This window comes from Lepisosteus oculatus, chromosome 1 (genome assembly GCF_040954835.1).
Source record: "Lepisosteus oculatus isolate fLepOcu1 chromosome 1, fLepOcu1.hap2, whole genome shotgun sequence".
In the NCBI taxonomy this organism is placed as follows: Eukaryota; Metazoa; Chordata; class Actinopteri; order Semionotiformes; family Lepisosteidae; genus Lepisosteus; species Lepisosteus oculatus.
Window position 1 is genome coordinate 30,156,346 of NC_090696.1, and position 144,179 is coordinate 30,300,524.

Genomic DNA, 144,179 nt, shown 5'->3' on the forward strand with positions numbered 1-144,179 from the left:
TATATCGTAGCTGTGAGCTCTGTTATCCTACATTTCTGATATTTCTGAAATGTAGCAGAACAGAACTTGGTCTACATTTCTGGAAGCCTAGGGATAGCCCTGTGTTAAAATAATAAGTGTTAATGAACAAAATAGGTGTTTTCCCTTAAACAACAAGATTTTCTGGGTTACTGTATGTGAAGCATAGCTGGGTGACATTTGTACGATAATTCTTCAATAGCCTCAAATCATTGTTCAATCTATACAAATGCAAAAAAAGTAATATATTGTAACTGGTCTTAGTGATAATTGTAGTTACAAAATACCGCTCTTTTAATATAATATGGGCTATTTTTTTCATTTGCACCTTTATATTTATAGATCTACATGGTGCTAGAAACCAGAGGGGAAAAAAAGTAATATGAAATCACTTTATTATTAGTGTTCTGTGATTCCATTATGAAAGGAACAATACAGTCTAGAATATTTGACTTGATGGCATGCAATGAGAGCTAACATGTAATAGAAACACACAGGAAACACAGACGTCTCTTAAATCACTGTTGCAGACCAAATGCATGCACACAAGTGGAAACAAAAATAAAAAAGAAAGAAAAGTATTACAATACAAAAAAATGCACCAACTATACAGAATTTTGAATACAAGCACCAGAAGACATAAGAAGAAACATCTATACACATAAAAGTACATCAGAAATAGCATATTTTTAACACATAGGATAACACGTGAAGACAATGCAGAGAAATGTTAGACAAATACAGTCGGGCCACATCAAAGGAATAATTTTTAATTAACTATTTCGATAGATTCATGGTGTTCAATTGTGTAGTAGAGTTTTTATAGGTAAAGCTTACAATTAAAGTGATGATGTAAGGATATGAAGTGACTCGGCACATACCGTATACATTTCTGAATGTTCATGTCTGAAAAACAGGGACTTGGAAAAATAATATACCAATGAATGAATAGACTCACAAATCAGACTAAAACAAAATTGCAAGCCCATTTTTTATATGAGGTTTTTGATCCAGGCAGTACTAATGTGAAAGAAAATCCAGATTCTGTATAATCTTTTTCTCCAAATAGGTGAGATTCTGAAAATGTTAATTATGAATACATATATGGCAGATCCACCAACTGCTTCTGGTCATATATGGAAGACAGCGTTTGTGGATCAGATTAGTGTTAATGTTGATATTAATGACTTCTAATTTGATATGCAACTATTTATTTGTACCAGAATAACCCAAGAAAACACACAATCTAATGTGCTGAAACTTATTATACCTGCTTTCTGGATCAGTGGAAGAATTTATTGACAAATGTGCAGCAAAGTAATCAGGAAATGGGTAAATTAGATTTATTTTCCATTGTCTCTTGCTTTATTATTGGTAATTTAGCATGAATTTTTCCTTTGATACCAGTGTAACATAAATTACAATACTGTTCTACTATTTCAGTAGCACTACACATAAGTCTTGCTTTTAGTAAAAAGAAATAAAAAGTAAACAAGCAAGGATGAAAAATGACAATTATAACATTTTCAGAAATTAAAAGTCCTGAGGGAAGATAATGTTATCAAATTAAATGACCAAATGAACATTAGGCTTACAAAAACTTGTTTTAAAAATAAAACATTTAACAAATTCTTATCCTCAGGTTAATATAATTATGGGGTATCAAATAGCATAGTTTAAGATATCAGCTACTCCTATTTATTTGTTTTTACATATCCCATAAGATTTAAATTGTATTAAATAAGAAATAGAAGTATTTGGATATTTTGCTCTGCTTCCTGATATATTTTGGTTCAATAAATCAAATGTGTATATGACAGATTAAATATATAATACATAGAAATAAATAATTCATACACTTAGGCATTGGAATAGCACTAATGTCTTTTTCTAAGCTGTAGTGAAGTTATGCATGATGATATGCAATTTATGAATGATATGCAATTTATTATAAAAGGAATTCCCAAAGCTTTCCCAAAAAACTTTTAAGTGACAAAATCAAATATAGTTGATTTGTTTGCTTCATTTCATGATCCTTTTAATACAATATCCCAGACCAAAGTCAGTGAAATGGCAAAATCCTTAAAGATGCTAGTTTAAAGCAGAAAAGAAGAAGAGAACTTTCAAGGTTGGAGAAAATATGTAAAAAAAAAGATATACTTCATATCTCTGTGGAAGACATCCCTGTTAATTGTCCTTTTACTTCTGGGATACAAAGCTCTAAATGTGATATTGCTAACTTACCATTTTAAATTATAGGTGTACAATCTTAAGAGATGCTTAAAACATACATTGTATTGCAATGGCATTTTTTTTTCTGAATACAATACGCATGGAAGATACCTCATGCATTTGTTTATTATTTTCCAAAAAATAAAAAATTGTTTTGAGTACTAAATCTCCAAACATGATTTCAGTGAGATACCTTGCATTTTGACAGGAGGGTTGACAGTACCTTCTACATTAATTTTGATTACATTTTCTCTCAATCCTAAATATATTTGTTGTTTAGTTGCTCACAGTTTGTTTTGTACATGTACAAAATGTACAAATGTAAAAACATTTTTTTTCATTCATGAAGGGCCATCTACAAGGTCTCCACAATAGCATCATGGAAGATTATCCAGAAGATCACAAACAACTCCAGAAAAACAGCTAAGGGTCTGTAGGCCTCTCTTATTGTGGCTGTTGTATGTGTTCATGCTTTAACCATCAGGAAAAGACTAAATTCAAGACAAACCACTTCTCTTGAAAAACAAATTTAGAGATCAATGATTTCTTCTGCCCTCACACGTTTTGCTGAAGATTTATTTCTGGATTACTGGCAGAATGCTCCCTGGACAGACAATCAAAAGTTTTTGATAATAAAAAAAGTCTTGTCCTCAAAAAAGGAGAAAATCAAACACTGCCTATAACAGAACAACCTTGTCCTAGCAGTTAAACGTGGTGGTGGGAGTATCGTGGCTTGGGGCTCTTTGCTACCTCAGGACCAAGATGCCTTGCCATAATGATAGAACCATGAATTCAACATTTTATCTGCAAATTCTGGAAGAGAATGTCAGACCTTGCTTTTGTCAGCAGAAGCTGTGTCAAAAATGTCATGCAGCAAGACAATGATCCTAAAGATCTGCAACAGAATGCCTGAAGAAGAAAACTTAATTTTTCATTTTTATTGGTCAAATCAAAGTCTGGACCAAATCCCCTTTGAAATATTATGCCAGGAACACTGTTCATACTAGGCAATCACTGACTTGAAATGCATTTTGTGTGAAGAATGGGCTAAAACTCATTAGAAAAACTGTTTATCAGAGAGAATGTCTATTTGAAGTCACTGCTGCTCAAGGAGGTGACATTGGTTACTAAATCTAAGAGATCACATACTTTTTCACACAAGCATATTTATTTAAATAATCCTAATATATCTACTGTCTTTATGTCACACAGTATGTTATATTATGTTATTTTCATTTTTTTTTTAGATTTTCATACTGGTCCAATTGTATTTAAGGTATAAAATATTTGAGAATATTGGCCAACCTAGAGGGTTCACAAACTTTTTCTTCACAATGTAAAGCACATGTCAATTATTATCTTTCCTTAAATTTAATTTTTGTCTTCAAATCTCTAAATTTAAATTCTTGGAGAGTCCAACTTTGACATAATCACAATTTTAAAAATAACATAGTGACTTCATGTTCACAAACATGTCTTTTAAGCACATGAGCACTGCTTGTCTCTTAAAATGTAAATTGTATAATGTAATTGATTGCAGTTCTTTTTTCTGGTAAGTGTATTGAAAGATGAAAATAAAAAATATAAAAAAAGGAAGACTGTCTCATAAATAATGGCATAACTGTATGAGGAGATGTGTAAGAAAACAGTATGATGCAGATAATGCAATCAAGACATAAGTGAGAACCGTGGGGCTTAACAGTCATAATCATACTCTAATTTTGAGACTGTAACTATTCAATCCAATTTCAGAGGCTTCCAAGAATCTTTTGAACTTATTTACAGTATTCAGAGTACAAACACTGATATGCTGAATAGCTTTCTTAAGAAGCAAGAAAACTGTACAGCAGATATGTCAATGTATTATAATGGGAAAATTAGCCACAGAAAGGCTTAGAGTAATATTTTGATTTGTCTGTGATTTTTTTAACTAAAACAAATTCAATGGAAACTCAGTCCTGCTGGTTTCCTTAACAATTAATTAATAAACAAGGTAGAGCACCATACAAAATATTTAACACGCATTATGTGTCAACATTTGTTAGTGTGCTTTCATAACAGGTATCACAGCCTTTCAATGTAACTGTAATCATAAATTACCATAACAAACACTCAGTTTTTATTAGGACTTGCTTTTGTGCTGATGTCCTAGCATAAAACAATGAAAACATATCTAGGTTAAGAAGTAAATATCTTTTCTGTGGTATTGTGGAAATTCTATTTTTTTCCCACTGCTAGGCAGAGAAAACTACTGTATATATGAAAACTCATTTTTTATTTAATTATTTGAACACACAGCAGTGAAGATTATCTGGAATTATCAGTTTAGTATTGCAGGCTCTTTCTCAATATTTTTCTATAACTACAGTATATCTTATATATCAATATTTTTAACCTGCCATTTATTATAGTACTTCTCTGGAAATCCTGTAATGTTGTCACTGTTTACATCAAATGCATACAAAACATAAAATGATTTAGAAATGTGTATCTCTATTTAACTTTTTGAAACTGTGGAAAAATAGCCCTCTAGACTTTAGCTTTCTGCTACTCTGATCACCATGATGTCACCCTGTAATGGAGTTCCTAAGAACATTGCTGAAAAGGTTTTATAATTAAACTTTCTATATTATATACTGTATATCTGTGAGTTTATTTGGCTTGTGGATTTCAAGTGTGTTGTGTAATTCGGTTGTGTGACAGAAGTATTTTAAATTGGGATAGCACTTCATTCAATGTTAGGAAGCACACACATTTATCAGATGTGAACATGATGTGATATGTTGAAAACAAAATTAAAACTGAAAGCCAGAATTATTGCCTTTAACCTTTATATAATTCACCAAAAAATTAAATCCTTGTACATATATTCACACATGATTTTATCATTGGCATGCTTGAAAATGGACTGTTTGGATTCAATTTGAAGTTATTTGCTTTTCCAGTTTACAATGTTATGGTAAATCAATACTTATGAAACAAAAGGTGTATTTTATCATAAGTATTCATCCTTTCAGAGTAAGGAAGGGTATATACATACATGTATGTATATATTTATATATACTGTATACATATATATAAATATTATAAATAACAAAACAAACAACAACATATGACTGAGATTTTCCTCAAAGGTAAAGTATGGCTTATACTCTTAGAGTTTTTTTTATTATTATTTTTGTTTCATATATATAATTATATACTTCATTGAAACCAGAGGCTATTTACAAATAAAATAGGTGGCACATGATTAACTTGGAACTATTTCCTAAGTCTCTGAGGGAGAATGTATTTGCCATATAAACTAAAGGGTAACAATGAAATATCACTAAAGCTGTTACTTTTTAAACATGTCTTGAAGGGGGCCAGGAAGGTATTTCATGACAGTATCTATGATGCTCTCTTCCTCCTCTTCTGCTTCGTCACCACAGCCAGGAGGTATGGCCTTCTTTGGGCGAGTAAGACTGCCTTCTGCAGCAACCTCCAAAGCAGCTTGAGCTTCTGCCTCCCGCTCCTCCTTCTTCTTTATGCCGTACTGAAAAAGCAACAGAAAAAAAAACAAGTTACAACTTTTACAAAAGTTTAAAGAGCTGGATTTTTAGTTCTCAAAAGCAATGACCCTGTTGTCACAATTTATGAAGACCAACTGTCCATATCAGCTTAGAATCAGAGTTTACTCAGGAGTTAAATGTTTATTAGTGAAAGTGGAAGAAAATATGTTGATGCAGCCAATAGAACTTACAATCTTGTCATCTGCTCAAGAAAATCCAAAAATGGGATTCTGATTGCTCTGTAAGTTTATTTTCAAAGCAAAACGAGAAAGGGGAAGAGAGATTTGTTTTATTAATTCAACAACTTTAAGGCATATTGAAAAACAAGTCTCAATGCATAGACCTGCTGCCTGTGAAAATTCACATAACAGTCAAGGTCTGAGGTAAATACTGTAGTTTGTATCAAGCTTTTAGAAAATGCTGTTTTATATGTGCAGTGCCTTGCAAAAGTATTCAGAACCCTCCTAGGATGTTCTGTTCTGTGAAAGAGCAAAATAATGCACTAGCAATTTCACTAACTGAAGATTTCTAAGGGGAAGATAAGTAACAGCAATTATCAGCAAAAACTAAAGAGGAAAAAATGAAATATGTTGATTGCATATGTATTCAGATCCATGAACTCAATATTTTGTAAGAAACACTTTTGGCAGCAATAAGTATTTTTTAGTAAGGCTAAACCAATGTTATACAATGGCTTGGAGCAATTTTTGGCAATTCGTCTAGGCAGATTTACTCTTGGTTTCTCAAGTTATTTGCGGATCACTTATGGACAGGAGTTTTCAAAGTCTTTCCACTGAATCAAAGTCAGAATTGTGATTGGGTCACTCAAGGGTATTCACTTTCTCAGTCTTATGCCACTCCAGGATAGCTTTAGCCGTGTGCTTTGGATCAGTTTCAAACTGAAGGATTAATTTTTGTCCTAGTTTTAGTTCTGAGACAACTTTTCTACAATTTGCCAGTGCTTTCTTCCAGCTCTGTTCTCACTAATCTTGACAAGTTTCAAATCACTGCTGATGAATAGCAGTGATATTGCATAATTCTTCCACCACCATGCTTCACAGTAGGAATAGTGTTAACTGAGTGATCCATGATGTTGGTTTTGTGTGAGACCATGTAATGTTTTGCATTTAGATCCTAAAATTAGCATTTTTACCACATTTACACTTACTGTAAATGGATCTTAAATTCTTAAATGGATCTTATGGATGTCAAATTCCATTTGAAATTTGAGATTTTCTACTCTGTCATCTCAGCCAGCTTTGTAGAATGACTGGGATATTGTTGACATTTTCTCCCATCTCTGCCACTGAACTCAGTAAGTATTTCAAAGTTGTCAATGCTTACTTAAAACAGTTACAGTACCTCCTTGCCTGGTTTCTCCTTGCAGGGATAGTCTGATCTACAGTATACAATTTCTGGGTGCTTTCCACCTCTTAATGTTTGATTCCCCATGCTCAAATAAATATAAAATGTCCTTGAAATTTTGTAATACTTTTCTCCAGATCTGTGTTTTTAAACAACTTTTTCCGTTAATTGGATCTTGGTCTTCATGGTGGGATCTTTGCTTCAAATTCACTACCTTGCTTAGAGAGATTAATGTATTTATTCTGAAATAATGTGAACTACTATTATTGCACGCACAGAGAGGCCACTTAATTAATTGTGTGGTTTGTTAAGGTTACTTTGTGCACCTATATTTATTTAGGTTTGCCATGACAAAGGATTTGAATACCTATTCAATCATGACCTACTGATTACTGATTACTGATCTACTGTACTTCTTTCATTTTGTTTTTTACTTAGAATATATGGAATAAGTTGTGTATATGCCGTTCATTGCTTTTCAGGCAACATATAGTAACTGCATGCTTAAAAGCAATACATATGAAAACTGTGGTTGGGCTTGGTCAAGACAATGTACAGTATGTAAGGTATAGTACACTAAGTCATCTAGTTTTTATTTGACATAAATGAAGAAAGTCTTTAAAAAATTAACCTAATCAGGTGATCCTTAGAAACACAAACAGTATAGATGTTTAAATCATATGATTATGAGGGGGGGCAAAATTACATGTTACTTAGTGTTCCTGTCTTATAGGTCCTTGGGTGTTGGGGTCAGTTTTGGACTGGGATACATTACACGTGGTGTTTTCAACTTGATTTGTGCTATTCTGTGCTTCAGATTCCTTGAACCTTCCAAAAACATGCTCACTAGGCTGTCTTGTGTTTCGAACTATCACTGTATTATTGTGTACTTTATGTGTATGCCCTGCAATAATCTTATCAAGTATAGTCCCTATGGGTTGTCACAAACCTTACCATTTACCAGGAAAAAGCATCTATCTGATACTGGATAGATGAGTGCATTTTAACATGGATAAATATGAATGTGAAATGAAGAAGATGAAAGTGTACAGTAGTTTCAGCAGTATCAAAGCAAAGCAGAAAAAATGTGCTGAAGCTGACATCATTTGTGAACAATTCTGCATTATTGTCCCCAGCTGTTGCTCATAGACTGACCTACTTTCAATATCAGCTGAGTCCTCATCACATGTGTCATAGCAAGGGTAATCTAGAAATAGTTTCTCTCTACTTCTCTTAAATCTGTATTTAAATGACAAGTCCTGAAATAGAAACGGTATTTTAACATTTTTTTTTTATTGCCAGCAATACTGTAACGGACTTGCACTTCTTTTCCCTTTTTTTTTTAATTCACTCCTAATAATCACTAAACTATTTTGTATAATAACAGTTTTATTAAAACTTTAAAATGATGCCCAACTCTCCATAATCAATACTGATTGAACTGCCCATTATTTTAAAGTCTGACCACAATTCTCAGAGGGTGTCAACAGCTTTTATCATTATACTACTCATTAAGAAACTTTTTTGTATTTTTTAATTAATATTTTTCTATATTCTTCTAAATACAAATAGTATAAATGAACATTGGATATATAAGATATGATTAATTTAACAAATATCCTCATATTTTTATGTTTGCACTCACATTTCCTTCCTACATGTGCTCTGCAATGAACTATTCTCTCTAATGTTTTCCTTCATTAGAGGGAATTTAAAGTAGATATTGAAATTTAAGACAAGAAGTAAGGTGATAGATGTAGAAGAGTGTGGCTTTTAGTTGAAGCCTTATGCCAAGTAGATGGATATTTTTTTATTTTTCCATACTGGAAACCTATCCTTGAGCCTTTTCTTGATTCTTTGACCCCCAAAACCTAACAGAATGTTAACGATCACTGATATTCTGATGTGATAAAACAATGTAGACACATGGTAACTCAGGGTTCTATGTCAACCATCACTGATGCAAACTCTCTTCCTGAGCTATGGATCTGTCACCTAGATCATGCTTATGCGGCATGACTAGGCACCATCAGGAAATGCAAAGTGATAAAGAAAAAAGCACTGTGCTGCAGATAGAAAGCAGATAGAAAGCAATGACATCCTGTCCTGCGTGATGTCTGACACTGATGCATTCAAGTAGAAAATGAAAGTCAGCCTTTCTAGCAAAAATGCTTCCCTTTCCATAAATGGATTGTTGCCATCTGTGTACTGCTAAATACATGTGTACGTGTTTGAAGGAGGCAGGCTTTTTCAGCAGGAGTGCATTGACCTTCCATTGTGCATTTTAAGCATAAAGGCCCAGGAAGCGAGGTTTTAGGGGCAACTGTTTTTTTTTTTAAATAGCCCTGAATGTTAATGACATATTCTAGGCTTTTCCCAAAGCAATTGAGAAGTGACAATGTGACACAGGCTGGAAACAACATACAAAACCTTCTTGTGAATTGGATTCACAGGTTTCATGTTTAATAAAAAATAAACATTTACTCTGTTCTTTATTAAAATCCCCATTAAATTTAACAGTGTTATCCTGCAATAAATGATAAACCATTATCTAGATAAAGCACAATTTAAAAAGGCAAAATCTGAGGAAGCCTTTGTTTGGAACACTTTGTACCATGAATACAATATGTACATAATACCATTCTCTTTCAATACCCTTGAAAATATTTCCAATAATAGCATGATACAGTACATAATTACAGTATACTGTATGAAGAAGTTGAAGTAACGTCTGAGCTGTAAAGTATAAAGTAAAGGGAGCAATATCAGCAATAGCAATATTGTATCTTTTTCAGAGAGTATCCTACCATTTATACTGTTAAAACAGGAACAGACCACCCAACAAAGTCAAGGAGCATGTCAGAGCATTAAGGATCAAAGATCTATCCAAACTAATAGTTCCATATTTTACCTCTAGGTGTAATTACACTGACCTTTCTGTATGTGTCCTTTCACAATGAATCAAGGACCTAGTTAATCTTCCTCCAAATAGATATCAGACGTCAAAATTATCCGTAAACTAGGCTGACATCTTCCTCACGTTCTCTATTATTGGATAATACCTTTCTAAGTTTCTCTATTCATTCAAGATTCTGGCCTGTTACAATTTACCAGAAAGTTTTCTCCTAGGTTCCCATCACATTAAAACCCCCTTTCTCAACTCCTGTATATATTCTCACATGTTCTTTTCTTTGTCCTTCTTATTCATACTTTTCTTAACATTCCTGTTCTCTTCTTCATTCTCCCACACACCTGAAGAAGGCTATGGCAAATGTTTTTTTTTCTTTTCATTCCATTTCTAAGTGTTGAATTAAATACACTTATTAATTTTCAGCTTGCATACTGACACAGTTTCTCACTTCATTTCTTAATATAGACATAATTTATATGTTTTTTCCTGTTCTAAATATTCAGCTCTGAAAGTAAAGAGGATAATGACTTTGAAACTATTGTTACAAAGGGGGGGGGGGGGGTTACAAAATGAAGAAAATCAGAAATGACAGAGTGGATTACTCAATACATAAATTAAATAACTCCTAACTTGTAAAGAATTTATGCCAAGCTGCTGGTATAGTTAGAGGCACATGGATTCTTTGTTCTCCGGCACAGCATATATGAAAAGAGTTACAGGCACATTGAGTTAAACAAATATTTTTTAACAACGACAATACATACACTAAACAAAAAACAACACAAACGTACAAAGCACAAGTTTTGCTATTTCCAAACATTCAAATAGGACATCCCAGAGGCCTAATGTTATAACCACTCAGAAAAAAAAACTGACTGTTACCAGGTATTTGACTCTTAAATAATGCCTACAAAGTCCAAAAGACAAGATAAGGTTTATTTTAAACTAAATAGAATACAACCTCTCTCTCTCTGTGTGCCTAATCCAAAAATGCACTCAATCATCAGGAGAGCCCGTTCTTAACTCAGGGATTCTTTACACAGGAAATCAGACTTCCCTAAAAAACACAGAAAGCTCTCATAACCATAACAGGGTTTAAATGCATAGCTTCAATCTGGTCTTCTTGGGTGATGTGGAACAAGTAGCCCTCTCCCTCTCTCTCTTTTGTTTCTTGTCTTTCTTTTGTTTTCTCCCCTTCACTGTGCTCCCTCTTTCTTAATATACTTTGTTCCTGGACTGTTGAATGACACATAATCATTTACCTAGAACTTAATTAACTAAGATAAACCAAGGTAAACTGTAGAACTGTCTTGATCACTGAATCTGGGACACTTACATCTCAGCAAAGATCGCCTTGTTGACACTAATGTTGACACTAGCCAGGTGCTTCCCATTGTATCTAGATTCACTTAATAAAAGTATTAAAACATAATATCATAAAAGTATTAAAACAATATCATAAAAATGTGTGATGCCTCTAGGGGCATCATCTTGTACTTTTGGGATTGTACTTTTCCTAAGAAATCATTCAGTTTATGAGTACTATTTCCTGCACTAAAATGGCCGCAAGAGAACGCCAAGACATCAGATGCATCAACTGTCTTGCTGGAACAGGGAACAGCTGTGCGTCCTTTTCCTGCCTATAAAAATGTACAAAAGAGATAGAAGGTTGCAACACTCCAAATGGCGCAGTAGTGGATACACTGTTTTGAGTGTGATCATGACAGATCATGGTAAGACTTGAGGCTAAGAGAAAAGAAGAAATCATGACTAGACCTGAGGTTGGAAGAGAGCAATATAGCAACTGGAAGACCTATGATGAGCGAAAAGAGCCGTAAGAAAGAAAACCTAAAGATCCACAGGAGAGGATTTAAACTGAAACAAGACTAAGGACCAGAGAGGGATGCTGAATGGAAACAAACAAACCTGACAAAGACATTGATAAACTGTGTTTTTTATTGCAAGATAAACAAACTAGTGGCAGGTTAGCTGTCCCAAGTACTTAGACAGGGAACCTTAAATTAGTCAGGAGATCAAACTGTGATCTAGGTGTTCTTTTAGTTTATATTTTTATTTTTACATTATTTTTGACACAAATAACAAACACTCTTAAACTGCATGGTCAGCGCTGGATGTATCTCTCTACTCGGCCCTCTTATATTGGTGCCCTTGTGGTGTCCATGCCCCCAATTGCATCACAATTGGTCAATTGATGATAATATGGTAAATTGATGATAATTGATATCAAATTGATAACAAACTGTTTCCTTCCAAAGTGACACATCTCAAAATGAGATTTAACTTAAAAAATTAATATTAATAATATTATCATTATGCAAGTACATTTTGCAAAACCCATATATAAAAAATAATTAAATATTAAATATGATATAATCTGCTTTTTAAAATTCTAAATGCCCTCCCAGATTTTAAGTACCTTACAGTTTGTGTTTGTTATGAAGTTCTGTAGAATCCCTTTTTGTATACAGGGGCATATTAGGCTTTAAAACTCTATCTTTGGAAAATAATAGCAAAAACACATTAGTAGCATTCAACCTTCATTCCTGTATCAGAGCTTGTTACTTCTTTCTGGCCAGACACATTACATAATTTTGAATTTTGTTTAAAAAATCAAATGTAATCTTTTGATGTACAGTACCAATTCAATATAAAGTGTTTGAAATAATTGAGTAAATATACAATGCAAAGTACACATGGTACAATATTTTTTATGCCAAAATAAAATGTTGCCTGAAAACTAATTTAATTCTGACAAATTGTGAATTTGTGCAATATATTAATACTGAAGAAACTCTTCAAAGTGATGAATACAATCACTCATTGTAAGGAAATCACACATAACAATCATCTAAAAGTAAAAAAAAAATAGCTATAAGAGGTTACTCCTTTAAACATATTGCAGTAAAGCTTTACATTTCACCCAGTGCTATTTGCAAACCCATGAAGAAACTACTGGTAATTGGAACTGTTGACAATATGAATGAGAGATGATGACAAAAGCAGTAAAGGAAAAAATAAACTAAAAAGAACTATCCAAAAGTACTGTCAAATTTCTCACAGTAATTTGACAGTTTTGACAGGTAAGTTGCTATTTGGAAATCTTTGTTGAGAGATAACATTACAAAGACTGAAATGGATAACAGAAATTAAACCATGGTGTAATCAACCATAGAAAAAAGTGCTCTTCACAAATGAGTGTGATTGCCCTTTAGCAATAATCATTGGCAGTTTGTACACTACAAAATCAGTAGTACAATATTGGGTGGATCGACAGAACTGTGGAGCTGTATCTCAGACATACAGTAAGTATTGGGAGGCTTGCATACTGTACATCTGGTAATAATTTATGCCAATAGATAATTTCCTGAGGAAAGTGCCCCATTGATCATCATTCAACATCCAAATGACCTCAAATACACAGACTATGTAGAGAAAGCTTCATCATAATATAAAGAGGCTGGTGGAACACTCACAGAAATGTGGCCTTCACAGTGAAACTAATTATCATTAAAGCCATACAGGATTCAATTTAAAATGAGAAACTTGAGCTTGAACCTGGACAAATATTGGAAAGGATATTTTGAACAACACTGCACAGTTCAGCAATGGTACTGTAAATGGAAGTGTGAAAACAAGAAGCTTTGTACAAAGCAATGGAATAATATAACAAACATTAATATTCTAACAATGTATTCCTTTTTCTGTAATACGGTATTGAACTTATATTTATGTATCTGTGCATGTTTATGCAGTGTACTTTGAAGTATATACTAAGCTCATCCTCTGTTACCAGAATTATTTCCAATATTGTATAGCATATAGTATTCAAAAGACTATATACACAGTATATAGAACATGTAGTATTTTTATTATTTTTCTTTAAGATTTTATGAAAGATTTTCATAATCCACACAGCAAACAATATTCAACAAAAAACAAATGATGGGGCAAAACATTGGATGGGGCATTTTTTTCTTATAGAACTTGATTTTCACACTCCATTGTAGGCAATATGTGTAACATAACAAAAATGTTATGAGAAAGGATTCTCTGATGAGGGAAATACATACATTTCATAATGCTTTAAGAACAACAGAATAATAAGTAAACATATGAAAAAGGTGAAACCAAAGTTTCCATAAAATGTAACTCTGTTGGTTAAATGGTAGTTTATTATTATTTATTTATTCATTAAAGATACTTTACAATTACACTAAATTAACTGATAAACCAAATATATTCCATGGTTCGTGTTGTACAAAGTTACATTACGTTTACAGTGGGGAATTTTCCAATTCCTTTGTGTATTTTTGGCTTGTAAACAGATAATGTTCTGTGTGTTTTAATCTTTTCTTTCTGATACAGAAACTCATTATTTTATTCAATATGTCATTTTTTCACTGTCAAAACTGTAGTAACACTGACAAGTTGATTTGTTACATTGAATGATGCTTCTCCTAGTGTATGTAGTTTCAGATATTTTATCTGTGTTGCAGAAGTGCTTTCTTAACTTTGATCTTCAGTATTGAGTTTGCTTATGAGTACAGCAAAAATGTTACAGACAGAATAATTCTATGACCTAACTTGGTTGTACTATACAGAGCAACATGGAGAAAAAAAAACCTCTATGACATTAACCTAAGCACAAATTCCACCGGTCCCAAGTTGATAAATAGCAAACAAGGTTCTGCTCTTTCACACTAGGTGTCAATTTACTGCAGAGTATATGGGAGCAGTGTTATTCTAGAAAGAATTTCACAATAACACCACTCCCAGAATAACCTTGTTATGCTGCAGCAATGACATCACTGTATTCATGTGGTGCATTTCTTACCTCACTACTGCAGTACAACCATATAAAATGCTTTCTCATGCTGAATAAGTATTGCTGGCTGGTTGTTGTTAACCCTGTTTCTTGCAGTTCATTTTGTTAAGTAATGAGCCAAAAATAGATGTTATTTTAAGTATTAATAATTCTTACAGCATAAAGTACAATAATGCTGTATGCTGTACTGTTCGTGCATTGATAAAAAAATCTTGGTTGATTGATTGCTTGTCCAGGCAATATGAATCAGAAGGCTTACAAATTAAATTCTTCACTTAGAAGAACAAGGATTATTTCTGATGTGAGACCATATTAAGTTACATTATGAATTTTGTTGTACTTTACATGCCTACTTGGAATATGCCATGTGCAGTCACTGTTACATTGTTTTCATTTCAATACATTTTATATAGGTCTAAAATAGACTTCATACATTTTCATACATATCAAAGGTAAAATCATAGTTGGAATATATTTACATAATAGATACATTATGCATAATTCATACAAGATGCAAAATAATATGTATACTGTACTTCCTGTGTGGGGCAAAAAAAAGTCAATATTACATTAAAACATGGAAATTCACAGGGTCTTTGCAGTATTCACTACATATGTGTCCATGAATCACAATGGCTGGTTAAGAACATTATTTTTCATACAGATATGTATCCAGAATACTATGTATCTACTTTACGAAATTTTAGATATCTTACATGTTTTAATATTTTAATTTTAAGCTGTAATCATATGAACTATGATCTGTTAAGAAGAAAAGATAGCTTGCTTTAGTTTTAAGCTACTGAAATTAAACTCTGCTAGCTACTGAAACAAAAAAGGTCAATAGAAAGAGGCATATAAAACTGTTCTCCCAAGTGAACCATGGAGATTGATGTGCCATTAGTACTGCAGTCTACAATTGACTGAAAAGGTCAGCATTACCTTAGTGTACCATACACTCATTTTTGACAAAAAGAAAGCACATCTACTATTAAATTAATTCAAGACAGAAGCCTTTCTGTATATTTGCAATACAGTTATTGAGATGGAATTGACCTGTCTGCTAGACAGTAGTATTCAATTTCAAAGATGTACTCTCTTAGAAAGAGCTAAGCTAAAAAAGAAACAGAAAATGCACATAACAACAAAGTGTCACAGAAGTGGTCTTATTTCTATGTAATTATCAAACTGTTATCCTTGATGATAGTAAAGGGAGCAAACAAATCAAAACTAATCAAAGCCATCAGTTTAAACTGTATTTAAAATATAACTTTTATAACTATGTTTTCAAAATTTGCACTTCTGCTTAACTGGTTTAAGTGTTGTGCTTTCCCACTGCCCAAGGACTTCTGTAAGATTGATTTTTAAAACTGAGTTCTTTAAAAAAAATTAAAAAGTGTTGCATGGTGGAAGATAAGTCCCCAGCTGTATTGTATTACATAGAAAAGTAAAACATAATGAATTTGTTAGTAATTTTTATTTTTCAATAATAAAGGGATTGGTAGCCCTGTAGTGTGCTGAGGCTATGGTGAGAACAGCACGGACAGAGAGAGCTTTCCGAGAGAAGATCAGGCTAAAGAGACTAAAGGAAGCTCTTGTTGCTCTCAGGACATGAGGAGTAAACAAGTCTCATATCACAGTTTTGACTACAGAAAAACATTTTATTTTTGCACTGAAGAAATTTTAGAAACAAAATATGCACTACAGTACAACACTGCCCTGAAGAAAAGAAATAAGCATAAACCAGCAAGGTTTTACTGGGGGAAGTGCATGAAAATATTTGGGGATTTGCAAGAAATACTTTTGGATTGAAAAAAAAATTCCAATTGTTTCCAAAGTTAAAAATAAACATTCAGACAATTTATTTGAATTAAATGAAATTACCATAAATTAATATTTTTACCGCTTGTCTTTGCAGCATCAGTATTTTAAAACATTTTAAATGTACAATTATAGTTTGTATACTATGGATCTTAGATATTAGTTTGCTGATTTGACTTTCTAATTTGGAAACTTTTATAGGTCACTCTTACGAAGAAGTATCACTTTAAAATGAAGACAGGCTGAGTTATTTCCCCCTTACAGCATCTGGAATCACAATCCTGCCAATAACACTGTCACTGATATTCTTTTATTTTAGAACCAGTGCCCACGGGATATTTTTAGTTATCTGCCAGTCAAAGTTTCCCAAGGTTCCACAAATTCACACATTACAACTCCCAACTCATAGATTAGGCTAATCACATAGAATCAGTGTTCCATTGTCTAGTCTGGATGCAGAGCAGAGCACTGATGATCATCACTGTACGTTGAAAGAATTTCAGAAATAACTTACATTTATCTCTGGGGAGTTTGCAAAAATGAAAATGCATTTAGTGCTACCAGGCTAAATTGTTATTAGATTTCCTTTGTCTTAGACCTTAGATAGTATATCTTAGAAATAAATCACTTCCTAATAACTCGTTTCATGCTCATTTTTATAATTTGACCCAATCTCATCTGCCTGATTCTGATAATATACTTAGTTATTTAAATTAAGAATGAGGAATTCAATTACATTCATGTAACCTTAAACATTGTTGCCTGTGGCTTAATGTAAAATTAAACTAAAAGTCCAGTTTTACCTATTCTACTGCCATCCGCTACATTAAATTATGGCAGCTCTCAAACTTAAATGCCTGACAGCAGAACATGAATGCAAATGAAATTAGACCTGCAAATATTCTATTGAGAATCCCATATAACAGATATCGATCAGTAGAAATTACAACACATAATAACATTTGTTATACTGTAGTTATGAGGTTTCTTACCTTATCCCTGATGCCCTGCCGCATTGTTTCTCTTTCAGCCTCCATTTTTGCATATTTTGCCTTCCTCTCCTCCTCCTGTTGCCGAAGAGCTTCTTGTCTTTCTTCTTCCTTCTTTTCTGCATCAGGGTCCTTTTCCTCATCTCCACCAAGCATCTTCCCCATGTCTTTGGTGGCCCCTTTACAAGACAAGAGACAAGAGGCTGTTATTAAAGGAACTGTGATTCACTTAAGAGAACTCACTTAAGGAAAAGTTAAAACAATTCTCTTCTGATGCATCCTTGGCAATAAAATGGTATATTGAAGTTCTGCTTCACCAGTTGTCATTCACTGAGCCTGCTGGCATGATTTTTATGGGAGTAAAGGACATGCATTGAGGCAGAATAGCTCTATTCTCTATAGAGATAAATCTATAAGAAGGAGATTGAAAGGAATAAGATGTGGAAAATCAGGATGTGTTTTTAAAAGGTTAATTTGTAATGTTCTTAAAAGCTATTTTATGGTTTCTAGATGTTATTGTCTTTTACTAATGTTATATATTGGTTAAAAAATTACAATGTATGTAACAGACTGTAGAGGAGCTGATTCCTTTTTTTTTTGGATACATAGCAAGGTGGTTGGGTGTTGATTGTTGTTTGCTATGCATTTAACCTGGGACAATGATCTACAGTGAAAATAAAAAACAAAGGAATATATACAGGGAGCAGAATAAAAAGTGAACCCAATTGAAAAGTAAATATGTACATTCAGGTAAAGAAATGCTTACACCTACATTCCCGGAGCATTTTTGCATTTCATGCAAACATAACATAATTAGAATCACTGAAATGGTGAATACAGTATTGTAATGATGGATACAACATTTCTGAATACACAACATCTGGAAGAGAGAGACATGACGAGAGTGGGGGATGTAGCAGTACACATGAAAAAGAGCAGCAAACAAGATGAATCAAGGGTCACAGAATCTGAAAGTCAGATTAAATAAGAACTAAAAACTAATATCTAAGATTATGCAATAGACCACAAAATTCAGATATTAATTTTAATGTACAGTAATCTTATATAATGAAGTCAGGAATGTATGTGTAAAGGAAGAAGTGGTTATCATGGGAGATTTCAATTATTCTCACACAGAGTGGGGAAAATTGTCAAGGATGTCAGCAGCCTAGTTGTCACTTGTATTTTGTGGGACAACTTAAGGAAGAGAGGCTATGGTAGGGGTGTTGGATGGTAACATCCATCAAGGAATTATTAATAGCCACTCAGAAGAAATCAAAATTGTGCACTACTTTTATAACCAAATGTGGGATGTACAGCAGAAAAGAGCCTATCATCCCAAAGTAGTCAAAACAGATGCCAGAATCCATCAAACTTTTAAAGAGCTGCAGATTTCAGCTTTACAGCTTTATTGCCCATTGTTTCAACAGGGAAAATCATAAATCATGACTGACTCCTTCGAAAAGGGAATTAAAAGTCCATGTCAGATACAGCCGATTGAAGACTATTGCAAATAAAGGAAAGAAGGGCAAGCCAGTGAATCCAGAAAAAAAATGTTTAAAAAAATCTATCCAATTTATAACAGACAAAGAAAGCTAAATTCAGCCATGAGCTCTGGTATACTGACCATGGACCAGAATTGCACTCATTCATTACACACAAGTCACATGGACAGACAAAGGGACAGGACTGTGGGCCTGATGGCATTAGCTAGGCAAATATGCAGGATGAGTATGTGCAAACCTTAGTATTAAGGAGACTGCCAAGGACACCCAATGTGGAATGAAAGGAGGAGTTGCAAATACTAAAGGCAAGCACTTGCTGTCCCACAGGATGATGTTAGCAGAAGGCAGTGTCAAGCTCCTCCAGTAAATCAAATGATTATACTGTCAAGCAAAAGCCTTGGGAATTTGTAATGTTTATAAAAATGAAAACTACTTTAAAAAGTTTGACAAGTCCAGAATTCAAGTCTTGTAGTTATTCAATTAATGGTGATTCTCAGTGAAGATAGAACAGAGAATATCTTTATGAAAAGAAAATAACCAATGGCATTTAGATAAGTTAAAGCTTTAAATACACGGGGGTCAGAGGACTTGAGGGAGATAGTAAATGAACCACAATCAACTGTATGTTGGCCCTCAAAAGTAACATGCTTCAGAAGAGAACCCAAGTTAATATGATTAAATTGGAAAATGTGTTTAAGTAAAAACAGAATTTTCAGAAGAAGTTTGAATAGCAGTGCATTGATTGGAGACAGAAGTGGCAAGAGTCAAGTGCTTGTTTTGGAAAGGGTAAAGAGAGTAGACCTAAGACAATGGATAAGTGAGTAAGGAAGATAATGGATGAGTTTTCCGGAGTGAAAACACAAGAAACAAATACAGAAGGTAAACAGGATGAACAGGTTAACAGACAGCAGTGGCAGGGACCATGATGTAGTGGTGGAATTCAGTTGTTTAAATATTAGAGTATCAATGAATCACATCTGAGCAGAGGGAGGGAGAATCCTAGTCAACCTGAGACGGCAATAAGCTGTTGAGGGCTTGCAGCATCCAACTTCTCCCTAATTACGTGTTCCATACAAATGTGTTCAGAAAAGATGATAAATGGAGATCAAAGCACTAGAAAGTGTAGTCCAGGATGGGTTGCAGCAGGAAAAGAAGGGAGCAAAGGTCAGTTGGGGAAAAGCAGGGACACCAGAAAGATTATCTGTAAGGGCTACCTCTAGAAAATCAGAGTTTGGAACAAATAATGAATAGCAGGTGAGAGGTGTAGAACAAAAAGCCAAAAGGCATTGTATTGCTGAGCAGAAGGTCATTTATAAGGAGGAAAGATCAGGTGATTGGTTAAATCAAGGTTTTGTCCTCCAGCTAAACCTTTATTGTAAACTTCATTTAGATATCCAGGCAGATCTTCATAAAAGATTGATTTTCAAAGCATTCATGGTAATGCACATTTTTTTAGAATTGCTCAATGGACTGGATTCAGAGAGTACAGACAAGGGGTGAATGCTAAAAGTGGAGTGGTGTCATACCACAAAAAAGTCCATCCAGGTTTACCAGCACCACTGCTCTTCCTAATTTATATCAAATTGTGATATAGTTAGTCATTTAAATTTACAGATGACATAAAAATATATTAACAAAGACTGTGAAAGTTGCAAAGGAAATTTAGAAAGATATAGGCCAAATTCAAGATTTGGCAAACACCTGGCAGATAACTTTTTTTCAAGGTACTTATTAAAGAAGCAATTAGGTGTCTATGAAGAGACATTATTCTCATCAGAGACAATGTGGGGAAGCATGATGGATGTTAAGACATTTAGTTAAAAAGGTAGAATTTAAATAAAAATGTACACAAAAGATTAATTTTTTCAGGCTTATATGAAAATGTTGCTCTAACAGGCTAAAAGACTTATTTTAGTTTTCAACAGAAATAACTATGAGGGAACATTATTCAAGCACTAAAAATCCTCAAAAGCATTAAAAAAGTCGAAACAAAGGAGTCTTTAGGATCATCAGTTATACATGGAACAGAGGCCACTAATAGAAACTAAGGAGAAGGAGAAGTGTTTAAACTTGAGAACAGGAGGCATTTTTTTCACAATGAATGCATGGAATCCATAGTTTAATGTTATAAAACTAGTTAGATTGGCAGAAAGACCCACTTTTGTATTGTATTCTCTTCTCTCTTATATAATTTTAATTGATTTTAATAAACTATGGTGAATATCTTTTCGTTAGGATAAGGATGGGGCACATTTTAACCAGACAGAACAGATCTCATGTACTGTATGCTGCAATAACAAAGTGGTCAAAGAAAATGAAAATAAAAGTGATATTGTTTCAGAAATTGTATAATAATGGTAATACAAGTTAAGTTCTTGATTTCTATAATATTCAAAAAAGAGTTCATGCCTAAACAATTACTTTATATATTGAGATGTACATAAAGTACCATAAAATCAGAAACCAGTTTCACAAAAGATAATGATTTTTTTAGAATGAAAACAAAACTATCAATACCTAAAAAACTCTCCTTTAAATTTTCAGTTTGCAATCAGGTTTATTCTCATATTTTTCAAAACCTCTAATTTGCATAAATGAACATTAATAATTCATAAAAACAGCAGTATCACCTTTATGCAGAAACTACTCATTGTACCACTTAAAACAGAAGGAGTAAGGTATATTCTCAAGAGAGCTTCTTGGCAAGGCTCTAATAAGTCATTTCTTCTAAATGAAATATTTGTACACCTCTTCATGATTTAAATTATAATGCAATCTGTAGGGGCTATCAGACATCAATATACCAGTGACTTGTAGGTCATTCATCTGGAAATTTAATTCAGGTAACAGAAAATGTCTGCCACAAGAGAGCTCCCAACTGCCCCTGGTATTCCCAAAAGTCTTAAGAGGGGAGATGGAGTAAATGAGGACTAACAGTAATTTATGCCATCTTTGTAGAGCAAATGCCCCACCTGAGATCTGTTATCCAGGATTCAACAGCAAGGCAAAACTTATTGGTAAAATGAATCTGGTGAAAAAAGGTGTGGTTAAACTATGCAATATGAGGACATAAATCATTTTACAATATAATCCAAATGTTGCCATCACAGTTGCAGTAATGGAATAGGATATTCCAAACAAAGCAGGAAATGAGCAAATTTGAGCGTAAACAACAATGTAAAAAATATATTAATGTGGCTCTATGGAGATAGACAAGTGCATAACCACAAAATCGGTTTAGATCTAGACTAAGGAGACAAAAGTAATTTGAGAAAGATTTTAGTATTCTTATTTTGTGTATTCTTCATCATGGTAAAATTGCCTTTGTTTCAGTAGGAGATTGCATCATGTATAGTAAATTATGGTTTCATTGCAATGCATTAGAGTTACAATGAAAATAGGTCTCCTAAAGGCAGAGTGCATAAATATCTCAGGTAAATTTTATTCTGCATTCAATCACAACATCTGCCATGTGAAGCAATTAAAAAATGAAATTGCTTTTTTGCTTTGAATGCATTAAGATATTTTTCAAATGCTGCAAATCATTATTGTAGAAGGTTTCTGTGGAAAGAATGACCTCAAACACTAAAGGTGCAGGTCCCAATCTGTGGTATCAGGAGCTATGTCACAATTATATCACTATTAATATAATCAATTTGGTTGAAGTACAATATATTAGTCTGGAAATATGTAAATTCTGGACATTACAGTATATAAATATCAATAATATATAAATATAAATGATCTAAAGTTAAAAGCTTGCACAACATTTGAATATAATTAGGTGATATAACTGTCACCACAAGAATTTACAAGAATGAGTGTGATTATATGAAAATTGAACACAAAAAGAAAATAGAAGTTAAACAAATTCATACAGTTTACAACATTTATTAATTTAAACACATATCAAGGAAAAACTATATTTATACTTTATATTCACAGCTGAAGAGATATTCCACACAAAACTTTAATTATTTGTGAATTAAATTGTCTATTCGTTAGTGCCATTAAACATTTTGAATTCTTAATCAATTAAGACTAAACGTTATTTCAATCTATTAGACTATTTAGGATATTCACATTAGCCTCAGATTGCATGCAATGTTTTATATTTTTTGGACATCAACAATATTTCTTTGTAACATGATGAACAACATTTTACAATATTCTGAACGAGGTCTAATACTGTACGTTGTTGATTTTTAACATACTGTAACATGACTTTATTTTACTTCTACACTTTTAATTATAGGGCCTAACATTTTGGTTTTGCACCTTGTTTTGAAAATGCGAAGTCTCAACATACAGTAAACACTTAAGTCTTTTTCATTAAGTCTCTTCTAGATCACTATTTCCCATTTTGTATTTATAGTTTCTGTTTCTACCACCTGCATGTAAATCCCTGCACTAAACTACGTTAACCTCTCTTTTACCAGGTGTTTGCCCTGTCCTGAATTTTAGCTTTATATGTTTGAAATTAATTTGCTTCTCCAGCAATATTCACTAATCCTCCTAATTTTATATCATTGGAAAATTTTAAAAACTATACCAGAATCTAGGTCATTGATATAAATTAGGAGCAGAAGTAGTCTAAGTACAGATTCATGTGGTACTCCATTAATTACATCACCCCAATTTGAACATTCACTTCTTATCTGTACTATTTTCCATTTATTAACCAATTCTCCATTCAAATACACACAATTTCCTGAATGTGTGTATTTTCATACTCTAAAATTAAAAATCTAGAGTCACTTCTGTGATTTATTAATCATGCACAGCAGCCTAAGTTCAATAAAAATGTTGTCCAGACATTAATATTTAATTACATGAATAGAAATTTAAGAAACAAACCAAAAAATCATAGTACAAATGTTATGAATACTATTATAAAGTGCAGAAAATATATTTTTAAAGTATGTACATTTCATGAATGCTGTAAAAGTTTTACATTACCTTATGTTAACTTTATTTAAATAACACCAGATATTGATTTGACCTGCTGCCTGTGTGGTAAAACCCTTAAAAATAAGGAGCTAAAAAGGAATTAAGGAAATACTTACTGTAGGTATAGTGAATGCAGCTTGAAATGTGAGAATGGTTTTAGCTCATCCCCTAGTGGACAGGTGTTATTATTGCATATATGCATTTAGTTTAGATTCCCTAGATTGAATATTTATTGTAACTGATTTAAAACAAAATAGACATTGGTGAATGTAAGAGTAAGACATTCCAGTAACAACAGAATGTAGCCTGAGCAGAGGAGTCAAATATTGACAAAATGATCAAAAGCAGATCTTATGAGTTGACTTTGGATTTGTTTTTCAAGCACATTTTTGGAGTTACTCACATTGTGACATTATATGTTACTCCAGAGTTATTAGGTGATAATTTAGTTGGAATTTTCAGCTAATGTTTAAGTGTTGCCATGAATGCTTTCTTTAAATGCAGCTGATTCTCTTCAACACAAATTAATGAAAAAACTATACAACCAAATAGTGAATAAATTAATATAGAGCAAAAATCATGAGTTTAACCTTCCCTAATCGAAAGACGATTATTCCCAATGAGAGATGCAGTAACCCAGAGCTTACTCCAGAAGCATAGAATGCATGTTGGCATACACCCTGGACAGGACACCAGTCAGTTACTGATATCATGAGTTATGCTGATGAAAACCCATGGTTACATACAGTATAGTAGTTATCTCCTTGTATGATTGGTAAAAAGAAAGTGCTATTCAGATGAATGGTCAAGAATGGGTTTTTGGAGCTTCCATATATACAGTACTATACTGTTTCCATTGGTCTTATTGTAAACAACTGCTTCTACTGTATACTTTTTTACATATGAAAATACAAAGATGCTTGGTGAAAATCCTACTCTGGATTCCTCTATTGATATATTAATATATTATTATATAACACTAATATGGTAATTATACAATTAGTAGTTTTATTTATTAGCCAAGTATGTTAATTCGATGTGCTGCACACATATATTACACAACAGAAGCAAAAAGAAGATGAAGCACAAAAAGACACATTAGATTGGCAATTTTAGTTGATACTTGAGCTGACAATACCTCTTCAGAAATTTTGTGGGAAAAGACACATTTGAAATAGGTGTAGTGAGCAAACATGTCTTGCATGTGTCCAGACATTTGTATGTTCCTGTGGTTGATGAATGAGTCACCTATCCAGACAACACTTTGGAGTCATCTGAGATAAGAAGCAAGATATAATTATTCCATATTACATATTACATATTACATATTACATATTACATATTACATATTGTTTCAGGAAGAATATCTTGGTCAGAATTCTGCACTTTACTGACTCACACTCTTGGCCTGGCTTCTTGAAGAAAAGTTTAAATCCTGACTTGGACTGCTTGTAGTTACGTGGTCGTAAAAGTCAGTTTGCCAGTTTAGAGAGAGATTGAGAGAGTCGGTGGTTAACCAGAGAAAAAAGACTTGTGTTGCAGTTTATATGGAGTGACATCACATACCTACGATGTAACAACTGTATCAGGGCAACTGGAATCCATCAATGCTGGCTGATTATTGTTGGACATTGATCAGAGAAGCATGAGATACTGAGTACAAATGAAAATCATCCACAAAACATTTTTAGCTCAGTTGAATTAGTGCAAGGCTCAGCACCATTATGCGATTAAACTTATTATATTGTATAAAAGTTAATTTATTTTTTTCTCAATAATGCTGATAATAAAGTGATACAGTATGAAATTATATTTGTGTTCAATGTCAAGAGATCTATCATAATCACCAAAAAATTCTGGGGAAACAGTTCTTTTGAAAAAACTTGTAGTCCAGTGTTATTAGAAATCTTTAATATAACTTAATTCTAAGTGTAACAATAGGCCTTGTCCCTACACAAGACTTATTGAGAGTGAGAGTATATACCATAGGACAAAAGTTCAGTAATAAACAGAACAACAGGGAAGAATAAATTATTTAAAAAGCTTTATTTATAGATCCACAGAGGATAATATTTTACTCTGCACTTATTGCTAGGACTTTTTCATTTATTTTTGTTCATTATTCTTTATTAATTTTAAATGCTATAGAAAAACTCCCAAGCTTCTTAAAGTACTTATCTTCCTGGAGTGTAATTTTGATATTCTTATTAACAATTCACTTTCTTATTTATGCATTATTTTTCTTAACTTGTGTGTTTATTGCCACATCTGATTAGACATAATTCACAAGTTTCCACTTGTTGAAGTAATCTGTGATTTTTCTGGTACAACACAGCTAGCTGAAGCTGACAGACGCAGTTGCAGACAGGAAGAAATGCAGCTGCAGGACTTGACGATTTTCAGTGGCTAGGAAAGAAAGCCTAGGTGGAGTGTGATCGGAGGTTGCCAGGGACAGCTGAGGAAGAGCAGGGATGTGGAAAAATTATAAAAGGATGTTTATTTGGGGCATTGTTTGGATGATTGGTGGGCTTTTTGGAAAAACAAGGGAGGAAAAGATAAATGGCCTGAGTGTGTTCTGAGATCCCCAGGACGAATGTGATTACTCCTACACATGTTACCATTTCCTGGGGCAACCAAGGACTGTGAGCTTCTAAGTGCCCTTTCATTATAAGTGAACCTGCTAGTTTGTGTTTTTGAACATATTTGAGTGGGAATCTGCATCAGTGTGCATTGACTGCAAAGGAACAAGTAAAGACTAATTCCATTCTGAAAAAAGGAGAGGAGAAATACAATGTTTCAGCTGTACAACCTTCTTCAAGTGTTCCTTCTCAAAACTGAACATAGCCCTAAAGGACTAAATCATTAGTTTAAGAGAAATATTTGAAAACACTTCACTGGGTAACTTAAAGTAAGCTAAACCTAATTGTGTTAGATTTTGTTCCAAAACATCCCCCTTTCTAAATTTTAAAAACAAAAATCATGATAAATGTCCATCTGTAGTCATAGGTCCTGTTGAATATGTTGGGATTTAAGTGATTTGTTAGTAGTGAGGTAAATTTGTCAAACCCTTTCAGGATTTTTAGAATTCAGTCAAGACCTGTAGTAGTCTTCTTTCTTCTGGGCCAAAGAAATCATATTCATCTGTCTGCATTTGAAATACACCAGTATTGGATAATTCTGGTTGCTTTTCTATGGAGTCTTTCCAATACATCAAAATTCTACAGTGTAACAACTAAGTCTAGGTGCGATACTTTAAATGACATTAATGTCATTTTATTAAATCCCTGTAATCTTTGCCAGCTTTGTTCTTTAAATATTTTCTCATACAGCCAGGGTGACAACTTTGATTTGCTACATTTGAAGTCCTTTTCACAGTTTGCAAGTTCAAGCTTTCTAGCACCCAGTTGTTATAATTTATTAAATTATTTCAAGCTGTTTTTGTATTCAGATGTGTTTGTGTCATGTCACAAATGACTAAATGTTCTGTACTTTTCAACAGTAGGTTTCGATAGATAAAAATTAAAACATATATTCACAAACAAACTACACTCTATTAATTTTACTATAATCCGCCTCCAGACACTTAATCTAGGTAACTAAATCCCTATTGCTCCATAAAAAGATATAGTTGGCAGAGTGTTTTGAATGTAGGACCCATTAAGTTAGCCAATAAGCATTTTACTGATAAGTACAGTGTATGTGTCCAAATTACAGGATTTAAACCATATTTTAATTACCAGGATATACAGCAAACTACTGGTATTTTGAAATGTAATTCTGAAAGCATACACTTTCAGGATATTCCTCTGTTAATATTAACAATTGAAGAAGAGCAATATTAACTACAATGTCGTTGTATGTAATGGGTATGAATATGACAGAAATTTAGCCTATATGATACACGTTAAAGCATGTTACATACTGTATAGTACCGGAATAGCAAGGTTACCATATCACAGGATTTTTTGTTACACAGTGTATTTCACTCTAAACACAGAAATTAAAATAACTGAAAGACAGATATACGATTAGAGGCAGGATACAATTTTAATTTAAAAGCTGTTTTTCAAGGATTTTCAAAAAAGCGAAGTTTAAATGAAATGGTCCTTATTAAGGAACCGCTTCAGTGGTTCGAAGGTGGTTCATGCTTCTGAGGCAGTTCTTACATTTTTCTAACTTCAATGAAATTGTTAGTTATATTTTTCTGCATTTATAACTTTAAGCTCTTTGGGATTTAAGTATGAATAAAACTTAACACAAGCTCTAAGATTTTATTATTTTTAGATGAAAAAACATGAATTATGTAAGTTTAATGACCAAATAAACTGTTCAGAAAAGCTACAGTAATTAAGTGATGTTGCTGGAGTTAATACCTTTGGTGACATCAAGAACAAATAAGCAGTGAAAAAAAAATTGGAATTTTATCTCTAGTATTTGATTCATAGTGGCTATATACAAACAAGTGCAGTTAAGACTCATCATAAACACTTTTCTTTTTTAATTAATTGAAAGATAGATTTTACATGATTTACGTGATTCTGATTGTTGTAAGAAACATTATGCAATATTGGTGGATTCACAATGCATAGAATACAAATGAAGGAAGATGCGTCAACAGGTAAAGGCACTCACTCCAAACTCAAGATGAGGTCAATGATCCAAATGTCATAAGTTAAAAGGTGAGACATTTCATTAGCAGACTAGAATTCCCCCAGGGGGAGCATACAGTTGGTTTACTGGCAACCAAATACAGTGCGTGGAGTTGTGAGGTTGCTGTCCAGAGACCTCTGCAACTTGCTGGCCATCTGCAGTTTTCTGGTCAGTGAGGAATGTCAATGTGGAAAACCTAACTCACTTCACTTTTAAGTGATTTGTCTAGTTGGTTACAAGTCAAGCTTTTTATGATTATTTCCACCACAAATTTCTAAGAATCTCCGCCTTTAATGGTTGGAGTCTTTTTGTAAAGCAGCTATTTTTTCAACTAGCAATAATTATATCTTGGCTAAAAAAAAATAGACTATGATACTCGTTATTTTCATATATGTAGACTTGTCACACGACCATTCTTTTCATTCTTTCATTATCTTAACTTTTTCTACTTTCCCCAAATGCATAAACTAGATCTTAATCTATGGCAGATGTCAATCGTATATCCATTAACTATTTTTTTATCACTAAGTGCCAAAAGGTGAGCATAAGGACATAAATAATTTGTAAATGAGAGGAGGACATTTGGCCCATTTAGTTTGTTTGATAAGAAGTAAACAGTCGACCTTAAGATACCATCCAGACATTTCTTGAAATAAGCAATAGTAGTGACTTCAACATGTCTGTTTTGCTTGTTCCAAATTTCCCTTACACTTTATGTAAAGAATGCCTCCTGTCTTTTAAAAGTCCTAACTTTGTGTCCTCTAGCTCATGTTTCAGTGTTAAATTTAAAAATGTTCATTGAGATTTCATTAAATGTAAATGGGGATTTTGAATGCTTCTTATTTTTTCTCCATATTTTTAAGAAGATGTAAATTATACCAGCAAAAACAATTGCTGTATCAAACCCAGTGTTCCCCATTTTGTATGTGTAGTTTGTGTCTGCTACGTATGTGTAACATTCTACATTTGTCTACATTAAATGTCATATGTCAGAAGTTTGCTCAGTTTTGAATTTTATCTAACTCCTTTTTGAATTTCCTTTCCTACTTCTATAGTGTCTGCTAATGTTTGGCATTTACTATTATCTGTACATTTAACTAGCATCATTAACATCAAAATCATGTCATTGATATACTGTAAAACTAGAAGAGCTGTCTTTACACAGGTCTCTTAAGTACTCCACAAATTACACCAACATGAGCATTCACCATGTACTGTAGCTATGCTTTCTGTTCACTGTTACTTAATCCCAGTTCTTAATTCAAGTGCATGAAGTGCCTTGAGAGACGACCACCTGTATGTTGAGAATTAATCTTTTATGAGCAAAATTATTAAGTGCCTTATGAAATTCTAAATATACCATAGAATGCTGGTATATCTTTAACTTTCATTTCTTTTACTGCTGGTGCTTGTTCAAAGACCTCTGTCAAATACCTACAATTTAAGACAATTCCCCTGGAATTTCTTTCATTCAGAAGATCCTCTGATTAAGGTCATACTGAAGATCCTCTGACTAATTATTGTTTTCACAACTTTAAGTAAGCTGTACTTGGTTCGGTTTTGTCAACATTTTAGTGCTACATTAGTTTTTGTCCAGTCAATGGATACTATACTTGTCTTAAGTTACTATTGGAAGTGTTTTGCTAACAGCCTAAGAATAACAGACCGTGTTTCTAGTATCTTTAATTTTGAGACACATTGTTAATTTCTTCCTGAGTGATTTAGCCATTTAATACAGTATATCAGACGTTTCACTTTCGTCATGTAAAAGCTTCCCATTGTTATCCACGGATCCCTCTGGCTCACATGTTGGAACAGATTCACTATTGGTATGTATAGTGTGTAACTAATGAAGCCAGGAGCAAAAGGAAGTTTGAAGATTACAGAGACATTTTGTCTAGTTATGCTTCTATACTTATAGAGTGACATTTCCCCATGTAGGCATGATAATCCAAAATATACAAATAATGCAGCAAAGATGTTTTTCGGGGGAAAAGGTAGAAAAAATTGACTGCCCAAGTAATTTTTTTGGCCAAGTCAATTTTTACATTTTTGCAAGCTGCAGTAATTAGAAACTGAAGAAAACCCAAAGTATAGGAAAAAACTCAAAGTGGCTGTAGCACAGCATCTTAAATTATTACAAAAAGAGTTTTGTGAACTCAGTGGCTCACAGATATCATGTATTTCTGCCTCAAAGGCATATGCAACCAAATTGTGGCATCTTCATTCTAGAACTGACTTTTTCGTTCTAGGGAATATGTCCAGATGATTATTACCATTTGAAATAGCTGGTGTAAGAGGACACGGGGAAGGGTCATCTCTAACAGGTATTTCCGAAACGAAACGCTGAAAATGCTAGAGATTGACCTTAACAAGATGGCGGACAAAAAGAATCAGCTGACCAGTAGATGGAAAGGGTCTACCTTAAGAAACAACGAGACACAGCTGAGACGCATCAGGAACCGGAATATAAGTGCCCCGGAGGCAGTGAACAGGGCGGAAGCCGGTAAGGTGAATGCGTTTTGGAGGAAAAGAGGTGCATGTTAAAGATCGGGCTAAGGAACAACGAACTACTGCAAGGAGGAAGGTTTATGATTTTGGATTACGGACACTGGTTTAGGATACATCACGGATTGGCTTTATTCCGAACTTTTGGAACTCGGAACGGATCAGGACTAAGGGAACGGATTATGGACTGATTTAGGAAGACAGTTATTGGAAGAAACGCCACGGATCTGAGGACCGTAAAGTGTGGTGTTAGAACTACCTTCGTTTACATAAACTATTCCCCGGCGACACCACAAGTGGTGGAGGATGCGGGCAGCTCCTGCTCGGGTTTGAGAATCAAAGAGAGCAAGTTTTTTTTTTGTGTGTGTGTGTGTGCAGGTTCCGCTTTGTGCGTGTGAAGAAACGCTATGGAAGAATTAATACAGCAGTTGTCCCAGGCCACCCTCGCCCAATTCCAGGCATTAAAAGGACAACGAGAAGCTAACGAAGCGCAACTGAAGCCGAACCAAATCCAAAAAGAAACCAACGAACCAATTATAGAGGAGCAAAAATTAATACGTGCAGAGTTGTGCAGGTTAAGGGAAGAAATCCGGCAAGCCCCGGTAGCGGGGAGAGGTACCGCTCTGGAAGAACAAATTATGCTAGAAAAGATGACTGAGCTTGATGATGTGGAAGCGTATTTAACCACCTTTGAAAGAACTGCAGCTCGAAATGCATGGCCCAAAGAGCAATGGGCTGGGAGAGTAGCCCCTTATTTAATTGGAGAAGCCCAAAAGGCATATTATGATTTAAAAGAAAAAGTTGCAGAGAATTATGAGACTCTGAAAAACGAAATATTGGCAAGACTAGGGGTAACCATGGCGATACGAGCAGTCCGGTTCCACAATTGGAGCTACCAGATGAACAAGCCTACGAGGTCTCAGATGTTTGACCTGGTACATCTGGCAAAGAAATGGCTCCAGCCAGAAGAATTAAACCCAGGACAGGTGGTACAAAGAATGGTGTTAGATCATTTCGTGAGGAGTCTGCCTGTGGACCTGAAAAGGAAAGTAAGTGAAGGGGATCCTCAGACCCTAGATCAAGCCGTGGACTGGGTGGACAGACACCATGCCACAAAGGCCCTGATTAGGGAGAGAAAGGGGACTTTCGGAGGGAGGAGAGAAGAAGCCCCAAGAGTCTGGAAACCAAAATAAAGTATCGGCCAATAAAGTATAGTGATTATCGGGAACCTATACAGTTAAAAAAAAACCTTCGGGGGAAGTCTGACTCAAGGCCCCGGCCATGAGAAGAAACCCGGCGATGTTTTAATTGTCAGGAAGAAGGACACTTAGCCAGCTATTGCCCCGGCCTGCCTGAACCCATGCAGGTAGACCCCAGAGATGAAGCCCTATGCAACTACCTTACAGCTGGGGTCCCGACCCGCGAGGATCCCCATCTTACGAAAATCAAGATAGAGGGAGAACCCATCGAGGCCTTATTGGACTCTGGCAGTGCAGTGACCCTGGTGACCCCTACAATACTTCCGGGAGAACAAGAGATTCCAAGAACAAAGGGAATACCTATAACTCGCATTCACGGGGACACCAAAGACTATCCGACGGTTGAATTGAGCATCTCTACAGAACAGGGGACCTACCGCTCAACGGTAGGAGTGGTTGAGCAGTTGCCATACCCTGTCATACTGGGACGAGACTGTCCCCATTTCCTCCAGATTTGGAACACGACTCAATCAGCTAGGCCAAGACCAATCCCCTGGCCGGAAGACAGTGGTGGCGCCCCTACCGACGACCCTGATGAGACGGACCCACAAGAAAGCGGAACTGAACTTGGAGTTGAGTTTGGAAATATGGAACTTCCGAACTGGGAACCCCCAGAACGTCGGGGTAAGTTTGGGACGGCCCAACTAGAAGATGGGAACTTGAGACATGCGTGGGGACATGTCAGGAAAATTGATGGGGAGTGGTGTACTGATCCTAACACAGTGAGTTACCCATATTTTATGACAAAGAATAATCTCCATTATCAAGTGCAGCAGAAGGGACAGGAAGAAGTGGAACAACTCCTTATTCCCAGGCCTTACCAGATGAAGCTCCTCAACTTGGCCCATAGCCACCTCCTGGGTGGGCACCTGGGGGTAAAGAAGACATCCGAGAGACTCCTCTCTTGGTTCTTTTGGCCAGGGATCTATAAGGCCATCGAGAAGTACTGTCGGGAATGCCCCGAGTGTCAGAAAAGTGCGCCACAACCTTATTATAGGAACCCTTTGATTCCCCTCCCAATTATTGAAACCCCCTTCGAACGGATTGGGATGGATTTGGTGGGGCCCCTGATCAGAACCACCAAAGGTCATCAATATATTCTAGTAATAGTAGACTATGCTACCAGGTACCCCGAAGCCATTCCGTTGAGAGCTGCCACTGCCAAAAATATAGCTAGGGAACTAGTACAACTGTTCGCTCGAGTCGGAATTCCTAAAGAGATCCTAACTGATCAAGGAACACCTTTTATGTCGAAAGTCATGTGAGACTTATGTAAGCTGCTGGGTATACAGCAGATCCGAACCTCTGTTTATCACCCTCAAACCGATGGTCTAGTAGAACGTTTTAATAAGACCCTGAAAAGCATGCTTAGGAAGACGATGCAAAGAAAAAATTGGGATCAGCTGCTCCCGTATCTCATGTTTGCGGTTCGAGAAGTACCGCAGGCTTCCACTGGATTTTCCCCCTTTGAATTATTATACTCTCGGAAACCACGGGGCCTATTGGATGTGGTCAAAGAATCGTGGGAACATCAACCTTCCCCTTTACAAACTATCACTTGAGCATGTGGAACAGATGAGAGAAAGAATAAATGTTATTGTTCCCTTAGTGAAAGAAAACCTGGAGAAATCCCAGGCTCAACAACAACAAATTTATAATAGGGGTGCAGTTGCGAGGGAATTTCAAATTGGGGACAGAGTACTGGTGCTAGTTCCAACCCCAGAGTGTACATTCTTGGCATCCTGGCAGGGACCTTATGAAGTGGTGGAAAAATTGGGGCCAGTCAACTATAAGGTCAAGCAACATGACAGAAGACGGCGGCATCAAATCTACCACGTCAATTTGCTGAAAAAATGGCATAGCTCCGAAGTTCTGCTCACCCACTTTTCCCCAGACCCTCTGGAAGAAGAAACAGGTGCGGTAGCCGTGGGAGACCTGGCTCCGGCACAAAAACAGGAACTACAAGAATTCCTGTCCCAAAACAAAGATGTTTTTTCCCAGACACCTGGTCGAACCCACCTTATACAACATAAGATCGTCACGGAACCGGGGAAAAAGGTAAGGCTACCCCCGTATCGAGTACCAGAAGCCAAAAGGAAACTGATTAAAGAAAAGGTGGGTAAAATGCTGGAGATGGGAAAAATCGAGGAATCCCATAGTGAGTGGGCTAGCCCGATAGTTCTGATCCCCAAACCGGATGGAACTATCCGATTTTGCAACAATTTCAAAAGGTTAAATGAGATCTCGCAGTTTGATGCATACCCCATGCCCCGTATAGATGAACTAATCGAGCGATTAGGTAACGCTCGATACATCAGCACCCTTGATCTTACGAAAGGATATTGGCAAGTGCCGCTGGCCAAAGAAGATAAAGCCAAAACCGCTTTTGCCACACCTGAAGGACTATATCAGTATAGGGTCCTACCCTTCGGTTTGTATGGCGCTCCTGCAACATTCCAAAGATTGATGGACCGAATTCTGAGACCGTATCGGGATTTTGCAGCCGCCTACTTGAATTACGTTGTAATCCACAGCATGACCTGGGAACAACATCTACAACACCTGGAAGCAGTAACTGGAGCGTTGCGAGCAGCAGGATTAACAGCCAACCCAAATAAATGTTGTCTGGGGTCTAGGGAAGCCAATTACCTGGGTTATACGATCGGGAGAGGATTGATCATGCCCCAAGATCAGAAAGTACAATTAATCAAGAACTGGCCCAAACCAGCTACCAAGAAGCAAATTCGAACGTTTGTGGGACTGGCAAGTTACTATCGGCGTTTCATCCCAGGGTTTGCAGCCATGGCAGCCCCTCTACACGATCTGACGAAGATGAGCTGTCCAGAGAAAATAAAATGGACCGACTTGGAAGAGAGGGCTTTCCAAGACTTAAAAGCAGCTCTCACTTCTCAACACGTCTTACAGGTACCAGACTTCAGTAAGCCTTTCATGGTACAAACTGATGCTTCAGACACTGGGATTGGAGCCATACTGTCGCAGGATTTTGAAGGACTGGAGCATCCTATTCTGTATATCAGCCGTAAATTGAATCCGGCCGAAAAACACTATTCCACGATAGAGAAAGAATGTCTAGCAATCAAATGGGCCCTAGACTATTTGAAGTATTATTTATTGGGAAGACAATTTATATTATACACAGATCATGCGCCATTAACATGGATGTTACAAAATATGGACAAAAACGATAGAATTACGCGGTGGGGTCTTAGTCTGCAAAGATGTCAATTTCAGACGGTCTATAGACCCGGAAGGAAACAAGGAAATGTAGACGCCCTCTCCCGAATGCACTGTTTGTTTTTTTCTAGATCGTCCGAGGTCAGGGCTGATCTCAGGGTGAGGGAATGTAAGAGGACACGGGGAAGTGTCATCTCTAACAGGTATTTCCGAAACGAAACGCTGAAAATGCTAGAGATTGACCTTAGCAAGATGGCGGACAAAAAGAATCAGCTGACCAGTAGATGGAAAGGGTCTACCTTAAGAAACAACGAGACACAGCTGAGACGCATCAGGAACCGGAACATAAATGCCCCGGAGGCAGTGAACAGGGCGGAAGCCGGTAAGGTGAATGCGTTTTGGAGGAAAAGAGGTGCATGTTAAAGATCGGGCTAAGGAACAACGAACTACTGCAAGGAGGAAGGTTTATGATTTTGGATTACGGACACATCGCGGATTGGCTTTATTCCGAACTTTTGGAACTCGGAACGGATCAGGACTAAGGGAACGGATTACGGACTGTATTAGGAAGACAGTTATTGGAAGAAACGCCTCGGATCTGAGGACCGTAAAGTGTGGTGTAAGTACTACCTTTGTTTACATAAACTATTCCCCGGCGACACCACACTGGTTTGAACACAAAGTTTGTTTTTTGTTGTAATATGATCAAAATAACATACATTATACTGATCATTTATATTAACCTCATGATCACAAATACAAATAGCTTCACTGCAAAGCAAAAGTAAGAGTTTTAGCTTCACTGTTTCATAATTTTGAGGGACCTTTTAAGGAGCACCTTTCAGATTAATGATAATTCTCCAATAGGGTATTGTGGTATAATTGGTACAGTATAACATGGTATTGGTATAATTCTCCAAAGTGGGTACATCCTATACAAAGATCTATGAATAATATCTATTTCCTTCAATACATATAGGAAATACTGTTGGGCCCCAGTGATTTATTAGTTTTAAGTGATCTTTTTCTGTAAACCTTAGTTAACATATTTGAAATATAACCGTGTGTCTTCAATTAAATCTTTAACCTTTTGTTTCCAATTCCATGTTTACAAGATCTTCATTTATTTATTTGAAAAATAACTTCAGACTCAGCCTTCAGAGATTATACTTCATATTATGCATATGAAATATACATCAAAGGTTACCATTTTGCTGCCACAATTTCCCAATGGCTTTATCATATAGATGTACTGTTATCACTTTATTCTATTTGAAACTACTAATTCAATAATAGTACAATTCTTAGCAGGTGCCTTTACACAAACTGGGTCACTTCAACCATATCAGTTTAAAAGCCTACATTCCCTATGGCAACAATCCAGTAATGTTAGGAATTTAAAATGGCAAATACTACCACATCATCTTTGCTACTTACTTTTCTGATCTCAGTATACACTCATATTTCCACCAATGTATCTACGTTATCTGTAGGTAGTCTGCACAAAGTATTCTTAAGCACAGAAGTTTTTATCAGTTTCTATTTTTTTAGTTAATATTATGGTATTTGTAAGCCATTACTATTACAGTAGTTACAGTAGCATTACAGTGGTATAATTTATCTGAAAAAAAATTGTAAGTATAATTTTCCTTTAGGGAAAACGCAGTCTTTTCCTCCTGGGAAATGCAACATCGATACCTCTCAATTTAGAAAATACTTCGTTTGTCTAGCAGCAAACACCATTTCATAGATTTTTTTTATGCTGTTCCCTAACAGCATTTCTTTTGCTTTAGTGAGCTGGTTTTGAATTTCATGGACTTCTCTCAAAATTCATTTGGATTATAGTCTTACCGGACCCAAAACAGATCATATTCTTTTTGCAAGACAGCTGGCCTGTATATGTGTTAACATAAAAAAGTGACTTTCAGGGCACTAGTTAATACCTTATTATGTTTTTTTTTCCCTTGGACTGTCTTCGTAGCATTCTACTGCTGAGCAGCCTGTGACCACAAACATCTAGACAATGATGGACTAGACCAGTGCCTTTGGTGTTTAGGCCTAGACCCAACATGAATCACCTTAGAAGGTCGCAACATACTGTATATGCTGCCTTCTCAGAATAGATATTCTAAAACGGAGCCAGGCAGACAGCCTAGATGGGAGTCTGTCAACAAGATGTTTGACAAACATCACCCCACCTGTGACCTCATACAGAATATGCCAATGCTCCTCAGAACTCTGGGGATTTAACCCACAGCTATAGACTTACAGGCCCTAAAGTAAGTGTGGTGACACCAGAAGGTCACTCCCATATAACCAGATACGGGATCACCAGATCTGGGTGACCAGAACACAGAACACGTGTATCTCCTCCCATCTCTCCTCTTCCACTTCATCAAGTATAACCCTCCTTTGCCACAGGCAACTGTTACCTTACTTTTATGAAATGATCCCTTTAGTCACTGGGGAAGAAGTAGTGTACATTCACCTGATCTGGACAGATAAGTCACCTTGAGACAGTTTATAGACCCACAAGTTAGGAAATTTTCATACTGTAGGTTAAAATATTTCAATAGAAGAAACAACAAATTGAACATACCTTTTGTCCATTTTTCCTGTGCTTTTTATTAGTCATGACATTTTAAATGTTTAAAAATACAATAGATAAAAGGGTGAATTTATAAATTGCAGTGGCACAGTTACTGTATTGTACAGTAGGTACTTAATTGTTAATGACATTGTGTCATTTGTGGAAGTCTGGTTGTGATGTGAGGTGACTTCAAATGGGTGCTGTTAACAGTACATCACTCAGATGTGATCTCATAAATAGATCTGAAGCTAAAACTTGAATATACATGTTAACACTATACCAGTCTGCAGGATGTAAATCCTTCAAAACTAATAATTCGCCATGCTTTAAATTTCCTCTGTTTTCTTTGCACGTGGTTTTATTTTTTTCCTCCTACATGCACTATATTGGCTTTAGATCAGCTAAATTTAATTTGCCATTCATACTTTATTAATTATTAATATGATTTATATTCCATTGAAGTCTATAAATATACATACAGTTTTGATTGTTCTCCCTCCCCCATTGGCCCACCATTACACCACTGTTCCGTATGACATCATCATCAATCAGCCTCTCAGCCAATCAGACTGCATCTTGGCTTGGCTTTGCTCTTCAGCTTTGTAGGTTTGTTTTGTGTGTGTCTGTATTTTCATATAGCTTCAGCTTTTTTGTTTTGTTGATTTCTGTTCATTTCTTTTACTTTCGTTTGTTTGTGTTTATCCTTGTTTTGCCATTACCTTGCCCTAACGTGTTACATGTTCATCCTTTGTGTTCTTTTGTACCCTGTTCCTGTTGATTACTCTTGTTTCCCCTTATTTGTATTCCTAGTTCACTTGCCTTTTTGTGTGAACTTTTGTACATAAGGTTAGTTTAGGTTGTCGGGTACATTCTGCACACATAGTTGGTGGTCTCTATATAAGTAACACTAGTTTAGTATGGGTGAGTGCCGTTTGTCTTGTATGGTTTTAGGTAGTCAGTGGAGGTTAGCTAGGGTGTTGAAGACGCAGAAGACTGTGTGTTTCGATTTTCTTTTGTAGTCAGGTTAGCTTTCCCTCACTTTCCTAGCCAGCTCCATTTTGTTTGTTATTTTCTTTTCTTTGGCACCTCTCTAGTTCTTTACCCTGTGTGTTATTGTGTCTTATTTCATACCAGTCACTTATTCACCTTAAAATTATCACTTTTTGCACCAACCCCTTAATATCACGCTTCCTAGTCCCTCACCAGAACCCACCTGCTTCCAAAAATTATCCTAAATGTTACACCCCTTTACCTCTAGACACTTGGGGTCGTAACACTTACATTTGTACTTACGGTGGCTGGATAGATTTCTTTCAACTATTTAAAATGGTCTAGAAGTTATCTCTGTCACATGCAGAGAATTGAGGCCACCAAAAAATTGTGTAACAGTTGCTGTCGCTTGGAGGTGTTCCTGCTCTAAATAATAAGAATTCCCTAAGTGAAGGGAATAATAAAAAGAGTAGGTTGAAATAGAAGATCAGAGGGGGACGAGAACAAGCTGCTCCTGCCTCCAGTGCTGACTCACTGCAAGGGAAGCAGCAGGGCTCAAAGACTATTTTTGCAGAACAAGAGTCAGTATTTATCCTCTATATTCTTTAGTTATGTATAATATTAAAAACAATTTCAACAGGACATATACAGTACCACATCTTTAAAATTACTGTAACAGATGTATTAAGTGCCCCAAAGATAAAGATTATTTTACCATTTTTTTTCAGTTCAGAAAGATTGACTTTGGAATATTCTTGCTTAAGGACACAGTTTACATCATCTACATTTTTTAATTGCTCACATAATACTTAGTTTGCACTGTATTTTTTTATGAAAGTAATTTGATTGTAATAATTTCAGAAGACCAATTGATAAAAGTGAACCAAATCAACAAAATAGTATTGTTTAAAATATGAAAATGAATTTTCTACTGTAGAGGCAGAAACACATAACAGAAAAAATGCAAGAAAGCATTCATAAAATAAGTAATTAAATCCATCCTTGAAGTTTGAATCTTATTTATCAATTTCTGAAGTATCTCAAGTATATTTTGTTCAAGACTCCTCTTTTTTTAAAAGTCCATTTGTAATGTTTCAAGTCCTCCTATCATCATTTTTCAAGGTGTAAAGGGTTTATTCAAGAGATTTACAAAAGTGGTTACAGAGGGGAAAAAATGTTTTTAACAGAAACAGAGGAGTCTGAAGAGTCACAAAATAATGTTCTGGTCATGCTCATCATGGAACAACAACCAATATATTATCAATATTGTTTGACAGATCTAATTTCAATGGCATTTTCTCTCTTTGACAAATGTTATTAGCGCACACCAAAGCTCAAGATAATAGTGATGACACCTTGCAATATTATTCTGTGACTAGAATATCTCTGCATTATGCCTCAATTTCATATTGCAAGTTTCTGTTGATTATGTCAGATGTTTACTATGACAGGGGAAGATGTACAGGTAAGAAATTTGTGACATGACAAAGTATTGTACTTTATCACAAAAAATTAAATTGGACTATGTTCCTACATTTTTCTATGTTTCTGTGAGAAAAATGCAAAAAAATATATTGCTGGTTTTTAAGGCATTAAGTCAGTTCTTGTCAAGTTATAATTATTATTAACACCTGCTGTGCAGAGCTGTGAAATGTAGGAGTTGACAGGACAATTCGAGCATGGGCAGTAGAGGTTGACATTCTTATGCAGTTATACTCCTACAGGTATCATATGTTGGATGAGTAATAGCAGTTGGGTTGAGAACAAACTGAGAGAAAGTTTTTTCTGTAATGAGGGGCTATTGATTGTAAAGATATACTGCAATTCCAGGGCTATAGTATTGCAGGTTAATTATAACAAAGGGAAATATTTTCATCAACTTCCCTTCGGGATCAATAAAGTCTTAAAGTCTTATCTGTAACAGCATAATCTATGCTGTAACAGCATAATGTGCACTATTATCAAGATGGTTTAATGGCATTGGTTTTAGAACTACTTGCTGACTTGAGTCTTCTTCCCTGTTTCTTTTCAACTCATTTACATTCTGTTACATTTTTACAGAATTCAGTAAATAGCAAGTGAATGCTGTCAAAAATATTCTGATGATCCTATTTTCAAGGTTATGATTATTACATTTAATTAGAAACTGTAATGCCATTGCACTCACTAATAGAGGTGCAATGGCTTTAGAACAGGGGGCTGAAGTGATGAGTAAGTACTGAATCAGCTAGTGAACAGGCAGATGAAACCAAAAGTAAAACACTGTAAGCACAGTCTAACAGGCGGGGGTTGAAGGCAGTGAATCACATGGGAACTTTATAGAGGGAGATCTGAAAAGAGTTGTCTGTGAAACAAAGTTTAGTACAACAACACCAGCAGGGTCAAGCACAAAAAAGAGGCAAAGCAGAATTCAAGGGAAATCCAAGAATGAGATCCAATAAACTAAGCAAAGTAGTAAAATCCGGGGAAAAACAAACTTGGAGAGATTCACTGGAGAACGGAGAGCAGTGGTGGAACTCTATGGCTGAGTAAGACTTAAGACACTGGTGGACAAGAAAATTAATAGATTAATTACATTCTTTAGTAACTGGTGGAGTAACAAGCTAAAAGGATGGTTGCCTGGAAATGGAGGAAATGCGGTTGTGTGCACTGGTGGAATTTCTGTTGCGCGCATGATAGAAATATAAATAATTATGTAAGTTTTTCATCATGTGCTGTTAGTGTGTTATATGAATATGGATTTTTACATGAGCAAAAATGAATCAAGAAATCAGTTTTTTTTTCAGAAAATCTGTTAAAAAAACTTTGAGATGCTCCAGGTACTTTTTCTGCAGAAGGCTGTCTATGGATGTACTGCTGAGGATAAGGTTATACCGTAGTCTGATTGGTGTGATAAACTCAGAAGTCAGTATATAAAGTCAAATCATACTGAAAAAGATAGTTAACATTACCATTTTAATTTTAAAAAAATATATATTTTCTTCGCAATTTATTTTTCAGTCTTACTCCAAAGAAGAGCCGTAGATGAGCAAATCTATTTCATACCACGTTGCTGGAGCTTATTTGCCTGGTGAACCTCATTAGCGGATCTCACCAATCTACTGAAATGTGAGAAACTGGGCATAGCTTGACTAATTTCCTCATGTCCTCAATGGGATTTTGCTGAACCTTTCCTGTAGTGAAATAAAATAAACAGCCATCTTGAGCAATAAGGTTTCTCTGATTAATGATATAATTATTATATAGGTGTGTATTTGGTCTCTAGGCATTGTTCTTTTATATTTCCTCTCCTTCTGTGGAATTCATTTGATTATTAGTGACTTATCATTGCAACAATTTATTTTATTCATTTGAGATTATTAGATATCCATTGCTTCTGACTGAGAATTAAAAGCAGTTTATTGTACTTTGGACAAGGACATTGATACAAATATATTTAAGTCCCATCACATAACATGATTAAACATTTTAAAATCTAATTTTAGCTTAGCTCTTTATTAGAGTTAAACAATGACTTTCTTAAGCCTTTCAGCTCATCTCAGGTCTTTTAGTGCTAATTTGGTATTAGAGTGGGACTGTGTGTTCTTTAGCTTTAGATTTCACTCCTACAGAATGCTGACGGCTCATGCTTTAAACAAGATGAAAGCATTACCAGTTTACTGACTTTCAACACTACTCCACTGAATTTCAATTACTTAATGGATTTATTTTAAGTTTAATTGACAATAGATATGTCCGAATAGTGCATCACCAGCATTTTGCTGCAGCATTTAGTTATAGAACTTTTCCTTGGAAATTCCCCAGACAATTATGCTCAGGGGCTCCTGTGTGGTAAATTAATTTACTTTATGCTCTGGCTGCTCTATATGATTCAGATTCTGCAAGTTCAGACCTGGGCCATGTCACTAGCTGACTGAGACCACAAATTCCCCAGGTGTCACTGAATTATTGGCTCAGAACTGCAGAGGTTGTAGCTGGGACTAGTTGGTCAGGGCTCACACAGCTCCTGACAAAACAGGGACTCTGCTGTTTAACTCAAGCACCTGCAGACTAACAATGACATCATTTCCACTACCTCATTCTCCTCATGTTGTCATGTTGTGAGGTTGTTACTGTGAGCCAGTACATAATGATGATTCCAAAAAAGGGATATTTTTGAATGATGATTCAAAATTGGGATATTTTGTATTAAAAAAAAAACAATTAGTCATAATCATCACATCACTTTCAATAACCACTCAATCAATTAAGGGTCAGGGTGCTCCCAGGTGTACCCAGGAAGCCCTGGGTGCAAGGTGAGATACACCTTGGACTGGACATGAGTCCATTTCAGGGCATACATACGTAGACACAAACACACACACACACACCCGGACCAGTTTGTTCTCAGTTGGAGAACATGTCAACTCCTCACAGGTATTACCCTAGGAATTGAACCCAGGACACCAGCATTGCAAGGTATAGTAATATTGCTAATCACTGTGCCACAATGTCACCCATTAGTCTTAATAATATAAAAAATAAAAAAGACATTGTTACCTACAGTAGCTTATTTAAAGAATGTTCTCAGTTTGAGTATTGATATTTCATAATATACAGTGGATTACGTTTATGAAGCCATTTATGAAATGCCATTCTATAGTGCTAATACCATGAGAGGTGACACTAAACATATGAAGTGGAAAATGCAATCAAGTTGGGATGGCAGCGATTATATGAAACTGGAATTAAAAAGTGAAGTACAGTGTTATAAAAAACTGTAATTAAAACATATGATTTTCTGAAGGATAACATAGAACAATTTCAGAGAACCAGAATTTAAAAAAATCAAATTTTAAAATCCAGTATGGGGCTCAAAGCATTTGAACTGCTGATATACTTTTGACTCAGAGACAATGTTCTATACAGTAACAGTCTTAACAGTATTGCCAGGGTTTGGATTTAAATGCATTTGAAAATAACAGTGTAAAAAAATATTTTTAAAATTAGATAAATTATTAAATTATTGATGATACAGTAGGTAAAGTTTTTTTTATAAGCATACTGTTTTTGTACTGTAGTATACATTATGTACAGAAAAGCTTTGATAGGCTGTTGATTACTGTGGTGGATTCACACAAACCTGCTCATATCAGAGAACCTGGAACTTGGATATTTTCACAATCTTTTATAATTTCACTACAAAATTCATACAAACTTAAGACCCTTTTTCCACTTGTTTTTTTTTTAATTGAGGGATGTATCCTCAATTAAAAGTCCAGCAGAAGGTATGCAATAACTTATACAATATTGCTGGTGTTTCACAGGACAAAACCCTTTTCAGCTCCATCTGTCCATATTCTGTCAATGCAGGAGATGCTGCAGTGCATTGCTGTCACCTTGCTTTTTCCGATGTCACACTGATTTACAATACAGAAGCAGGTGGGATTTTATATCCAATTGGCTATATTTCAACACCAATAGAAATATTGATTGGATTTTTCTTCCCAAATAACAGTGCACCAGCTTGACTTTTAGCGAGGTCAAACTGACGATAAACATGAAGGGCAGCCTCTATGAATTGATGGTATTTGATAAATGGGCTGAATCTGCACTGGTCTGAAATGCCCTGTTCAAAATGTGACCTTTCCATCTAGTCGATTTTCCCCAGCCATGTTAACGGTAGCTGGTGCATGCTGTTGGATTTTATAGGGACTGAATAAAAGATAACAGATTTATACAGACATATATATATGTATGTGTGTGTGTGTGTGATACAGTGCCTGCTTTTGTGATTTCCCAAAGGTGAGGCAATGACTCTTTGATATAGTCACTGACATAGCTCAAAAACCAAAAGAAAAGAGACAGCAAAAGAATGGGTTGGGTAAGTGACAGGCAACAGTTATACCCTGCATGGTATGAATATTTTATGATACAATTTACCATAGTTAAAGGCAATATTCCATGAACATTTACCATAGTAAACGTTTGCATATTAAAACACACTATACATTAGTTAATTCCTCATTTTTAAATGGTGACAAATAAAGGAATGGAAGGCCATGTATTGTAAATTAAATGCATGTACCAGGAAGAATATACTGTATTGTAAGGAAAAGTTATTTTTTTATGTTAGGGTATCCTGTATATCTCCTTCATATTTGTAGATTTTAACAGTTGCACCTCAAAGAGGGACCAAGAGACATTTTTAAACATTTTTTCAAAACAAAGAATTAAAGAATAAAATACAACTGCCAACAAAAACAAACAAAAACACATCTGACAATAAAGTAACACTTTGCATCCAACACATGTGACCTAGTCACATTTCTTTCTGGAAATGAGAGCAGCCAGGTATGATTTACAGTAAAGGTATCACAGTCTGCAACCAACTAACAGAAACTAATTTCTTAGTCTCTATTACATACAGTATAAAGGCAACTAGGAAAGTGATTTTAAGTTAGATTAGCAGTATTTTAATCAGTTTCAGATTCCACATAATAATTAAGTATAGAAGATAATTATAGAACATATAACTGTATATTCTGTTTTGCATATGTATAAAAGTGTTAATAAAAAATCAAATATATAAATGGTCCCCTACCTCTTAAATTGTATACTGTAGAATGACAATACTCTGAATATTTCAATTAAACAAGAATGAGCAAGAATGATTGTGAGAGCTGGACACTAAGAAAATCAGATCTTCAGAAAATTAAAGCTTTAGAGATGAAGACATATTGAAGGTTCCTAAGCTTTCCAGTGGAGAGCTAATGCAAAAACAAGAACACACCTGACACAAAAGTACATAAAGTACCTTGGTCACATTATGTGAAACCTAGGTTATTGCTTTGAAAAACAATTAATCATTAAAGGCACAGCTGGCGTCCTTAAATTTAAGGAGACTGTAGGCCTAAACACAAGGGAATCACTGATGAAACTGAATTTACAGCAAAGCCACTTAGCAATCTGCTCATATTGATAGAAGACACAGTCTCATGAATAAGAACAGTCCGGCAAATGAAGCCTTTAAACGAAGATGACCAAAACCAAACAAGAATGAATTTGCAAGCATTTCTTTTGCAATGATTGCAAAAGTGTTACAAAGATTGGTAATTTTTGTGTCCTTTGTGCACATGGTGGCAAAACTACAAACTGCTTTAGCAAGAAGTGTGGCGGAAAGCATGACACAGTATGGCCTTTACTCTTATGGTAATTGTTCCATCAATTAGCTCAGTGGGGATACTGGTGTTGAATCAAATCTTTAAACTATTTGGTCTTTATCCAGTTTCTCAAACCTTCTAAGGTTTGGACAAAAACAGCTATGCAAATATACATTAACAATCATTCTACAATAAGGTAAAACCAGTCAGTTAATTGGAATTCTAGTAAACAGTGCATAGAATGACTACAGCAGATTTATCAAATGTCCAAAAACAGACTTGATTAAAAACTGTAAATATTCTACTTTTTTCCACCTAGAAGATGTACTGTACTTACAGTATTTGGACAATACGGTAGAATATGCCATAATTCTATCAATAAAAAAGTGACTTTAATTGTATGTGGAAAAGCTGATTAGTACAAAGAAAAACTGACTTTGTTAATGCAAGCTTATGACAACTGTTCTTTATTTTTGTACACTTAAAGTTGTGATTGCAATTTATCAAGACCAAATTGTAATTTTATTTTTAATGTTAAATGTATATGAATGATGCCATTTTATAATTGAAGTCTCACATTTGTTATCATATTTTATCCAGAGTATATTAATAACTATGTCATATATTTATTAGTATTTTTACTAACACTTAGCAAAGGTGTGTCAGTGTAAATGTTTATTTTACAGCCATATACTATGCCTGTAGTTCTCAATTGTCTATTAGATTTTTATTTTCTAACATTTATTAGCTAATGCGAAATTTGACATAAGTCCAAATATGAAAAAAAATGTTGCAATAAGAAGTAATGAATGAAGACGTACTATACATATGTTCACAATAAACTAAAAAAGGATTAATTTAAACAAATGACTCCCTTTTCAATTGTGTGACTTCACTTGTTTTTTAGTCTTATTATTTTTTTCTAATTTCTGAGTGGCTAGGTAATTGAGACAATATATAATATACAATATTCTAATCCAAACTAATTGTATTTTACCTCATTTCAGCTACAACCATTTCAAATGGTACAATACTGTAACTTTTCACTTAATCTTAGAATGATAAGATTCAGATGTTTAAATACACAGCTCTGTCACATAAAGCACAAAGTATAGCTTTAAATCAAACGTTAAACCAACAATACCACTAAATTTGGTTTAAAGAATTTGTTAATCCTAGAATTAATAATAATACTATGACCATTATTAAAAATCACATTGATAGTTAATTGTCCCTCAAAGGCACATAGTTTGCTGTTTTTAATATACTGTATATATTTTTGAATACACAGTAGAACATTTTTCCAAAAACACCTTAAAAAATAAATATTAAAAAATCAGAAAACAGTGCATCTGTGAAAATGATACCAAGGCACAATTGAAAAAATTGAAAAATTATATTATACTGACATGTGAAATTCAAAGTTATAAAAGATCCAAAGTTATAAAAGCATTTCTATGAAAATGCTTTTTAATACTGTCTTCTTAGATATATATTTCTTTTTTAATAGTCTGTAGTGAAGCAGAATGCTAAAAATAACTAAGATATACCCCGGACTAAAATGATGCCTGATAATCAAAGGCTAAGCAGTTATAACTTCATATTTCATCATCATCATAAGGACAGAAATGGTTGAATACCAACTTTGTTTCTTGCATGATATACAACCAAAATGTTTTAATGTTTTAATAATTTAATGCTGCAATTGTGTGTTATTGAGGAAAAAATATAAATTAATATCAATAACTACAAATTTATAACTCTCCAAGACAGAATAGCAACATTGAAGAAAACTCTCTGAACCAGCAATTGTTACCAACACCAACTCCTCTAAATGCTATTTGCATATCCATTTAAAACACAGTTGAAAGAAGAAGCATATGATACAATACTATAAATTGTTCAGGAGGAATCTCTCAGTGGCAGATGGTAACTGAAGCTGCCTCTGAAATTACTGCAGCTTCAGTGTAGTCACGAGTCATTCTGCTCCCTGCTAGTTTTAAGATGCACTAAGCAGTGCAATTCTTTCAGTGCATTCCAAGCATAAATTGAAATATCCTGCCAAAATGATGCAGTTGGTGTCTTTCCTGTGGTCCTCGAGAAGAATTAAGAAAACATGGCAAAAATGTGCAGTAGAAAAGACAACAGAAGTTGCTGAAAATTATACTATAAGGTGCAATGGTTTCAGTAGCGCTGTGGGTAACAGACTTTCATCCACAAGCAAATAAATGTTTTGTGTTTTCTAAGGTTTAAAAGTGAGATTTTATCATCTTTTAGTTCTCTAAGACACAAAATGTGACTCTTCCCATACAAGAATCCCCACTGTGGTATTAATATTTTCATGGGCATTTCTAAATGAAAACTGACAGAAATTCTCAGTGTCTGTAAAGTAGACATACTGTATTATACAGAGGAACAGACAATCATAACAGCAGACATGAAGCTCTTTTCATATCATGTTTAATGTAAGCAGTCAGACCTTGCACATTATTGTCTTTGTTTTACATTGTTTTTCAGGTTGACAACCCTGTGAATGGGTAAAGAGAGAGGCAATGTGGTTCCTGATGACATTTTTAGGGTTTGGTCGAACACTGAACTTCCTTAAAATTATCTTTGAATGTCTAAAGATGCTTTAGACATTCAACAAAAAAGACATACTCAGGCACCCTGCTGTATACTAATAGGCTTCTTTGTGTTTACACATAATTCATGGGTTTTACATGCATTTAATTATTTCTAAATAGAAAATTGTTATTTTCTTAAGTAAACTGCCTTCGCAGTACCAGTAAGTACTTAAAGAATGTATCACGAACACATCATTCTCTTTCCACTCACTTAAAGAAGAGCATGGAATTTAGGATAAATTGCTTTCTTCTCCTAAAAATGCTTTAAAATACCATGTAAAATACAAGCTTATACCTCTTCAAGAGTAAAATCAGATTTGAGTCTCACATGATTTTGTGACTCAAGGTCCCATTTGCTTAATATGCATTATTCCATGCGTTATTCCCGAGAATAACAGCCACAGCCAACCAGAGACAAAAACAGCAGTACCAATAATCATAAGCAAATACTGCAATAATAAATTGACATTTTCATTTGTTAACCAACATTATTTATGGATATATGTATATGTGTTTGTATGAATATATTCTCATGTATGTACGCAAATATAACTTTGTATAAATCATAAGTTGTCTAACATGGACATCTTAAGGGTGGGAGAACATAATTTAATAATCTTAAATTAGCATTTGACTATGGTCAGAAATAATAAGCAACACATACATGTTACAAATGCAAGATGACAACTACTGAATTGTAATCGAAGCAATGCATGGCGTGTTCCATAAACAATCATTTTTATGTCGGACATGGACATTTTAATATCAGCTCAGATATCTGTATGAAAATTTGTATTGGCACATGCTGCTTGTCTTCATAAAAGAGAACTGTATAGCAATTCATTTCTTGAAAAAGAGGAGAGAAACCTTCAGATGAAATATCAGCAAGACATTTATGTTTGAGAGTGTGTACAACTGATATAAAAGATGAAAAACATTTAAAATATTCTTCAGTAGAATTTATCTGTTGCAGTCTTGGTTCAGACTCCTTAACTAAGACACAGCAGTCTGGCCATGCCATGAGCATGATTATCTCAATTCCCTTTAGGAATCCAGTGAAGCTGAAGCAGTGATGGCAGAGCCACAGGAATGAAAGCAGTGCCAAATAAACAAAGGTTTCTTGTTGTTGCTTCTCCAGTATTTATATCAGAATGTGGAAGCTAAGTAAATATTTTGAGACATGGGATCTGTGCCTAAGCTTTAATGTTATTAATGCCTCAAATTATATAGTGTGTTCCATACCAAAACATCTCAAAGTGTTTCACATATAAGAGGTTACCCACTTCATCTAATACTGAAAGGGCAGCATCCAGCTCATTATGCACACGCAGTGTCACAGATTGAGAAAAATGATTTCACCATTTGAATTTAGGGGGAACCTTTAGGTAGGCTAGGTTGTCATCTATGACTATCGCCCCATCACACTCAACCCAATAATTTTGAAGTGCTTCGAGAGACTAGTCATGTCACACATCAAGGCCTCTATCTCACCCACATTAGACCCACACCAGTATGCCTATCGCTACAACAGATCCACCGAAGATGCCATTGCCGCTGCAGTACATCTGGCCCTGACTATCTGGAGGGTAAAGCCTGTTATGTCAGAATGCTGTTCATAGACTTCAGTTCACCATTCAATACCATCATCTCCCAACAATTGATACACAAGCTGTCCTCCCTGGGACTGAACACTCCACTGCGTAACTGGATCCTGGACTTCCTGACCAACAGGCCCCAGGCTGTGAGGATCCATGGTAACACTTCCCATGCCATCATTGCACCACAAGACTGTATGCTTACCCCACTGCTATATACCCTGCTGACCCAAGACTGTGTTGCCAAATACAGTAGTAATCATATCAACAAGTATGCTGATGACAACACAGTTGTGGGCTTCATCACTAACAGCAATGAATCAGCCTACATGGATGAAGTGGAGTGGCTTGCAGCCTGGTGTAAGGCCAACAACCTGTCTCTCAATGTCGACAAGACCAGGGAGATGGCGACCTCAGAAGAACTCGGGCCGTCCATACTCCCCTATGTTTCGATGGTTCAGTGGGTGCATATCACTGAAAACCTCTCTTGGACCCACAATAAATCAAACTTAGTCAAAAAGGCACAACAGTGTCTCCACTTCTTGAGGAGACTGAAATGAGCTGGTCTTCTTCCTCCTATCCTCATCAGTTTCTATAGGTGAGCCATCGAGAGCATCCTGACATGCTGCCACACCATCTGGTATGGGAACTGCACTGTCTCTGACCGGGGAGCTCTGCAGCGTGTGGTGAAAACAGCCCAGTCCAACTCCAGGACTTCACTGCCCACCATCCAGAGCATCAAGAACAAGCAGTGTGTCAGGAGAGCATATAGCATCATCAAAGACCCCTCTCACCCTTTTCACAGTCTCTTTACACCCGTGCCTTCTGGAAGACGGTATCACAGCCTGCGAGCCAGTACCACCAGGGTCAGGAATAGCTTTTTACTGCAGGCTGTTAGATTACTGAATTGAAAACAGCACACAGACTGATCACCACCTACTGATAAACCACCCACTGCTGTGCCATCACCACCGTCTCACTGTCGTGTCGTGTTATGACTATGTCGTGCACTATTGTCTGCACTTGTTTCCCCCCCCCTCCCCACCACCTCTGTATTTCAGAATGCTTATTTGCACTACTTGCACTACTGTAAATACCCATTTATTTATCTATCTATCTACCTACTGTACTCTTTCTCGGTCCCCAACTCGTGTGTGTTCTTTTGTGCTGTACTGTAACATTATGCTAATTGTTTCTAGTGTATTGTGCACATTGTACATCTGTATAAGTGTAGAATGACAATAAAGTGAACTGAACTGATCTTTAATGGTCACATAGTCAGGACCTCAGTTTCATTTTTCATAAGGATGGCAGATAATCCTTTGTTTGGAGGACTGCTTGAAATGAATTTTAATATGATAAAGAATAAGGTACAGATAGAGCCTTCTGGCTTAATTGTGGTTTATTTATACCTTACCTGCATTTTCTGTTATATGTAACAGAGTACTGGAAGGTACTTTGGAAGGTACCAGGCTTTGGTGGCATCTATTGTTTTACCCCAGTGCTGGACAGTTCCTTCCCTTCCGCTATAGAACCACACAATGGAGAGATCCAGAAGTACACAAGAAAGAAAATAATACAGTGGCTGCCATTGTCTTAGAAACAATAATTCTAGACAATGGTATCGGTACAGATAAATGAGCCACTATTCAATATAAGAGACAGTAGATAAAGTTGTAGAGAATTCCTGGTGGCCATACCATTGAATTGTTTCTACAGCTGGTCTGAGCTATTATGATTTAGTCAGAGCCCAGTGGTATTTGAGATCAGAATTTTCTCTCCCATATTGCCCAAGTTAGTGTGTACCAATGAGTGCTTCTTGAATATTAGGATAATTAACTGATCGTCTTAGTGGAGTCCTTTCAGTTTTGATGTGGATATGGATGTGAATTCTCTCTTTTTCCTCTCCTAGTAAGAAGAGAGCTAATTTGATCTTCTTTAGACCCTCTGGTGACATCCCCCTTCCTCTCCTCCTTTTTGTACCTCAACACTATATCAAGACAGTTCTTTTTTTCTTTCAGCACAACTTTGGCATGGCAGTCTCTCTTTTCCCATTCTGGATCATCTCACATACGAGATACCTTTTCTATGACCAGATTGTCTGAAATTATCTTTTTTGCATTCCTTGAAATTGCACTAATTTCAGGAGTGTTGTTCCTGCATCATATCTTCATTGCATATCTTTTTTTAGTGAAGCCCTCATACATGTAGGTCTCTCTAGTAATCCCTCTTCTATAACTTTATTCCTTGGAATTCCATACTTCTTAGGAACTCTTCCCCTCCTGAGGACCCTTCTTGGGTATCTAGAAATTCAGGACTTCCAGCTGAGGATCTCCTTAGTGCACACTTGCTAACCACATCTTGTGTTCAGTGTTTATGCCTTAAATACCATCTCTATCATTTGCAGAGAGGTAAGGAATGGACTCCCTTTCTGCCTGGTTAATATCCTGATTGATTTTCCCTGATGATGGGTGATGGGTCTTCAGGCACATGTCTAATGTCTCTTCTCTGTGGGTGGTCTTTCTGTGTTCTCCTAAGGCTGTTAGGTTGCTGCAGTTCTGACTAAATGTGGCACTTTCTCCCAGAATAGGTTTCTGCTGTCTTGGTGTCTTTATTTTTATTGGCTTAAAGCAAATGGAGGCCTGAAGCAACTGAAGTCCAGGAGCAGACTGAAGGCTGCAGTGCACTTATTCCAAGAACAGACGTATCTCTTTCTTTCTCTCAATCAATGTTCATCACTTTGATCATTTACATGTGGAATTCTTCCTATTAAATTAAAACAGGTTGGTTCTCTTACAGAATGGTTTTCAAACTTCACAAATTCACTTCACAAAGACAAAGTACTGAACAAAAAAAGACGTATGCACAGTATATATACAGTAGAACATTAATACTTAGTTGTATACATGAAATTATCCATTATTTCTGTTAATCTGCTAATATATAAAGATTAAAAAAGCAACAATAGATTCCTTTTAGTTTATTGTAGGTATTTGGTTTATCATTTGCCTTGTGCTCCATCCTTAGAAAGACAAATACAATATACAATATAAGCATTCTTTTGAGAATTACTACACTCTCCCATTTCCACCTAGTCCTCTACGTATCCAGCCAAGAAAGTTTCTTGACTTCTTTAGGACCTTTTTGTGTGTTCCAAGCATAAATGTATTACCAAGCTTGTACTTGGTTAGTAATAGCATAAAACACACAGAACATTTGTTTAGAATAAACAACAACCAGGAAAGAAATAAAAGCATGATATGCACTGCAACAATTATGTTTTTCAAAATAACTTTTTGCTGTGCAATCTCTAAAGTTTTTTAAATATTATTTTCTTACTGTAATTTGATTTCTTAACTATTTTGAAACAACACATGTACTAGCATGTTGGTATATAAACTCTTATTGTGGCATATTTAGACAACATCTGGTTTAACAGAGTATATACTGCATGCAGTATATGGTTTATACACAACAATAGCATCTTCAAAACACAAAGAAAACTAAGGTAAAATCCCAAAAAGATCAACAAGACTCAGGGGTAAAAATATTAAGACAAAAGAAGCTTAATCTGTTTCAGGTTTAATAAAAGACAGGATTAATACAGTAGATGCATTTAAAAGTCATACAGTATGTGGGCTCTAGACTGGCTCAACCAGTAAAGGAGCTTATTCTGAGTGCAGGTTTGGTTCAACAAAGCAGATTTTGGAAGTTTAAGCCTAGGCCATGTCACTAGCTGAATGTTACTGGGACCTCCGAAACCATGGAGCTCAATCTGCTTAGTGCCTCCAGGTAGAAAAAGGATTAGTCAGCCAAAGTTCCTTCAGGTTCCAGTTTAAGTGACATCTGCAACTTCTCAGACACCAGCAGGCTTACATTGAAGTCAGACAGGAGGAGTACCTTCAGTACCTTCAAGGCAAGGGTTATACAAAGGGTTTGATGAGCTCTATAAGTCTCAGATGTTATGTGATTTGTGCATCAAAGTGCCATGCAATCAAACAATGACTTTTACACTCTAAAATGTACTTAAAGTTGATGTATCCTGATACTTGTGTTCACTTAACAAATTTGAACACATAGTATGCTTCTGTTGCTTTTATTGATCAAATATATCCATTAAATTACCCAAAAATAGAATATATATTATATTGTGCTTATTATTCATATTAATCTCACAAACACAAATACAAATTGACTGAATGTAAAGAAAAGTTTTAACTTTGCTCGCCCAGTACCTATGATGGGCACTTAAGTATAAACAAGATTCACAATCAAAGTCTCTTCTGCTGATCTGATTTTTTTTCTGTTCATAACATCTATGATAAAAAAGTGTATTGTGTATTGTGTTTGGTCCTTTCAGTCTCCTGAGTGTGTTTATGCTTGGCCACTGACATTACAGTTTACAAAGGCATAATATGGTTTCCTAATAATGACACGCAACATTATACAGTTTTGACTTCTTACAGCAGATGAAGGGACTACTTAACATTGTTAACTGTTTATATTTTTCCTCTCTTCAGAGTCACAATAAATACTGTTTAATGCATTATGCTGTATCAGTAAAAAAAAAACTAGGATTCAGTTCTGGGAATGGAAAGATAAATATCAAAGAGGACATTCAAATTTTTAATTATTTAATGGTGGTTATCATGCTTCCAGTGCGTTTTGTGCAATCTTCTCTGTCTTCCTTCAGCAAATACCACAGCAAAGCATTCCTTTTTGACAAATTGCTAATATTTGTTATGGGGAGTCTAACCATGGTACTGTGTGAATTTAATAAATTATCAAGTCATCTATAACATAGTTCTTGTTAATGCATAAGTGCTTTGCTGTAGTTCCCATCACATGCTCTTTCTTCTAATTACACAGCTAAAACTGTGCATGCTCAGCAAAAAGAGATGACTGTTTTTAGGTCAGCAGATAAATCAATAAGTGTCAGTGAACATGCAGTACAACACTTCTTTTTTCCCTCGAGTTAGAGGTGCACTGTTTTTAGTACCATACTTATTAAAAATAACAAAATGTGGTAAGTATGATGCAAAAGACAATTATTTTACATTATAGTGGTTACTTAACAAAGCAGAAAAAGTAAACTGGAAACAAATAGGAAAATACTGCTCAGTAACTGATCCATCTAGGAGCTGTGGAAGCTCAGATGGCAAGGGTGTCTAGCTCTTGACTGAAAGGTCCCGGGTTCAATCGCAAGTAGGGTCAAGTGATGTAGCTTGCTCTTATTCCTTCCAGACGGCTCCCAGGTCACTCAGCCTGCTTTTCAAATGAGTACTGGGGTTAACAGGTCGGATAGAGCGTGATGCTGACCACATCAACTCCATCTCCAGTGTCAGATGGTCAAGGAAAAATGGTGGCCTATTCCCCCCATGGGCCTTTAAGGCCTGAAAAGGGACCTACCTACTGATCCATCTAATTCATTCTATTACTGAACTTTGTTAAAAACAACTCCTCGATTGTTCTTTTGAGACCTGTTAGAATTAGATACCTAAGTTGATGGTGGCAGTGTAAATACTTAAATATAACTGTACATGTCACTGCATATTCAATTTAAAGACTGAATAAATTTGGACTTGGACTTGAACAGTTATATATTGAATTTCAAGTCACCTCCCCCTTAGCAATATAACAAACCAACCATGAAGACCACAGAGTTTTCAAATCAAATCAGGAAAGTCATAGAGATACCCTGATCAAGAGAAGGTTTCAAAATAAATTAGAAGCATCATATCATTAAAAAGTGGAATGTGTATTAAACCACACACATTACCAAAATTAGGCTTTCCTTCTAAAATGAGTAGCTGAGCAAGAAGGAAATGTGTTACCTGTGCCATTGTGATGCTAACAATGACATTAAAAATTTAAAGTCATGGTTCATTGTTTGATATGGGATTCAATCATCTTTCACTGAGAATATCCTGGCTCCTATATAAACTTGCCTGTTTGGGCAGGTGGAATGAAATAAACCTTTACTGAAAAAGACACAGATACTGCAGACAGTATCTGGCAGAAGACTTTGTATACATCTTTCTGTAATAAACCTTCAGAAAAAGATTTAATATGACACGTGCAGTAACTTTTTTTCATCCAAAATATTAAATGCTATCTTTTGTGTATTTATCCAGTCTTGAATTTTATCTTTATTTCAATTGCTGCTTATATAGTGTTTGCAAATACTACTATTTTGTCAGCTGCAAAAATGTCTAGTTTACTAACTTTACCAGGATCAAGATCATTGATGTAATTAGGAAGATCAGTGGTCTTAGTATAGATCCATGAGGTACAGTACAACACCCCATTTTGTGAATTCACCCCTCATCTGCACACTGTTTTTTATAAACTAATTCTCAGTTCAAGAACACTCATTTCACTAAATGCCTGTTGTTTGATCTTTTTATATGGATTTTATCAGAAACATTCTGGAAGTCTAATATACGCAAATTGAATGTTCTGAGCTTCCATCACTGCTGTTACTCAATTTAAGCAAGACCTGTCATTCAAGATCCTTCTTGTCTGTCCTTTATTTCCATGTGCTGTAGATGATCCTGTTGTTTAGTTCAAGTAGTTGTTTCCATAACATTTTAAGTGACAGAAGTCAGACTTTGATGGTATATTTGTGTAGCCTATTCCACACTCCCTCAATCGTTTGCATAAAGAAGTATCTCCTGTACTCTGTTTTACTGCATTTCTAAGTAAATAATCAATTTTGTCTTCTGGTTCATGTTTTACCTTTCATTTCAGAAGAGGTAAAAGATTTGTCAACATGAACACCTAAGTATTTCTCATACTGCCTTTTTTTGTGCATTTTATTAAATTTGCGTATGACAAGCTTTTTTGGATTGGTATTTGTGATAATATAAATTTGGCCTACAAAACTGCTGAGTGAATGCACTGCTCAGTACACACTATGGATACTGATGTTGCAGAAAAAGATCTGGAAACAGGTTTATCCTGCTTTGCAGTTGTCTTAGATAACCAAGATACCTGCTTTATCTGGTTCCTTACTAAATAAGGATTCTGATCTTTACTTTTCAAGTCTACAAATGTGAGTTTAGCTGGCTGGTCTAGCTGGCATTCTGCATTCTCGCCACATGCTAAATCATTAGGCTTCAAAGCCTGAAAGCCTCTAGTAAATTTATATTGTTTACTTTTATCTTTCTAAATTTCTTCTGGTTAAAAGCTTGGTAGGTAATCAATTCCAAACTTGGTAGTTTGGCATGGCAAGAAACTGGATACTGCAATGTGACAGTGTTTTTTTGCACAAAAAAAGTGCTCTTTTGTCAAACAAAAGAAAAAAATCAGTATGACCCACCTCTTTGACATTTTAAAGTCTTATTCTTTGATACTACTGCATCATTTGATGTAAAACTTGGGAATATCAGGTTTGAATTTTGCACAGACTAACTTGTTATAATACTTAATGTCATTTTAAACTGTAGTTCAAAAACTATGTATCCAGTTAATGCTAATAGGTATCATTCTGGGAACAGTACAATTTCAATAAGATAAAACACTTTTTCTGCATGAACCAGGTGGCTGCCTGATCACGATACTCTTTAAAAATTAAAATGTCTTTCACCTGTTGAAACACTAACACCAAAGAACTTTAAACCTAGGTGCTCAAGTACTTGCTTATCTGCTTGAGAAAATATACCACCAGCGTCAACAAATATGTCCACATGAGAATGTTTTCCTTCTGAAATATCAAATTGCTTGTGTTATTAGATGATTAATCAAGTTTGTTTGGCATTATCCAATATGAAAAAAATGATTCAAAATTTCTCAAGTTCCAATTTAACAAAATCTGTCTAAGCCATTTCTTAAAAATCACACAGCTTTCATTGAAGGATGTCTAGAATGCTTCCATTATTCTTTGATGACATCTGCTCTGATCACCTCCCATCACTTTTCTGTATGCAGAAGATGCAGATAATGCTCAGATCTTCTTTTCTTTCGAGACTTCTCATATGGCATGTTTGGTAGTTAGCAGCTTATTGATGGAAGGATCTCATGGAGCTATTACTTGAAAGAAGCCAAGGTACTGAAATCTATCACATGCCTGGGTAGGTTGTTCTATACTCCCAAACCCATTTGGGTAAAGAAGGGTTTCCTATTGGGGGCTTTAAAAGCTCTTCCACATAGTTTCCACTTGTGTCTTCTGGTTCATGTTTTACACTTCATTTTGAAGAGGCCTTCTGTGTTGATTTTGTCAATGCCTTTGACAATCATAATATGTTCATGGGTAATTTCATATCCAAGCAACAGTGGCTCAACAGACCAGAGATTATTCTGGTTTTCCTTGCACTGAATGTATGAAAAAGCATGCGACTCACCCTCACAGATGGGACACCAGTCCATTGAGATGATTATCCCCGGAAATACTGGTCATCATTTATATGTGTAGAGTGGACCAAATGAGGTAATGCACTCTTAATTTTAGGTATAACTGTATGTCTGCAGCAGGGACCAGAGACTTACCTACCACTCTATACTGCCCCAATAATAATATGCATTTACTGTAGTAATATAATTATTATTAAATTTGTATTTGTACAAAATATTTAAATGTACACATCTTTAAAAATGTAATGTAGAAATTAAATAAGGATATACTGTACTAATATTGCAGCACTAGTGCAAAATTGTGCAATTACATGACATACCATGTAATTATAGGAAAGTTATTGGTACTGTATATTGCAGTTTATGTTTTTCAGCTTCAATCTTTATCTTTTATTATGAGTCACTCTTTATTTATGGAACGAATGTTTCGTACTAATAACCTCTCTTGATTTCTAATTACAAACGTCAGTGCTTTTGTTACTTTAAACTCAAAATAATTCCTAAACATTTGTTTGTTGCTGCTAACATCCATCTCATTCCTACTATCATAATACTTTTCCACAGTATAAAACAATGTTAGTTGCTTGGAAACTAACCATACTGCTAACAGTTCTAGCCATCTTGCAATTATTATTGAGAGGGTTGATATACTAAACATTGTGACAGTGGGGTGGGAGAGGTGCTGTGGCGAGCACTGTTAAAAAGTCAGCGCCCCGGGTGAGGGGACGGAAGTACTGATGTGAGGGTAGTAAGGACCACAAATAAGACAAAAAGAGGTGAAAAATAAACAAAAAGTGTAGTGCTGTGCCTCGTGACCTCCCAGCTGGGCGTACCCTATTTAGCAGGGTTCAGCCTGGTAAAAAAAGAACTGCTAGCACAGCAGTGACTAGATTGGATTTATCCTATTTAGCAGGATCCAGTCTGGTAGAACAGGGTGTGTAAGGTAAAAACAAAAATAAAACTTGTGGAAAAGGAACAGTCTGCCCCTGTGGGACTGCACAGCAAGACAGGCAAAAAAAGAAAAAGAAAAGCAAAAGAACACCCTACATGAGTGTAATTCCCCCTGGGACTGTTGGTGTAAAACTCCCCCTTCCAAAGGGGGGGCCTGCTCATCCCTTTGGGAGGGGTCCAGTGTGCCTTTATAGGACCTGCCCATCTATGGCTCATCATCTAGAAGCGAAGACATCTGGGACTACAAAGACGAGGCGTCGCCCTTCTACCTGGGCTCTGCCTCCATACTGGGCATCCCCCCACGTAATGCCACAACATCCAATTACAAAAAAACAAAGGAACTTCCTCATTGTCTGTTATCTGCAACCACACAGCATGTGAGCCATGACGACACTTGAGGAACTTCTGCCTCATGCATCTAGCTCTATTTGGCATCTATCAAACTCCAGCTGAAACACTGAGTACAAGAAAAAGGTGGTTCTTGGTTTCAAATTATTTCATAGATGTTATTAGTAAGAAACAATACTCATAATTAAAAAAATGTCATGAATGAAATGGTTCATTTCAAAACTGTGTGCTACAGTAAGAGAAAATAGAGATTGTACAATTCCATAAGCATCTAATCACTGTGCAGTTACACCTCAGTACTCATATTTGTGGATATTAGTCACCTTTAAAAGATCAAATTCAGAAACCAAATTGCCCACTTTGGTTGCATGTTGTGTACCACCAAATTCAACACGGGAACAATCAATTTTTTTAAAAAAATGTCTAAAATATTTAATATCTCCTTTACTTGAACATTACACACAGCTACCACACACAGGGTTGATTAATGAGGAAGGAGTTCTACTCCTGCTCCTTATAGAAAGAGCAATTTTACACTGACAAACACATTTATACTTTTAATACTATTTATTAATGACAAGTTTATTCCACAAATAGTGCTCCTCAGCAAAATATAAAATGATAGACTCTGTAATTATAATATACTAAAATTATAAAATTTAATTTCTACACTTCTACTTACAAGCCAAATTTGTAAAGACTTCTTTAATCCTGTTTCAATTATGTTGAAGTTAATCTGTTATCATAATTTAGATATGGTATCTCTCAACTTCCATTTCTGGGAATGTCATGCGCATATTGGAAGATTGAGTTTAATGATAGACATTCATTTTGCATGTTGCCTATCTATTCTTAAGTGGTTTCTTGCCAGGATTGGTTCTGGCATCCCCCTTGATGCATTGCTGGATAAAGCAGTTTAGAAAATGAATGGATGGACAGTGTCAGTTTACATTAAACACATGCTAAGCCAAGGGTTTAGATTTGGAAAACCATTAGAATGCTGGCTGAATATTGATTTATGTGAAGTCAAATGCTCCAGATGAACTGGCAGAAAAAAACACAAAGTGCTTTAAATATATATATAAATATATAGTAAGGATAATGCCAGGCCTATATGAGAGGACTGTCTGAGTAAAAGCTGCAAAGGATTTTATTTCAAAGTTCTTATATTTCAGTAATGTTTAGAAAATGTCATTGTTAAACTCAAAGTATCATGTTGCTCATGAAAAAGACATTACAATTCAACCACAGCACATGGTGAAGTGAAGGAAGCTGCACAATGTGAAAAGAAAACCCACATTTTTTGCAGTAGCTGTAAAAGGTTCATGTTCAGCCCACAGAGAAAAAAAAATCAACATGACCATGAAAGCCTTGACATATCTCAATTCTCTCAAGAGTAAAATTATTTTGCGCACAGTTCAGTAGATTTTAGTCATTTTCGTTATCGATGTAGCTGTGTACTGGACCATGGACCTGACAAATGGTCTTATCTATAGGCTGTTTAATGGAATGAATCCCATTTCACCTCTTTGCAGAATATTCCCTTCAATCAGCAGGTCTGTGCCTGGAAATTCATCATGTCAGTAGGTTCATGGATTGCCACACATGATTAAATAAACATGAGAACAGTAGAATAAACTGTTTCTTAAAAGAAAACATACAATTGGTAAAACATCCATGAATACATGTCTCAATATGTTACTCCTTCATACAATGCACTTACCCTACAACCTGTGGTATGGATTTATTAAATATGGATTCCCATATTTTGTTGTACATATTAAAACAAGGTTATGAAAAGCATTTAAGAGACGTACTTGTGAAATATATCCCATAAGTTAGAGCAACCATTATTTTTTTTGTATTTTTGTTAGTTTCTTATACTAAGATTTGGATTTGCAGTCATCCTGGAAAAATGAAAATGTATAGTAATCGATTGGGAAACAATGGTCTGAAAGATATATGTCCAAATGTCAGATTGTTTACCAATGACTGATGTCGTTGCAATAGGCTAAAATGTATAATACTATTGAAATTGACAACACCGTGAACAGTTAGAAAAATGTGGTAAACTGAAGTAAGAAATAAGCAAGGGCAGGGATCACTGTGAGGTTCTGACTTGTGGGAATCCTAGTTTGGGGAATAAAGTATATTACATTTTAAAATGCAAATATAACTAATTAAATTATTGTCAACATATATGTTTTCCACTCACACCACAATTTGACATGTTGCGCTACGTTGTTTCAAGTAAAAATAAATATGTTCTGCACAACAAATAGTGTTCAGGAGACCTTAGTTGTTGAGTAGGCTTTTATTATTCCCTGCAGAATAAAATTCCTGCAGTTCTATCTAAATGCTGAATCACAACTGGATGAAGGCCAATACACGCATCCATGAAAAAATTCTAATCCTCTATTGAATAGTTGTAAAGCTGACATATTCCATAAAGCTCTGTAAATGCAAAATGCAGAATTACTTTTGAACTTAAATTAAAAAAATGCTGAACATTATAAAAAGAAAGTGTTGCCATTTAGCAAGCTTTCTACCCAAGACACTTCACAAATTCAAAGCTAAAAAACTACTTTTCAATGAGTTATCCAAGGTATAATGATAGAGACCATAAAAATATAGTGCACATTATGCAAATGAATAGTAAAACATCCCCTTTAAACTACGTACTGTATATGTTATCTGTAACTTTTCAAGGTCCATTCTTTGTGGTACTGTGCAGTTTTAAGGTTTCTGAAACTACTTGAAGAAAAAGCATGATCAAGAACTTACCTCCTAATGCTTGCTTCATAACAAAGTCCATGGTGATGGCTTTTAATTCCTTCCTTCTTCTGCTTTACAATCTTACATTCAGAGTAGACAGTTAAAGTAGTCCTTTCTTGCCAGATCTAAAATTTACAACACATAACACAACTTCATTTTTATTATAAGCAAAAAACACTGTTTCATTCCATTGTGTTAAAGACAGTATGATAATACTTCTAAGGAGGTTAAATATCCTGAGTAGATTGCTTTCAAAGGTCATTCTAACCTTGTCTTTCATCTAACGACAAGAGCAGAAAACATAACGTATTTTTAATTAAAACGTTTTAAAATATATACTTTGTTGCTTAAAACGAAAATAAAATCATTTAATCGGTTATTGCAGCGCTTCACCTTAGCATGATTAAAATAAACACAAAATTGCAGTGTTCCTGTCACCTTGAATGAAGAATATACATACACCTGTCTTAAACTTGTGGAATTTAAGTGCATCAGTATTTAAAATAAACGTGAATACGCTTAAAATATCGCATTCTCGGGACAGCCGAGGAGAGGAAACTGCAACTTAAAATGTCTTATGTGAGAACTGTATATGGATTCAATGTCAATATATGTTCCTCTCGTTTGACTCTGATTTTCAAGTTCTCCGTGAGGTTAGGAAATGGTAATTGGCTTGCGGAGTGGGATAATCCGTTTCTAAACAGGAAACTTTCTATTCAGTTATTATCTATGCAGTTATTAAAGATATTATCTCCGTAACCTCTAGTGTTTACTGAATGCATTACGATTTCACTGATTTATTCTTGTGACCCGAATTGTTTTATGTTATGAAGACGATACCGTTTTAGGAATCCTTGTTTAATATGTGTTCAGGAATCTAGCACATTACCTTAGCTGAACCTTCCTTGCATACTGTATGTCATATATCCACAAAGAACGAACGGTGCACACTTCCCTTACACTGATTTCAGCACCATAGTAAACGGAGAGCTCCCCTTTTGTCCCGCAAACGGCATCAACTAACTAGGTTTCAAAGCAAACGTAATAATTACCTGTCCCGGCGACTTGTTTCTTTAAAAAAAAAAAACGATGACTTAACTCTCCGAAATGAAGTTCCCTTTCAATGGAAGATAGGGATATTTAATTGCTCAATTCGCACATCCCTGTTTGCCAACCTAAAGGACGTCCTTGTTTCCTCTTGCACACTGACTGTACGAGTGTTTGTGAAAGGAACTGCAGCTGCTGATGAAGGAACTCAGTGAATCACATGGAGTTCTACCTTCTGAAACGTCCCACGTCCTGACACTGAGAAAAGAGAACAATCAATTATTAATGCTGCTGATTCGCTCCCTCCCTTTTCCTGCAATGGAATTTCCTGACTTGCTCACTTCCACAATAAACAATCCTCTCAGCGTATTTTGTGACCTACCTTCCAAACCTCCTTTTCTTTGATTATTGTGGCTGTATTTTATACCTGTTCATCATTCCTTATGGATCTTTTCCTTTTTTCCCCACAAAAGGTGGGGAAAAAGGTGAGGTTTAATATATTTTTATAATATCTTTTTTGTGTTGTTCTTGTCACATTATAACACATCCCTTTTTTGCCGCAAAGATTCAAGGAGTGTGCGTAAATCACAGTTGAGATGCTCAGAATGAGTTTAACAGCCACTGGTCGTTCATCTTTCAGTAATCGCTTCTGCAGCACGCGTTCACCTCTTTTTGTCCTTGGGGTATTTAAAGCGCTATTACCACTGTAAGAATGGCGTTACATTTTTCTAATTTAAGTTTATATTAAAATATTTTTCAATATTTCGGATGCAGTTTGTGAGATTATTAAATTAGCATGCTCAGATATCTCACCTATGTAAAAGGAACCTGCATAGAGATATGGAAACACCGTACTCATACTGTGAGTGGATAGCTGTTAAGATGGGGGTAGCATCCGCAGCACGAGAATATAGAAGTATATGAAATATTACAGCCATTTTACATACGTGTATATGTATTAGAATATATTTACAACTTGCCTGTTTAGTTTTTCTTTCACTGTTCTGTATTTCTCTCATTTGGGTATGTAAGGGGATTGCTATGCTTGTTGAATAAGAAATGGGTGTTCGATAGAAATGACCTAGGTGATGCCACCTCAAGGTCACAGGATAAAAGGATCGGAAGCTGCAGAAAAAAAATGTCCTACGGGACTTTTATTCAGTTTTAGTTTTTTATTTTTACTGATTCAAAACGAAATAATGCACGCTCTCTGAAAAGATATGTAAGAGAAATGTAAATGCTCCTTTGGGAATCTTTGTGGAATAAAAAGTATATATTTTGCTTAACACATATCTAATACAGTATATATAATAAATATAGAAGTAATACTTCTAATGGAAATAATAATGCCATTATCATATTAGGTCCAATAATCATGTACTCTTAATTGTACTGTAGCTATGTAAACTAGAAACATAATTCGATATATGGTAGAATGCTTATTTCTGTTTCTTTTTTGTGTGTTCGACGGGGGTGGAGTCATGTATATACATACAGCATAAGTTCAAAGCTTACAAAAAGACAAACACAGACATCCTCAGAGAAGTATCCGGGAGAACCCTCATGTACTGTAGTTGATAATTGCAGCTATTTTGCGTCATCCGTCATCCGTTACGTCAGGAAAGTATAGTGTTTTTACTACTGGAAATAAAAAGAAACGTTAACATGTCCGTCTGACATGTTTCTTACTATTTTTATTTTTCGATGGCTAAGCGCGTAGATAATACAGATTGCTACTTAATTATCGCTTTTGACACCATGTCCAAAAGGCGGCCTTCTCTCATGGAGATGATAGACTAGCGTTCTGTGAGATTGTGGGCAACTGTATATCAAACTCTATATGAATATGCAATGTTTATATTTCATTCCGTACAAATAACGAAGGTGCATGGAAGAAAATCGAAATAGCAAATTTAGAAAATACACTGATGTGAATAGATTGTTTTGCGTTATTTTGGTCTGTTCGTTTAAAACATTTTGATAAAACGAGCGTAGCCAAAATGCATTTACAAATCCGAGCAGTTATTAGGACTTAGACTACGTAGTGTCAAGAAGCTTTTATATAAAAAGTAATCCTTTTTCATGTCGAATGTAATTACCTTTGTCGAGTACAACATATTTCCTGGAAAAAAAAGGTTTTTATTTTAAAAAATGCTGTATCCTAGTATTTTTAACAAACACTTTATTTAAAGTATTATATTTCAATTTGTACAATGTATTCAAACCTTTGTAAAATGTATTTCGTACATTTTTTCCTTAGTTTACTTAGTTTAGCAGACATACACATTTTAATTTTTAAGTGGGTCATAATGTTTTTTTTTATTTTACCTACAGTATAACACGTTTTTGCTAAAATGTTACTTTAAGCAGTTTTGAAAACAGCTATGGTGCCAGTGCTAATAAAGAGTGGCTTGTGCCCTGCACTCCAATTGGAAAAAAGACTGAAAATATAATGGGGTAGTGAACCTAAATGTAATCTCCTGGATTCATAAGGACAAAAAAATCACCAATGTCAGAAGAACAATCTTTTGATATATAAATGGTTGGAGGCTATCTAGAACTGGGCTACCCTTTTGGGTTTTTTAATGAAAATCTTATTACTGTATGTTCACCTATGGTGCAGTAGCTGTACCGATTGCTAATTGAGATGGGAAGCTAAACAAATTACCTTGTTTGCTTTAACTCAAAGCATGTGCCTCAGTAAGGATGTACTGTATGAGCTACACTTACACATGTGGTGATCCCTACTAAAGCAATGCAATAATCCTACATCTTGAAAAGCCATATAAATGTTTATCAGGAAGAAGCTGCCATCATACAAAAAGGGACTATTGATGGCATCCACACAGTTAATACTGTATGTTTCTGCCTTGCATAATGCAGTGCCATAAATGTGTTTTTCAGAGCCTGTATGATTGCAGAATAACAATAGGTCATTTATTTTTACACAGTGTTCTTGTACAGATGCTTTGTTGAATAAAAAGAATAACTAGAAACATAACTTGCAATTAGAACCAACAAATTCATTTAAATGCTGCTTTCATTCTCACTGAACCTGTGATGATCAATGAACAATTGATTTATTCTTCAACATATTGGACAGGCTTAGCAGTGATGGAGCTTGTGCAGCATCTTTTAGACTCCAAAAATGGTCATTTTAGTCCAACAGTGCTCATACTTTGATAATCACAGAAAGTGAAGTGAATTTCATAAGGCTAAGGACACAGCAACTCTGGTGTATTAGCTTAACGTAAGAACAACCAAGGCACACTGTCCCTTCAGTGTTATGCTCAAGTTGCCCTGCTTCATAGTATTGAAAGCACATCCCTGCAAAGGTGAAGATTCTAGCCCCCCCATGTCAGAAGTCCTTTTTTTAGCCTACCACATACTGTAGTCTCCTTCTATGTGTATGTATTGATCTATAATTTCTACAGTCAAGGTAAACACGATATAGGGTAAATTGAGAACTAAATAGAAACATTCTATAAGCAAAGTACACAGGGTAAGGGGAATCATTTTCCATGCATGGCAGGTTATATCTTTTCTCATATTGCTGCTATTGCTGTTGAAGTAATTGGAAAGCAGAGATTCAAGTTATAGAGGCAAACATCTATTTCAAGTAATTCAGATTGAATTAACCCAGAAGTCTATTTTAAAAATCTCATTGTATTCCATTACTACATTTGTGATGTGATAACAGTTTTAATTTTGCATTTCATTTTAGTTTTGAGGGCTTTATTCCTAAAAAAAGGAAATAAAGGTTATAAACCATGGGAGATTATTCAGAAGATTGTCATTTCACTGACAACATATTGATTCACAATCTCACCAGGCCTTTTCTTGGAGGATCCAAGGGACTGCATTTCAACAATACACTGAGGTGCATATTATAGGGACCAACCCTAGTTAAAAGCCTATTGTTTTCAACTTTAAAAGACCATCCTATCAATTTACATTTGTTTCTTTAGATTTATGTTTAAAATTTGGTTGTGAAGTATTCCTCTATGTAGACTAATAGACAATAGGACAATAGGATCCTTTCAGGATTTTAATTTCTAGTATCAGGTACAGTACCTTTGTAGTCCCCTCTGTTTAATACATATACTATTTCTTTATATCTAGGAATTACACTTGACACTGTTATTCATGTGATGAATCTACAGTTTGTCAGTTTTAAAGTAGAACATATTCAGACCTTTAAGTTTTGTAGTACAAAATTCTATTGCATTTTTCACTTAACCTTCCTAGGATTTCAAGCATTTTAGTATTTCTACCATTTACTTTCAGAGATCAATTTATACTGCTTCTTGAAATGATAATGTAAAACTTGCTTTATTCACCAAGCTGTCTTGGTACTATTCAATATTGTTATTACAACTGAAGAAAATTAATAAAAGAATATACTTTATTAATGTGATTGTCTCTGTTTTAAGTAATAACAGCAAGCTGAAATTTAGATAGAGAATTGATGATTGTCCATATAAACCTGTCAGGGAAGGAATTTCATGACAAAGTTAATATTTCAATTGGCACAATTGCATATCCTTTTGTCTTGTTTAGTTGTTTTCACATTCTACACTAACTCAGATACACATGAATACATATTTACATGCTTTGATTGCAGAAACCCTTGATGAAAGGGGAGTGGAATCATAATATTTACAGTCTTATGGGTGTATGTCTATGCTTCAGCTATGTGATGTTGATGCACAAACAAATATCCAGCAATCTTTCTTGCTTGCACTTTATTTTAATACATCACATTCACACTTCCTCACACCATGTAAATTAATTGAAATATACAGTAGCATATCAGTGTATTTTCTCAAAGAGTCTAGTTACCTCTATGAGTAATCTCAAGCATAGCTGCAAAATGGATTTTCCAATAGTTTCCAAATTCCAACAGTAAAACAGCCTAAAAAATCCCTCCAAATCTACTCACAAAGATATAAAACAGCATAAAATCGACCATAATGATCTTCAGTTCAATACAACTTTTATGATACTAACCTTAAACAGTCCACATGGATAAAATACATAAAAGTCTGTATTTAACACAGAACCTTGGCCTTCTGCTTCATGATACATGTTGTTGACTTCTTACCTAGTGAACATCTGAGTGAATTGCTCATTTAGTACATACAGTAAGCCATTTCACTTGCATTGTCTAGAAGCTGTCTCCTATTGTCCCTGATATGTTTTACATCATGCTTTACAGTTCGTGTTGTTGAAATAATGACATATATTTTTTATTATTTATGTTTTAACCTCTATTGCAATATTTCTTTCCATTTCTTTTGGAATAATGCCCTTTTTGAATGTGTTCACAATTCATTGTACACCCATACCCAGGTATAAGAATATTCGGTATTTAAATTTTCACTAATCCAAACATGAAGAATTTGTTCCCTGTAAATCGTTATAAGGTCGAAGTTTCATCTATCCAAATTCTGAAGTTCAAAAGTGACTGATTTTGGGCAAGAACCTTCTTATACACTTGAATTCAGTGCCACCGAACAGCTGCATGTGCACAATGCATTATGGTTAAGGATGCCGTGAGGCAGCAGTGCTTTCTTTACGCTCACAACGAAAGCTTTTGCTCTCATTTGTATTTTTTGTGTTTGTTTTGTAGTTGCTGTTCATTATGGTAAGGCGTAATAGTCGACAACAGTATGCACACTGTCCTAGCCGATCGATTGGATAATTATCTATTATGAAAGAATGAAAAAGTGTAAATATGATATCATTAATTATTTTACAGCTATAGTTGGCTTATTTGACTAAAACTGTGTTGTTCACTATGCTTGCTATAATGGTCTGTAAGGTATTATACATTTAGGGTGTTTGAGTGAACTTGTCTTCAGTTCGGAATGGGGTGGAATCTTCCCCATACGAAAATAATATAATTTTTGTTTTTGATTTACGATCTCCCGCCTTCCGAACAGATTTTTAGGAACAAATTCAGTTTGGATACCGGGCTATGAGTGTACTCTTTTTCTTTAACTGCATCTTGCTATTATTTTTTTATCTTTTCACAAATATAGTACAGTTTATCTTAATTAGCTTATTGAAGCATTTGAGATACGATATTTTAGCTTTTGACTTGCTCTTTTGATTTTTGGGATAAATCTGTTCTGTGCTTTATTCAGAATCTTGTTATCAATTATCAGAAACTGTTGTTATTAATTTTTCACTGATTTAATATCTATTCTTTTCCATTTTACATCTCTTAACCTTTGTCTCACTCCTTCAAATTATGCATTTTGGACGTGTAAATTTTTTGCTTTCTGTACAGTTTCAAAATCCAACAATCCATCCATTTTTGAATAGTTTGTCCAATTCAGGGTCGCAGGGGAGCCAGACACTACCCCAGCAAACAAAGGGCACAAGGCAGGATACAGCCTGTGCAGGAAGCCAGTCCATCACAGTGCAGTTTAAGATATAATCCTTAAAATAATCAATATCATAGAAACCGCACTGTCAAACATTAGGCAACCCATTTTCCATGTAGCTATTCTACCAAATGAAAATAGAAGAACAGATGAACAGATAGAAGTCCTATTGCAATTATGGAGATCTAACAGAAGTTCAAGAGGAAGGTTAGATCATAATCTCAATCACTTCTGCTTGTGTATATGCAGTCTGTATATGTCTTAACATGATTTAACTATCATGTCATATTTTGTAGCTATGTCAATATTTTTAAAACCAAAAAAGTTTTTCTTCATTGTATCTCTTTAAATTAAATATGCAATTTAACAGACACTTAAAGTTTAAACCAATCTTTGAGCTATATATTTAATGAGCACCTTCCTGCAAAGATCAGTGTTGTATGTTTTTGTGCAATGCACAAACATGGAAAAGCACCAGGAAATTGAATTATATGTTTTGTTATGGGCACTATGTGCTAAGTTAACTAAGTTATAATTGTTAATAACACATGTGAAAAACAACATTGGACATTCTACTATATCACAGACTTCAATAATACAGGTATTTGAAAATATTTGTATTTGTTAACTACATCGTTTGAAAGATGGGTTCATCCTGAGGTTAAAGTTGAAGAAAGACATTAATATTAATTCAGAAAGGCATTAATATAGATCTACAAATTTTCTGGAGCCAGAAATACAAACAGGAAAAGATCCACTTTTGACACCACTGTTTTGCAAGCAGTCATTAAAATAATATTAAAATGTTCTGAGTGCTGCATACCTCAACAATATTTTTTTTCTCATAAAATATACTTTATTCCAAAAAAAAAACGACCTCAAAAGGAAATATCTCACACATTAACACTCCACGTAATAAAACAACGGCGGAACGGCGGTGATTGTCCGTTATCAATCATTGCAAGTGTGGGTGGATTTGGGCTATTATGAGAGTCCCTCCAAACCCTACCACTTGCTGTTAACCATTAATCCCTGTACAGGGTCCATAGTCCTTTCCAGCGCTCCCTCGCCGTGGGGAAACTCCATTTGGCTACGTCGCGCTTCATCCTCTTCCTGAGGTCCGCCAGGATCCTCTCCTTCAGCTCTCTCGCTCCCCACTCGATGTTGTGGCGGATGAGATTGTTCGTCGCGTCCCACAGGCCTTTTTTTGTGAGGGACAGCAGCAGCCACATCAGGAACTGCATCCTCTTGTCCAATCCGGTACGTGCCAGCCCCAGCAGAATGTACTGGTAACTGAGCATCGCACCCGTCCCCAAGAGTTGCATGGTGTTGTCCATTCTGCCCCACACCACCTTGGCGAAGGGGCAGCTCCAGAACACGTGCTCCTGAGTCTCCTCGACGAAACATGTGTCCTGGGGGCAATGCAGGTTCCTGGTAAGCGAGTGTCTGTAGAGGACCTCTCTGGTAGCCAGTCTCTTGTGTACGGCCATCCAGTTGAGGTCCTTCAGTTGATTGTCCAGTTCTTTAGGCTGCGTCCTTTCCCAGACTTGTCTGGGAACTTGCAGCCTTTCGTCGGCGACCAGATGCCCCCTCACCTCTTTGTACAGAGCTCTGTGGTTGGTGCAGAGCTCTGGCTGTCTCATGGCCTTGTACCTCCTGCTCCACTTGACAGCGTGGGTGTAGAACTTCCTCTCTGCCTTGGGCCCAGTGTTTGACCACTGGACCAAGTACCTCATCAGGACGGAGAGCCACAGCCTGACAAAGTACTGGTACTTGTGGCCTATGGGCTCCCGCAGCGCCCGACAGAGGTTGCAGTAGAAGATGCAGTCGAGTTTCAGGTGGAAATGTGGGACATCTCCACCCCCTTCCTCGACCGGCTGACACATCCGGTTCCTCGTGATGTACTCATACTTGCTGCCCCAGACGAAGCTGAAGATCATCCCTTGCAGCGCTCGTCTGAGTCTGGCCGGCAGCGGGTACACCACCACCAGGTAAACCAAAGCCGGCAGGATGTCTGCTTTCAACACCATCACTTTCCCTGTGTAGGACAGCGACCGCGTTTTCCACAGACCTGGCTTCACGTTCACCTTGGCGATCCTCTCGGTCCAGTTGTTGGTCTCGTTGTCCTGGCTCTGGAAGGAAACCCCCAGTATTTTTAGGGGCTCCGTGCAGAGCTTGAGCCTCCGGCGCCGTCGTCCTGTGCTTCCAGGGCCCGAAGAACTTCAGTTTGCTTTTTCAGCGGTTGAGCTTCGACCCCGAGGCTCTGGATTATTGCTCCATGACCTGCAGGGCCCTCCTCAACCCCCTGTCCGACCTCAGGAACAGCGTTGTGTCGTCGGTGTACTGGGAGATCTTCAGGGATTCCCCCGCGCCTCCCGGTATCTCCAGGCCGTCGATGACAGGGTCCCGTCTCACCGCCTCTGTTAAGGGCTCTGTGAAGAGAACATAGAGAAGGGGTGAAGGGGGGCAGCCCTGTCGTACTCCGGATTCCTGGGGAATACCTCAACAATATACAGTAACTCCATGTCACGGATGTCGGAGAGGACGAACCGTGGAATGGCAGGAGAGCGAAAATAGACCCTATTGTATGTGTAGTGGCGAGACGGGGGCTAGCCTGGGCTCAGCTGTTCAGGAAATGCCGTATAGAAACCCATGCCCTCTGGCCATGGACAGGAGTGACCTGGTGTTAGGTGGGTCTCAGGACATCTGAACCTCAATGCTGAGCCAGGAGCAGAGCAGAAGCAGAAAGTAAATAGGCTACACAACAAGACACACCAGAAAGATATGAATAATCACAGGGAACTAGGAACAGGAGAGAAGTAGAGCGCCCTCTAGATGTACTGGGCGTGACACTCCAAATAGTAAAATTAACAACTTCAGTTGTTTTGTTTACTTTATAGTCCATAAAATACCTTGTTTTCTGAGAATTCTTGTTAAACCAGGTGCATTAAAAAAACTGATGTACGATTCAGGTCCCATTGATGGCATGTAACCCCCTTTTCAGAAAGAAATACTGTACAGCCATGTCACATTTAAATCTGGTTGCTAAGCTATATATTTTATATGTAGACATAGCGTACAAAATATGATTATTAGACTAAGAAATGAAAAAAACAGATTAAATGAAGCTTCCTTTTTAGTAACATCTAACCCAGCACAAGTGCAATCTATCAATCTACTATGAAGAACTGAAAACAGTATGTTGGATAGGACTGTGGATTACTGCAGAGTGCTTTCCTCTGACATTAGTTTTGACACATATTTTAGATGGCTGTACTGTTCATGTGTCCTGACTACACATGTATGACCCAAAGGTGACTCTTTATTAATATTGATTCTTTGGCTGTGACTGTTGTCATTGTGCCCTCTCCTGCTTCTCCTTAGTGATTATTCTCCATTTTCTATCAGTCTTCAGATAAAACATCTTTTCTTCATGAAACTGCAGCCAAAAATATTTATATTTGCAAAGCTAGGTATAGAATGAGATAACCTTAAATCTCACCTTGCAGCATTTTCAAAATTCTTCTTTAAAGAAGTGTATTTAGATTTTAATAAGTGAGTGATAAATTGTGAGAATGATCAAATAGTTATCATTTATATTTAAATATATTTAATTCACAATACAATCTTTCTTTCTGACTCTTTCACTGGAATTTCATTGTCATTCTCACCGGCTTCTCCAGTCAAAGCAGTTCTCCCGATTGCTCACTGGGTTAGATAAGCAGCAAATTCTATCAGGTATCTGCATTTCCACCTTAAGATCACACTTTTACACATTCACTGAATTAAATAAGAAGCTAAATTTACAGAATAAAAAGTTATAACTTACAGTTAAAAAAAGATAATTATTATAATATAGCCATACACTGATCAGTTTTAATCAACTAAGGTAAAAATGGAGATCACAATCTGCAATCAATGAATTATAGTGGTACTGTATGACCAGGATTATGAGATGCCATTAGTATTAAATTAAATTATATTAGTGCAATACACACATACAGTACTATATACGGTATAAACACATTTGTGCACAGCTTTCCTTTTTTTACATTGAAACATTACCATCTTTTCATATGTTTTAAGTAGTATTTTGGGATGTTATGAAGAAAAGTTTTTTGGAGAATTGTTCCAGTGAAGGTTCAGCTTCACACCCTCTTTTCCACATTTTCCTTTTTTGTCAACTTCCATTCTGCCTTTACATTTATCTGCTGTATTTTGTTCTTTTGTTTTGTTTTTTAAAATAAATATTTAATAGTTAAAGTGACACGGCACAGTGAAATATTTTCCTGATTAAGGAATCAATAAAAAAATAGAAAAATAATAAAAAAATCAGATATACTGTATAGCAGTTTAGTATACATACATGTATCCATTAAACTGCTGTATTTTAGTGCAAATGGTGGATGTATGCTATATAACACATATTGTATGATGAATCTAAGCTTTTTTATTAATACATATATCCTGCTCTGCTGTACATGCAGTACTTTATTCTGAACCATGCTCATTAGCACATTCTGACATCTGGGAAATGAAGGAAGACAAATAGACACCTTCACAATAGCGATACTCCTCAGTAAATGCAGTAATACCCTCAAGTGAACCAGGGTAAATAGGCCATCAAGAGCAGACACAGACCAATATCTCTAATATAATGATTACAGTATGAAAAAGTCTGTGAGTTCTAAGAAACACAAAAACACAAAATTAAATGTGACACATCGTTTCAGTATGCCAGCGGATGTGCAGCTCTCCAAAGCTGCTACTGAAATACCAACTTAAGTGTGACAAAGGAATTTACACACTTGCCATAAGCAATAATAATATAATCTAACTTTTGTTTTAGGTCACAAGATAGAAAACTGGCAACTGTAGAGAGGGACCCACTCAGAGAGAAGAGCTGTGGGTGTGTACAAATGAGTACAATGTACACATTTGTACAATGTGTACAAACTCACATAGAATGAATATCATTACAAATATAAAAAAGAGGAAATGATTTCCAGTGAATACATAAGCAAAAAGTAAATAAAAAAGACCATAAAGCCAAGCAAAGCCCTGAAAAAAAAGGATGATATTGGTCTGTTTTTAAGAATCCGTTGACAATACGGGCAACACACTATCTTTAAAATGTAATATTTCCTTTTTAAAAACATTTTACTGCACTTCTCACTGACTGTACTTACTGTATTGTATTGTTGTATCATTTCATTACACTGTGCTTTGTTGACTGTGCCAGGCCGCTGTGGCACTACAATTTCCCTCATGGGATTAATAAAGTGTTTATCAATCTTAAAACAGAAGTGAATATATAAAAGGCATTAGATTTAGATATGGATAGGTGTTGCACTACACAATTATTTTGTATATATTTTATGATGATATATGTTCTTAAAATATTAACCATAATGATACTACAAATATTTGTAATGGTCTTTGGAACACATATAACATTATACAGCATAAGAAATAGGTTTATTCCATGCTGAAAAAAAGAAGAAAGAGAACACAACGTTTCAGCCGTGGAGCCTTCTTCAGGTGTGAAGAGCCTTCTTCAGGTGTGAACTACTACAGTATATATATATTGTAGTAATTCAGGTGGGTAGCTGCGTCAGCATGCGTATGAACAAGTAATAGGTTTATTCCATGCTGAAAAAAAGAAGAAAGAAAACACAACGTTTTAGCTGTGGGGCCTTCTTCAGGTGTGTATACTGTATATACTGTATCTCTAATTCTCTCTGTTCATTTGCAGGTTTTGACTTCACACCTTTCTTGGCCTCTATCGACTTCACACCACCTGAGTGTCGATTCAGCTTCTCAACTGCTCCTGCCTCCTCTCCACTCCCAGCTTTTGTTCTCCCATGCTTTATCAACTGCCGATTTCACTCTCTCTCACACCTGAACAAGGTTCCAGAGCTGAAATGTTGTGTTTCATTTTTTATCTTTTCAGCATGGAATAAACCTTAAACCTTTGCATCCTACGCATGCTGACGCAACTACATACTTGAACTTACTATAATATACTGCTTTTGTATAGCTGGTAGTGGTAGCAGAACATAAAAAATAAGGTACAGAACAGTATTCCATCTTCTTCATAAACATTTTCTGCATTGAACTCAATCACTTTCTGTGTTCCTTTTTGGATAGTTTTAAGGTGCTCATTTTAACTACATTTCCCATGAACACTTGCAAGTTTCAAATTACAAACTATAAACAACATAATAACTCATATTTACATTTACTGTATCTCCTGCAAAAAACGTCCAGCTATCTATGTTGTGGAAACCGGAAGAAGACTTGGAGACCGCTTCAGAGAACATGTTCGGGCTATGAAGATTAACGATTTCTCCAAGCCCATAGTTTTTCATTTTATCTCAGATGGCCATGATCACACTGATCTCTTGGTCTCTGTTCTCAAAGAAGGGTTTCTCAACTCCCATAGCAGACAACCAACAGAAACTAAACTTATCCTGAAACTAGGTTCACACCACCCCCCTTCTCTCAATGACCGACTTGTTTTCATGTAATCGTCTCTATTCTCATGCAGGTTTTGACTTCACACCTTTCTTCACCCTTCTGCACTCTGCACTTCCTGAGTGGCCTCTCTGCCTCTCTGGCCCTCCTGCCTCCTCCCCTCTCCCAGCTTTTGTTCTTCTGTGCTATTTAATCTTTGCTGTCTGCCCTGTCTTTCTAACACCTGAAGATGGCTTCACAGCTGAAATGTTGTGTTTTCTCTCTTCTCTTTTCAGCATGGAATAAAACTATTACTTGTTCCTTTAATAAGTAATATACCATGCAGTGAGTTACATAGGCATTTATAAACTAACTGACACTTACACTCTGCAAAGACAGTCATCATATTCATGGCCACTGATTAAAAATATTTATTACAAAGAGTTATTTGCATCTCCAGGAATTCACAAAAATACTTGTGATTATTCGTCATGATTCATCATATCATTTAATAAATTATGGCTCATGAAAAAATTTAAGATAGAATCCTTAAAATAACCAAAATCATAGCACTGTATTAGTTTAGGCAATTTTCCACTTAGCCATCCTTCTAAAATAAAAGCCACCAGAGAAGATGTGTCAATTATGAGTTATATTGTACTTTTACATTCACAGTGCTCATCCTACACTTACAATTAAATAGATACTCTTTCTTACTGTGAAGCTTTGAGTCATTTACCTATGGATTTTCATGCTTTCATGCTTTTCATCTTTGATGATAAATGCCTGTGCACATTTTAGTATCTGAGAGAGGCTTATTATTTCCCTGGACTTTTCTATTTCATGTATCTTAGACTCTGCCCAGCCCTTCACACTTGTGGGGTGCCAGACGATACTGCTTTATTTTCTCACCAAATGGCTGATCTAATTGTTTCGATCTACAATTCTAGCCCTTTGCTTCTCGTAGTCTAATCATTCTTGATTTAAACTAAAATGTCACCTGTCACCTTTATATGAGATAAAGAACTAGATAGGCGAGCTAGTAGTTCTGTTTGAATGCTTTCAACCACTTCAAACATACAGTACATACTGTACTGTAGTAATCAAACAGGACATGACAAAATTATACCTAAATTCATCAACTCTATTACACACATCAATATTATTGATTAATACCCTTTCTAATTATTATGCAAACAGTATTCTTGTCATTTCAAACTTTCATTGACAGAACTACATCCTATTAACAAAAAATAAATACATTTTTAGTTTAAATTGTTTGAATATCATTCTGTACAATTCTTGGATTAAAGTGTTGTAGTTTTTTATGAACGTTTGGCATTGTTGTGGGTAATATTATCTTTAGTTATATTAGTCAGGAGCCATACAATGAAGACATTCAATATTATTACATAAAATGAATTGCTGTTAAGTATTTAATTTAAACTAAGTTTCTTTTGAATAAAATATTCTCAAAATCTACACACCAGTAGATTATTTGCATTCTGGGAAAATTGGCCCTGATCTGAATATGTGCATGTCTGTGTGTGCCCTGCGATGGGCTGGCATCCAAATGGATGGATGGGTGTTCTTAAAGTAAAATAGGTAAAGTAGGTATTCATATTCTCAGAAAAATCACATTGTGTCTTAGTATGATTATTACTTGGTGATCTCTATTTTTATTTAAAAAATGAACAGTTGTTAATCCTTTCTATCTCACATTTCCCTGCTGTGCTACTGCATTATTCTTCTCAGTTCAAAGTATATCTTCTGAACAGCAACTAAAGCCGTGGGTTCTGCAAGAGTAACAACTTTAAATTAGACCATTCCTTTTCTTTTTTTTTTAAAAAAAGTATATTTAGTTTGTTTGGTTTTGGTTTCTTTTTCCAATTATTTCTCTGCAGTTTGAAATGCCATCATTTTTTAGATCAGAGCAGGGCTGAAGTTGAAAGAATGTCCTCTGATCTCAACATCAAGTCAGTCCTACCCCAGAGGACTTTAATCAGATGTACTGTATGCTGCCATGATACTGAACCCCGGTTGATGAAGAGCTCCATTTCTCAAAACCGGGCTTGAAATTTGGAGTTGCTTTAGCATACTATGGGTAACAAATGTCATGAAACTTTCTTGAAAAGTTAACAAAAATTAAACACATCTTCCTGCCCCTTCTTCATTTATGTACTGGATACATCTAACAGAAAAAAAGAACAAATGACCACATAGCCTGCAAGAAAATAAGCACATGTGTAAAAGTGAAGTGGGCCAAGGTTACTCTTGGTTCTTAAAGTTTACATTTGTTCTTGTAGCTTGGCATCTTTCATCTTCATATGGCTATAATCTTCTTGTAACTATTCTATTTTTCACTCTAGCAATGTATTTTTTTTTGTTTTACACATTACATTTTGATATTTTTATTGTATTAACTGTTAAAAAACAATATTTGTAAGGTATTATTTTTACTGTTTCCTCCTTGCATGGCTATTACATACATATAGAGTGTATACATTATAAATATTGTATAAAATACAATATTTGTTGTTATACTTATGTTTGTAACAATAGGGTGTGATGGCTCAATAGCAACATAAATATGCTGCGTGAATGATATTTTTAATATAATTATAATATAATATATTTTTTTAAATGCTTGATACTGTTGAACACATCACTTATAAAATAATCTTATATAATAAAACCAACAATTTTTATGTAAAGGAAAAAGTGGCATGCTTTCAAGTACAGTATGTAATGTACACATAGAAACTGTACACAGAGGATCCAAAACAAATCTTTATAATTTCAGGAAAACATACTATTAAGGAATAATTCAGAGCTTAAAAACAGTAAAATCACAAAATATATAGAAAGAATCAATGGACAATGGATGGAAACTAAATACATTCTGCTTAAAGTACATGCTATATTGAATCCACACTTACTGTAAGTGAATATAAGCAATAGCTCAAATGGTTTAATAATTTTTAAGTTTGATAAAAAAATAGTTGCATTGATATATTCATTTGCACAGTAATGAAATTCAGATAATTTGAAAAATAATTACATTTAATTAATTTGGGCCAGAAATGTTACAGTAGATATGATTCTTCAGACAGTGCATGTCCTGCTTGGCTCTCACATATCCTATTTAAGTGTTCTTTAAGTATGTTTTGGGAGATCTAGAAGACCATTCCCAAAGGGGGTACAGACCCCCTTTCCACCCTTGGAGCACAACAACTAATATGTGTTGGGGGTCAACTTTGTGGTTTTGTGCAAGCTGTCTACCAAGGTAAGCATACACATCACAGCTTGGTGTCTAGTGCGTTAATCTATTTTACAATTAGATTATTTTTTTTTTTAGAAGTAGTAGCAGTAGTGACATAAGAATATTAAAAAATGAAAGGGTGTAATTTACTTTTATTTTTGTCATTAATTTGCTCTTAATTAGTCAGGAGATCTTATGCAGCCATTTATTGAAGGGAGTTAGGGTATGAGCTTCAACAAGGTGCATGGATAGCTTGTTCTAGTTTACCACTTCCAATTGTCCTTCTTCTGAAAAGAAGTGCTTTCTGCTCTGAATTTGAAAGAACTGATGGTCCTTTGTATAAACAAGATATGGGACCTATTTATTATAGATAATACAAAATATTAAATTGTGCTCTCCTCTTTAGTAATTCATGATTGACTTGATATCCCGTTACAGAAAAGATTTCTATAATACTATTCTGTTAAAAAATGTAGGTTAAAAATGTACAGAAGAGAATCTCTTTTGATGAATATACAGTATGTCATGCAGAAATTCCCTATGATGGTGAGAGTGAGTTTCTTTGAATGAAAGGCCTTCAGTGCTTATGGGAGGAATTTTGTGCAGATAGGTGCTCATTTTGACACATAAATAAACAATAACTTAACCATATATGAATCTCAGAAGCTGTACTTTAACTAGAAGTATAGTATTTTGTTGTTGACAAATGTGCTAAATACTTAGTCATTCATATAGATCTTCTTTTCAAAAGGCATTGTAATGTACAGTATAATAAAACACAAAAGAAGGTGACTACAAAAAATATGCATATCTAAAATAATCAGTATAATATAATTTATATTTATGTCCACACTTAAGATTAATAATTGTGTATATAAACACACTGAAGTGTGGGAATGGAAGTGCTCTTATTAAATAGAATGGCATAGTTTTGCTATCCTTTTATACAAAATAAACTTTATCTCACAATATACTTCTCACAATAAGTACACACTCTAACAAAATATACAATCTCTACTACCTATTGTGACAGTGTGGGTAGAGTTAGGAGGCTGCCTGAGCACCGGGAGAGTGCATGTTGTCTTCCCTGTGGTGTGCAGATGTGTAATCGTCTGCAGAGATTTCGGTTCTCTGGTACAGAAGAGAAATCTTTCTCTAAGGGGAGGAATTAATTTACAGTATGTCGCCGGTGAGGGGAAACACGATCGATTCTACCGTGAACGCCGTCTGCAGGCACGTGGGGATCTTAAATCACAGCGCTGATTGGCATTAGGTGTGGAAGCTGCACATTCCCATGCGCTGCTGAGTATGAAGTGCAGTGGGAGGTGTGTTCCACTGTCACACTATCTAAAAGTTATTAAAAAGACGATTGTCCTTTTCCAATCCATGCAAGTCGTTGTTGGGGCTGCATTTCCACAATAAAAGTGTCCCTCCAAGCCCTACCACTTGTTCATGCCTTTTTCCTGTTGTAGCTCTGAAACTGTGGTCATCCAGTCCTGTGCAGGAGCTCAAAAGAACAGGTTTTCCTTCCTTAGTTCCTGTACAGACTACTCTGATGAAAGGACAGTTCCAGAACACATGTTCCTGTGTCTCCTCAATAAATCATGTGTCCTGGGGGCATTGCAGGTTCCTGGTGAGCGAAGTGTCTGTAGAGGGCCTGTCTGGTATACAGCCTCTGGTGCACAGCCATTCGGTTGAGTTCCTTTGACTTCATCCTTTTCCAGACTCATCTCCCAGACTCACCACAGCTTCTTCAGCAACCAGTTGCCCTCTCACTATCCTTAAAGGTACTGCTCTCTCCAGCAAACAGGAAGAGAGCCATTCAGGTGGGGTCACAGACCCAGACAGGGAAACATGTGACAGCCCCACACGTATACTTGCATACCATGTACACAAACCCCTACCCTTTTCTCTGAGTCCCAGGAGTTAGTACTATCCCTGATAGTTCCTAAATATCCCAGAAAAGCTCCCATCTATCCCAGCATGATTTCCTGGGGCTGACATCACCAACACCACTGCTTGTCTTCTTGGTGCCCTATCACTGCCTGATGAGGATTTTACATTATTTAATATTTAGACATTTTATTGCCATTAATCATGTGGTATTATATGAAAGTTAAGTAGCCTGTTAGTCAAATATGGCTTTTAAAGTGATAGCACTGTTTAATAAAATGCATGACAGAAAAAAAGAATCACTAACTGTATGACAATTAATGAAATTATTTGTTCTTTCAGATTTGACCTTTTTGGAACTGGGAGTATGGAACAAACTATATAGCCATGTTGATGCCCTGCCTTTTTTGAAGAAATGGCTGGATCACATCCTTGGTTTTATCAGCTACTAACTAGGAAATATGCTGGATATATGTGGATCGAAACAAGTAAAGGTTTTTTCCGTGCTGAAAAGAGAAGAAAAGAAATACAACATTTTGGCTGTGGAGCCTTCTTCGGATGACTACTTGAACTACTATATGCCGATAGGCCTCCTTTTGTTTGTAAATGTTGGGATGATAACAGTGCAGTGTTGCTTTTGGGTTATTATTTTAATCATATAATCAAGAGCAAAGCTATAGCTTTTGTATAGTGATTCAATATCCAGGAATTTTTGTACTTTGCTTCCAGCTCTATTGTCCTTCTTAATATTTGTAAAGTAGGTCAACAATATGGGCATGTGTGAAATCTCATGGACATATCCTTAAGAGAGAATGACCAAAAATGAGTAATATTTTACATTTGAAAATGTACAGTTCTTGATGGATGAATGAGTCTTGTTTTGTTCTAGCTAAGCCCTTGATCACCAGTGCTAACTGAAACATGGAATTGGTCTTTTTGCTTGTTTAGTCTTTTTTTCCACACACCTCAGTTTGAAATATACCTTAGCTAAGTGTTTTTGCCTTCTGTTTAAGTCAAATTAGTTACATTTCAGCAAAGACTCATAAAACAGGGAAGTTATGAAACTCATGAATTGATACATGCTTGTTGCCAATTACAACCCTCAAAAACTTGTTAAGAACTGAAAACATATACTGTGGCGATGCACTGCAGTGTGTAGTAACACAACATTTAAAATAGGTGGGTCCAGGAAAACAGGTGGGACCAGAGGTGTCATACACAGCTGTAAGGAAAAAAAAACACCACCCCAACCTAGACTTCAAAACAAAAGTAAGCTCCTTTTTGAGATCCTGAGTGAACTCAGGTCCATATCACACAAAGTCCATATCTTTCATAGCCTGGCAGTTAATAAGCTTACTAGCTTCAAAACAAACAACTCCAAACACTCAATCTCATCTGAGACTCTTCAAAGCTTTCAAAGTTTCTAAATTCACCAATTTAGCTTCACAAAACTCTCAAATTCCTTAGGTACATAGTCAGTCCATCTTCCTTCAGTGAATGCAGCACTTAAGGCCTCTAGAAGGCAGACAGCACCCCAATTCCTGAGTGGTGTCTGTCTTCATTTACACGTTTTTAAGCTGTCTCCTGACCATCTGTTTTCCTGCCACGAGTCAGGTGACTGAAAGCTCATTGATTTCCTGTACTAAAATATTGAAATCAATTGCCCTTTAATCGCAAACTTGTCCGGAGCAAGAATCAGAAGACACAGTGGTCTCCAGGTTCAGGACTGAGATACATTAGGACCTAAGACACATGTTAAACCCTAATGGATAAGGTAATGTAGGGCTGAGTGATTGGGATTGAATAAATACTGGGATGCTGCTTGCATCTGGATGGCTAGATTTAGTCTTTCAATGTCTCGCGGTGCTTCTAGGACTTCTAGGACTTGGTGAGAACCTGCAGGACTGCAGTGAGTTCAGTGATATACTGTATGCTCCAATCCTACAGTTAAGCTAAAGATCTCAAAGAATATCTGTGAAGTATAGCCGTAATAATAGTTGAAGGATCTGGAATAAAATAAATGCTAAGTTATCATGAAAGAAAAACACAGAAATAAAGCAAAAACAACTTTCCTAACGCCTTTTGACCACGACTTTGCCTCTTGTTTCGGATTGTACGCTTTCTACGCTCTTCCTGGTTGCTGTACACCCTTCTCCTTTAGACTATGAACTCGCTCATTGTTTTGGATTCTTCGCCTGCCTCATCTAATACCCATGCATGCGTCTGCACAGGATCCTTGTATCTCCCCACCAGGGATTTCTAACACACAAGGGAGCATAGAACCTGTCCTTGCAAGCAACAGATGCAAGGCAGAATATACACTCGGCAGGAAACCAGTCCTTCACACAGACACAGACACAAACACACACACTCAGACCAGAGTATACATTTGTATCACAGAATTACCCATTGACTTCTTCCTTTGTAGGCATTGCACCATCCAAACTTGTGTAATAGCTATTATTTCAATTCAGTTAGAACAGTGGTTCTCAAACTTTTTGGACCAAGTACCACCCCTAATCCAACCAAAGCATCCAAGTACCACCTACAAGTCATCATCTCATAGGAACCCCAGAAATTCTCAATGACCAACATGAGCACGCGTGCACACACACTTACACATACATATAATAAATATTATAATAATAAACTGTATTTCATATAGAGCCTTTAAAGGTGGCTTCTCAAAGTGTTTTACAGAAAAAAACAGTAACAACAACTAATAAAAAAGCACCATTTCATTCAGTGAGAGGGGTGTGCCTGTTTAGTCGAGCAAAGCAGATGTGAATTAATTTTTCGAGCCTTGATACAATTCACAACAGAGTCTAACAGATTTTAAATCGTCAGGCATTTTCTTGATGGCAAAGGTCTCGTGGTGGATGCTGCAATGCGTCCTGGAGCAACCTCTCTAATTCGTGCAACTACACCGTTATGTCGGCTTGTCATTGCTCTAGCACCGTCTGTACAAACTCCGACACATTTTATCCAGTCGATGCCATTCTCTTCAATAAATTCATTCAGAAGCTGAAATATGTGCTTTCCTGTTGTTCCTGTTGGTAGCGGTTTACAGAACAGAAAGTTCTCATGGGATGTATCCTCAAACTCGTATCTAACGTAAAATTGGCCAAATCGACAACAGACTCATCTAATTGCAATGAAAAACATCTGCTCATCTTAACGCGCTCTATCAGTGTACTTTTGATATAATCCTTCATTTCAATAATTCTATGAATGACTGTGTCTTTCGGGGGGCAGCAGGTCGAGCTGTTTAGCAGCTTTTTCTCCACACATAATTCGTGTCAGGTCTTTTGCCAATGGTAAATAAGGTTCTTCAAAAATAGTGTGGCTTACCTGCTTTAGCAATCCACAAGCTTGCATTTTTCTACGTTTCCGTTTTTATTTCTGTATTTATTTAAAGTTTTTATTTCATGCGCATGGGAACAAAACACAGAGATGCTCGGTGTATTTTTCTCAAATTAACTTAGAACAGTTCTTAAATATTTTTCTGTTATCTATCACGCTTTCCTGTGCTCACAAGATTACCAGCGTTCGTAGCACGTATTTCTATGCATTCCTGTTTACAACATTGGCATTGTTCCAAAATCACACACATTCTCCTTCCTCCCTATTTGCAGGAGATACAGTAGCTTTTTTTAAATACAATTGGTCACTTGTGTCCATAGCACGCATTCCTATAGAGTGGTATAGAATTACAAAGTATCTCTTGTGTCCACTGAAGTATTAGCTCACACTGTATCGTAGTACGTAGGCTGCGTATTCAACACGTATTAAAATACAAAATATGAAAACCCATCCCGATTTTTCAGCGCACACGACACAGTTCCAGGGTCATTTGGTGTACCACCTGGTGGCACTCCGCGTACCACTGCCGGTACGTGTACCACAGTTTGAGAACCACTGAGTTAGAATATTGACAGATTTTCTGAAAAAATAATTTTTAATGTACTGAAATATTTGCAATTACTTTAAAATTAAATATTTAATAACACGCATTCACGTTCTACAGTAAGAGACTTGATAAAATAAAGAAAAAACGTTTCAAGGAAAAATATGTTTACTGAAAATACTAAAGATAAAAACAGGCAAAATGTCTGGCAAGTAATAACATACACTGGAAATGTACTACATTATTTAAAAAAAAAACTAGTCAAATAACAAATTAATGAGTTTCAGGACTAATGGATAATTATCCCTTTATTTGGTTATTTTATTAGATTTCCTAGAAATTAATGTGCACATATACTTTTACATAGACTTGAAATAGCTATATACTGCATATGCTTTTAAGATTATTCTGCTGATAGGCAATGACTCATAGTTTGTTAACAAGAAAGTTGAAAAGACAGTTGCTCAGATTAGTAAGACCAATTACACTTTTCTGCCCTAAGTTAAACTTGCTGTCTGAGGATGTTACATTCCACACATTCCTGCTATTTCTACACTCTTGTGAGTCATAAACCTTCTCATTTTAAGGTATTACATTGATTAGAAAGCCTACTTTCTGTATAATGTGATAGTCACATTTTCTGAGTTATATATTGAAAATGGCAAGGAAAGCAGAGAATTCGAGAGCTGTATGTTTGTCAGCAAAGTTGACAGTTGTTGTCCATGGATGGATGTACAGTTTGACTTAAAAAATTGACTTCAATAAAACACTTTGCAGTAATTACTGTACTGTGTTGCTGCTGGAAATGGTAGAAAATCCATGTTTTCATTAAATAAACCCAAGAATGTGTAGATAAACAAAGGCAAGTGCCACGGGAGCCAGTTCTGATAAAACAATTAATTGTTCCATATCTCCCGATCACCTGTTTCTTAAAAGAAGCTAGGGTTCTGTTAAAGACCCTATGCGGGACAGTGTAATCCAGAAAAGACTAGAGAAGGACATCAGGGGCAGATAATGCAGGGTTAGGACAGGTTGACAGACACGGGGCGGTGACTGTAGTGATCTGGGAAATGCGGAAGCAACCAAGTCCAGTTTAGTCCAAAATGGGAAGTAATGGCGCAGTCCGTGATCCAAAGACCTGGAGATCCATCCAAGACAAAGACACTTTTAATCCCTGGCAAGGGACACTGAGACTGGGAACACAAAGAACTAAAAGCATAAGGGGACCAGGCGCTCCGAACCCTGGACCCAGATGGTCAAAATGCCGGGGAATAAGGCCTGCCTCAGGCTGACTGTGAGCCCGGGAAATAGGCAAGCCTTGTGGCATCCATCTTCCAATAATGAGCCAGGATCTGCAGAGACGCTAGGCCTTTAACCAAAATACAAACAAGACACACCAGGAAATAATAAAAACGAATCATAACAGAAAAGGGTAGGAGCTCCCTCTAGAGGAGGGATGTGGAACATAACAGCAAGCAGGCTAGAGCTGCGTGAGAAGACAGCACATGGTTTGCAGCAAGGAGGCTGGCAAAGCACAGCACAAGCAACTGCGATACAGGCAAACACAATCCAGAGCCATGATCAGGAAAAGCAAAGTTCAAAACCAAGAGACAGAGCACCAGAGGAGAATCCAGAGAATGAAGTCAAGGAGAGGCAGGGTCAAGAAATCAACAGAGAGAATTCAGGGGCTCAGGGTAAAGCTTGAAATATAGCAAACATTGAAGCAACTCAGTGAGTTTCCAAGTACTGCTAGATCACATCTTATATAGTCTTGAACCATCTGAGGCGGGCACGGTGGATATTTGCCTACAGGAGGTTCAAGACTCCTGCTGAATTATTTAACGCAGTAACAGGCACTAAATAACTGGCGGCCGGCTTCCATTTAAATATTAGCTTGCCCTTCCACTCATCTGCAACAACAAGAATAACACTTCTTACATTATGCTAAAAAGTTAAATAAATGCAGACAGAAATCTCAATCAGTGAAGTTGGTTAAGAAGTAATTTACTATTGCTGTCATCAAAGCCTAGTATTTGGTCTTTAAAAACACTGGAATTTTTCCATCTAAGATATTTAATAATTATGAATTAAAGTAATAGTCACAGTTTAAATTTTATCAACACCAGCTTTGGAATCTGGCCCTCTGAACGTTTCTTAAGGTACAGTGGATTAATGCATACAAATGTGTTGTCATTTCTATACACCATATGGAACCCTTTATCCCTTCCTAATTGGACCGCACTCTAGACTTAAACAGACCACCACATGACATCTATTTTTCATTTTAAGATTGAGTGAGGAAATGTTGTTATGCTGGAAAAGGCAAAATAATAGATACCCACTCTGTTAAAAGAAACAAAAATCCTATTATTACACAATTTTGTAATAACAAAGACAGAATCACAATCAAAAAACATATCTCTCCACTAAAACGTGGTTGCAGTTTTCCTTGCCTTGTGGAAAATACTGTATGAGAAGAAAACAATGACAATCTAATCTGTATTCCAGTACAGTCTCAGTCTGTGCTGTCCTTCAACTTCTCGATGACATTGCAATGTGCACTCAGGAAGGTTCATGACTGTGTAAAACACTTCTATTTTATTTGTTCCTCTGTTAACCTGCTGTAACTGAAAGCAGCTGCAATCCAAATAAACTGAAAACTGTAGATTTTTTGTGTGGCCTGAACTATAGTTCTTTCATGTTGTAACTGTCTTATCATAGACATTAATTGATGTAGCAATTTAAGTATGCTTATCTTGCTTATACCACTGTATTAATTAGACACTTTCAGGTGGCAACTCTCACGTTTTTCTCAACATTCATATTTTTTGGTTAATCTATGCAGCATGTTTTTTGATTGTTTCTGTATTTTATTTCTTGACAGTTGTATTATGTTTTAATTTTGAGTTTCTTTTCTTATTACACCAATATGGTTTTAGATGCTAATATCTAGTGTCATGCTATTCAAAACATATGAAATAAGTTCTCAAAGAGTGTATGGTTAAGTGGGTTTGGTAAATAACATGTCAGATATGGATAGAACTGTTTACCAGAGTGTAGCAACAAGATTACATTACCATTCATGCTTGAAGCATCATGGCATTTCCACTGGAAATTAAATGGACCATGCTCCTACACACTCAGTTTGGCTTGCCTTTGGCATTATAATGTCAGAGTATCCCATCTTGTGGGTAGATTTAATCATATTGAATTAAATTTTGAACTTTGCATACAATAGTGCTTTCAGCAGAGAACAATTTTACATCTATGTTAGAACTGTGGAATTTGGAATTAATGAACAAGACAAATTAAACAATATGATCAATGAAGCAAAGAAAGGTTAACTAAAAGAGTGAAATGAACCTAGATTTTTCTTATAGTTGAATGAATGCTGGTATGGTTGAATTATGAAAGCTTTCTTTATTCCTTAAGCTCTTATTTGGATATGTCTTATTTTATAGTCTTCTCAGTCACTTCAATATCTGGTAAGGCAATTCATTTACCTATAAATCAACCATTTGTATTATATATGTTTTATTTTTACTTTTTGTCAACAATATTTGTTTTAATTCCATGTAATTTGCCAAGTTAATTTAATGTCCTCACCTGATGCTGTTTTAATTGAATCTTTGCAGCATCAAACCTTTATTAGTCCCCTAGTCTTTGTGCTATTAATACACTTGACAATTTTATTGTATATATGGTAATAAGTTTGATTTCGCCTGAATCAAACAGACAAAGGAGCCAACACAGAATCCTGTCAGACTGCTTCTAATGTTACTCAGATGAGACAGTGCTGCTCTTAAAGTCTCTCAATCCATCCATTGTAAATTTTAATTCACAGATTAAATTAGATGATGAAGGAATCAAAAAATTGTTTTTTGTAAATGGTTCATTATGAACAACAAAAACTGTTGTATCCCATATAACACTAAATGCAATACTTAGAGCGCTAATTTGTGATGTGACGGAAGATTTTGTGTTTCACCAATGAATGACTACTGCCTGAAAAACTCACATTAAAAAACTTACATTGACAGTGATGTAATGTGATGTAACAGGAAATACTACAGACTGTTTGACATGTTTGACTGTTTATCATGGCATCAGAAGAGTGGGCAAAGCTGTTTTAATCATTGTACATGGAACTAAAATTACATTTAACAAAGTACCATGCCAGCTTTTAGGATACTAAGTAGGATTTCTGTAGGGTTTTGCATGCCCTACTTTATGTGTTATTTAGACTTGAAAGATAATTTCCAGAAGAAGGGAGTTATTTTTTTCTCTTTGTGTATTTAAATGAACATGAGAATATTAGAAAGCAAAGCATGGTGTTAATTATTCTGTTCTCTAATGTATAAACTTTTTTATAGTATACTGTAAATCGCTTTGTTTGGTTATATCCAGGGCAGTATTTTCACACATTGTGAGTTTTACCTGGCATGATTAATTCAATGGGCTTTTTTTTTTCTTACTTCTCTACTTGATGTACTGTGAAGTGTGACTTTTGGTGCAGAATTTCTGCCATGCATCACACAGATGGGGGATTGGATACTTTCTTGTCACCATTGTAAGTGGCATGAAACCTTTCCCCATGCTATTCACAGCCTGCAACTCCTGGTTTACCAACAGAGGTTGCAACTCTTAGTCTCCTAACTGAAACCCAGAGCCCCCTGAAATCCAGAAATTGACTCCCAGCCTTTGGTGTCACCTTGAGCTTCATTGGATCCTAGGGGAAGCTCTGTTCTTTCTCTAACCATAAGTCAGTTTATAACCATAACCTGTAATCCATAACCTTCTCATAAGCCACAAACCATAAATGTATTTCTGTTTCAAACCACTAGAACTGCTTTCTCTTTGTATACTGTATAACCCCCTCTGTAATTATAGTTAACTATGTTTCCCCTAGTTTTTTCACCAGGCTTTCACCTCCATGCAACCTTAAGACTTATGAATCTCAGAGTTACTGAACACCCAACCTGCAGACTTACAGTATATTCAAAGGATCTCTCACAGCTGCATCTATTACATTTCTATACTTCTTTGTGATGTACAGTATGATGAAGCAGATCTTCTCCTAGAGAAAGCAATAAGGGATTATTTGAGATGAAAAGATTCAAACAATAACTCTCTGACCAACTGATTCTACAAATTGAAAAAGACTGGCATTTGTTCTGAACTTAACACATGCTCATTTTTAGAAATATTTTAAGTTAAAGGGAAGCATGGTAGAGAAGATGTTAAAAAGAACTGCATTCGTTACACATTGTTTTGGTACCATTGGTGACAGCTAAGACATTTGATTATTCACCACAGTTTTTCAGTCTTTCTCTGTGGACTTCCTACATTTTGTCTGAACTTATTTTGTACTGGCCATGATTTACTTTTCATGATTCCTGTATGGAAAGTCCTTGAATTCTTCTTTCTTTTCTTGAAGCTGATATTCTTTTATACAATTTACTACCCAGTACAGTGAAAATTATGTTCAACACCAAATCAGCTAAATAGCTAATATGCTTATTGAGGACATTCCTTGTACTGTAAACATCTTGTCTGCAATGGCGAGAATTTACATAAAACAATGCTTGTCAGCACCTGGCTAGTTTTTCTTGTCCTTGTATACAGTACAGTAAGTGAATTACCAATGCATCCTTATACTCTTAAGAGAGAATATTCTGATCCCAGATTTTAATAAAAAGGTAGTGAGTTTCCAATAATGAGGGCTCCACACTTACTGAATTCATTGAACTTTAGTTAGTGAATACAAATTGGTTCACTGCCTGCACTATGATGTTATTTAAGCATGAAATGTAAAACTAATTCTGTAATATTGTACAAACAGGATATTTATATTAAATATTCTCACAATCACCATTTGAAAGACATTGATTTGACAGTTAAGATGTCCTCTTATTTCATCTGTTTTGAAACGGGTATTTTTTTTTAAATAGTGCTCTTCATCCTTCTTAATCTCTTCATAGACTGTGACATTTTGACCACTTTAATTGTTATAGTTCCGTTGTTCAAGTCATCAACAGTAATCCATAACCGTAATCCATAATCCATAACATAAGTGTCATAATTTAGAATTTTTGGTATCAATTACACTAATTACGTCTTATAAAGGCTTGTAAAGCAATGACTCTGTAAAGTCCCAAGAAATGTAATGCCAGGACTGGTGCAAAAATAGGACATGAATGAGTTTCAAATCATTTATGCTGGCAGAAACTTTGTGGGTACTTTTTTGCTATAGCACAAATCATTTGAAGTATCAGAGAATTAAAAAAAAGCACAGTATCAGATTGCTTTTTCTTCTCTTGGTTCATGTATTTACTGATGTCTGATTTTACAAGCGATAACAATTGCATTTCATCACTAGCCTGCTGTATGTGCAGCATGAGGAAGTCTAACTGGCTGAGATGTTGAAAAAGAAACTGAACTTGCAGAAATTAAATGGTGAAACACCAAACTTTATTCAACATTGGTGTCAAGGTTGTGTGCATGGCAAACTAGTTCCACATAATAGGTGACAATAACAATTACATATTACATATTTTATTATTTTACCAGTATTATATTAATAGTGCTTTTTAAAGAAAATGTTTCTGTTCCCCAATTTTAACCTCTATTTGATTTTGGTTTAATAACTAAAATAAACTTATAGATAACCTAAACCATACCTAAATCAATTAAAATTATACAAGTGATAAACATTGGAGTTGTATACAGGCTTGAAACACATCATAGCCACAAGAAGGTGTAAACTTCAGCTAGCAGACAGAATAATGGATATACTGTAAGTTTTAATGGCTTTAAAATCCAAACAAATGTTAAAACAGTAATTACTTCCAAACTTCCAACTTCCAAAAACAGGTGTACAAAAATATGTTATATAATTATTGAGGAAAATTGGATTTCTTAGAGTATACATGTATATTAAATAAACAATGCTAGCAATAGTCTCCATATTTTAAAATTTATAAAAGTATATGCAAAACTTGCCATTGTGAAAACTCTTTCATCTCTCATTCTTCACAATAAATGGCTGTAGGCCAATGAATGGTAAGATAATTAAAAGTCTGCAGTACTGTATATTATGAAAATAATTTTAGTACAAAGCATCCTGGGAAATTGCCATTTTATATTGGAACCCCCCCCCCCAGCTGTCATGCTTTTCTTTTTTTCTTATTGTCTATAATTGCTGCTTGCAAGGCTATTGATTACAAAGTTATATCATTCACCACCCACTAAACTGCAGTAATGGAAAAGCTGGCACATGCCTTTGTGACTGGGTGTGGAGAGCTGCTTTCAAACAGACTAATAGTTTAATATACAAGAAAAATAGAAATGGCAAAAGATGTAGGGAGTAAATGACTTCATCTCACAGATGACAAAAGTAGATATGGGAAAATGTTCAGTCTCATTAAATGTCTATGAGAATTATAAAATGATTCCAGAATGTTTTTTTTTCTTTCAGTCATAATATATACACTTGCTCTGCATCATTGGGTTTACCAAACAACAGCAAAAGAAGAACTTTCCTAATACATTTTTTCCTTAAGCAATCATGTTTTATTTGTGTGCTTTCTCAACTGCTACAGTACATAGGGAATGTTATTCTATTCAGTACAGTACCCAAAAAGTGAAAGTCTTGTTTACTAAAAAATGGAAATGTAATAAGAAACAATTCTGTTAACTAATTTATGAAGAAAACAGTCACTGATCTATGTAATACTTTTTGAATTGCTGGCTACTGCATACACTCATGTTATAGCGTAAGTAATGGAATCTATGCCGTAGGTTTTCAAATGCTTTAAGAAGAAAAATCTAAAGAACTGAATTACATACTTACTTACTTCTTCATTTGAGAAATACTTTTTATCTTCAGTTAGGCTTGATTTAATTAAATATTATGCTTCTACCTCTCTGAAGTTCTCTGATGTAGAAGTCTAATATAAACAACATTAAATATATTGGTTTTACTTTACATTTATTTGTTACCATGGATTCATTTTTATTCAAAGCAAACTCAACAAACAATAACATAAGGAATGAAAAGATTTTATACTGTAGTCTTTGTTATGGTAGCAGTGCCCACTACATTTGAAAAGGACTGACTTAATTTTCAGATTTGATAAAGCAATTTGAGTTCATAAAGCACCTGCGACCACTTCATATGAGCCATTCACATATTACAACTATTTCAGTCATGGTGAGAGACTGCAGAATAATGTAAAAAAGGTATTTTAAAGCTTTACATCATTTTTAGCTTCACATCATTTGCAAAAGTTTGAACATACTAATTACAAAAATAATTTCAAGATAAAAGTTTTTCCTTTAAAGTACATGCAGAGGAAATAGAAAAGAGGCACCTTGCCAAAACCCACACAGCGGCTTTGTCATATACTGCATTGTATAGATACTAAAAACACTGCCCCATGTTGTAGTACAAGCTCCATCAATATTGAGTAATTTTAGCATAATGAGCTATAACAGGGACTAGGACAGTTTAAAGTAAATAGAATACTGGGGTCTGATGTTAATTTATCATTCATACTTCAGGAAATTAGTTGTTGTTCACAGACACCTAGGATATTTCAATTCTCACTTAGAATGGCGAAGCAGTACCAGTACTCAGTTTCTAGAATTAGACCAATCAATCTTAATTTTGCCACTTGCAAAGTTATCAAAATGATTGTTAAAACTAAAAGAAAATCTACTGTGATAGAGTTGGATCTAATGGGAGGATGACTGAGCACAGGCAGAGCGCTGCTTAATCCTTTATAGTGTGCCATGTGTAGTCGTCTGCAGAAGTTTCTGTTCTCTAGTATAGGAGAGAATACTTTCTTAGTTTGGACGAATTGTTTGTGTTGCCGGTGAGGGGAACACATTCGGTCCTAAACTGAAGGCTGGCTGCGGGCTCATGGGGATCTTAAAGTGCAGCCCTGATTAGTGTCAGGTGTGGAAGGTACGCAGTCCCATGCGCCGCGGAGTGGGGAGTGCAGTGGGAGGTGTGCTCCACTGTCACACTACTAAAATATACAAATTTGAGAAACAATCAACATAGATTTAGAAATGGAAGAGCATTGTTTGCTATAACAATTAAATATTGGAACAGTGTACTGTGACAGTATGTTGATGACTGTGAGAAATCAAACATAATAATTTACAGTCTCACACACGGATTCTAAATATACAATATACAATTACAATTGATTAATTATCAATAAACACCACAAATGTACAACAAACAACAAAAGTAATAGAACACATCTGTGTAACAATCTGCTATGATACAAAAGTCTGATTGTTCACACACGGTTTACAATATCGAAAACCTCACAGTTAAAATTCATTGACTATATCGGGATAGTCTACATCACAATTAATATTCTCAGATACAAATACAGCAAATACACACTCACTAAAATGAACTATCAAATGTGTTTGGAATAATAGTTCTCCTCTCGAGAATTATACTATGAATAAATAAGTTTTATACTCAAAGATATGTTCTTGATTAGTTTAAACTTCCAGCTAAAAAGATGGAGCTGGCTGAGTTGTTCTGTGGTCTGACTTGGCAGGTGCCTGTTATGATCAGGGAGTGTCCTCGTGCAAAGAGAAGATAGAAAGCTTTGTCTAGCATTGCTGAGGACAGTTATGCAAAAAGTTATAACTTAACTCTTGTGTATAAAAACAGTCTATGCATGGTCATCTGCTTCTTGGAAGTGAGATGGTGAGAGACTAGGTTCATCGCAGCTATAACTTACTTAATATTTTTGGATATTCAGGATGTCGACAACAAGGAGTCAATCTAATTTAATTGATCAGGATAAAATAACAGTGGATTCACTTATATAAGATTTCTTGTGTTTCAGGAAGAATATCTTGGACAGAAGTCTGTACTTACTGTCTCACTCTCTCTGCATGTCATCTTGGAGAAATGTTTAAGACCTGACTTGGAAAAGTCAGAGTTGCCAGGTTAGTTGGAGAGACATACTGTAAGAAACCTGTACATTAACCAACAAAAATTGAATTGGTGCCAAATAAATTTAAAGTATAACATCACAGTTAATGATTGGTTTAAGATGATCAGGTATAATCCTAGTACCCAAGGTTAGAATGCTTTACGAGGTCTATGGAAATCTCTGAAAATCTTCCTTATCAAATGAGGGCTCAAGCTGCTTGGTGAACGCACAGAAAGATTAATAGGATCTTTACTAACACGTAATTCTAAGTGAAATAAATTGTCTTGTTGCTACACTGTTAAATATTGGCATGTAGAGTATTTTTAATAATATGGTTCAAGGCTATACAGTATTTTCAAACCTAAGGCTTAAATTAAATAAAATACCAATCAATCATTACACACAAATACTTGATGGGTTCCCATTGGGTGGCAGACACCTCTAGCAAGCAAATGCCAGTATGAAAATATTATGTGGGTAGATGGAAGATTAGCTTATATTTGTCCATGTTGAAAGTGAGAAGCCTATTCTCCTTTTTTTTAACAGGCAATGTTACCCCCGTGGTACTTTCAATTGAAAATGAACATAGTTCAGTAAATATTAAAACAAAACCAATCCCAAGGTTAAGTTAGAAAGAAATTGTGTTACGATTATACTAATTCTGTGTATGTCATGTAAAATGCTATATACATATTATATTTGTAGGCAGAGACAGAGGAGAGGCATAATTTATAACAGTTGCTTTTTTGTCTTAGCTCATCTGACTAAGGCAACAACAACAAGACCTTAGGGATAAGACTAATGGAACCATCTTTCATTTTAAAGAATGTGCCAGGAAGTTTCTGCAAGGTAAAGATGGGATGGAAGAAGGATTGCAAATGATGATGTACCTAATTGAATTTTATGAAATTATTAAGTGGAGTTTCTGCCTGGGTTGTATGTTAAAATCCTGCTTGCACAAATGTAAGTCAGTGGAATCTAAATTAGCACTTTTCAAATATGCAATAAAAAGCTTTTCTCTATAACAACTATAACTACTATAATTACATATTACTAGGATGTGTAGAAGATATGTCTTCAACATGTTGAACCAATTGTAAAGAAAGAATTACAGATAACAGTATTTATATATATATGCCAAGTTGCACTGCTCACTTAAAAAAAGAATAATGTTGAAAAGTACCATTCCATAGTAACCAAGGGAAATTTGTATGTTTTTTAACATGCTATTCTGAGACTTTGTGCAAGGCTATACTACTAATACAGAAATTCAATATCATCATAGTCAGGTTCTTGCTAAAATGTTAATTAAATCTTTTGACAGAGAGGTCCATCATTTTAATGTGAGCGGAATAGTGTGGTCAATGACCTGTGACCATATTAAACTGGAGCTGTGCAGATGAGATCATCAAACAAAGAAAAGCAATTACAATCCCAGTCACCGAGCCAAAAATCTACAAATTCTCTGTAAAAATCTTCTAAGAATGAAACTGAATAAGATAAGAATAGCTAAGTGCTAAATGTCCTGCTAATGGTATATTTTCAAATTTCTTGTCTACTGACTTCTGCCCTCTGGTGTGGTTTACATCATAAATGCAATGTGAAAGTAGCTTAAACAAAATCATATCCCAGTTTAATCTGAAGAGGTTTGGTATTTGTTTAGATAGCTATATCTACAGTGCAGTGATTTGTAACTAAAAAAGCAGAGTATTTACAGATTAATGTTATTAAACCAATCCTTCAGGGAAACAACAGCAAGGAAATCTAAGAACTATGGCTTAAAAACTTACAAAGTAACATTAATTAGACCAACGTATAGAACGTTCTGGATAGTCTGGATGGACTGGCCTACTTAATGTATTTTAAAGGTAAGATATAAATTCCCAGCAACAGCTTTAAGCAAAATAGTGCAGATTGGAACATGCATAGAAAATACAAATACTGTATACAAACATCTTTCTGTTGTTTGGTCAAATTCAAGTCATGTCAGAGTAAAGATATGATTCACATATAGGAATTTATTGAGGTAATGCACCTGTGTGAGAAGAACTACAATCCAACCTGTCAAACACCCCCTTTAATGATGTGCCAGGGAGATGCTGCAAGAGTGAAGATGTAGTGGAGGAAGGGGTGTGAAAGTCAAATGCGCAGGAGAGTTAGCTAGAAGCATGATATATGTAAGTAGGCATCAAAGGCTGAAACCACAGTTTGAACTTCTTTCAAACCTTTGTTTTAAACGTCACAATCAGTAAGATGCTCCAAGTACAGTTAACATACTGTAAGTGGTTTTTAATTTACAATCTTTCTCCACTGATTCGTATGTAGAATATACTTTTTATGGCAAGGGGAAAAGTTGTATACACAAATTTAATTTGTGTCCTTGAAAGTCACTGAACACCATTGTGAACTGGAGATATAGTAGCATTAAAACACCTTCTGGTCTAACTTGCTGTGGCCCTCACAAAGAAAATGCATACTGAAAATGATCTAGCTCTGGAAGGATTATGCCTATATAAAAGGCTTGACAATGCAAAAAATAACTTCCTAAAAATACTCTGTGATTTTTTTAAAATAAAAAATCAATATAATATAAATTACTGTATTTATATGGGGTACAGTAGCAAAATAATAATAATTGCTTACACTTATATAACTCTTTTCTGGACACTCCACTCAAAGCACTTTCACAGGTGATGGGGACTCCTCTACACCATCACCAATGTGCAGCATCCACCTGGATGATGCAATGGCAGCCATAGTGTACCAGAACACTCACCACACATCAGCTGGGGAGGAGAGCAGAGTAATGAAGCCAATTCATATAGCGGGATTATTAGGAGGCCATGATTGGTAAGGGCCAATAAAAAGTTTGGCCAGGGTAACACCCCTACTCTTTTCGAGAAACGCCCTGGGATTTTTAATGACCACAGAGAGTCAGGACCTACAGTAGGTTTTACGTCTCATCCAAAGGACAGGTTGTCCCCATCACTTTACTGGGGCATTAGGACCTACATGGACCGCAGGGTGAGCACCTCCTGTTGGCCCCACTAACACCTCTTCCAGCAGCAACCTTAGTTTTTCCCAAGAGGTCTCCCATCCAGCTATTGACCAGGCTCACACCTGCTTAGTTTCAGTAGGTTACTAGTTGTGAGTTGCAGGGTGATATGGCTGCTTAATAACTCATTATAAGTTTCCCAGCTGCTTTCATTCCCAAAATAAAGCACCTTCTTTTTTGGGGGTTGTGAGAATGCTACATTATGTTTGATTGATTAAAAAAACCCCATCAAGATAGCCATCAATTTTATTGTTCTAATTTCTAATTGTTACAGTAAAGTTAAACCCTTGCATCACTACAAATGGAATTGGTTTTAGGTTCTTATCTTTTAGATTTTTTATCACTATTTTGAGAGAAAAATATAATCTATGAGATTGAAGATGATACAGAGCCATGACGACTTAAATTTGACTAGTATTTTACACAGAGCACTGTATGTTTTCTTGAACAGTACTTAATTCCTTGTGTTTGTGTTCCTTCTCTTTCCCCTTGTCTATTTATGTCTGAGGTGTGCTGTCAGCATATGAGGTCTGGAACTGTGGGCATGTTGTGGTTAAACAGTACCAGAAGGGAAAAAAAGAGTATATGACTAGAGGGACCCTTGGTGGGCTGATGAGGCTTTGATGAATGCAGGTGTCTCCCATGTGTGGGAGGCTTTTTCTCCCCCAGAGTCACCTCTGCTGTAGCGAGATAAATAGGCCCAGACTTCCTGCTTTCAGGGGAGTTAAGCTTCTGCAGGGGCGAAGTGTTTCCAGATGATGTTTTTATCTGAGCAGTAATATCCATCATTCTCAGTCTTGCTGTAGAAGAAGCACAATTGTGCTAATTCTGTTATTGAGGGTTTTTGTTACAACTGTTATTCACTCCTTGTTTTGTATGCATTTTGTATTAATGCAGTGGCAATACAGTTGATATACTATTATTTAAACATTTGAAATGTACATTATTTTGCTCGTTGGAAAGTACAAAATAAAATAAAGGTTAAGTAATATATTGCTTTTTTCTATGGTATTAGGAGATTTTCCTATATTTTTACATATTCCATCATTTGCATTTCCATACCTCCAATTTCTATACGGTTTGAAATAAAAAAAGACCATTCTCCAATTTTCTATTTTATCTGTTTTTTACTCTTAAAAAATGTACTGTACACTTCTAATCCTCTACACTAAGTTAAGCATATAGAGATGGTGCTCATAAACCACAATAAAAAGAAAAACTAACCACTGCAAGAACAAATTCTTAAAGCAAAAACCTAAAACCCTAAAGTATTGTATACTCTCTAGTATATACAAACAAGGCACATAAACAATTGTTTGATTGATTCTCACTGTTCTTACCAATACTGTAATATTTGCAAAATTTCGGTACACTTACCTGAGCATATCTATTTTGTGTGACAGTGGACCACACCTCCCACTGCACTCCCACACCAGAAGCTAATCAGGGCTGCACTTTAATATCCCCACAGGCCCGCACACAGGGGTCAGCTTAGAACCGAATGTGTTTCCAAGCCGGATACACAAACAATTGTGCTGATCTAAAAGAGGATCTATTCTCCTCATTCAAAAAGGATTCTCTTCTATACCGGAGAACAGAAACCTCCACAGATGACTACACACCAGCACACCGCACAGAAATAAGAAGTGCTCTGCCGGTACTCAGGCAGCACCCCACAATTGCTATGCTTTCACTAATTCTTCATCACTTTGAAATACACTAAGCATATCTGCTTTATTTTTATTTGGTGATATTTCCAAATGTGTCCAATTGTGGTTGTTGCAAATGGCTTCAACTCCTGTTGCTACAGTATATGTTGTCTGTCATGATTTTGTACTGGATGTCCTCTGCACCTTTTCAACAATGGCCACCTCTTCTTCTATAAGTAAGTGTCATGCCACCCCCGCCACTTTCAGTTCTGAAATATAGGATAATGTAACCATAGCAATTTCACCACCAATATAACATTACAAGAACATTTTTTGGAAATACCTGGAATACTACACATACAATTGAAAAATCTAATTAATTTTCTGTGCAAAATATTCTAGGAATATTCTAGGAATTGAGTCTTCTGGTGACCTCTTCTTATTAATTTGGGCAATATATCCAGTTGGTCAAATTGTAAGACCTCTATTTGTGACATGGTAAGTTACTATTTTTGTCATTTCTTTTGAGATAACAGAATTTGTTGACCACATAATATAATCATGTTCATATCTGCCAACTCAAAGTTGTCACAAACTGCTGGTCTTTCCAGCATAATGTGAAGTGATGTAATGATCATTAGTTTTGCTTGTGTTCTCTCACAGACAAGGCCATTTCAATAATCAGTCATAATTGTTACCAAATGATAAAATTATTGAGCATTTTGCATGGATAGGAAATAGCATCTGAAATAGGTCCTTATGTGAGACAATAGTATTCACATACTGCAATACACAGTACTGGAAATTAATTGAGTAGAAGATTAAGAGTTTTTTTGTACATATATGTGAACATTATTTACTTGTCTTATGCTTAGACTTTCACTTCAATTGAATTTCATTCAATTCAGTTTGATTGAATGTGTTCAGAGTTTAGCACTTTGGCACAAAGAAAGTTTAGAAAAAATTATAACATTTTAGAAAACTGAAGCTATTGAAGCAATTTAATTATTGGTTCTTAAGCAACCTTCTATTATTATCAAATATATCAAGGGCTTCGTTATGAGTGCAACTACTTTGACTCTTACATTATCCTGTATGTGCAAAATTAAAGAACAAGAACTTAAATTAGCACTTCTAAAAGAATGCTCATCCTCTTTAACCTGGGCAGAAGCTTTTTGAGATACTGATGGAAGTCAAAAGTTTCAAAAAGTCTTCAGCTGATAGTAACTAGGGAGTAAGCAAGCTCTTCTTGTTGCTCCAAATTCTCAGACGGAGTTAATAGAGGCAATGCAGACTATAATAAGGTATGTGTTGTGCAAGTCCTCAGTACAGTGTCCTCTTCACTACTTCTAAACTTTCTATGCCCTCCTACAGATGCAGCCATTCAAAGTGTGGGGTACAGACACGTACCGGAGGTAATTGGCTACGGCGTCGTGCATCGTGACGCGCGATGACGCAAAATACCGCGGTGCGTGATTGGTTGACCGACAGGGGCACTCGTGGTCCGTTGGTCTGTCGTAGAAAGACTTACTGTAAACGTCTTTACTGTGCCCGTTGTAGATATTGAATTTTACCACTGAAGGGAAATCTTAGTAGCTGAGCATAAAAAGAATAGGAGCATACTGTAACGCGTGTGAAGGCCATAAACGATATTAATTTTGGAACGTAAACATACAGTATATAGCTGGTCTTGGTACTTTAAAGAAAAAAATACACACCAGTATTCCATTTCTCCCTAAACATTGTAAGCTTCGAAGTCTTTAACTAACGTCATACCGGAGTCAACAAGCATACTTTTAGAATTTGATTAAAAGGGAATATAATATGGAATCGCGTATCTCAAGAATTTAATAACGGTATGATTAGATCCGTGTACTGCGGCAGGGCTGTGTAGGGCTGTTTCGCCTGCCTGTTCATGTGAGCTGTCTTGTAGCCTACTGGTCTAGGTGTGTGACTACCAACTGGCGAGTTGTGTCTTCGAATCCAGCTGGTGCTGAAACTTTCATTTTTATGTATTTATTTTTTAATCGCGTAACATAAACATATTACCGTATGCAAACTGTACTGTATACAGTATGTATATGTATATTTAATGTCTTAACTGTGCCCATTTAAGTATTGAATATTCATATCTAATTTTTTAAAGGTATTTAGAAATGAGTTATTTCAAGATGAAAAAGAAAACATACACGAAACATGGTTTCATTATGACCAGAATCGGTCTTGAGATATTTTTAACTTGATTTACAGTATTTGAGAGGTATGTCTTAACACCGATACTACAGTGCCTAAGTACTGCTCACGTATATGTTTCTAGGTTTATATTATGCATTTCATACGGTCAAATTACTTTTGAGCAACTAATAAGAAGCGCGAAATGGTATGCGTTTTAGTTTCGTTTTGTGCTGGGACCCGTGGATTGATTAGAGATATCAAGTACATACAAGTCATTTTTTAAATGTTGTAGTTCGTCTTGAAAAAATGTTACGAGTACATCATCTATCAACAATTACACAGGTTCTGTTTCCATATTGCGGATTTTGGTTACGTAATATTATTTTCTAGATTTCACGTTGTGAATATGATGGGATGTCTGATGGGATGTTTCTAAAAATCCATCCTCTGTAAAACGTCTTCTCTAGTTGTCCTGCATATGTATTCGCTAATGAAGCTGTGTGTTCTGAGCCTGGATCTCTACATTTCTGTATGAACCAGCTTAGAGGGCTAAAGACAGCTTGTGTTTAAATTGAGTGTAAGGCAATTTATGCTTCTAAAGTCATGGTCAGCATTTATTTTTGTACTGTGCTGTAAACTTGTTCTGTGCCAAGTCACATTATTTTATAGCGTTTTTATAGCGTTATCAAATACGGTGTTACTGTAGTTTCCTGACTCCCATGTCACATGGTCTGTGATTGAAACCTGTAAAACCGGTTTAATTCGTCACAGCCAGCACTCTTCAGGTGTGAGGGTCTTCTGCTCAGAATGAAACGCTAAAATGTTTGTGTATATTCTAATGGTAGTGGGGGCAGGGTGTGTGGGAACAGGTTTGGTTGAAATTGCATTGGAGATCTATGTTCTTCACACCTGAAACATTTTCTCTAAAAGCATTTTCTCCGCAGTTTAACCGATCTTGTTACAGCATGTTACAGTTTACTATTATTAACCATATTAATTTTAAGTGCTTAATGTAAAATCTTGTAAAAATATATTTTCATTGTTCAAATATACATTAAGTCTGACTATCATATAATAAGTTAAATACAAAACTAAAGAAAAAATAGGGTTAAATATAATTCAAAATATTTTGCTAACAATGTTAACTGTTTATGAATAATAAAATGTATTAACTAAGGAGTAGGATGGCACAGTTGTTAGTATGTTTTTTGTTTTGTTTCTTTTTCATAAATACAACAGTAGTACCTGATGTCTCAGTGGCTTTCAAAATTAAATTATGCATGCAAACCTGTGAACTAGAAAGATAACTAAGATATCCATCCATTATATTCCATAATATCCATGAAATATATGGCGCTGAAATATGTGTGACGCAGTGGTGGCCTGACACGGTGAGGTGCCCTGGCAGCTGTATGATGCAGTGGTGGCCTGGCACGGTGAGGTGCGCTGGCAGCTGTGTGATGCAGTGGTGGTCGGGTATGTAGAGGTGCACTGGCAGCTGTGTGGTGTGGCGCAGTTGTGGCCTGGCACGGTGAAGTGCGTGGTCGGTACCCGACCACCACTGCATCACACAGCTGCCAGCGCACCTCACCGTGCCAGGCCACCACTGCATCATACAGCTGCCAGGGCACCTCACCGTGTCAGGCCACCACTGCGTCACACCACACAGCTGCCAGCGCACCTCACCGTACCAGGCCACCACTGCGTCACACCACACAGCTGCCAGCGCACTTCACCGTGCCAGGCCACTGCTGCGTCACATCACACAGCTGCCAGCGCACCTCACAGTGCCAGGCCACCACTGCGTCATACAGCTGCCAGGGCACCTCACCGTGCCAGGCCACAACTGCGCCACACCACACAGCTGCCAGTGCACCTCTACATACCCGACCACCACTGCATCACACAGCTGCCAGCGCACCTCACCGTGCCAGGCCACCACTGCGTCATACAGCTGCCAGGGTACCTCACCGTGTACTTGATATCTCTAATCAATCCACGGCCACATTGTTAAAAGCAGAGTCCCAGCACAAAACGAAACTAAAACGCATACCGTTTCGCGCTTCTTATTAGTTGCTCAAAAGTAATTTGACCGCATGAAATGCATAATATAAACCTAGAAACATATACGTGAGCAGTATTTACGCACTGTAGTATCGGTGTTAAGACATACCTCTCAAATACTGTAAATCAAGTTAAAAATATCTCAAGACCGATTCTGGTCATAATGAAACCATGTTTCGTGTGTGTTTTCTTTAAAGTACCGAGACTAGCCATATACTGTATGTTTATGTTCCAAAATTAATATTGTTTAGGGCCTTCACACGCGTTGCAGTATGCTCCTATTCTTTTTATGCTCAGCTACTAAGATTTCCCTTCAGTGGTAAAATTAGATATGAATATTCAATACTTAAACGGGCACAGTTAAGACATTAAATATACATATACATACTGTATACAGTACAGTTTTCATACGGTAATATGTTTATGTTCCTAAATCAATCTCTTTTATGAGCATGTGAAAGGCATGGTGAATCGATTCTCAAAAATTACTGTACTTTGCATGATTGGAAACAAATGCGTGATTGCGAAATGCTGTGGTGTTACTTTTACAAAGACGGTCAATTAAAAAAAGAATGTTGACCAGGGCAATACTTTGAGTTTACACTTACAGCTTGTCCAAGGTCATTCATTATTAATACTATTAGTAATATCTTCGTTAAAGACTTTGATGGCCACAGCTCAAACATGAGAGGTTGAGCTTTATTTGGTCCACCTTGCGGAAATTTCGGATACTATTATTTTGCTTGTCGTATTATAGGAGAATTTACGGTAACTCGCGGTATTTACCGGTAGCTTGCGGTAGACTGCGTACAGCGTACCGCAAAATAATGCGGTATCGCCCGCGCATTTTAAATGGCTGCATCTGTAACAATTAAAAAGGCAGAAAATGCAGACCATTGATCTCATCCATTCATTTCTTGAACAGAGCCAAGGTATCGGCTTCACCCACATGGCCGGGTAACTTGCCCTACTGTATATCCCTGCAGTTTGTAAAGAAGTGTGCCCTGTTTTTGGTTTTAAATGCACTTCCACATAGTTTCCACATGTGCTGTCTGGATTGTGTTTCACAGTTCATTCTGAAGAAATCCACTGTGTTAACTTTGCACTGCCTTTTAAAAATTTTGAACACAAATAACCTCTTTGTCATCCCTGCTCAAAGTTTCTGAATAAAGTGATACAAATGGATAACTTCAATTCGACAACATAGTTCTTACTCAAAAATTCATAAATTAAATGTTTTTCCTCAAATAGTAAACTTGAATCATGAGAATTTACTGTAAAATAGTGTAAGCAGCAGGGAAACCCACCCCTAGGAGTCGATTTATTTGGAGTTTTGGAGGAAAGAGAAGAAGGCTGTTAGCATTTGGATGCTAACCTACAAGTCAAAATGCATACATAAACTTCAGATTGATGTATCATTATCAAACAGGAAATATCAGAATCCAGCTGGCAGCAGATAATGTCCAACATCATCTTCACAACATTCATGTTATCACTGATGCCAATCTCAATATGCAGTCTTTTTTTTAGATGTTGAAATGGCCTTAGTCATGTTGAATGGAACAATCTCTGGCTATTGTTAGTACATATTGATTTTGGGATTATGAATTTATCATCTTCACTGATGGGATTATCAGTAAGCAAGTGTTCTCCACAGTTTTCTATCCCTAGAAGCACCTATCAGGGATGTCCTCTCTTCCATATAACCATTTCAGTAGAGTTTTTTGCATAAGGACTCCTCCAATCTGACACTTTTGACATACTGGATAGATGGATTGGTTTTTAAGAAATATATTATAATATAAAACATAGACACTACTGTTTTAATGGAGTGAAGAATAGTAAAAAAGACACAAATTACACCCACAAAATAATTAAAGCAGTGGTTCCCAACTCTGGTCCCAGGGGACCCAAAGTGACTACTGGCTTTAATTCAAACTAAACTTGTAATCAGTAGTGCTGATCCATAGCTTTAATAGATCACTTTGCTTGTTTAAACTAATTTATTTTACGGTTCAGCACAGAGGTATTGATTTCAGAGATGCTCACTTCAACTGTATTGTTCCAGCAGCTTTTGCATACAGAATTTTATGCGATCTTTCTGCATATCCTATATTTTTTTCTTTACAACTAATAGTTGAACATTTCATGGTGAAAAGATGGATGGAAATGTTTTAACACCCCCACAATTGTATTTTTGTTTCTACAGAGATTTAATTGGTAACATTTCAGCTAATGGACTTGAAATTGTCATGAACAGTTCTTTCCGGGCCCTATGCGGACGACACGATCCGGAAGGTGAAGAAACAATAGGGAAAAATATCATGCAGAAGTGGGTCAGGAGACGGGGGCGTGTCCGAAGAGTGCAGGTGTCCAGGGGGAGTGAATCCAGGGCGAACAATCCAAGGGTATATCCAGAGGGGGAATCCAAAATGGGAGGTTGAGTCCAAGACCAGGGGATCCATCCGAAGTTAAAACAAGAACCGGGTTGGGACCGGTGGGGCAGGGAATCAGGAACAGGAAACTAAAACCATGACGGAGCAAGACGCAGCAGGACCCCGGGCTCTCACAAAGCAGGTTTCAATGAGAAGCCTTGGGCAAACACTTGCGTCTGGCTTTAAAGGTGGAACTAGAGGGGCTGGAATTAGGAACTGGTGTGGGGAATGGGACAGAAAGAGGAAGAGCTGGAGCGCCCTTAAGAGGAGGAGTAACGATCGTGACAGAAATTGGTACATTGTTCATACTAATTACAATCCTATTCAACTTTTTAAGAACTGATACCTAATTTAAAAGCATGGCATAAAGAGAAAATATAAATCAATTAGACTGTGATTAAGAGCCCCAGACCTAGGGTTTGAAATTATATTATCATAATAATATAGAAAATTTATGCTGTAAGAGAAAATAATGACACTTTCCTTTTTTTGGTACAGGAATCATATCAATGTCAGAACATGTTTAGGCAAGCCTGGGGTGTCAAATAATTTGCCTTTTGGGATGTTGACATCTGAAAAGGCAGGAATATTTGAAAACTGCAACGATAATTAATTATATGGTAATGCATCTCAATGAATTAATTTTGTTACGGAGATTTAATAACCAGTCTGTGAAATTGGTACTGCAATTCCCATTTAACGAAATTAGGATTTATTGGACAAAATCTCCTAAAGGAGAATGTTGGCTGTAAAATAAAAAATACAGGGCTTTCCCAGCAATAACTATGAAATACACAAATAAAAAAATAATAATACATTTTATATATGTTTGAAATTCAGGAATATCAATTGTACCCCATAGGGGTATGTCAGTTGCTTATGATGGCTATTGCTTGTGTTTTGAATGCTTTAGCAAATTGTATACAGTATATGAATGTTACACAGTTATACATCTTTATGAAACAATCTCTTTATTTCATGTATATTATCATAAATAAATATTATTTCTCATGTAATAGTATGTTTTTAGTTTGTAAAAATGTCATTCATGCTTTAATTGATTTTTGGCAATAACTGACATCCCCCTATTAGTCCAAGTAACTGGAGACTCCTTTTCTACATCACCTGGTACTCATGAGGTATCCACAGGTACAGTGCACACATACGCAAACACTTCACTGTCCAGATGAGGGCAATAAAACTGGTTTGAAACACAAACAAACTTTACCTAGCTTGGAATTCTGGGGATAGCTTTGCTTGCTTTGTGGGTGCACACACAGAGCAAAGGTCATTCAAATGCGGTCAAAATTAACTCAAGCAATACACCTGGATCCTTTGTTTTTATAAGTGAAATGAAAATACAAATATAGCCACATACATTTAGTTAACTCATATGTTACTAATAAACACCTAATTTTTTTTCTCACCGGCAACATGGTTTCTCCCAAAAACCTATAAAGCCCAATCCATAACTTAACAACAGAGACTTTGCAATGCCTGTCCCAGCATGTGTACTTCACTGTGTGAGAAAATACCATTATTTGGAGGTAGTATTTTCATTAAAAAATGTATGTTATAAAAAGGATTAGTTACATTTTATTAATATCAATAATCTATTAATTGTTAACTGTATATTTATTGGGGAAAAGGTTATATCAAAATTCTGCTCATTATTTTGCATAATTCCTTTTTGCTTTATAGTGCAGCCTTCTTGGGGGAGTTTAAGCAAGAAAGGAATGGAAAGGGCAAAAATATAAGAGGAAGCTTGTGGTGGATTTGTGCTAGATAGGAGCTGCCTTTCATTCCATTCTGTCTCTTTGGTTGTTTAGTTAAAATGTTTTGTTTTATTCAATTGTAAGGAGCATATGTTGAATTATGCAGTTCAATGTGACAAATTATCTGCATTAAAGACAAACTGTGAGACACATAGAGTGTATATACAGTATATACATATCTTTGTTTTAGTTGTTTGGAGAACAGACAATGTTTACATAAATATTGCATGAAGGAAATGCAAGACAGAATATTTCTTTTGCATTCCATCTTTTTCTTTCCTTCTTTGTTGTTTGGGGCTCAGTCTATGACAAAGAATGGGTGAGAATGTGAGATGAGTAGAATATTTTTCTTTTTTCCTCCTGTCGTTTTGTGTTACTTGAAGGTACTTCAAGAGTTGACAAATCAATACATTAAACAATGCAAGAAGAAATACATACATACAAAATGCATAGAAAAAGCTTGTAATGATTATGACTTAAAACAGTTGTGTGAAAATTGGCTTTGTCTGCTATGATCCCTCTCAACCATCAGATGAGAACTTCCATTAAATATGTGTTGACTGCATAAGCAGTCAGACCTATGAAATCCATAAGAGGTGGCAGTACCTTTGTCAGCAATTACAGTCACAAGACTTTTGGGTAAATCTTACCTACTTTGCTCATTGAATTTGTGAATTTTTTGCCCATGAAGAGATGAAAGAGAGATTTGGTCAAGAATTCTCTGATTTATTGAGGATTGTTTATGGACAGCAGTACTCAATAGGATTTAAGTCATAACTTTGACTTGGCACTCAGGGATATTTACTTCCGTGTACAATATAAATAATACCATACTAGCTCTGTGGAATGACCACTATTTCCTACAGTATGTCATCAATTGAGCCCTGTAACTCAGATTTGCTGCTGGTCTCATGGTGGCATCCCTAATCAGTTTCCTTCTTTCCCTGCTGCTCCTTCTGGAGGGACAGCCTTATCCAAGCAATCTGGACGCCTTCTACTTCTCAGATGATTAATGATTCTAGTGATGATAAGAGTTTAAGGATATTTGAAATGTTTTATACCCTTCTCCTGAACTGTATAATGTTGTGCATTCATTCACTTTAATACCTGAGTTATTTTGAAAGCTCTTTGGTCATTATGGTTAATTATTTGCTTGAAATTCACTACCTGACTACTGGACTTGACTTAGTGATGTGTGCATTTATTGTGACATCATGTGAACCACTATTATTGCACTCAAACTAAGACTACTCAACTAATCATGTGGCTCATTAAGGTAATTTCTGTACCAACACACTGCTATTAGCCCTTTACAGCTCAAAACAGGTTACTAGGTGGCATTTGTGTTGCGTTAGATGTTACAGAAATGGTAGCTTCACTTAATCTGCCTTTTTCTTAGTCTAATAATAATATTTCTTGAAAATATAACATATTTCAGATATTATATAAATATAATATAAATATAAACATAATATTAAATATAAAATGCATAGCTAGCTACTGTTTTAAAATTTATTGTGGCTGTACAGTATGTATTTTTTATATAAAAAAGGTGAGTACATGCCATGAATAGAGCCTGGATCAGACCCCAGTTTTTGGGTTAATGGACATTCTCAGAAAACATTGAGTTACTATAAACTAATCAAAATAGCTGAAATTGTTAATACTGCAATTTGCAAATTGCAATTTGCCATTATATTGTTAAGGTACTGTATGCACCACTCACAACAATCTAATATAATTTTAATGACCCTTTGATGAAGGCAGTCTGCAAGAATGGCAGTAGTGTTTGCAATATACAGATGATGTACACTATGGACAACTGTGGATATTTATTCACAGACTTCTTTAACATGCGTGGAACATTGGGAAATGTAGCTTTTTTGTCCATGTTTTTGGCTCACATGATGAATTTAAAACTAGAAGCTATGCTTGGTGAGGGATACACTTCCTCTTCCATTTAAAATAGATCCCTTGAAATAAAAAAAAACTGAAAATTATTTTTGAAGTGTAAAATTAATAAATGCCACTCACAAATACCAAAGTATTGTAAATATTTGTAAATAATGTTTTTTGTCATTGTCCTCTCATGTCAGAGTTAGTAGTCAAAATATATAATAAGTCTTGGGTGGGACCTGCAGAGATGCATGATTGAAAGTATTCTACGTGAAACCAAATGTTATAATTTCCAAAAACCAGAGAACAAGCGTTGTCACTAGCTGCTACCAAAAACCAAATGATACCACAATTAAGTACCAGCTGCCCAGCTCACGGAAGTTTTTCATGCTGTTGTGCATCACCATTTATATTGGGGTGCATCAGATATTAATATCTTAACGTGCCCACCTAGAGATGTCAATCTTTTTGCATTTTGTTGAGTGTGATTAGTGAATTTTTTCACAACCTGCATTTTATAATTTAAACACTTACTGTGTTTATTTTTGAGAAACAATATTTCAAATGTCAATAAGTTTGTGAGGAAAACTGAATTTTCAAACTACTGATGTTTAAAATATCACTATTTGTGAATTGTTGAATACATTTTATTTAAATGGTAGCTATTACCTAACTGCATTTTTAGAAATCTTAGCTTTTTGTTTATGCGCAATTATACACTGGCTAGAAGACAGAGGACCTGCGGTGTACATTAGTTCATAATTAACAACAGTATCACTGTTCAACAAGTATTAACATGATACCAGAATCAGAATAAAAAAATCAGAAATCAGAATACCACAAACTCAGTATACTGTAGGTTACAATTATGGATCTTGTGTGAAAGACCCCTAATTTTAATCCTGGATAAATATCACACCCATTTGCTTGTACACGCAACTCACATCCTGCAGCCATTGACATCAATATACAGTACTTACATCATTGACAAATTTACTACCAATTTTCAACTAAGTTAACTTTAGGGTGATCTGTTAATTAGAAAGAGACAGGTTTCCTGTTGTTATAACGTTGCTAGTTGGAGCTGACAGCTGCCTCTTTCTGACAGGCTGGTAATCAAAGTGCTAGAGATCAGCAATGGTGGAGATACCCAAAGTGGTGGAGCTCAAAGGCTACCATTGATGGCAGAGGTAGATTGGAGATGAAAGGGATATTGTGGTTGAGAATAAGACTGGTCTGTAAGCCTTAAGGTGGATTCAAGCAGAGAGCTAATAACGAGACACAGGTCAGTACTGTTAAGTGCACTGACATTGGAACTTGGAATCATCTCAATGACAGAGCATCACACCAGTGGCATAACATAGTTTAAATAGTGTGGTTAATTGGTTCAAGGTGGTCTGAATATAGCCAGCAGCCATATCACCTTGCAACTCACAACTGGCAGCCCACTGAAGCTAAGCAGGTGTGAACCTGGTCAGTACCTGGATGGAGACTTCCTGGGAAAAACTAAGGTTGCTGCTGGAAGAGGTGTTAGTGGGGCCAGCAGGGGGCGCTCACCCTACGGTCCATGTGGGTCCTAATGCCCCAGTATAGTAACGGGGACATTATACTGTAAACAGGCACAGTCCTTCGGATGAGACGTAAAACCGAGGTCCTGACTCTCTGTTGTCATTAAAAATCCCAGGGTGTTTCTCGTAAAGAGTAGGGGTGTAACCACGGTTTCCTGGCCAAATTTTCTATTGGCCTTTACCAATCATGACCCTAATAATCCCCATCTATAAATTGGTTTCATTACTCTGCTCTCTCCTCCCCACTGATAGCTGATGTGTGGTGAGCGTTCTGGCGGACTATGGTGGATGCTGCACATTGGTGGTGGTGGAGGGGAGTCCCCATTACCTGTAATATTCTTTGAGTGGAGTGTCCAGAAAAGCGCTATATAAAATGTAAGCAATTATAATTAATGGGCTGGTGGAATGTGACCTGTTGTGGGAATGTGCTTGGTTTCCATGGAAACTGAGGGTTGAGGGCTCCCAAACACCCAGGCATGACACTGAAGTAAGAGACAAGATGTAAAAAGGGTTAACTTAAGTCAGTTCTGCCTGAAAATTAGACTTCTACGCAACAGGGGTTTATGGCAGGAAAGGGGGTTAACTGATAAGGATTCCAGATGCGAGCAAGGAACCCCCTGGGGGCATAATCTTAAACTGACCATTTGGCCAGGGCCTCTTAACTGGCCAAATACCATGACCCCCCCCCCCTTACCATAACACCGAATGACGTCCGAAGGAGCAAGGAAGGACTATATAACCTAAAAGTTTGTACCGGCACATAGAACAATACTTTGGTTTTGTTGTTTCTTGCGGGAAACAAGACTTTGGCTTTATTGTTCCTTGCATGCAATAAACTCATCTGTTTTACTTCATCTCCGGATCAAGAACCTTATTCCTTCTGTAACAACAAATTTGGCGTAGTCGGCGGATGCTCCAGAAGGCGCAGAACTTCCCATCAGCAGGAGAGACGGTCAGCGCTCACATTACTAAGAGGTAAGGACTCCTCTTTTAAAAAAAAAAGTCCCAACTCTCTCTGACCGATTGGGAAGTCTCTGCTCCCTGCGAGAATCGCTCGAGATGACAGAGTAAACATGAGTTCCTGAATTCCTCTGGCCCAGGGAAGACACCGGTGTATATAATGGGTTGTTTGCTGTAAGCCCAGAATTTGGTCTGGCAGGCAGTCCGCAGTATTGTGTACAGGCGTTCGAAGCTGGTGTATGCCTTAATTGCGCGTGGAGTTTTTGAACGGGTTTTGGACCTTTACCGCGAAGTTCAGGACTGGTGTGGGCCTTAATTGCACCCAGAGTTCTGAAGCTCAGGACTGGTTTGGGCCTTAATTGCACCCAGAGTTCTGAGGCTGAGGATCGGTGTGGGCCTTAATTGCGCCCAGGGTTCTGGAGCAAGTGGTGCATTAAATGCACGTAATTCAGGACTGGTGTGGGCCTTAATTGTGCCCGGAGTTCTGAGGCTCAGGATCGGTGTGGGCCTTAATTGCACCTGGGGTTCTGGAGCTGAGTGGTGCATTAAATGCACGTATAATCCAGGATTGGTGTGGGCCTTAATTGCACCCGGGGTCCTGAGATTAGCTACGCCTTGATCGTGCACGGATTGGCGTGGCATGGTTTTTTGTTTTAAAGGAAACAGAAGTAGAAGATATACATATGTTTGTTTTTGGTGTTTTCCTTGTTTGTGAAATACATATACACACGCACGACACTAACATAAACACACTTCATAATAAAAGAGCAAAGCATTAAGTAGCAGGATTTAAAGGACGTTGAGACCCGAGAATCGCCCTGATTGAGCTCAGTGTGTAAGTCCACCCCGGGGCAAAAGCAGCGATGCTGGCGTTCTGGGGATGGTGAATTACTGATCAAGAAAGGGGGTTTTCGAGGTCTCATTCCTTACCTGTGAACAGTGTGGTGTAAGTCCTCTCTAAAGTCTCTGAGAGGCATTTAGATCTGGAGGTAACAGACGCCCTTGGCTGAATGAGTGCAGGAATGCACAGGTTTTTCAAGTGAAAGCATCCCCTTACTGTATGAGCCGTTACCTCTCACACGACAAACGTAAAAGAGACCGAACATGTGTGCTAACTGATGGTTTGAGAAAGTGGTGGAAGGGTCCGTTTATATATCGGAAAAGTGTAAGTTGACGGAAAAAAAAAAGAGAAAAATATGCGAAAAGTTGAGTTTGTCAGAGGGAGTCTGGGGTGAAGACGCCTGTAAAGAAAGCATATGCGTATTAATTGGCAAAAGCACAAGCATGTAGTTCCCACCCTGGTGCATGTAGTTCCCACCCTGGTGCATGGCCGGCACCAGTGGTGGCAGATACATGAGAGAGAAAAAAAAGAAATTGGGATGTGACTTAAAAGTGTGTTTACGGGGAAAACAAAAACCTGGAAGAAAAGATACTTTACTCGCTACGAAAGAGTATAAACAAAAGCGAAAAGAGGCAGTGCAAGAGAATCAGAAACTAAAAGAAGAATTAGTTCCTGGTCGCACTGCACTAGTTAATGTGTTATATCCTGCTCTCCCATAGGGGAACAGACAGGCAGGAAATGAAAATAATTGGGATCAATTCCCACAGTGACCATATGGAGACGGCGGTTCTGAGTGGGATGACACCTGGTACGAGTGTGATAGAGACGGAACAGGAACTCCCTTCTTAAACAGAGGACGCCCGCAGACCTGTACTCTCACCCTAAGTGGGAGAGGGCCTGATGTAGCGGGGGCTGGCGCTGTTGATGACAGCGTCACTCTAAGTGTCTCGCACTCCGTCGAGGGGGTCCGCACTCGCACCTGCCTTCCCTGATTCCCCCATACGATCAAATCCAAAACCGGAAGATATTGACCGGTGGGTACCGCACCCGAAATTAGAAATGCAGCGAACCTGGAGTGGGCTTCAGGAATTAAAAGGATTCATGTAGACGTAAAACAAGAATATAGCACATTGTATTACGAAGAGAAAAATATATTCTCGATGTGTATGTGTGTTTTATGAATTTGTGTGCCGGCATGTATGTGTGTAACTGTGAGTTTTGGTCTACTAAATGACGGTGTGAGTGTGTTTAGCCAGCGGGACTGGCTAGAGACGTAACTAAAGAGACTTGACGAAAATCGATTTAAGGAGATTGGAAAATATAAGAGCGTCTGAAACGTATAAGTACAGTACAGGTGGACGTAAAAGTTGTTAGATAAACAGTTTTTGTATTTTTATACAATAAGTTGCAATAGTGGAAACAATTTGGATTTATTTGAATGTCTCGAAACCAGACATACTGAAACGCTGTAGGTTTAGAATCGAGACTGGGGAGAATAACGTCTTGTGAGAAGATCTGTTTACCTAACGATTAGATCCTGTAAATCCTTTGTAGCCTCCCTAAGTCTCTCCCACTCCAGTGGATAATAATGTACTGTTAATGGAGTGTTGATTTCTCTGTTAGGGGATACTGGAGCACTACTGTCATGCTTGTTTCACTCTTCTGTTCAACAGTGTGCTATAGAGTAATGTATATGGGAAGACGGCAGGAGGCCACAGGAGTATTGGGGCAGCAAGTTTTACTTGCCGAGTACCAGATTTTATTGGGTGGTTTTATCCCAGATCTATTGGGTTGGAATATTATGTATTACAAAGAATGACTATCCAGTGCAGGGTATCACGTGGCTTCAACTGACTGTGATTACTCAGTATGTTGATGGTATTCTGAGTGCTTCCCCTGACGAGGAAACCCACAAGTCTGAGTTGCTTCAGCTTTAGAGTGTCTAATAGAAGCAGTTATGATAAGGCCCTTTTGTGTCTAGCATTGTGAAATTTTAACAGGGCCTGGGTGCAATGTTTTTACGGGGTAAGTACAACTCTTAACAGATCTGCGTAAGGGGGGAGTGCAGTTCAAGGACAAGATTGCCTTGGTTCCCGCAGCAAAAGCCACCTGTAATAATTTGAAAAAAGCTCTCTTACAGGTGCTGAGACTGGGGTTTCCTCATATGGATCAACCATTCCTTTGTATGTAAGTGTGGACAAAGGGTTCTGGGCAGCTGTGCTGACGCCGGAGCATGGAGGTAGGCACTATTATACCATTAGATACTGTAGCCAAAGGGTGGGGGACCGTGAAAATTTAAGAAAATATAATACTGTTTACTGATGGGTCCTCTCTGATGCATGAGGGAGAACAGAGAACAGGCTGAGCTGTTACAACAGAATTGAAGGTGCTAACAATTGGAAAAATGCCCCTCCACTGCCTCAGCGCAGCAAGCCAGTTAAGAGCACTGATGGGAGATTGTATTCTGGTGCACTATGGCTGCTGTTGCATCATCCAGGTGGATGCTGCACATTGGTGGTGGCGGAGGGGAGTTCCCATTACCTGTAAAGCGCTTTGAGTGGAGTGTCCAGAAAAGCGCTATATAAGTGTAAGCAATTATTATTATTATTATTGTAAAAAGAAAGATGTTAAAGGGTTACTGTATATGTATATAATGTATGTATTTGTTGCATGTAGGCCACAATTCTGGATGCCTATGGAGAAATAGGATTCTCTCACAACGGCAGGGACTCCAGTTAAGAATACTGGGCTTGTCTCTGAACTGATTTCTAGTTTTACAGCTGCCGACAGAAGCAGCTTGAGTAAGGTGTAAATAACACAATAAATAAAGAATTCCAGTAACTCAAGGTAACAACCATGCAGATGCAGATGCCAGACGAGCGGCACTGGGAGAGCGGGAGTCTAAGACCCCTGTGAAACCTCTATTGGGGAAAAGAGAGAATTCAGGTTAAGGCCTTTAATAGATGTCTAATGGTGGTTAGAAAAAAAATGTGTAAAGAATGTGGGGTGGTATAATGATGGGATGTGGGCTGGCGCATACCCAAGTGTATGACAAAGATGATCCCGTGGTACGGACTGCCCTGCCCCTTGGATACTGATCTAGAGGCATACTACACTGGGAAGGTGTGCCAGGCTGTAATTGCCTCACTAGGGGTAAGTTGGAAGTCACATTGCCCCCATCACCCACAGTCTGAAGGACCAACTAAGGAAATTTCAAGTGAAGGAACACCGTGGGTAGATGCTCTACCTGCAGTCCTGTGCGGTTTGCGGGCTGGAGCAAACAGAACTGTGAGACTGAGCCCATTTGAGATCATCACGGGCAGCCAAAGAAACTCCCTGGAGGCCAAGTTTGGCTAACGCACTGATGAATTCACTAACTCTCTATTAAAGTATTGTAGGTTTGTTAACTGAAGCGGTGCACAGGGCTTGTGAACAGGTGCCAGACGCTTGGGGACCTCCAGCAGAGGGGAGACACGACCGGATACCTGGCGAGTGGGTGTAGGTGAAGAAGAGATACCCTGCCAGATGTTGCAATCCTGCTGGGAGGGACCATATCAAGTGCCACTAACTACTGATTGTGCCATCTGAGTGACAGGATGAGCGCATCGCATTTCCACCGACCTACGGCACCGGAGACTGAGTGAACAGAAAGAAGGATGTTGTTACCGTTTCTGTGTCTGATGCTTCCTAAGACCAACAGTGTGCTTGTTAGGCCTGAGGAGCATTACTGGGGATATGGTATCAATACATTCCGGGTGTTGGCATATCTATCAGCCCAAAACAATTATAATCGGAGTTGGGTCAATATTGCTATTCCAAGATCCTGACGATAGATCTCCACATGGCTGAGGTCTGCGTTTGGGTCCTGGGGTAGGACTTTATGTATTTGTAGGATTAGGATTGTTTTATATGTATAATTGTAACTATCACTTGTACAAAAACATCAATAACATCTTGTTGTAACCGTGGAACGCACAATGTCATGGTAATGCATGTCTGTACATCTAAAAAGGAAAGATCTGCCCTGATTGTATGTGTAAAAATAGGCAGTCCTGCTTATGCCATTTTTTATAAGGGGGGAATGAAGTTAGAGACAAGATGTAAAAAGGGTTAACTTAAGTCAGTTCTGCCTGAAAATTAGACTTCTAAGCAACAGGGGTTTATGGCAGGAAAGGGGGCTAACTGATAAGGATTCCAGATGCGAGCAAGGAACCCTAATCTTAACATAATCAGTTAAAAAATATCAGTTTAAACATAATCTTAAACTGACCATTTGGCTAGGGCCTCTTAACTGGCCAAATACCATGACCCCCCCTTACCATAACACCGAATGACGTCCGAAGCAGCAAGGAAGGACTATATAACCTAAAAGTTTGTACCGGCACATCGAACAATACTTCGGTTTTGTTGTTTCTTGCGGGAAACAAGACTTCGGCTTTATTGTTCCTTGCATGCAATAAACTCATCTGTTTTACTTCATCTCGGGATCAAGAACCTTATTCCTTCTGTTACAACAACACCTGTATGTTAAAACTTAAATAAGAATATAAGAAAGGGTGCAAAAGGGAGGTCAATTAACATACTGTATCTTACTTGTTTGGAGGTTTGGACACTAAGTGAAACTAAAATTTCATCTACTGTAGCTCTTTCTTGAAGAAGCCCAGAGTTTGCACCCCAAACACTTGGCTGGGAAGGCTGTTTAATTCTTTGTGCTAAGAAACTACTCTTCATTCTGCATGAATTCTTTCTAAAGTATCATGACCCTTTTAATGTGTACTTTATACATCGATACGTGAAAATGTTTTCACTCTTTGAACTTTTTCTATCTAGACTTTTATATTATGGAAACAGTATTCTAAATTAAATCTCACCAAAGCCTTGGAAAGCTACTTCCCATTATTTAAATTCTACACCTTATTATATACCCAGGCTTTCTGTAATTTATTGCTTCACCATATTGTCTTGATGACGAGACAGAAAAAAACCTATAAAAACACTCACATTAGATGAACTTATCAATTATATTATTTCATTTGCCAAGTGACTGCCAATGAGTCAGTTGGCAGAGAGAACTTAACCTGGACCCACCACATCAACATCGTGGTCAAACAGCACAGCAGCGCTTATTCTTTCTCTTAAGGTTAAAGAAGTTTGGCGTGCCATCACATATCCATGCCAACTTCTACAGGTGCACTATTGAGAGTATCCTTACTGGTTACATCAGTGCCTGGTATGGGAACTGCTCCTCCTGGGATTGCAAAGTACTGCAGAGGGTGGTGAAGTCAGCGCAGCTCATTACCAGCTGTGAGGTATCGAACATCCAAGATATCTACTCAGCTAGTTGTTTTAAGAAGTCCAGGTCCATTTTCAAGGGCCTCAGTCATCCCAGTCACAAACTGTTTTCTCTCCCACTCTCTGGTAAATGGTATCGAAACATTCAGTCAAAGACTAACAGATTACAGAACAGCTTCTACTTCCAGGCAGTAAGACTGCAAAATAACCAAGCTGCAGTTCCTTCAGCAAATCACCCATAATGGTTACATGGACGTACAGTTTTCATTGTATTCGACATACTGCACTACTTGGAAATAATAATTGCATACACCCTGGGCACATCACAGCTCTATTTATATTGAGCCCTGTCTGAGTTTATTTTTCTATTGCACTATTATGTATTATTATGTAACCTTATTTTGTAACTTTAATTTTGTGATTTTTTTACCCCCTGCTCCCTTCCCCCGTGAGCTCGCAGAAAAGACGTTTCATTGCAGCAACTACTGCTGCACGCTGTATTGTGCATTTGATAAACTTTGATTGATTGATTGAGGTTAGTTGTGTGGTGGTAAAATCCTTCTGAAGTTTAACAAACTACATCATTACATTGATATTAAACAAATGTTATGGCTGCATACATGTTTTAATTGGGAAGTAATAATAGAAAAGACACTGAGCAGTGAATGTATTTTAAACAAGCTGAAAAAACTGCAGGGAGGTTTCATTGTTTTCTGTATGTAGTGCATGTCTCTTTAATCATTCTCAAATCTGACAGGTCTGTTTTAACATAATCAAAAACTGTCATGTATTTGTTATTTTTGGCCCATTCCAGAGTAAAGAGTGATCTTCTCTATAAAAATAAAGTGCAAAAAAGCAGTTTCAATGGCAGGATATTTTTTTTCTTTCTTTTTACTGTCCAAAACAAGCAGAAATAGCATGAGCACAAAAATCTTTCACTTGCTAAGATATACTACTAATTTACTCCTTATTGCTGACTCTTTAATGTTATCTAAGTATTGCTTCTAAATATTTCTTTTGTAAAATCCTGCTACTTGAAACCTGCCCATCAAAGTTTGTTGTTTCATGAAGGATGAGCAGGTTATCAACTTCAACATCATACTACAAAACCTGTTCCATGCACTCACTACCCTATGTGCAACCCTACAGGTCAAGAGTTTCAGTTTTAAATACACTTCCATGACAATTCCGTTATAATCTTCTCATTTGTGTGTCCCTTAGAACCCCAAATAACATTTTGTTCCTCCCACCTACAAAGCATAGTTCGAAACCTGACCTCCCCTCGTCCATTGTATTATTAATTCTAAAATATACAGCTATTCAATACATTAACTCAATGATGCAGCATGGTGCATGCTGACTAGATCACTTTAATTTCCACTGCTTTTCCTAATTTACTGCATGCTGTATAGCGAGTGCAGTGAAGCTCAAGTTACTTTGTAAAGCAATTCTTCTTTCTTCCCTAGAGACTTCTAAAATAATACTGCTGTCTGCAAATGTGAGGTAATGGCAATCCTTTCTTGCAAATGGAATTCAATCCTCTCATTTATGTCCCAGCTATTTAATCATTAGCCTTCCTGTAGTCTTCATAGTTCACACAAAGGTCAATTATCAATTAAGGGCTGACATTGATTGGGTATGATCAGATCATTTGCGTTTTTAAGCTTACAAAACCCTAATAATTAAAAAAGCACATATCATCAGAAAAAGTATATTTGACAATTTACATTTTTGTAAATGTAAGTAACCTTAAAGAAGGTCAATATACATAGATCAAGAGTGAAGCATGATTAAAAATCTTCTTACAGTACTGTTTTTTTTCTCATTTATTATTTGGAAATTTACCATTTTACTGAAATGAAATGAAAAATATTTATTCTAAATGTATTTGTTCATGCACAGTACTGTATATCATCTTCACAAAGTACACATTTAAACATTAGGCATCTAATTTGTACAGACTTTAATTTTTTGGTAATAAATTTACTAGTTACATTAACTTTTTATTATGTAATTCAAATCTTCAGATTATTTCTCCTTTTGTGATGTGATGTGTGAATCACAATGAATGTCATAAACCATTGACTCCATGTCCATAAAGGTCCACCTGGTCAATAAACCAATAGCAATAATATCCAGCACTGGGAATTATGCAGCCTAAGACTGATCTTCTGGTGGGCAGAAAATACATATTAAAATACAACATAAGTATAGATCATAATAAATTATTGAAGTAGCATGGTGACATTGTTTTGTCCTGCTGCATCTGTGCTCTTGGATTCTGGACTGGCATGCTTTCTGTTCGGAGTTTGCATATTATCCCTATGTTCATAGGATATTCATTTTTTTCTACCTTCTAAAGACAAGCTGGGTAGGTTCACCAGTATTTCAAAAGGGGTCACTGGATGTATGAGTGTGTACTATGAAATGGATTGATGTTCTGTCCCACTTTGCACCACATGCTTCCAAGATGGCCACTAGGTTGCTGAGACTGTTGCCAGGAATAACTGGATGCATGGAGATTGCCTACAAGATGAAAATGTGAAAGTGGGTGCCCGCATTTATTCTCCCACTCAGCAACCCGCGAATAGGTTATTTTGGTCACTATTTTGCACTGAATAGACAAAACTGTGAATATAGAACTTAAAAATATCAAGGTTTTACAATATATCTCACTTCCTGTGCTTAACTTTTTTCACTTTCTCACACCCCTCATTCCCTCCATCATCACCCTTGCAGAAGATTCGTGAATCATTTCTTTCAATATAAAGGATATTCTCGTCCTTATGGTCAGATTGCCATTTTCGCCAGCCAGGCAATTTAAACCAAAAGAGCTTTCAATATGTTATCGTAATAAACTTTCTAAACACATCATGGTGATAATGTTTTGATTGTATTATTGAAGCATTGCCTGGCCTTTATGGAAAGCAGAAGCCGTGTCTTTCTGGATTTATCAAACATTAATGAGTTATTATTATATTAATAAGTAACTGTTGTGATTATTTTGCTAGATTTAAAGTTTTGATTAAAAATGTTATACACTATTTTGAGCATCATTAATTTTTGTTTCCTTGTTACAGAGACTTTTCACAGCACACGTTTAGATGGCAATGTTGTTATTTATCTGCTGCCCAGAGCAAAATAATGTTCTATATTATTACCCAAACCAGCTACTTTCTGCATGTATTACCAATGGGCAAACATGTAGCATCAGGCGTAGCATATTGTTTGCATTTTTTGCTTCTCCATGTTGTTCGGAAGAAGTAAATGATCGGTGAGCAGAAATACCTCAGCCCTTCTTATTAGTTGTTTCTTCAAGCTCAGTTTCTCACTTTTAGTGTCTATTTGTGTTTTGTTTTGTAGTTTGTTTCTGCCACGTTTCTCCCCATTCTTAAAGTTTATCTAAATTCAGATATAAAGTAATTGAATTTTATTTGATACAATTGTACTACATTACCAGAAAAATCTACTCTCTGAGTATGTCACTTTGTAGAAACATGCAGTGTTGATTATTACATTTTGTTAATCTCGATTGTTATTTGTGATATTTTAAATACATACTTTGATTATGGATTTTCTGCTACTGTATATCTCACCATACTTCATTATACGGTGAGATAGACAGTTCTTGAGTGTGACTTAAGTTCTTGTTAAAGGATGCCAGTATTGTCTCATTCACTTTGTAATTGTTTCTGTGTAACATTAGTAATGTAAACTACTCTACTGAATGGGATATTTAGCTTCCATTTTTATTGAAACAATGTAAAAAAACTTTCATGCGTGATATGTATAGTTGACCATCTGAAATGGCTGTACACATTTCTATAAAAATATCTGTAGAGATAAAAAATCACAAATTTTACTAAATATGACCAAAAACACACAATTTATAAGTTTATTTAATCATTGTTTTGCACATGCATTTGTGTTATTTTTTCTCCCCATCTAAGTGGGCCTTTGACATCCTACTCGTTAATAAATTAAATAAATAGTTACATAAATCAATATACAGTATCAGGGTTAAATATAACAGGTTATATATTTATTTGTGCAAATCAAATGTTATGCACTTTTCACATTATTTAGTGCTCATGTTTTGAGTTTAGTAGCCATCATATTGTACCTTATTTACTGTATCTCTTGCAGTAAATGCCCAGCCATCTACATTGGGGAAACAGGAAGGACACTCGGAGACCGCTTCAGAGAACACGTCAGGGCTGTGAAGATTAAAGATCTCTCCAAGCCCATTGTTTCTCATTTCACCTCTGACGGCCACGACCACTCTAATCTCTCCGTCTGTGTTCTCAAAGACGGTTTTCCGAACTCATACATCAGAAAGACCACCGAAACTAAAATTATTCTGCAGCTAGGATCACACATTCTCCCTTCCCTTAACGACAGATTACTGTTCTTTTAAATTTTCTCCATTCATTGGAAGTTTCATTTCACACCTCTCTGCACCCATTCTGACTTCACACCTCTTGATTGGCCTCTCTTTCTGTCCCCTGCTCCCGCCTCTCACTCCTCCTCCCTCTCAACCTTTGTTCTCCCGCTACTTTACCTTTGCCTACTGCCCTGTCTCTCTCACACCTGAAGAAGGCTCCACGGCCGAAACGTTGTGTTCTCTTTCTTCTTTTTTTCAGCAGGGAATAAACCTATTACTTGTTCCTTTGCATCATATACTTATAGCCGAGTTGATTAAACAACAGTTATTTTCCTTGAATTCAAATACAGCTTGCAATGGTTGCCATTTTGTGGGACCCTTTTTCAAGTGAAATTATACTTATTAAAGCACTTGCTGACACTGCTGCATAAATCCAAGCACAGGACTGATGCGTTCAGCCTGCTGAGGTGGAAAGACATTTTTCTTTTTATTGAAGCAGAAGCCTAGTTAAAATAATCTTGTGGGACAACCTTCTGTCTCTGAATCAGTCAAGAATCTGTTGATTACCAATCAGAACCCTGACACTTAAATAACATTATATATATAATATATGTTATATATTAAATAATATAACAATCTAATAATAATGTCAAGAATGGTGTTAATTTGCATTTTAAGATAACCTAATATGTTTCTAGTCAAGATATTCCAATATGTAATTGACAGTGCTCTGGACACCAGCATCAATTACAGAAGCAGTTGAATATACTGTAATGTACACTTCTCTTTGGTAGAAAGTTATTTGGATATGCTACGGATAATGATTTGGTATTCAATAAGATACAAGTTGAATTACAAAGGATATAATTATATTCAAAATGCAAGGTTTCAAAAAAATGTTTGGAAGAAGGTAAAACCCTAACCACTCCCACTTCCAACTGCCTGCATATAAAAATCTAATTTTTATTTACTAAAGTACTGAAGTTGTGAAATGCCTCTGCAAAAAAGATTATATATGAATGTTTTTCTAGTCATCTGGTATCTTCTGAAGCTCGCCATGCTATGGTGCTCCTGAATCATTCCCCTAGCTTTTTTTCTTAACAGAGTGTAAGGAATGGCAGTTATTAAACAGATGGCATCTTTTGGATGCAATTTGTTTTGTGCTCACTGCTTTCTGCCATCATTGCTCAATATAATGTGTGTTATCTAGCTAATTAATAAAAGCAATTGACAGAAAACAGCTGAAGCAGCACACTTGCCTTTCCAGGAAACTATTAATTTAACCTGCTGCTGAATGCTCTGCAGTTTTGCTTAATTCTAAATAAAACCCACTTGAATTGTCATTCTTTATGGAAGCTTTAGATCTTGCAACACTTCTATTTTGACCTATATTTTCATTCATAAATAGCTTTCACAAGAAAAAAAAATCATGGTTTGCTGTCTTACAGCTGTTTCCTTATTCATTTTGGGTAGTTGCATGCCAGAAGTGGCCATTCATCTTAATTAGACATCATCACAGGCAAATGACTTCCTATGAGTGCTGAACATTACACTGCCGCATAAACCGAAGTGTACTTTGGCATTGGAGAGATGTATTTTCCTTGTATCTCAAAAGATAAAGAACAATGCAAGCATATCATAAATATTAACAATATGGGACTGGTTGTCTACGTTTTGCCTCTTTTAATTTATTTCTCTGGATAATAAAAAGAAAACTATATTTTCTAAACGATAATAACTCTCCACAGCTGGTGATTTAGTCTGCATCCCTAAAAGCACACCTGCGCTCAATTTAAAAATGTTAATTGATTGCTTTTCAATTTCCTATACTGCTTTATCCAATACTGGATTACAGGGGAAGTCAAAGCTTAAACACCCTGCAAGCAATAGGCACGAGGCAGGATACACAGGATACACAGACACAAACACACACCAGGTACAATTTTACAAAAGCCAATAAATGTACCAGCATATCTTTGGACTATGGAAGGAAACCAAAGTACCCAGAGGAAACCCACACAAACTTGGGGAGAACATACTGTACAAACTCTATACAGATAGCACCTCAAGAATTGAACCCAGGTTTTCAGTGCTGTGAGGCAGCAGTGTTAACTACTGCACCACTGTGCTATCCTAGTCTCTTCTAATTCTTGATTTTTTAAGCATCATGTTATGTTCAGACATGTAAACAAACGGATCTGGTGAATTTACAGAGACGAGGTCTGCTTGAAGATTTCCTTGATAGTTTCATGTACTATTATAATGGTAAAGGCAGAAAACATTAAAGAAGATCTGGTTATTTATCCATTTATTTATGGATAAATGTAGTGTTATCACAACAACCATGACAGGATTATTCATTATTTTGAAAAACAGATAAAGTTTAAATATGTAAAGGTTATACATCAACAAACGTTCAGAGGTATTACATTTTACTCTGATACGTTATTATTAACCCTCATTTGAATACAACAAGTGGCCCTAAAACATCTTGTTAAGTTAGAATAAAACGGATGAGATTCATGACTATCATTTAGTTTGTAACATTTTCTTGCCCTTGACTCAAGTGGCAAGGGAACAGATGCTGGTGAGCTTGAGTGCATTTCACTCTCTTCAAGACAAGTAGGATGAGACAGTTGCCAGAGAGTATTGTTCCAAGTGCCTGCTAGAAGAGGCAAAGGAAGAGGCTATAGCAAATCTCGACAGATTGACAGCTAGTAATTAGCATCCTTATTTATTACGCTTCAGGCAGCTTTAAGGTGTCAGTGACAAAGACATTCCTTATTCACATTAATGTGTTTTTATCTAAATATAGCAAAGAATGAGATTCTGCTTGGAACACTTAACTGTTTTCTTAACTGTTAAATTATTAACCATTTTATCAGTCTTTCTTTTACTAATGTTTAAAGATTTTTTTACTGCAAATTCAAATCCACTGACATATATGCAATGTTTTATATATATATATTAAATGTTTCCAGCCACAGTTTTCTGCTAATTGTATTAATACACCAAAAATAATGTTGTTCTTTTGATTTTAGCTCATAGATGTCATAAGGAAAATATATAAAATTAAAACAACAATAAAAAAACAATAAAAAGTCAGATGAGTGATGTAAGAGAAACAAAAAAGGAAATAAAAAACTGCAGTATTTTTGTAAATGTGAAAAAAACTTAATACATTTCCACGTTTCAAAAACAGATTGGGTGTGTTGTGGATAAAATTCACTGGTTAGTAAAAATCACTTCAGATGTGCCCTGTAATGTGACATCCATATTCCTCGTTCTTTACTTCCTGCTAATTTGATCATTTGCCAAATCTGCATTTGCATTTCTATCAGTAGACCACACTTTTCCCCAGATCCATAGATATAAAAATAGATTTTTGGAATTAACATACATCATTCATAAATACAAACAACAGGAAGGTGTTTGGCTCATCTAGCCTGTTTTGTTGTTAAAAACTAATTGATCCGAGGACCTCATCCAGATGGATGTTTCTTGAAAAAAGCCTGGATATTAGCATCAGAGCAACACCACCAAAAAAGCTTCCTGTTTTCAATTTCAGAATCACTTTCACACAGTTCATAAACCTTTGCTGTTTATGGCCAGAACAGCCAAACTGAGAGCCTAAAGGAAGAGGACCAGACTGGAAAAATTAAAGAAAATACTGAGGCAATCTTTATACACTGCTGGGAGCTGAATGAAATATGCTTATCCTTATGTTTGAGTTTTAAACCAAATGCAATGCTAAATGATAGAAGTTGTAGTATTGACTGCTCCAGTTAAAATGGTTAAATATGCAAATCCAAATCCCTAATTACAAGTCATTAAATAATGATGCTTTAGAGTGTACCTTACCTGGATGATGTGGTCATTTTCAGAAACATCTGTGAGCAGCACCTCAAACATCTCCGTCAGGTCCTGGAGAAGATACACTGTGCCGGATTGACACTCAATAGCCAAAAATGTGAATGGGCCAAGGGAGAGGCCTGGTACCCCAAGAACCATCCTAGCTCTGCCCCAGTGCTTCATAGTCTAAACTTTTGGGAGAGGCTTTTGGTCCAGGTGGATGCCTCCGCTGTGGGCATTGGAGCGGTACATGCTCAAAGGAAGGTGGGGGAGGAGCAACCCATCTTATATTTGAGCCACAAGCTTCTGCCCCAAGAAACCAGGTACTCCACCATTGAGAAGGAGTGTCTTGCCATCAAGTGGGCCCTTGATAGCCCCCTCTACTATTTACTGGGACGAGAGTTTGATTTGGACCCTGACCACAGAGCATTCACTTGGTTGCAGACAATGAAGGCTCACAACAGGGTCACGAGGTAGTACTTGGCATTGCAAACCTTTTGTTTCAAAATTCGTCATTAGGCAGGCAAGCTGAACATCACCGTGGACCTATCCAGATTGCCAATCCTGGAGATGAGGGAGGTAATGTGACAGAGGGATTTCTGTCACTGTCTGCGGACAGTACAGTATACCACACACATTATTGCACTTAAATTGTACGCTTTCATACATCCATTTTCCTGTCAGCTAGGTAGCTAGTTTGCGAGGATGCACACTCGGGGCTCAGTTAGCAGTTCCAAATTCCATATGCGCAAGAACATAACCACATTTGACCTCAAAATCTGTCCCTGTTATTCATAGAAAATCAGACACAAACACTCTCCTTGATATTTTTTCAGTTTATATGTACTAGCTAGAGCTCTGACAGCAGAGATCAAAACCATGAGAGACATGGGAGTTATTGAGTCATCATGCCCAAGAAGGATGGGTCCCTGAGAGTTAGCTGACAGGACCAAAACGTGGTGGGACTCCTGGCTTAACTCTTGGAGGAAGGGTTTGTGTTTTTTTGTGTATTTTTGTTCTATTTTGTTATTCTCTTGCACTATATATACTTGTTTTGTTGGTTTGTGGGGAGCACTGTCCAAATAAACCACAACCTTTGCACCTAAGTGCTATTGCGGCTGAGCCATCATTCTATTTTGAAAGAACTCACTTGGACATCCCTCCTGCCTTCTCTGTGACATACTTAAACTTATAGTATTTTTGTAGATAATCACTGTAAAATACCCAGATGTTTTCAAATTATATCTGTTTCTCCTCTTAATTCCCCTTCCCCTTTCCCTTCTCTGTAAATAAAAAAGGTTTTATTAAAAAAAGTCAGTGTCCTGACGTTATCATCTTCCTACTGCTCTTCATAAGAAGGTTTTCCCTGCAAAACAAAACTAGGATGAGTTTAAATAGCTGCATCTCCCACCAAAGTTTACTTGGTCAAACCTTCAAGAATGTTTAGGAGCACTAGGAAATCTCACATATGTCAAACCTTACATTAAATGCTCATTGTGGCACCCATGCCAAAGTGCTTTTGGGTTTTGCTTTGCAGTTTTATCTTGTGGTAAATCTTAGAGTCTATCAGTCAAATAACAGCACTAGTTTTTCAATAAACACTGCCTTATGTGTACCTTCTAGACCTATCATGGGTACCATTTCACTACTTGTCTAAAGTGAGATAATCTTATTAATTGTGTTGTGATGAACATACCACGTCTCCCAGACCCCACGAGAACAATACAGGAAAAGGATCTTGTATTATCTAGACATTTCCATCAAAACCCTGAATGTTTATGGAGAGACAAAGAATTTCCTTGCCATAAAGCCCAAGTTGACAGAACAGTGAATATGTTCTTGTTTACAGGGAAAACTGGATTTTTGACTTGTCTGAACCCATGCAAAGATGAAGTACAAATGCTAATCTGTACACACAAAATAAGACTGAGGGCAACAGCATCTTCAGAATCATCATTGAAACTCAATTACAGGACACAAGCAGGAAGTACACTTCAAAATAAACAGGAAACACTCTTTTTCTAAAGGGTTTTGAGTCAGGGAAAAGATAGACAGCCATGATTTCAATACATTGTTTTCCTTAAAGAAACAGGTGAATGAGATCCTCAAATCAATTAAGTACTGGCAAAAAAAAAGCTATATGAGCCACTCATGAAATGCAGCCTTCATTAAGTTCTGATGAATTGCCATGTGCTTATTGATTTTGTTAGTGTAGCTTTTCTACTAATCACAGCATGAAACACCATTAATAATCCTGTAATATCGTACCCATTTTATGTCTTTGTACATCCACTAATTTTTTTTACTAGAAAGACTAGCAGTAAAAACTAAATTAAAATTAAAGTTAAACTATATTTCCTAATATAATTTCTTTATAATATTTCTTTGGATGTTTCAGAAAGTCTATAGACTGAGTCCAAATAAAAAGTTTATATTTTCAGCAAAGCGAACTTTAAAGAAGTTATACACAGATTGTGATATGTAGAATGAGATAGGACAGATATGGAAGCAGTGACATCAACATTTTTAAAGAGATTTTGCTTGAAACACAAAATAAAATGATAAGTGAGATAAAAAGTGAAAAACAACATTTACTGTATAGTATGAAAAATGAATTTAATTTAGGATTAAGTTAAATGTATCCAAGACAGCAAAGGGAAATGTCTGGACAATGAAAGGAAAATAGTTGATGCAGTAAATTTGTATTTCACTCAAATGTTCCCTAAGGAAGAACTCAACAACATACTTTAGGTGTGTGTTTGGATCGTTTGCCCAGACTTCTACCTGTGAAACTTTTCACAGCCTGTACATAAAACTACTGTATATACACAATATTGCTGACAGCAGGACAATTTCTATACTTTACTCAGCAGCTTCTTAAAAACAGCACCCATGGTGTTCAAAGCAATTTTTTTTACACAGAAGACTGACACAGCTTCGTGTTGTGAATCTGTTTTCCTAAGAAAACATTTGTCAGTGGGGGGAAGGTGGACTTTCTTTCATTGGAAGACTTGCCCTATTCTACTTTGAAAATACATGTGAAACTGGTTTGTTTACAAACAATGTAGACACAGAGACTCAGACTTTGTGGAGTGAAATTCAGCACAGCCAGCACTCCAGCAGAGAGAGGGAGAGAGATGTGAAAACCGTGCAGCGCCAGGCGATTAAACAACATTAATGTAGGGCTTTCGGGCAGACGTGGATTTGCACCCTACACCCTGCGGTACCGCTGTGTACATACAGTACGAACATGTTGTGATATTTAGAAATATAAAACATATCGATATAATGCCAATAATATTTGCTATTTTAGTTTTTCAAAGAAATGTTTATTTGTTAAAAGAAAACTAATGGCGACAGCTGGGTTTGAACACCCGACCTCAGTCAGTTTCTTAAGCTATCACGCTACCGAGGCAGTCATGTGACAAGCACTGAAACAGCAGTACACATATCAATGGAAAGTCTTATACTACTGTTTGTGCAACAGTATATGAATAAAGTTATACCGTTATTAATTTATTTAGATACGCAAATCCATATTATATTCCCTATTAATCCAATTCTAAAAGTATGCTTTTGTTTAATCCAATAATGAGCGTATTCTCAGAAAAGGTTAAAACGATCAATTTTCACAAAGTATATTAACGTACAGTAACATGGTCAGAAGGAGCATGTAAAAAAGTTTCCAAAATAACCGCATGTAAGACTTTGATGCTTAAAATGTTTAGGGAGAAATGGAATACTGGTGTGTATTTGTTCTTTAAACTACCAAGACCAGCAGTATACAGAACAGTTTACATAATATGTTTATGTTCCTAAATTATCATTTATGAGCATGTGAAAGGCATGCTGAATCCGAGATTCTCAAAACTTACTTTGTATGATTGGAAACTAATATGTGATCGGATCAACAAAATGCTGTGGTTGCTTGCTTTTTGTCAATGAAAAAATATTTTAGTTTACAAAGACGATTACAAAGCAATGGACCATGGTAATACTTTGAGATTACAGCTTTTCCAAGGTCATTCACTATTAATACGATTAGTGATATCTTCGGTAAAGACTTTGATGCATAAAATATTTCTGCATAATTAAAATATTTATGTTAAAGGTGGTAGGTTGTGTACTTTTGTCAAACTGAGCAATCTTGCTTTCATAAAATATACCAACTGTTTAATGTATAATGATTAACATGCTGTAATACACAGTTTAAATTTAAAAGTCTAATGAGTATACAACTTAAATTCTTAATTGAATAAAGATTGTCCCTCAGCGGTGTTCGGGATTCGAAATCAGATGTTTTCTGGTGACAGCTCAAATGCTGTAGATGAGAGGTTAAGCTTTATTAGCTCCACCTGGCAGTTTTACAAGGTGATTCCGGATACTATTGACAATCTAATTTGCATTTGGTAAAGCGCGGTATGACGCGAAATGACGCGTTATGACACGTTTTGATCGGACACCCCACCGTATTTTACCGCAGTGTACCCCGCTTATTTTGAATGGCTGCATCTGTACAGAAACATTGTATATACAGGTACAAAATCAGGATACCTGGAATCAGTCCAGATGAAAAGAGCTAGATTCAATCCTCTGTTTAATGCCTGACAATGATAACCTGAAAGAACATTGTAGTTGTGAACAGATGAGACTACAATGGGATCTGATACAATTATTCAGAAAACTCATAGAGTAGTTCTTTAGAATAATCCATGAAAAACACAAACCAGATAAAAAAATTGGAAACAAAGTGAAGCGTATATTTAGAAAGTCTGCAACAGGTTATCCAATATCGTTGAAGTAGAAACCTTGATTTTCTTCATGAAAACGCTGGATGAAATCCTTGGATGGATGAAAAGTAACACTAACTACTTAGGTGTAATTAATTAATGACCTAATTTTGTCCAAAAATGTTATCTGCTCAAAAACTATACAGGAGCATCCGCAAAAACATAATCACTACTGAGTGATGCAACCACTTTTTAAACTCCCAGAACGTTTAAACTCTTTATGTGGAGTTTACAGTGCATAGTGATTATATCCTGTAAAATTATGTTAATATTTTAATCAAAACATGAAAGGTCAGACTGAACAAAATAAACAAAGCTTGTTCAGTTCGAAAGTAGTTACATTTCAGCAAATACAGCAAAGAAAAATCAAAATTTAAAATCTTTTGATTACATAATTATTCAACCACCTGAACTTGGTTGAAGCACCTTCTGCAGCTGCGAATCCTTTCAAATACGACATTGCATCTTTTCTCACCAGAATGATACAGTTGTCACAAATTCTTCTTTGCAAACTTATTTAGGCTCTGCCAAGTTACTAAGAGATCATTGATGGCATGCCAATTCTCATGTCTAACCATAAACGTTTAATCAGAATTCGAGACAGAACTTTGACTGGATCACTCAAGGACATTCGCTTTTTTCTTGTTCAGTTACAGTACATCAGTGCAGCTTTGACCTTGTGTTCTAGCTCATTTCCCGATGGAAAGGGCAATTTTCCTCAGCTTTAGGCTTTCAGGATATTGAAGCATCTTTTGCTTTAAGATTTGTCTATACTTTGCTTGATCAAAGTTGACAAAGCTTTTCAGATTTTGGTGATAAGAAGCAGTGCCATAACATACTGTGTATTATGCTGTTATCACCATGATTGGCAGTAGGGATGATGATGACTGGGTCAAGTACAGTGTTGGGTTTCCAACTGAGGGTCAACCTAACTGCATGTAGACCAAAAATTTCCAATATTGTTTTACTTGACCACAATAAAGTTTGCCATGTTTGCTGTATCACTTAAATGCTTCGTTTAAACTCCATGAGGAACTTGAGATAGATTTTCCACTCTACCATACAGGCCAGCTTTTTGGATTGACCAGGATATTATTGACTAATGGTCTTTTTCTCCTATCTCAGCTATTGAATTCTTTAGCTCTTTCAAAGTCAGCATTGTCCATACAGTGGCATCATTCTTCTTTGATCCTCAGCCTCTCAGTACTTGTCCAGCAGTTTGGACCATCTGTGTTTACATTTTTATGCTCTTCTCCCTTTGGATAGTTTTGCAATGCAGTGTAATACATATTAAATAATAGGATCATGACTCATATTTTCTGATTTAATTTAAAACATTTGAAGTATATTTGTAAAAACAGAATCAAACATGAGTTCACTGATAAATGTTACTGAAAATGTAAAATGTCATCTTGCTGTAAAAACTGCAACAGATACAGTAGTGTTATACAAGATACAAAACACTTACAAGTAAAAAAAAACAAATCCAAAGTGGATGAAAGAAAAAAACTTTGATTTTTGAAAATACAAGGCTGACTCTTGTCTAACTAGCAGTCAGCTTTCTTATTACCATCTCAACTTTTTCTATATCAAAGAAAAGAAACAAATGTCAAACCTTGTTTGAATGAGGAAAACAACACCTACACAACACATATATCATACTTGTTGGGCAGGTGCAATGAAAAGGAGTGGAATAAACAGAACCAAAAATTCTGATTATTTCCCTCCAAGGGAAATATGAAATTGTCACAGAGAGATTTGCAGTGCCTACAGTAAAACAACAAGGTAATGTAAAGGTTTGCAGGTTGCAGTTATGAAACTGATGTGATAACCTGCCTAAATAAATAATTTTTACAATTATAATTATTATTAACACTTCAGCTATACATACATCTTTATGACCTTTGAATCATAACTTTTAATAACTTGACCTAATTTATCAAGAGAGCCAACCACCTCGTTGTAAAGATGAAGACCAATGCAAAGTGAGGAGTTAACAGTGAAATTGCTGGGGTGAAGGAGGGAAGCAAAAAGAACACTGAATGGAAGAGAGCAGCTTACCATAGTATAACATCTAGGAAGTGGAGTCATGGAGATTTTTTTATTTCTGTCAGACCTCCAATCTTTTCTGAAGTCAGGTTTTGACAGATACGTTACACATTCTTACAGTAACAAATAAATGCATTGCAACATAAACATGGGATTTACATTTACAGTTTAAGTTTATTCAGTTTATTGTCATATGCACAAGTGCGATGAAATGCTTATTTCCAATGTATTATCACAATGAGTTTATTATTATCCCAATTGAGAAAGTAAAATTCAAAATAGCCATTAGAAGGATATTTTCTTCTTCATTAGTTTTAACAATCTAACTTGTTTTTTACAACCCTTTGATAAAGTTAATAATGTTATTTTTTTAATTAGATATTTCCTTTGTTCTCTCTGTCAATCTTATTCCAATCACTCCAATTCTTAATCATATTAAGATCAGTCAGGGAAGTATTGTATATAGCTTAATTACAGTATTTCCCATTGGAGAAAGAAAATCATACTTAATTCAGTCAATTGCTGTAAAGGTCACTTGATTTGAATTGCAGCCCTGTTAGCATCCTCTACCTCCACGGGAAGCCACTTTGGATACAAAAACAACAGTAGTCACCTGTCAAAACAATGGGTTTAATTGGCTAAACTGATATTCAAGAACATTATTATTAAGTATCAGAGAGGTACAAATCTGTGTACTTTAAATGTCAAACATTCAAATGTAAAAGAAAAACATGTCATCAATTTGCTAAAAATGTAGATTCTCGAATAAGACAGTTTTCAGTACATTTGATAATTTAATACTCATCAAAACATGTATTAATAATATAATTTCTACATCTTTCTTCTTCTGTTTAACCAACCATTTATGTTTTAAAAACTGTTAGAGTGACACTTTTATTGACAGAAAAAGTGACCCAATATGGTATAATGCTCTCAGTTTCAAGTGTGGTGACAAATTTAAACATACTCTCTAAGTATGTTTACATACAAAAACCTTCAAGTAGCCAATAGGTTTTTAACCACTTACTGTACATCACAACTACAAGATGAAGATTTCAAGGGACTCTCATTATTATTCTATTTATATTTGTTTAATTTAATTAAATATCTGGATTGAGAGTTGAATTGTACATTTGTTGGGAATGAAGGGTATATCTGAAAAGTTTAAAATGTTTTTTTTCTAAAACCTGCATGATTTTGGGTTTCAATGACTGGATCCATTCATTGGTGATCTAGACAAATTTTCTAGTAAGTATTTGATTTGTGAAATTTGTGAACCTGGAACCAAAAAAATATTACTATTAGAGAAGTATAATTTATTTTGAAGACTGAATTTTATTTTAGTTTTAATATGAAAATTGTTATTGTAGGAAAATAAAAATTGTAATTACAATTTTAACTCATTACAATTTAGACAGATAACCCAAAAGTTGCTTTTTCTTGCAAATTATTGTCCTGCTGATGGACCATACTGTTAGGTTCTGATGAAGTATAACAAAACATATTAAATTTTGAACAAGTTGAATGAAGGTACAATTATGCAACAGTTTTTTTGGAAAAAGAAAAATACAAAAATACACACAAATAAAGGTTTTATCACAGTTTACTGCTTCCTTTATGGAGATGTATCACCCCATTTTTGAAAACCCTTTTTGAATAGTTTACATAAGGAGATAGACTCCTTAAAATAGATGCAGTGCTAAAAGGCATCTCTTCAATAAAGTAAAAAAAGAATTGCAGTCAGGATCAAGCTAAATAATTATCCATCATTGTATTTCTTTCATCTGTGGGAACTTTTACTCTTAACAGCCCAGATGTAGTGCAGTTGCACTGTCACACTGTCTCTTTCTTTGCTGATGAAAGAAATGTATCTCCATCATTCTGACAAGGTCTTTTTTCCCGTGCTGCCCTGGTGTCTGTCCAATTTGTAGAATGTATTCCTGACCTGCTGTGACCTTGTCGTTTCATGAAGACTGAGCTTCTGTGGGGTCTGAGTGTGCTCCAGAAACTGCTGCCAACAAGTCCTGACTGTCACCATCCAGTTGTCCAAAATTAAACAGCCAATGTGATAAAGCTTTAATAACTTCATTTTGAAATGCTTAGGTCAGCCATACCAAGAACAAAACATGCAGGTTAAAAATAAAAATTTCATTCTCCAGCTCAGTCATGCATTTGTAAGCCCTTGAACTTCATGACAGAGTAGCCTCTTTTTCAAAGTACTAACAAGAGTGGTTTTCTGAATATTTCTAAGACTTTATTAGCCATATACAATTTCTTGCATTAGGAATTTCTTTTCCCATAGCACAGCTTGGTCTCTGTGAGACACACAGACAGGGAGAGAAGCTTGGGATCAGAGCACAGCATCAGCCATTATACAACACCCCAGGAACATTTGGGGTTAAGGGCCTTGCTCAGGAGCCCAACAGAGTAGGATTCCTCTACCAGCCACAGAATTTGAACCGGCAACCTTCCAGCCACAGGCACAGATCCTTAGCCACAGAGCCACTGCTCCACTTTGAAAAGACTGAAAAGAAAAGAAAAGCAATGACTACTTTGACTATTTGTATTTGCAAAACAGATTGTAAAATAAGTGAAGATTTGGGAGAGCAAATGTTTGCTACTACCTTCAGAATTTGATTTCAATTATTACCAACCATTAATCTATGCCCTTGTATTCATAACATTACATATATGAAATGTTTTACTCAGATACTATATACTGTACCAACACCTACAACACACTTATTAAAAAATATTTTGTTTTTAAAAATGTGATAACAACATGATGTTTTTATATCACCATGTAACAACACCAGATGGTGTGATTTTAAAGGATTCTGCTTATGGGGTTCCTTTAATCTCTTCTGGAGGTCCTGTCAGGCTTGTTCACATGGGAAGGCCATTATCTCAGTCAGGTATGTTATTCCAAACAAACTTTTAATATAATTATCAAATTTGAATTAATTTATTAAATTAAAAGGAAAAAATATAGTATTTGGGATATTGAGTACTGTTTTGGGTGAAATGTTTTGGTTAAGAAAATATGCCTGTCCTGGAAATGTCATGATCGACATTCCTCCTCTAGAGGGCACTCTGACCCTTTTGTGTTAAGTTCATTATCACGTTCACCTGCACCCTTGTTCCGTCCTTTATTTAAACCTGGTGCTCCAGAAACTGGGGCTCTGCATTGGAAGACGGACACCCGGAGGCCCGCCTAGCATCAAGTCACCCTTCGTCAACAGCTTTAGGGCATGGGCTTCCTAAAGGTGTCCTGACCAAGCTGAGTCCAGGGCTTGGAGTGCCTGGCCTTGTCACTCCATTTTTAATCTCCTTGTTCCATGTCAATGTTCCTGTTTTTAATCATTCTGTCTTGGATGGATTTCCTGGTTTTTGGATTTTGGACTTTGCCCCAGATTTCCTACATTGGACTGTTCCCTTGACTTGTTTGCCTGCGTTCCCCCCTTGCACCTAATCACGAACCCCCTGTTCGCCATCCATTCCTTTCCTAACTGTGTTTTCCCTGTAGCCCTATTCCATTCGCTTCCGGATCATATCGTCTGCACAGAGTTCTAAACTACACATTGTTACAGGAAAGAGTTAATAGAAGAGAAAATAATTCCTGTTCTGATTCACTGAAGAGAAAATGTTCAGCCTGAAAACTAAGTTGAACACTTTATATGTTTTGCCTTTGATAGGAAATTAAAATAGGATTACATTTAAAGCTTTTGAGGGTGAAAACAAGAACATCTCAATTTTTTTGTAATGAAATGGGTGTATAAAAGCAAGAGGAAATTAAATGCAGATGCATTTAAGACTGAGAGTTGAATGTGTCTGGAACAAACAGTTCTGTTATTTAGACTCTTCAGGTGTTTCAAGAAATGGCTGGATAAGAAATTGCTTCTTTGACAAACTTTCTTCTAAAACAATAGCAAAAGTAATTGTAACATCTAAGGAGATGATTAATAGCATGTTAATCATCAGTCATTAAAAAGTTGGTAGATTTCATGAATGCAAGATTGCTCAGTTGGGCAAAAGTACACAACCTACCTTTATCATAAATATTTTAATTATGCAAAAAATGTTATGCATCAAAGCCTTTACCGAAGATATTACTAATAGTATTAATAATGAATGACCTTGGACAAGCTGTAAACTCAAAGTATTACGTATTTGTAACCGTTATTTTAAATGAAAATACTTTATTTTTTCATCAACAAAAAGTAATACCACAGCATTTTGTTTATCTAACAAACAAGGACGGGACATTAACTTGCCAATAGGATAAAGGAATAAATTACTTTTTTTGTTTATTTCTTTATCACATTTATTTGAACATTTCCATGGATTGTACAAGCACTGAAAAACTGTCCAATCCCTAGTTCGTCAGGCATTCTCTTTTAGTATAACAGACATAAAAGCTCCCTTGCTTTTAACAGAGCGTTTCCTAATTTCTAACAATGAAAATTATTTAAACTGCGACACTTATCATTCAACCAGAGCTCAAAATATCACAAGGATCCTCAGACTGTGCAAAGACTGTATTAAAAGATGCTTGTATTAGATACATGAGAATCCAAGCTTTTTTATCTACGCTTTCTTATCTACGCTAAGAAGTAGTCTTTAAAATTTATCACACAGTTAAAAGTCTAATTTCTGGGCTGTTCGTATACCAAAGATTATGGTACCACTTCAGAAGGGTGTCAGCCAGTCAGATTCCAGGACCGGAATTATCTGTTTTATAATCGAGAGTATGTATTCACATATCAAAATAAATTAATAATGATATTAATTTAAGGACCTAAATATCGAAATCTATGTATCTATATAGCTGGTAGTTTTACTGTATTTCACTTTCTTTGTAAACACGTTTTGTTAACACCCGAATTGCAGGTGGATTCAGTTTTTTGGTCTGTTATGGTCTGTAGCTCAAATCCCGCTTAACTAAAAATTAGGCACGAGAAGAGTATTATTGGACAATGTTGTGAGGCTCTGGCGGAATTTCTCTCTAAACTGAAGAGTTATAGAGGAGACAGGTTGTGTATCGCTTCTTTTGACACTTGTAAAAAAACATTCCAATGTTAATGCAACACGGAAGATAATGTGGTATATTGGTCATTAGTGAAAAGATGTAATAATTTAATCTCTTTACTGTGCACATTTTAATCCGCTTAGTATTGAATATTTATATGGAATTTTACCACTAAAGGGAAATTTTTGTAGATAAGCATAAAACGCAGAGGAGCATAATGAAGGTCATAAAGGTCATAAACGATATTAATTTAGGAACATAAATATATTGTATAAACTGTATGTTGCTGTTATTGGTATTTTAAAGAAGAAATACACACCAATACTAAATTTCTCCCTAAACATTTTAAGCACCAAAGTTTTACATGTGGTTGACCTGAGCCCAAAAGCCCAACATATTAATGTGCATTTGCCTGGCGCGACGCTGCGCTGTTTTCATCACTATCTGCAGGAGAGCTGGCTGTGACGAATTAAACCGGTTTCACAGGTATTTTCAAAGTAGAAGGGGGCAAGTCTTCCAGCGAAAGACACCTCTCCTCCCCTCCAAAACCCCTTTTTTTTGCTTACAGTAGTAGTACTTAAGAACAGTACAGTAAGTAAGTACAGTAAGTTCTCGCGTTAAAAAAGCTAGGTAAACTATTAGTAATCAATAATATTAAATTTAGCTCTGTAATAAATTGTGCTAATAATAAATTCTATTCTACTCTGAGAATGTAGGGGGGAGGAAGAATGCCTGTGGTCTTTTCACTGACAAACTTCTGTCAAGCTGTCAACAAAAAACAGCTGTCAAAAAAAAGTTTTTTTTAAAAAAAAAAGTCAATTGTGTGTCCATAATATTCCTATTTTGATATTGCTAATTGCTATTGCTACTGAGTCTCTGTGTCTACAGTACATTGTTTGTGAACCAACCAGTTTCACAGGTATTTTCAACCCCCAGCCAGTGTTGTTTCATCGGTTGTTATCCTGTAAAGCGCTTTAAGGAGCCACCCTTAAAGGCACTATATAAAATAAAGTTTATTATTATTAATATTGTTACGTCCCAGTGTGTGTTCTGTGTGTGTTTTTTCTATGTTCCACACTGCTGACCCTTGATTGTTCTCCCTTCCCCATTGGCCCACCATCACTCCACTGTTTCAGTATTATGTCATCATTAATTAGCCTCAGCCAATCAGAACACAACTTATTCAGCATATAACATGGAGGTTTTCAGCAAGGAGATGCCTTTTGTTTGACTTCGGTCCCATTCGGTTTTGGTTTTCGCTTCGCTTCTTGTTATTGCTTTGGCTTCGTTTGTTGGTTTGTTTTGCTTTGTGTTTGTGTTTTTTCGTATAGCTTCGGCTTTGTTGTTTTGTGGGTTTTACGTTAGTTTCTTTGTACTTTCATTTGTTTGTGTGTTCATCCTTGTTTTGTCATTATCTTGCCCCAGTGTTACATTTTTAACTTTTGTGTTCTTTTGTACCCTGCTCCTGTTGATTACTCTTGTTTTCCCTTATTTGTATTCCTGGTTCACTTGTGTTTTTGTGTGAACTTTTGTATATAAGGTTAGTTTAGGTTGTTGGGTGCACTTTACACACTTAGTCGATTTTGTATTAGTACACTAGTTTAGTACTGGTGAGTGCCGTTTTTCTTGTATGGTTTTGGGTAGTCAGTGCAGGTTAGCTAGGGTGTTGAAGACGCCAAAGACCGTGTGTTTCGGGTTTTCTTTTGTAGTCAGATTAGCTTTCCCTCACTGTCCTAGCCAGCTCCATTTTGTTTGTTATTTTCTTTTCTTTGGCACCACTCTAGTTCCTTACCCTTATCACTCTTCCTAGTCCCTCACCAAAACCCACCTGCTTCCAAAAGAATTATCCTAAATGTTACACCCCTTTTCCCCTAGACACTTGGGGTTGTAACATTATTGATAATATTTTTCCTCCCAGAACTTGTAAATTGTTGTTGTTATTGTTGTTGTTATCCTGTAAAGCGCTTTGAGAAGCATACTGTCCAGCTTGTTAGGTGCATTGTCTTGTAAAATAATAAGTAGAGCTTAAATAAAAACTAAATATGTAAATAAGATACAATCTACAGACATTCACAACATAAACATATCTTAAAAAATGTACATATATTGTTAAATTATTACTTTAAATATATACTTTAAGTTACTGAAACAGCCAGTTGATAAAATCATAGCAATTTTGTTCTTGTTTGGAGGTGGGGATATTCTGACAACAACTGATTTAAAGACAATCTGTCAAAGTGCATTGAAATACAATCCGCGACGGGGGTACCATTAAAGCGGAGACGACGAAAATAAAATTTATTTTTAATTTGCTGGACAGAAAGGTGAACATTATTATGCAGAAGACAAAGATAACAATTTACGTTACATTGCCAGATTGTGAATCAATAAAAATATTTAATTAAACATGGGTTTGTGATTTACATGGAAATGGGGGTGACGGGAACTCTTAATCTAAATAAAAATAAAATAAATAAAACAGGTTTTGAAAGTTAATAACCACTTTTTATGCGCGAAACACGGGTGATTTTTCTTCCTCCTGATCAGTTTAGAAATCTGTGTACGCTGTGTAGATTAAGCCGGTTCAGGGACGCCAAATATGTAATCATAGTGGCTCTCTGAAGCCACCAGTTCTGTAGGGTTTGGGCATTTACTGAGGCAATTATTAATTGTAGCAGTAAATCACAAAGTTGATTCTTTTGATGGCTTTAGAATCCAACCATGCGACATAACTCAAACAACGCGCACACACAGGTACTAATACACGAGGATACATTTATTAATACATAGAATATGCATGTAAAACTAACAGATCTTATCGAGAGGGTTATCAGAATACAAAAGATATATATTCAATCAGTTACAAAGTGTTACACATATCAAGAGGACATACGTTCAGTATATCATCCATTTAGACCGTTTCGTAAAGTGAACTTGGTTACAACTTCTACATTAGATACTCAAAACAAGTACATAACTCTTAGGAATTAAATTGATATCAACTGGTTGGGATAACAATTGAATTCTCGAGCTGTAATGCATTGAAGTTGAATACTCATCCAATCTTTGGGGATTCAGATCTCCTGCGGACTCAAAGAAACAGTTGCAGGCTGTTGCTGTCCAATCCGCACTCTCTGGCTCCGTGCCAGGCTGTGCTGTGCGGCTTGCGACGGTGCGCTGCTGATGCTCACTGTTGGCTTTAACTAGCAAAGTTTGTGCACAGGAGAAAAGATGACTGTGGGTCCCAGCAAGTCAGGAAGAGGACCGGTTCGTTCCTGATGAAGAGCTAGTTCTGAATAGTAATTCAGCTGTCCACAGTTCCGACCTGTTCACGAGGCCTGCTGCTGGTTACTCTCTGGCAACCTCCACTCTAGACTCTTAGAACAAAGGAAAGTTCTGGCACTCGGACACACTGGCCGTCCGTGGTTGTCCGGGCTGAGTCTCAGGATGGTCAGGAGGCGCGCTGCGAGAATGTCCTGCCCTTGGGAGCCTTCTGCTCCTGGGCCGTCCTGCCCTGGAATTCTCACAGAATCTTGTTGAATCTGAATCTGAATCTGAATCTGAATCTCACAGGCTCTCTGTGTTGCCTGTTTTTACCTGGAGGAACTTCAGCTCATTGATTGGCTGAAAGTTCCATGGGCATCAGAGTCCCACGTGGGTTACTCGGCCCTACCAGTCCCTGATTGGTTGATCAAGGTGAGATATGAGTCACTTAGTCCTGACACTTAGTAATGCAGTCCAGATGTCCAACTGGCACTCCCTAAACAGATAGGCGCCAATGGGTGACCATTGATCATGATAGCCAGGCTTAGCTAAGTGCATCCCCCTTTGGGAGCTGTCCTTATCAAAAGAAAACATCTTGCATGAATGGTTTCTCTGTGGCTGCACCACAGAGATGAACAGAGAAATGGGGCCTCATTTGGGAAGCTCAGAAACACTTAATTCTGCCTTATTATTAAGCCTCACCGCTACAGCTGTAAGGTTTTTACTTCCTAATTAAACTTTTAAAATACGCGTTTCGAATAGAAGCAGCATATGCTGTTTTCTTCCTGCTATGTAGAACAGATCAGCAAGTTTTTTTTTCTGCAATCAGAGGGGTGTCAGATGGTGTCAGCCAATCACCATTCTGAAGCCTACCGTAATCTCTGGTATAGGGACACCCCAGAATTCTGTTGCATTTTCATTTTAGGAAATTATGAAACGCTCAGTTAAAAGCAAGGGAGGTTGTCCGTTATAGTGGACATAAAAACAAAAGTTTGCTGCGGCGTTATTA

General features: G+C 36.2%; 1 protein-coding gene across 1 annotated transcript; it reads right to left on the reverse strand.

Annotated features, from left to right (window-relative positions):
* Positions 1-5,064: 5,064 nt before the first annotated feature.
* Positions 5,065-64,472, reverse strand: cplx2a (complexin 2a). The gene is made up of 4 exons (XM_015344725.2): positions 64,220-64,472; positions 63,177-63,292; positions 17,737-17,912; positions 5,065-5,785 (listed from the first exon to the last, which is right to left on the reverse strand). Exons 2-4 carry the CDS (start codon positions 63,205-63,207, stop codon positions 5,588-5,590), a joined length of 405 nt encoding a protein of 134 aa, XP_015200211.1. The 5' UTR covers positions 63,208-63,292; positions 64,220-64,472; the 3' UTR covers positions 5,065-5,587.
* Positions 64,473-144,179: the final 79,707 nt, after the last annotated feature.

Bases quoted from the DNA above. Each gene is read 5' to 3' on its own strand.
- cplx2a (XM_015344725.2), bottom strand. From the start codon at position 63,207: ATGGACTTTGTTATGAAGCAAGCATTAGGAG. The intron at 17,913-63,176 runs GTAAGTTCTTGA...TGTCTTGTAAAG, and splicing joins TATGAAGCAAGCATTAGGAG to GGGCCACCAAAGACATGGGG. The intron at 5,786-17,736 runs GTAAGAAACCTC...TTGCTTTTTCAG, and splicing joins GGCAGGGCATCAGGGATAAG to TACGGCATAAAGAAGAAGGA.